Consider the following 144,179-nt stretch of genomic DNA (forward strand, 5'->3'; position numbering starts at 1 on the left):
TTTCATTCTTGAAGCCCCTCTGGATCTTTCAGAGGAAGCCCTCCCAGCCTGGCTGCTTTCTTTCCCTCTATTGATCCTGGGATTTATGGCACTATTGTTTCCTTTTATTAGGCTGTAATGGCCTCCGTCAAAACGTGTTACATGGAAATAGGCTAATTAAGTGTGTCAAATAAGTCACCATCCCCCAGAGTCTCCAGCCCACCCCCGGCAGTTGTGCCTCAAGGAAAAGGAAGGCAGGCAGGGTACAGTGATAGTGTACCTTTCTCATCCCCATTTCTCAAAGCTAGGGAGGCCCCTGCCCCATTCCTCTGGGCCCCTCTTGGAGTCAGTGCAAGACATCACTCAGCAGCTCTGTCCACTTGCACGAGTTGGGGTTGACAGTGCCTATGCTGGGGAACTTGCTTCCTACTCCTCTGCCTGGTCCTCAGCTAGGTCCTCATACAAAGAGGAAAGAGATCCTGTCTCCATTTCAGGGGAGCTTCTATTAATGAGCCTGAGATGATCAGACCTCATGTGAAACCTGTTTCCATTCACTTCTGTCTATTGATTTCTAGTCCAGCAGCACTTCTCAGTCCATGCATGTTTGCAGCAAGCCCAGCTAGCAAGAGATGCTCCAGTCCTCGGATGAGTGGTAAGTGCCTACCTTTTGAGGAATTTCCAGTGGGTCTCTGGGCTAATAACGACCGGATTCCAAGACAGTCGTGTTTGGTTTTTCAGACAACACAGATATTATTCTGAGTTCTTCCTGTCCATGGGGAATGGAGTATTTGATGGAATTCTCATAAACGAGACCCTTGCGGAAAGGGACTTTAACTCATGAAGACTTTTCAGTTTCATCTACCCTTGGTAAAAGCCTCATCATCTGCTTAGTTAAATCCATTCTTCAAGGCCCGATCAGATCCATTGCCTTCTCCTTCCTTGGGTTTCTGAAGATGAACTGCCTACATGAGTGTGTCTCAAAATATTAGTGCTAACAGAGTTAAACAGGCTTACTTACTACAGGACTTCCCAGAGCTCTCGACATATCAGTGTGCATTATGAGTCTTCAAGAAAAGTGTGACAGGTCTCAACTTTTACTACCCCTCCCCAATATTAGAACCATATCTTCTTGCCCTGTGCAATGTGACTTTGTAGTACCTCCCACTAGGCTAGGGGCATATACTTCTAGTTCCCACCGATATTCAGCTTGGCCATGTGACTTACCTTGTCCAATAGAAGGTGGGCAGAAGTGGCATGTTTCAGAGCAGCAATGATAACAGGCATAGCAAATATCTGCCACTGGCCATTAAAGAGCACACCCTTAGCAGCCACTGTCCCAGAATGCAGCAGGTGGAGAGACTTAAAACCAACTTATAATCTGAAGCAGAACTGCTGCAGCCAACCCTAGGCCCAGGAATGAGAAAGCAGCATTGAGATAGTTTATTACTTACCAATAACTGCCTATATTAGTTTCTGATTGCCGCTGTAACAAATTACCACAAACCGAGTGGCTTAAAGCAGCACATATTTATCCCCTCACACTTCTGGAAGTCAAGAGTCTTCCAGTCTCTCTGGGCTAAAGTCAAGGTGTTGGAGGGCAGGTTTCCTCTGGAAGATCCAAGGGAAAACCTGTAGCCTTGCTTTTTTCAAAAGCTTCTAGTGCCCACCTGGCTCATGGCCCCTCTCTCCATCTCAAAGCACATCACTCTAATTTCTGCTTCTGTTATAACATCTCCTATTTCCTCTTTGATCCTCCTTCCTCTCTCTTATAAGGACCCTTGTGATTACATTGGTTCTATCTGACTAATGCAGAATAAACTCCCCATCTCAGGATGCTTACCTTAATCACATCTACAAAGTTCTTTTTACCCAATAAGTTAACATTCTAAGGTGCCAGAGATTAGGATGTGGATATATTCGGGGTCCATGATTCAACTTACCACACTGATACAAAAATAAAGGATAAAGGTATGTAGGGTTTCCCTAAAGTATTTGGAATTCTTTCCCACAGAGCATCTCGGAATATCTCCTCCCTCCTTCAGGATATCATTTTTGGAAGTGGGCCCTACCTTTATTATTTGGCATTTCTATTGCTAATCTGCAGTTATTGGTAAACCGATTCCCCACTGACTACTGTAGGATTACAAATGCCTGCGGGTTCAGGTCAGCCAAATTTATTTCCTTGGCGGCCTTCTACTTTCCTAATCTATAACATAGGACTCACATCTATCTGCCTGGGCTGAACTGATGATCAAATCATATGAGAGTATCTATGCAGTGACTAAACACAATTCTCAATAAACAGTATTTGCCTTCCTTTCCTGCCTGCCTTTGCTGAACAGAGAGAAATCATGTCTCATGCAGTTGGCTGCCATGGCAGACAGTAAAGTGCTCTTTGGTTGATGGAGGTAAGGGCTCCTCGATACCCATAAGCCTGTTTTAAACCCTCTGCCCTTCCTTCTGCAGTATTGGGTGTGCAGCATGCACTGTCCTGTGTCTATTTACCCTGTTGTCCTCTAATATATGAAAGTCCCTGGAGGCAGGAACTGTGCCAGGTGAATAAATGAGCCTGACTCACCACTCAACAGCTCTATGGCTTTGGGAATGAATGTTCCCTGTCTTCTGGGGGCTTCAGTTTCCCCACATGCTAACATGAGGCTACAAGAGGGGCCCTGCGGCCTCTCTCTGCTGGATCTGAAACCCTGGAAAAGGGAGACTCTCCCTTTTCCCACCGTTTTGCTCAGCACAGGTGCTGGACCCCTTATAAACATTTGGTGAGTAGAACATTGGCACATCTTTTTGTGCAATCTTTTCCTATTTTGCATTTTAATGGGTTCTTTAAACCAAAATACCTTTCGGAACCAAAAGAATAAATGGCAAATTACCCAGACACCAGAACAGACCATCGGGACATATTCATATTACGACCTCAAATCCCCCACTGCAAAACTGATACTATGGAAATAAATGCCACTAGTGAGTCCTGTGTCACAGGGAGCATTGCAAGCTGCAAACCAACTGAAAATCTACAGAACCCTCAGCAGTCACTGGTCCTTTCATGGATGAAAGAAAGCTCTGTTTTGCAAGAGAAGGATCACTGAGAAAAGGGTTAAGCCCTAAAAGTTTCGTTTCCTCTACTCTGCCTGCTCTAGAATCTGGGATAATTCCTGCCATTAATATTTTAAGCAACTAATTTGACATTTTTCCATTTAATTAACTTGCATACATATGAGAACAGAGTTTTGAGAGTACCATGACATTTAAACAAAGTCATTTAAGTTTTCCCATTTCTGGTGGAGTGCTGCTTTTTTCTTTGCCTTTTTTCTTTTTGCTCCATTTCTGTTTTGCATTCCTAATTCTGAGCCTGGCTTATTAGCTCAGAGAAATGACCAAATTTCCCAAAGCAAATGTCCCACGGCCTCAACCTGTGTGATGTGGGTGGGCCCAGAGCTCTGGGCTGCGGCTCTTTTAAACTCGATCCTGCTCTTTTCCATGCCTTTTTACAAATGGCGTTTCAATCAGAGCAGGCCTGTGTCCCAGGCGTCACAGGCGTCTCAGGCGAATGTTTTCTTGTTGCCACACCAACCCGGATGAGAGTGGGGGAGGGGCAGCAGGAATGCAAAACATTTATCAAATGTAGCCATCACCACGGAAGAGCTGGGGTTTCAAGAGGGAAACAATAGCTCCATGACGATTTTCTCTTCCAAATGACAAATAATTGCTGTCATATCATCAAATGATTAAGAAATAAAGGAAAAGAGACAAATGGAGTGAATCCACTGAAGAGCGGTGTGGGGGGACTGGGGAGAGGCTCGCTCAATGTTCCATAATTGAAAAATTGCACCCTAATTAGGTCCCGCCCCAGAGAATTCATGAGTTCTATGCGCCCTCCAATCCGCAGCCCGCCAAGTCACAGAATTTGCAGCCATTAAAGTTTACTGCTGGTTTCAGAAGGATCTGTGCAATCTCCAGATGCATTCAGAGAGCAGGCTCTTCAGCTCGCCCAGACCTCAAACAGGATTCATTACTTCATACTTTCATCTGCTGTAATTAATCACAGATTTTCTCTGCCTATCAACAGCTCCTCCGGCTGCTCTCCCCAGATGAACCTGGGCACTCATGTCTCCAGCTTACAGTGGTGGCCAGCCCAGCCCAGCTCAGCTGCCACATGGGAGTCGCAGTCCCAGAGTGCAAAATGGAGGCCCTTAATCCCAGGCATCGTGGGGAAGGATGGGTCCTGCATTAAAATGAAATCTCATTTGCAAACTAAGCTCATAGGACTCTGGAGAAATTCTATGTCTTTATTTCTACCCACGCTCAGGATATCCTTTTGGGATTTCTAATGAGGCTGTCAGAGTTTAGGAAGAATAACCCTGTAAGAGAGGCGTGTCCCCATTCCCTTCCCCTGGGCCTGAGTTTAAATCCCAACTCCATGATCTCATTAGCTGCATGACCTTGGGAAATCGACTTGGTCTGTCTGACCATGAGTTTTTCCTTTTGCAAATTGGAGATAATAGTACCTACTTTTCAGGAATATGATGGTAATAGATCTGTGTTATAGTTGCTAGCAGTGCCTCAACCCTTATATGTAAAGTGAGGATAATAATCTTACCTCCCCACTAGAGTTTTAGTGAGAATTGAGTAGAGATTGTGCTTTATGCATATGAAGTGCCTTGCACAAAATTGGTGCCCATGAATATTTGAATTGAACTGAACTGAATCATACATAATTGGTTCATTTATTCATTTATCCATCAGCTACTAGTTGTTAAATGATGACTTTGGTCCGACGCTTTGTTTGGCATAGGATATACAAAGGAGAATAAGACAGACTTGATTCATGCCCATGGGAGCTTATGCTCTAGGGTAAACACAATGAAAAACAAATTATACACACACACACATGAGTTGTAAAAGATTCAAAATTAGACAAGAACACAGATATAAGCTAACAGTTAGGTGGTGACTTTTAAATGAAGACCCAGGGGCTAAAGAGATAAACATGTGAGGAATGATCAGGAAAAGCATTCCACACAGAGGGAACGGCATGCGAGAAGTAGGATGAATCTTAACCTTATCCATGCACGGAGAACAGGCCATTCATCAGGTTAAGTAATTCTAGCTGTGAGAGCACTCAACCCCAAATCTCAGTGATTTCAGACAATAAAACTTTATTCTTCCTTCTTGTCAAAGCCAATCAGGTGTTTTGTGGGTGGTCTTCCACTCACTTATTCAAAATCCAAGCTCCTTCTAATTATCTGCTTTACCATTCCCTAAGGTCTGCTTGTAGCTCTCCATTCTACCCTCTGTGTGCAGCCAAGAGCAAAGAGAAAAAGCTCCTGGGACATTTGGGGGCCAAGCTCAGAGGTGGCATACATCACTTCTACTCATATTACATTGATTGGAATTCAAATATACGGTCCTGCCCTACTGCAGAGGAGCTGGGAGATGGAGTTCAGCTATGCGCAAAGGAGGACAGTTCACAGGTTAGGAGAACACAGAGCAATTTTTCTGCCTCACAAAGAAAGTAAGGGTAGGTAGCGTGGCATGAGATGAGGTTGTACAGGGCCATGTAAACCAGGGGAAGAATGTGAGGTTCATGTGAAGAGACTGAGAAGGCATTCCAGGTATTCCTTATACACCAGTTTGAATTTTATTCATCGAGAATAGGAAGCCATTCAAAACTAATGACATGATCTGATTTATAGTTTAAGAGGATCCCTCTGGCTGCTACAAGGAGTATATACCTGCAGAGGTCAATACTGGTACCTTGAAGTACCTTGAATTACCTTGAATTAGGGTGATGAGAAAGAAAATGGAGAAAAAGTGACAGATGCCGGAGATTTTAGTCCCACTGGAATTGGTTCCAGTCTCACTGGCTAGCCAGCATGCAAGCCCCTGCTGAATGACTTGAGAATCAAGCAAGGCTCCAAAAGATAAGAGAAAACACAAAAGTTCTGGGCAAGGCAGCTGGCTGTGCAGAGTGGAGTAATCCCAGAAATTACCACCTAAACTGCTGAACTGAAAGTGGGGGTCTGTTTCCTTGCCAGCCCTCTGGCCCAGGGCACTGGCAGACCCTCTCGAAGCCCTACTTCCATTGTGGTGAGAGATGTTAACATTCAGCCACACTGGTGCCCGCTGGTCCCATGCAGGTGGCTGGAGGGCAGTGGGGAGGGGGTGGAAAGTTTGCACAGATCATGACCGGCACAGGTTCCAAGTTGTTCCGTTGAATCCTCCCAACTGGGCTGAGAGGATGGAGTTACTGCTGATCCCATTTTGTAGACAAAGAAACAGACTCATGCTGCTCCTGCGACTTCCCCAAGGTTACCCTGTTAGTAACAAGACCAGGTTTGAACTCAGGTCTTCTGTTCATTCTGGTGCGACATAGCAGAGTGCTCCACTGGCAGGATGTGTCTAGATTCACTTGGAGGCTGAAAGGAGCGTGAAGATCTGCCTAAGTCTCTTTGCAGTCCATGCTTCCTGCCAACATGGCGTAGCTTCCCAGAACTGCATGCTGCCCAGCCCCATGGTGCACAGTTGTCTTCTTCAGCAATGCCTGGAGATTTTCCAGCTTACAAACCTGGAAAATCTTAGGAAGTATCTGTCAGCCTTTAAACCATCCTGAGCTACTCTAGATGTATTGAAGCAGACCCTCTCGAGTGGATGGGAACCGGCTAGCTGTATTTTACAAGTCTCCCTAGGCATACAGTTACAAAGCCCTCCGATAAAAACTCTGTGACATTGTCAGCATATATATAGGTGGGTTAGGTGGCTCAGGGAAAAACTTATTAAAAACTGTTAGTACAAGATGGGTCTCCTGCCTCCCTTGTCTTCCCCGACCCCGCACCCAACTCCCACAGGACTGTACTGATGCTCTTTAAGAGCTCATGGGAAAATCCATCCTTATCAATAATCTGAAAATGTCAAAGCAGAGCAGGAGCTCTGGGGTTATCTTTCCAACCCAGTGGATCCCAACTGCCCATCGGACCAGTCGTGCCAGTTATACAAGGCGCTTATTACAACACGGGTTCCTGGCCTCAGTCTGTACCTACCGTATCAGAGTTGGAGATATGCCACCTTGAGATTTATATTTTTCAAAGTATCTCTGGTGATTCTAATATCAGCCATGTTTGGAAACCACTGATCTAGCCTCCCCTACTTTACAGTCAATAAAACTGAGACCCAGAGAGAAGTGGTTTGCCTAAGATCACTTGGCCTAGAAGCCAAGTTTTCTGACTCAGCCTAGAGCTCTTTCCACTACCCCTCACTCATCAGAAAGCCCAGCCACACATGGGGGCAGGGGAGGGCATGGTCAGCCAACAGCAGCAAGATGGACCACTATGTGGAAAAAGCTGCCATGAGAGACATCCAGTTAACAGGTTTTCTTCCCCTGGTTATTGATGCTTCTTCTTCTTTCTCTTCCTGGTACTTTCCCTTTCTCATCCTGACGTGATCAATTACTCACGGGAATAAATTACGCTCACAGCCTACACTCTATTAGGTAATCTGTGGTGCGCTGGGTCAAGGAGCCAGCAGGCAAGACAGTCTGTCTGGAGTGAAGGCCAGAGGAAGGGACAACCTGGGTCCAGCAGATGCAAGAATCTCTAAACAAAAGCTCCAGCCCTCCATGCTATGGCTGAACTGTCTGGGTCCCCAGAGACAGGCTTTCTGGCCAAACTTGAGAACAACTTGCAGACCAACTCGGGCTGTAGTTCCACAGGCCGACCACCTCACCCCACCCTCTGCATCTCCCACACCCTCAGTCCCTGCAGGAGGCCTCTCTCTAATCCAGCTGGAACTACAGCCTGCCTCTCAGACCTTGGCATGCGTGTGAATCACCAGGATCCCGTTAAAATTGAGGTTCTGATTCATACGGTCTGGGGGGGCCTGAAATTCTGCATTTCTGACAAACTCCCAGGTGATACCAGTGCTGCTGACCTGAAAAGCAAGGGCCTAGAGATCACAGTGGGCAGAGATGACTGGTCAGTTAGCTTGTTTATTGGTAGGTTCTTTTCTGGGCCAGCGCCTCTGCATGTACTGTTTCCTCTAACAAAATGCCCTTCCTCTCCATATCTGCTTAGAAAACTGTTCACCACTCACATTTTGACTTTGCAGTATCTGCGCTCTAAAATCTTCATTGACCTCCTCTGATCCCAAGTAGACTTAAGGGACATGATACTTTGTGCCCTGATCACACTCCATTATAGCAACACTTATTCTGTTGTGAGCATGGTTTCCCATCTGTCTCCAGTGGCCTGGGAAATCCATAAAAACTATACTGAGCCTTCCATCTCTCCATCTCCAAGTCTGACAGAGCTTTGTTAGCCACTAGGCACTATGGAGCCTGAGAACTTTTCAGAGATCCCTGAAAAAGTTTTGAGACCCGAAAACAAAATTATTGGATCCAAAACATAAAGGGAAAACTTTGCAATAGAAACTAATAAAATTTTAATGAAACTTCTACAAAACAAAATATTATATCAACCTCATTAATGGTTTCATTTAGTATTCATAAAAATTTCATTATATTTGAAAACGATGTGCAGGTTAGATTTTCTCACTTTGCAAGAATTCTTGAATACCCCCATAATTGCTGAGAAATCAAAGCCAACCATAAATCAAACGAATTACTTGCAGCCAAATAATTTCAAAAACAGTTATAAAAATAATCTTTTTTTAACAGAAAGAATATACTTAACATGGAATATGGGTGAATTTCGATATGTTTAAGGTGAGGTGGATCTTCCAAAGCAAATGTGCTAGTTCTTAGAAAGTCTGCAAACGATCTTTATGTCTGTCCGGCCCAGGAAAAGCAGGCAATAGATTGCTCCTGAATGAATGGATGAATAAATGGCAACCCAATGTGAATCTGAAAAGTATAAAGGTGGAAAGGAGGGAAGAAACACAGACAGAAGAAATACACAAATGTAAGCCAAAGTTTAAAGACAGCAACAGAGGAAGTCCTTGTTCCAAGAAATCCGTCAAGTTCCAACTGCCTGCCAGAGGCAGGCGATATCGCCCCCTACTGGCTGGAGGAGTTCTGTCTTGTCCATATACTCTGGCTTCGTTTATTGATCTGTCATTGCGGCTTCTCCAACACCAGGAACATCAAAGCCCCTTGGAATTCCCTCAAAGAGAGAAATCAGTGGTCCCTGAAGATCCATCTCTGCCTCTCCTCAGAGAAGGGGGCTTGAGGGGAGCTTTATAACTGACTCTGTGTCAGATATCCTGAAATGGATCCAAACCCATCTTGAACCGATTTCTACCTTCCTCCTGAAGCACCTCTTGGTTAACATATTCCATATGTTTTTTTCTCTGATGGAAAATAGGCTTTACTTTTATTTCAAAGGGCATCATTGAAAAGTTTGGGGAACAGGTCTTCATTCTAAGACAAACAAGATTGGGGACTTCTTCTAAGGAAGCAATAAGGGATAAACAGAAAGATTTACATACAAGATGTTCACCGCGGCATTATTTATAATAATGAAAGATTGGAAACAGCCTAAATGTCCAACAACAAGGGGCTGCTTAAATAAATTATGATCTACCCACACAATAGGAAACTACACGGCCATTAAAAGTCATGTTTTTGAAGATTATTTTATAGAACTATCCAACCTTTTGTGAGCCCTTCCTAGGTGCCAGAGGACATTGTCTTGAGCTATCCACGTATCAGTTCATTCCTTCTCACAATAGCTCTATGAAGAAAGTACTCTTTGTATTATCTCAATTTGATATACAAGGAATGGAGGCACAGACAAGCCAAGGTCATACAGCTAGAGGTATGCATTGAACTGGCACATCAGAGCTGCCTTGTTCTGCATTGCATGATGCTACCTCTCCCCAACAGAGCTGCACTGAAATTCTGAGCCTTGGAAGTAGGAGAGGGAGGGATGAATTCCTTCCCCCTGAGGAATGACAAGGTCTTGGCCTGGCAGCTCTAACAGGGAGTGTTATGTAGAGGAGGAAAGAGCCCAAGTGAAATCCCAGAGGTGGGGACAATGTTCAGAAAACACTGGGGAGGCAGAGATGGCTAGCATATCAGATGCACTACAATTGTCCACTGTAAGTCAACAAATAAACCACAAGGGACTAAGGTGAGGCCCTACAGTGTGTGCCAAGGCAGGGACGGTAATAACTGAAACTGTTAATATTATGGCAGACACTATGCTGAGTGCTTCCTCCAAGTGTCTTATTAAATCTCGAAGACCACGACCTCTCTGGGCTATCATTATTCCCATTTCACAGGTGAGAAAACTGAGACTTGGCAAGATTTAAGTAATTCGTCTGAGATCTCGATTGGTAAGTAACAGTGGCTAGAGTTGAACCGGGTGGTGCAGGGGCTGCATGCTTAACCACTCTGCAATATCCCCTCTCCTGGGGGGTGGCTGCCATGTGCAGGGATAGGAGCCCACATTCATCCCCCAGCAGCCGATGTTCTGTGTTCTGTTCCATCAGCTACAGCTGGTCTTTTTTGCTATTCAGGGAAACCGTTCTATATGAAAATGATTGCAGGGCCTCCTGGGTTTATAAGAACCCCCGAGAAGCTCAGCTTCTGGCAACACATGAGAAGGGAAAGAATAAAGATTCCTCCACGTTTGGGGAAAGCAACCAAATGGCTTCTGGTTCCTCAAGCTGTTGCTGTGTGAAATCTGAGGGGAATCTGAAACAAAGAAACACCTCAGACTCACCCCCAGAAGTATTGGGCCCTCCTCAGCCCAGGCTGCTGGCTCCTGCTGGTTGGCCTCCAGCCGGTGCAACTCAGCGGCTTTCTCCAAGAGCTGCTACCTACCAGCTGGTCCCTGGGCTCTGAAGCTGCTCCCCAGGCCTGGGGCAGAGTGGCCCAGCCCCCCCAGCGCCCCTACTCATCACTCCAAAGACAAGGGCCTCTCAGAATCCTTCTGAGTTCCCCATTCACAATAGCATACCTGTGGATTTTTCAGAATTTTCCTTTCATTGTCCCTGTCTCCTTTTTTGAAGAGGTATGTGGAAGTCCCTGTGAATTCTGGCTACTGTGTATCTTGAGAGCAAGTTCATCCAAAAGCTTTTTGACTGACCCTGCTCCCCCAGAGTCAGGGCCTACATAGAATAGACAGTCTTTGGGGGCCAATCCAGTGCTAGCACTCCTCTCATAAGAATTACCCGCAACATACCCCATAGGGTGGGCTCTGGAGCCATACTGTATAGGAGACACCCGCTTTCTTGGCCACAGCCCTAGGGTCACCAATCTGATGCATGGGCTCAGCTAATCAGACACTCCCCGCCAAGAAGTTAGCACCAGGATGGAAATTCACATTTGGTGGTAGAAAATAGGAGCTTGGGCAGCTGTGCATTCTCTCTAACAGAGAGAACTGACCAGAAGATGGAGAGAAGAAAGAGGAAGAGAAGCTCTGAGGGAGGGGAGAAGGGCCACAGGCATGACTTTGTAGTTCCTGATTCTAGTTCCTCAGAGGCACCGCTGAATTTTTCACCCTTGGGTTTCATGAAATACCACCATATCCTTCTCACAAGGTCAGCACTTTGCCTGAGCAAAAACTGACCCTTGCAGCGGAATGAGCCCCAGCTCTAACAGCCCCAATGAGACCCCTTGCCTTATGCCCATTGGACCCATCCATTTCTCTATGACCAAGGCTGAAGGAGGTCCCGCAGAAGGCTGCCCTGATGACCTTGACTCTGCAGGAGAGTTCTCATGGCTCTGGGCCCCATCCCCTCTGGAGAGAGGGAGGGCTATGTGGGGAAGGTTGCCCACCCTGCCTCTGGAAACTAAATGGCACTCCAGACTGGCTGTATGATGGGCTTGACCTCAGACAAGCGCCTTTCGTGTTGGCATCTAGGACTCTGACACTTGCCTCCCTTGGCCCACTCACAATTCCCATACCGGTGGCAGAGCCTGTTTAATACTATGGCTTATGCTTCTAAATCTTAAATGCCTCCCCGCTGCATATGGGATTAAGTCCAAGTTCCCTAACACAGTGTGCAAGTTCACTGCCTATCTTCTGCAGCCTCACCTCATCACTTCCCATTTCAGATTTTATGTCTTAGTTGGATAGAACTGTTTTTGGCTTTCACCTCCATGCATTGGCCCATTCCCTCTGCTTAGAATTCCCTTTGCTTCCTTCTTTGCCTTGCTAACTTCTACTTGTCTTTCAAGAAGGCTTCTAGTTCACATAGTGCTTCTGGGAATACTGACTTCCCAGGCTAGATAAAGGACTCCTTCCTCCTCTGGGCTGCCATACCTCCTGGCCTCACTTAGCCTATTATAACTCAGACCAGACTGCGCTGTGATTGGCTGCTTTCTTGACTTTCCACTACACTGTGGACTTTACAAGGTCTGAGATCACACCTTATTCTCTGGATCTCCCCAGTGCCATGTTCAATATAAATTGACCTCTATCCACCCACCTACCACACCTTCTGGCTACTCTAGCTTTTCAAGAGAATGCTCAGGTCACCTGTCCCTATTTTAAAGATGATAAAGTTGAAGCTCAGAGAGGTTCATAGTGACCCAAGGTCACAGAGCTAGGAAGGACTTTGGACTGAATTAGAAGCCACGACTGTGTACTTTAATCCCTGTACTTTTCCTACTATGCCCACTGCTAAACAGGCAAACCACCTTGGCCCTGCACTGTGTTGACACCATGATGAGTTTATTTAGATGTGTGTATCCCATTTAGGGCCATCAACTTTTCTGACCTCCAGGAAAACTTCCAATCTGCACCTTGGGATCAAAATTTGGAATTTAGGCTGCAGTGGTTCACTGATGCCCTCATGTGGGCAGGTTTCATACCTCCGTGCCTTGTGCCTACTGTTCCTTCTGCCCAGGTTCCCCAAGAGGATTCTGTCCCTTATTCTTGCTCCTTCTTCAAGGTTCACCTCAAGTGTCCCCTTCTATCTGAAGCTTTCCAGGAGCTTTCCTGGGCTTGTTTCTCATTGCCCCCTTGCCTTATGCCCATTGGACCCATCCATTTCTCTATGACAGTCCCTGGCTAACATGCTGGGCTTCATACCTACCCATTTGCTCAAGTTTCTTCCCTAGTAGACAGTGGTTGCTATATTATTCATCTCTTAGCCCAGAATCTGGCTTATAATAGGTGCTTAATTAAGTTGTGTTAGACGGAAGAGAGAGGGAAGGATGATGTTTTTTTGTAAAGCATTTCACATTGAGAAAGCACATAAGCCCCCCGAAGAGGGAACGTGACCAGCAGCTTCTAACAAAAGGCTGGGGGCATAGCGAGGAATCCGCTGGCATTTTCTAACCAAATTCTACATACTGTAACTTTCTTCTGCATTTGTGCTGATTTAATTTTTGCACTCATTGACTTACTTAATTTTCACAACAATCATAAGGGGCCATAAATTTTCAGAAAACATTTGTATAGAAGAACCACTAGAATCAGCCTCTAATCAGCCTTACATGGTGGCAGCCTACCTCCCAGGATGTACCCATATCTGAGATCAGAGACTTGCTGTCCAGACATGCCTACATATGTGCTTCAACCATGTGCTGCTATACCTGTTACAGGCTATCTTGTCAACTCATAGTTCATAGACGGCATGGTTACATGATACTTAAGGGTACAGGGAGTCTTTGGCCAAGAAATGATCACTTGCTCCCACGATCAATGGCCCAAGTCAAATAGCTCAGCCCCACTCTAGCTTGTAATTCCGTCCTGTAATTTCCTTCCGTCCTCAGCCTCTGGACACAGAGAAGTTTTCATGCCTTTAGAGTTTTGTACCCCAGGGCACAGTGCCAGCCCCTCTCAGGTGCTGGCACACAGATGTAGCTAGAACCACATCTCATTTTCCTTTCATCTTAATTAGGCCTCTGCAGTACTGCTCAGGCTGTCACCCCAGTCCCTCTAGTGTCCATGACCATATCTGTACTGCTGAGCCGCCCATCAGTAACACAAGGCTCCCAATCCTGATGTCTGCCCCAGAGAAGACTTGCCAGAGAAACAAAAATGGGGTCCCCGGGAGGAACTGACTTTGCCAGGGTCAGACCCAGAGCTGGGGAAGCAAGGCAGACTGACATGAAGGGTTGAGGCTGAGAGGGACACATACATTCCCCAGGATGTCCTGGAGGACCCCTCCCCCAAATAAATTCCAACCGATCCTCTTGCCCCCACTGAGCAAAGAAACAGCAATGCCCAAAGCAACCCACCAACCCCAACCTAGCCCTCTTTCTATAGCTTCTCTTGGATCTCACTGACCTCAGAGTCACCCTTCGCACATGGCAAAGGTGTAACATGACAAAGCTCAGAGGTTGCCACTCCACCAGAGCTTCCAGCCCTCCCTACATCAGAGAGGCTGACCTTCGGTCAACTGTCTATTCTTTCAAGAGAGAAACTAAAGTGGTTGCCAGCAAAGGAAGAAAGACTGGCCAGTTTAGACCTCAGTTTGAAGCCTGTCTTTGCCACGAAATTGCTGTGTCCTCAGACAAGTGGCTCCATCCATCTGGGCTTCAGGTGCCTTCCTGTGAGGGGAGTGTGATGGCTGCATTGAGCCATTCATTTCTCTGTTCTTCCAGGCCCCACAATAATCTGAAACGACAGTTCTGGGTTGGAGATAACGCTTAGGGCATGGACAGTAAATGTTCCTCCTTTTCTGCAAAAATAACAAAACAATAACCATAATAGCAATATTAATATTTAGGAAGTGCTTACTCTTTGACAGACGTCATTCTAGGCATGTTTATGTACATAATATCATATATCTTCACGGCAATGCTAAGAGGTAGATATTATTATTGTTCCCATTTTAAAGATAAAACGTAAAGCTCAGAAAAATTCTGTGTTTTTGTTCATAGAGAGACACACAGCTAGAAAAGTATAGAAGATTTGAAACAGGGCAAGTTGTCTCCAGAACAAGGACATTCTAGAATTGCATTCTTTTCTGCATCCAATTGACTAGCTTGGCTTCTTTTACCCAGAGAACATTTATAAAGTTTGATCACATACTTGGGCACAAAGAGAAAAGTTTTTAAAATTTAAAATTAGAGATTTTACAGGCCATAGTCTATTATTATAAGCTGAAATTTTAAATAAAAGAAAATAATGTGGCTGAAAATATTCTTAACTACTTGGAAATTAATAAACATACTTCTAGATAACCCATGGATCAAAGGAAATATTAAAAGTGAAATTAAAAATCATCTAGAAAGAGATAAAAAGGGGAACATTTTACTTCAAAACCTATGGGATCTGGAGAAAAGCCGAACTCAGGGGAAAATGTATGGCCTGAAAGCTTTCATTATTAAAGAAGAAAGCCTAAAAATAAAAGAGCCCAATATACATCATAAGAAATTAGAAAACCAAAAAACAAAAAAGGAAGTACAAAATGGGAATTAATCAATAGCTGAAATTAATAACAGAAAATAAGAGATAGAAAGGAAAAAACATATTCAGATTCTTTGAAATCGGAATTGGTTACACAGGCTGATGGTGTGTCAGGCGCTGGGCAAAGGTCTCAGCTTCCAAGAGTGGATCCATAGTGCCAGCCCCATCAGGTGGGTCAGTCACAGGGGTGTCTGTCCCCCTCTGTCTCCTGAGCCCTGGGCTAGTGGCTTCTTTCCCTCTGAACATCTCATTGGGGAATCTGGCGATTCAGCTACCCAAACTTGGACTGGAGTCTTTAGCATTTCCTCCCAGAAATAAAGCTCCGTCTGGGCTTATTAGGCAAACGAGTCAGTTTTGTGTTTTTCAGCAATGAAAGCTGCTGTGGTTTTGTTTTCTCTCTGTTGCCAGGAGTCAAGAGGAAGTCTGTGGTTAGACATCTTCGGGTGGAGACATACACAAACACAGCGGCTAGAAATGAGCTCCTCAGATTCAGCTCTCCTAGCCTGAGTGAACAGGCTAATGAAACTGAACAAATGGGAAAGGGGGAGGGAAAGAGGCAGGAGGAACAGGGCGAGGAAGTATGGAGAGACAGAGAGACAGAGAGAGAGAAAGAGAGAGAGAGAGACAGAGAGAGAGAATGAGAGAGAGAGACCTACATCTCTACCTGTTTGGCTTTCCAGACCTGCAGCAACACTCACCCGTCCTCTTGTCGTCAGCTTGTGTCTGTTTCCCATTCTGACATTAGAATACTGTGGATTTATATTTTCTTCAAAGGATGAGGCAACCCAGTTTGCTTTTGCTCAAATCCAGAAACTGAATTTAAAAGATCCCTGAGATTCAGTGCCAGTCTCAGTAACGGAACTGTGGCAGGCACTGCCCGTTGCCCCCGCTATAGATCCCAGCTTTTCCTTTTCCATCAAAATCCTGGCTTTGTTTAGAGTGGAAGAGAATGCCCAGCCATAAATGCTCACATCTCCAGCCCTCATCCCGCAACCCCCACCCTGTGTATCTAGAGGCTGGCCATTTGTCAGTTCTGACCAATGAGCTATTACATTTCTAAGAAAACTTTCATATTCCTCGTATAGAGTCAACTCTTTCACCTTTCCCTCTTTTCCTTGCCTAGAACTTGAACAGAAGGCCCGGCGGCACAGCAACCCTCTGTGTTCATAAGGTTGCTTCACAAGGATGAAATTAGAACAGAAAAACAGAAAGAGAGCAAGCCCTTGATGGCATTATTACGTCACCTTCGGCCCTGCCCTATACCACCTGCCCTGGACTCCCTATGTCGTGAGAAAAATAAAGCTTCAGTTATTAAAACCACTGTAGCTGCTGTTTTGTTACTTGCAGCTGAATGCATTCCTACTTGAAACAAGAACGTTGGCTTTTGTAGGGTTTTCACAATATTTTCACCCCATCCTCTTATTGGGTCCTCACCAAAATTCTTCAAAGTGGATCAATGTCTTTCCTCTCATTTTCAGATGAGGAAACTGAGATTCCACAGACATGAAGTGGGTCAGACACTCAGGGCCTGAACTCCAGGACTCTGTCTCCTAGTCCATTGCTTTTCCAAAAAAAAAACCCTTCTTGCTTGTAAGCAGTTCGAAGTTATCCTATCCTCTGCCTTCAATACTTCCTCCAACACAATATTATGTGCAGAATGTGGAAGTTCCTCAGGAACCAAGGAGCATGTGAACTGATTTCAGTTCCAACTTCTGGTGCCAGGAATACACATGTTCATTTATTTTAACACCTGTCACTTTGAATCAAAGGGTCTGAGTTCAAGTCTTGGATCTCCCCCTTACTTGCTATGTGATCTTGGGAGAAAAAAAATCTCTGAAAATCTCTCTGACTAATAATTTTCAACAAAAAAGCCAAAAGCATACAGTGGAGAAAGGAAAGCCTCTTCAATAAATGGTGCTGGGAACACTGGAAAGCCACCTGCAAAAGAATGAAACTAGACTGTTGTCTGTTACCACACACCAAAACTAACTCCAAATGGATTAAGGACCTGAATATAAGACCTGAAACAATAAAATGCATAGAAGAAAACATAGGAACAAAACTCAAGGACCTTGGACTTAAAGAGGATTTTATGAATTTGACCTCAAATGCAAGCGAAATAAAAGCAAAAATAAATGAATAAAAAGCTTCTGCTCAGCAAAAGAAATCATCAACAAGGTAAAGAGACAACCACCTCAATGGGAAAATATATTTGCAAGCAACGCCTCCGATAAGGGCCTAATATCCAAAATATACAAAGAACTCATATGACTCAATAACAACAAAAATACAAATGACCCAATCAAAAAATGAGCAGAGGACCTGAACAGACACTTCTCCCTAGAGGACATACAAATGGCCTACAAACATATGAAAAGATGCTTAACATTGCTAGCTATTAGAGAAATGCAAATCAAAACCACAATGCGATACCATCTCACACCTGTTAGAATAGCTATAATCAACAGGACAAGTGATAACAAATGTTAGAGAGGATGCAGAGAAAAAGGAACCCTCATACACTGCTGGTGGGACTGCAAATTGGTAAAGCCATTATGGAAAACAGTATGGAGATTCCTCAAAAAACTAAGAATTGATCTACCATATGATCCAGCAATCCCTCTACTGGATATTTGCCCCAAAGACTTGAAAACCCATATCCAAAAAGATATTTGCACACCGATGTTCATAGCAGCATTATTCACAGTGGCCAGGACATAGAGGCAACCAAAGTGTCCTATGATAGATGATTGGCTAAAGAAGCTGTGGTACATATATACAATGGAATATTACTCAGCCATAAGAAGAGATGAAATACTGCCATTTGCAACAACATGGATGGACCTTGAGATAATCATGCTAAGTGAAATAAGCCAGATTGAAAATGTAGAAAATCACATGATATCAGTTATATGTGGGATATAAACCTAAAAGCAAAAAATGAACAGAACAAACAGAGACTCAGGGACATGGACAATGGACTAGTGGTTACCAGACAGTAGGGGTGGAGGAGGAGGAGGGTGGATGGGGGGTGGGAGTCATATATAGAGGAGGGGAGGGGAGGGTGAAGTGGGTAAAGGGGATCAAATATATGGTAGCTGAAGGAAACTGGACTTTGGATGGTAATCACACAATAGAATATATAGATGTCAAATTATAATGTACACTTGAAAATTATATAATTGTATTAACCAATGTTACCCCAATAAACTTAAATAAATAGATAGATAGATAGATAGATAGATAAATAAATAAATAAATAAATAAATAAATAAATAAATAAATAGATAAATAAATCTCCCTGCCTATCTACACAATAAGAATGGCAGCTCTTCTCCTCCTGAAGTTATGATAATAGATTCAGAGATATATGATAATGTATGGTGTATGATAATAAGTTCAGAGATAGTAATCTTTGAGCACTCAGGATGTCAGAGAGTACCCTTTGTGCATGATAAAGCATTTGGGGTCCTTATTATAAGGCTGTTATCATGATGGCTTTGGTCTGTCTCAAAGCTGTGACTCTTCCCTCAGCTCAGCCCTCCTTGTGGCTGGCATGTAAATTACAGATAGACTTCACATGCCTTCCTGACCGCTTATCATTTGTCAACCTCAGGAGAGCTGAGAAAATTGATCTTATGAAACTATACCTTTAAGACAGGACAATGTCAGTGTTACAACACTTATTTGCTCATTAAATCAGGTTATTTTATTTCATAAGTTCTTTACCTTCTTAATGACTCAAACTTATCCATTCATCCACTTTTCAAAACAAATTTATTAGACTATATTCTAGGGACTCTCAGGGTTGGATGGGACTTAAAAATCATCTGGTCCATTCTGTCCCTCCCAGCCCAACCCTTCCCCCATTCAGGGCTGGCATCTCATTTTCATGTTTCCCCCACCCCAAGTCTCCAACAAACATCTAATCTCCATTTGCTCACCTGAGAAACAAGGAGTTTATTTTAGTGCCTCCCAAGGCAGTCTATTTCACCTCTGAACACTCTCTGTTAGAACATTCTTTCTCTAAGAGATACCCATTGGCAAACACAAGGATGTGTGCTTGGCAAACCTCTAATACTGTGCACACTTGACTGTGTAGGATGGTGATTAGCAGAGTTGGTGGGGGGGTGAAGGAACTCACGTGACATGTTACCAAACAGGAAGTGCCATCTGTGCTGGAGAAGACAGTGAGAGAAAATGTCAATTAGCTGCCCTGGATGGCTCCAGAGACAGCTTTTTCTTTCATCACATTAAAGAACTCAAGAATAGCAATTATTCAGTTAATTCTGACATTCTGGGTGTTCACTGGGATAGGCCAGGCTATGCTGCAGTAACAACGTTAAAACATCAGGGCATTAGTATAATGGAAGTGTATTTCTTGCTCATATAAGGTACAATGTGAGTTAGGAGACCTTTTCCCATTTTGCATGTCATCTAGACCACAGGCCCTCCAAAGACACTACAACAAAGAGGGAAGAAGAAGTCATACTAGCTTTTAACTGCCTCAGTCTCAGCCTATTGATCAGAACAAGTCACAGGGCTCTAACCTAGCTGCATAGGAGGCGGGAAGTATGGTGGAACCCATGGAAAATCTAGTCACTGCTATCTCTCCCACAATCTGCCTTCTCTCAGTACATCTCAGAGTATGCCATTAAAGAAATAAGAGTCAACTCTGCAAAGAAGAGGAGTCTGAGGTAATGGAAATGTACAGAGCAAGATGATGGGAATCTTATGGGTAAAGAAGGGCCGCTGTCTGCTGCTGTTCATTGCAAGTAGCTATCACATGATAATCTGTGGTAAGACTTGTATGTATACTTGGCCAGGCTCTTCCACCCACAGTAATTGTGTGCTTATGCAATGAGGACAACCTTCATACATAGAGTGTTCCCAGCCTCCCCACAATCCTCCCCGCAGCACCATGCATGCTACCCTCACTACCACCACCAAAAATGTGGTCCTTGCCTGCTCTGCTTCTCCTCATCCAGCTCCCTAAGAGGGGTTCTATCTTGGCCATCCTAGTTCCTGGGAAGGTAAGGAAGGACAGACAGCACTGCAGAGACTGAAGGAAGGGGGAGTTTCCTGGCTTGCTGAATCAGTTCCAGAGTCCTTCTTTATAGGGAAGAATTCGGGTCAGCAGTAAAGTGGGGAAAATATTAAAGAATAAAGAGATGGAGGAAAATGAGGGACAAAAAAAAAGAAGGCATGGATGTTGAGCCCATCTAAATAATGGAGAAACGGAAGAACAAAGAGCTGGCATGTCAGGTTGATTAGATGTCGAGAGGGGTTTTTTTGGAAGGTGGGGGTGGGAGTTGTAGGATAAAAGGTTCCAGAGAAGATTTAAAGTATAAGATAATGAGATAGAGAAGTGAAAGGAGACCTCATCCTTCTTCCTCTCTTTGAGACACGTGCAGTAAGACTGACAGTGTCTTATTTTCTTCTGCTTGCTGGATTGTACTCCTTTGGAATGTAGCTTAATGTAGAGACTAGGTTACAAGGAATCCCCACATTTCCTCAGGTTACATTAATTTAAAAAAATCAAAACTGAGTGAATGGTGTATTTCCCAAGCAAGTAAGTCAAATACGTAAGAATCAAGAAGGGGCTCTAATTGCTCAGAAATATGTTAACATACTTTGGTAATGACAGAGGATGAGGAGCGTGATGCAGCCCAACAGCCACAAGGAGCCCCCTCTCACTTCAACCACTGTGTCCAAGAGCCCGGCAGGCTGTCAGCACACCTTATCCTCTGAGGTTTCCAGGCCTGAATTCCATTTCCTGGGTTCAGGTTGACCTGGGAGTATCTCCTCCCTCCTTTGCTCATTATACCTCCACTGTGAAGGCTATGGTGACTAGCTTTCTGGCCTCCACCTCCCACTGTTGATTCATATGAGACTTCCTGTCAACTAAAACCCCAACATCTTTCACTTGTGCTGTTGACCCGCAATCCCACATCCTGTGTGTGTCTGGTGGGTATTCTGAACCCCAGGGCAAGCAAAGGTCTCTATTGCCTTTCATGCTGGTACGCATTGATTTAGACTCAATGTTAATTTCAGCCTTGTTGAGGCCTTTTTGGATCCTGCCTCTCACCTTCCTGTATTGTCCTCCCACTTTTCCACATGCCCCTTGATGATTAAGTAGTTCAGTGTCATGGGTAAATCAGTACTCTAATCTTTGAAGTCAGACCTATCTAGGTTCTAAATCTTATTCCAGCAATGGCTATGGGAACTTGGGCAAGTCACTCACCCTGACCTGGTCTATAAAAAGGTAATATAACCAATCTTACTTACAGGGATGCTTTGGGGAGCAAATGAAATAATCTATAAACAATTTATGTAAAATACTTGCGATGGTTGCTGACACTTAAGATATTCTCAGTAAATATTCGTCCTCTCTAGTCATCAATAAATGTGTTGAATAAGATGTGGCCAAACACAGAGTCTCTTGTCACACCCCTATCACCTAAGCTTATGTAGTTAGATTCATCCATCCCATTTGCACGTGTCGATATACTGTGGAAAAGAAGGCAAATTCTGTAGGAATTTTTTAAATAAAATAACATTTCCAAGACATTGCCTATCTTTCGCTAGCATAGGACCTTTAAACCAATAGGTCTCAGTCTTTGAAAGTCACCCTACAAGACAAAAGTAGCCCAAGAGGCTATTTGAATGCACAGAGACTAAATGACTCATTTTGGTACCCTCAGAACTTCAAGGAAAAATCCAGCCACCTACAGTTTCAAGAGTTGCCTCTTCCCCTGGGGAACACTGCTCCCCACACCGTCTCTTCCCGTATCTCCAGGAGCTCCCCTAATATTCTTAAGAAATAACATCAGCAGCCTTCCTGCCCCTTGTCATAATTGACAGTCACAATTGTGGCTACCCTAACCTTGAATTTGGGCCCCACTTCTAGGCTGACAATACAGAAAACAGCACTAGACTTGGAGTAAGACGAGCCTGAGTTCAATTCCTGTGTTTGTTCTATCTATCTATCTATCTATCTATCTATCTATCTATCTATCTATCTATCATCTATCTCTATCTATCTATCAAATCTCTTCCTCTCTCTCACCAGCCAACAGCCTCAGGTAAGTCACCTTCTCCCTCAGGTAAGTCACCTTCCCCTCTAAGATCAGATCTGCAAAATTACCAGTTGGGATAATAGGATTTGCCTCATTGGTGGTTGGGGAAGTTATAGGGAAATGTCTGGTTCCTTTTAACCTCAACTGCCCTCCCATCCCACCTTCCTCTCTGCCTTGATTCCTACAAAATGTTAGATTCTCTTTCCAATTTTTACCCCATCAGGCACAGCATAATGAAAATTGAAAATAGTTGGCCATCAAGAGAATTGACTTTGGGTCCAGCCAACTTTCAATGTGGCTATCAAATCACATAAACCATGCCTAAGTTTCTTTAAAATGAGAGGGTCGAATTAACTATCGATAATATCAGCCTCCAGTGATTGCCTGCCTGCTATTTGCCAGTCACGTTATATATATCATTTATTTACATTAATGCAATATCCTCAAAGAGGCATTGTTTTATGGGAGGAGGCAGGGCACAGCACTCCAGAACATGGGCTTTGAGCTAAGCTGCTCCCCTTCATCTCCCTGCTCTCTATTCAGCGGCTTTTTGATCTAAGACAAGTAAATTAACCTCTCCATGACTTAGTTTCCCCTCTACAAACTAAGATTTTATGAAAATTAAATCAGATCCTCCACACAGGGGCTTTGCCCAAGGCTTGGTACATGGGAAGCCCTGCATGAATAACTAGCTCGGAGAATGAGAGGTGTCAGAGACCTGCCCAAGGCTACCCAGTACAGGACTATGCAGTTGGTCCATTGTGGAATGTCATTTCTTTACAGGACTCTGGAGGGCCCTCTAGGAGCCTATCTGCTGTTGACTCTGGAGTTGGTGGCTGGTGGCCTGGTGGGCTGGTGCCCAGGAGGGGAGAATGTCAGGGGAAAGGCATGAAATCTTGGGGAACTGTAGCTTCTCTGTGCATGGCAGACCACCAAGACCCCAGCAGGCATACCCACAGAGAATACTCATGTGCTTTTACACACACACACACACACACCACAGGAGCCATTTGCTCAGCTTTGCCAGCCCCAGGGCTCCATCTCAGAGCCCAGGGCTGCTGCAAACAAAGCTTTGAATCAAGATCCAATCAACACACCTGTCTGGGCCCCAGTCTCTGCTGGTGCTGTGTTGCACATAGAAGAGAATTCTCTTTGACACCACATTTATTGAGCACCTACTATGTGCTGGGCCCCATGTAAGACACTGTGGCCTCACAGACAAATAACCCAGGGTCCCCAGACTCACACATGAGACTGGCTCAAGGCAAAGCAGAGAATACAGTCCAAAAGATGAGTCCGTTAAACTCTTACCCATGCAGAGACATGAGCTGAGTCTTACAGTACTTAAGTATCCGCACCAAGAGGACAAGGAAGATAACAGGCTTCCCAGGCAGGAGAAGCAACTTAAGTCCTGCATGGAGGACACATGTAGGAGACATCCTAGCTTACCTGGAGCTGGGTGGTAGTAAGAGCAATGATGAGAAACAAGGCTGGGGAACTAAGTCAAGCATTTTGGCCTTGTCTTACTTATATCAATGGGCAGACACCGAAGAACAGTGAATGGGTATAGAGGGAGCACAAGGAGAGAGAGCTTCAAATTAGATGCCTGGAAAGACTTCTTGGATGAGGTGACTTCTGATTAGTCCCTTAAGCCACAGCCAAGACTTTGGGAAGTAGAGATGGAAAGAAAAGGCTTTTCAGTGAGAGGGCATAAAGTAAGCCCTCTTACTGGGACAGCAGGTATGGGACCATCCGGGGAATAGACAAAAGCAGCAAGGGGTATCAGGAGAGAGGTCACAAGAGATGGCAGTGAGGCTGCAAGTAAAGGCCGCAGGAGGTCAAGGAAGGGAGAGAACTTTGGGTCAGAGAAAGCCTCATAAAGAAGGAATCAATCAAGGAATCAATCAATTCATGAGTAGACCTTGATTTGAACCACCAAGTGTAATAGGTTTGAATAAGCACAGGTGTCATACCCAGACAGGCTGCCTTTGCCTGCCCCCGCCCCATGTCCCTTGCTTGTGCACTTTCACCACAGCCTCCATAAAACCTACCCATCTGGAGTCCCACCACTTTGGAACCCCATTAGGAACCTCAAAGTTAATCTTTTGAGCTAATCAGATTCCACACAACTTAAGAACTTAGGAAGTAACTTATTCAAGGTCATATAGTGACACTTTCTAGTGTCAGAGCCAGAACTAGCACCAGGGATCCCAAGTGCCCCACCTCTTAAATGTCACCCATCATGAGCTCAAGGACTTCTCCAACCCAAAGACATGTCTTTTATCACGGAGACTTCTTGAAGGTGAAATTTCTCATTAGCTCCCAAAGGAATAAATCTACGATGGTGATGCTTCAAATGATGTGACCAGTTCTAGGTAAATATGTGGGCATTGCAGTACCACAGATGGACCAATGGATAACTAATCTCCTTTCCAGATCTGAAACTGCCTAAACCGTAGGTACAGACCAAGGAGTGATCAGGGGCTCCGAATTTCACCTACTTTGTTTCAATTTCCATAGGTAACCACATGGTAAAGGTGATATGAACCCAATTTTGCAGAAACTGGGGTTTCAGGACGCCAAGAGGTCTCCCAAGGCATGAGGTGACAGAATCAGAATCTGCCCTCCAGCCACTCACTCCTGGCAAGAGAACACCATCACTCGCAGCCTCCCCATCAGTTACTTCCTTCAGGGGCAGGGGCAACCCCGCAGGGAGATCTGCTCTTCACCAGGTCAATAACAGCCCATTAGAAAGCCTCTGTTTAATAAACTATCAATGTTGAATTATTGAAAGAATAGGAAAGTGCCATGAAAAGTCAGGTCAACAGGAATAGGGAGGGAATGGACGATAAAAGAATATTAATTGAATGTCCATGATCAAGACATTCTCTTGGGTGTACTGTATGGTTTTATAGCAACCTCACAATAACCCAAGTCCTCTCATTTTACAGAGGAGGAAATGGACTCAGAGGGGTTTATTGACTGCCAGGGATAAACAGCCATTAAGTGAAGTCTAACCTAGATCAGGCTGACTCTTTCCACGGCACCATGCTGCCCCCAGAGAAGTTGGGATGAAGGAGATGGACTGGGAGAAGCTGAGGAATTGGAGGGCAAGGCAGGAGAAGCTAAGGCATGTCAGGTTAAGGGAAGGAGGGTGGGAAGGGGAAAGGCCAGGGGGCTGAGGTGGGGTGAACTGGCAACTCTGATTCTTAAGAGTACTTCAGTTTCTCTCACAACCTTAGTGTTCTTCTCACAATTTTTACCAGCCTTTGTACCATGAAGCTGATCCTTGGGGACAGGAAAACTAGTAGTGAGAGAGAAACTGAGCAACGTCTATTTTCCTTGCATCCATTCCATGCTGCTCTTCCCAACTGGCTTAGCCAGTCCGTGCTTGCTGCTCTTGGCTAAAAATGTCCTTCCAGACACTGGGAGAACTTTCACAATGCTCATGTGGGAACAGAAAGACAAGGAAAAGTAGACCCGAGGTGTCAGGGTCCCTTAACCGGACATTGAAATCTATGTTTCTGAAGTCTTCAGAAGTATCAGATTCACTTTACCAAAAACTTTCACTGTTCACATGACCCCTTGAGGTACTCTGCTAGGGAGTGACAGGTGGCACAGCAACCTCTCTTGTAAGCCCCTGGCTGCTCTGGGATCCAGGTCGGCAGCTGTCAGGAAAATTAGCCAGGCAACTGTGCATCCTCCTCCTGGGCCCCTAGTCCTGTAATCCCAGAGGAAAAACCTCTATATTGAAGGCTTTGCTGGCTGCATACATGAAGGACAGGGAACCAATCCGGAAGGCATGGAAGGCTGTCTCCCTGTCCTCAGAAAGCTCCTTCAAGAGAACTCTCAGTTTCCCCACCCTGTGTAGCATGGAGAGTTTACCCACAGTATATGCTCCATAAACATTGGTTGAATGCCTGAGCAAATACATAATGACCATTTAATAACCTGATTCCTCAACTAGATTAGTCAGCTTGGGCCACCATAACCAAACATCGTAGATTGAGTGGCCCAAACCACAGAAGTTTATTTTCCCATAGTTCTGGAGGCTGGAAGCCCAAGATCGGGGTGCTGGCATGGTCAGGGTCTGGTGAAAACTCTCCTCCTGACTTGCAGACAGCCCTTTCTCAATGCAGAGTGATGCATATGCATAGAGAGAGAAAGGCCCCTCTCTTTCTCTTTTTATAAGGCCACAGACCTAGCAGATTAGGGCCCCACTCTATGATCTCATTTAATCTTAATTACCTCCTAAAGACATTATCTCCAGATGCAGTCAGTTGGGGGTTAGGGCTTCAACATACAAATTTGCAGGAACACAATTTAGTCTGTAACACTGACTAAGGAAGGATTTTAATAATGATGTCATCAAATCCTTCAGCATTTACCATTTCTCTCTAGCATACCTAGCAAAGGCATCACCTTCCTTGCTCCACTGAGAACCCCTTAAAGGGTAGTTTTGCTCCCTTAAGGCTGCCATGACCAAGATAGGCCTCTGCAGAGCCTATTGGGAAGGTACTGTTTTCATGGCCGGTGGTAGGAGCCTGCAGTGCTCAACAGACTTCCTGCAGAAGAAGGGCCTGTAAGAGATTGGAGAGGCGTGGGTCCCCCTGGGCTGCGGGGAGAATGCTGCCTGAGAGCCCAGGCTTCTCATGTTCTGCCACTCTGCTGTGAGGCCTTGAGCCCACTCCCTTCTCTGGACTTTGATTCTGCCATCCATAAAATGAGGGGGTGGAACAATGATTTTTAAGAATGTCCCACTAGTCCTGCTTTACCTATTCCTAGGGGAAAGCAGATTCAGGGAGTCCAAAGTAAATCAGGAGTTAAGCTAATGAAGAATCCCAGCTTCGCTCCTAATGGCTGAGACATTTTGGGCAAATGGCAATCTCTGAATTTCTCTTTCTCCATCTAGATATTGGGATTATAACAATTACCTCCTTCGTGGGCTTTCCAGCATCACTGTGATAGATTGATTGCGTTAAGGGGCCAAGATTCTTCACCCTTCCCTGTACCTCTGGCCTTTGCCTGTGACTTTGTAATTCCTCTCACTATAAAGTAATGAAGTCTATTCCCATCTTTGATTCAGAGTTAGGCCATGTCATTTGCTTTGGCTAATGGCACGTTAGCAAACGTGAGGCAAGCAGAAGCTTGGAAAACCATTCAAAGGGTTGGATTTGCTTGCTTTTGCACTCCGCCATCACCATGAGAATATTTCTGGGCTAACCTGGTGAAGGATAAGTATGTGGAGTGGAGCCGAGTTGCCCCACTTGTTCCAGTGAGGCCAACCGAGATCAACCAGCAGCCAGTCTACCTCCAGAACTTTAAAGAGCTCAGCCAAAGCCAGAAGGAGCTCCCAGCTGACTTGTTAAGTCAAGGAGCTAAACAAATGCTTATGGTTTAAAGCCACTGACTTTGGGATGGTTTGTTACACAGTATTATTTTGGCAATCAACAACTGACACAATCACAAAATAGCACACGATAGCTGCCCAACGTGTGTTTATTTACTCCATCCTTCTACCCACCCCCATACCTTCAGATGCAGACTTAGTTCTCCTAGAGATTGTTGGGAGACGATTGTGGTCTCAGTGGATTTTAAGCTTCACTCTCATTGTTACTCCCACTTCAGATTGATTACAGACGCTGACTGCTCAATTTTGATTAAATACTAAATCATAAGCTGCTTACAAAATGCCTGCAAAAAGCTGACATTTATGAAGTCCAATAAACTACTTGTAAGAACAGGAGTGCTAGATTGGAAGAAAAAAAATAAAATCTTCATCCAAACAAACATCAGTTGACAGCAGACAGATGGTCAGAATCCCTTACTTGTAAACTAGAAAAATTAAGATTTGGCAAGGGTTGTCTGAAAATAACGAGCAAACATCAAAGTTTCCCCTTTCTATGCTGGTGTTTTTCTGGGCCTGACTTCAATATTTTCACAGGCTACTGCACGGAAAAGGTGTTGCAGGCCTCCGCGTTGCTGGCAAGGAAATGCTAAGAAATACCAGCAACGATTTATAGGAAGCAAGGCTGCCAACATCCCAAAGAGTGAGCGTTTAGCAGCCAGCAACTGCACATTCCCATAAATCCCCATAACTCAGCATCAGCCCTTCTCTTAATCTGCTGAGGTGTGAGAGAAAGGGAAGACAGAATTTTCTAACTCGATTTTCCACTCGGATCAGCTTTCACGGGGGTAACTGTGAGTTAATCTTATGGGGCCAGCAGCGATCTTAATAGAAATGGAATCCAGCCTTGAAACCACAGGGCAGGCTCTCCTCACCTTTGTTAAATCAAAGAATGAGGGTGCTAAGAGGGGCTTTGGCTCAGGCACAAATAAGCCCCGTAGGTTCAGGAGAGACACAGGCTTTGGCTGCCTGGTTCTCATTTCTTCCTGACCTCTCCATGACCTCCGAAGGGCTCAGAAAGTGAGCATGTGCACTGATGAGGTGGGGGTGTGCTTGTTTGGCTCTGCACAGAGATTGTCAACTGACATCGCTCCACAGATGGCCTGTGTGCTGCCCCTTGGTCACATTGCCCCTGCTGCCTCAGTTACAGCTTGTGCACAAGCCCGTGACCTCACGAATCACAGAATTTGGGGCCCCTGCTAGGAGAGCAGCAGTGCCCTGTGGTAGGAAGATTGTGGACCTTGAACTTGGGAACCAGACCCAACCACCTCTGCTCCCTCCTAGTTTCATGGGCAACCTTTAGCCACACAAAGCTTCAGGTTCTCCATGCTCCAGCTGGGGGAAATCATGTCTACCTTATGAAGGATGGCGGGGACAGGATGAGAAAGGACAAAACTCAGAAGCAGATGATTGCAATGTGCAGTGAGGGCAGTGAGGGCAGTGATTAGTATATACCCAGGGCATTATGAGAACACAGAGGATACCTGGCCCAATCTGCAGTGGTTGGAGTGTGCAGGAAAGACTTCCTGGAGAAAGCGATGTCTGAGTCGAGTCTTAAAAGTCAAATAGGAGTTAACCAGCAGGAAAGAATAGGGAAGGACATTCCAAAAAGAAAAGACCAGGTGAGCGAATTATTGCCAATTGGCTTCTGTTTAAACCCTTTCAGTGACTCACAACCTGTTGAAGAGCTCATTCTAGTTAAGATATCTCCAGCTATTGGAAGATCCTTTTTTATAGTTTCTCTATGGCTTCTGCCTATTGGCCCTATTCCTCATACAGGGTATATGTTGAAGGCAGCTCTTATATCAGACATTGCTTGTGCATCAGGGAGCGGAGTCTGCACCATGCTGGCTCCTTTCCTCACCTATCATGGCCCTGAAGATGCTCAATGAGCCCATCTGGAAAATAAGTCACCTTGGGATTGGAGCTGAACTTTAGAGTGGAGGGCTCAGCTCAGGGTGGAGGGTCTGGCTCAGCTCTGCCTCCAAGGGCCCAACAAATCTGCAGTCTGAAGCCCCCGCTGGCAAACAGTCTGGGACCTCTTTAAGTTGATGGCCAGGTGGAAGAGAGGCAGTGAGAGAGAGTGCCTCACCCTAACCTTTACGGTCCAGCATCCAGCTGAGCTATTGGGAAGGCCTCAGGCAGTGTCCCCTTGGTGGGCTAACCATGTTGGAGTTAACACATGACAAGCATTTAGAGGCATACCTGGCCCACGGGAAGGGTTTACAAGTGTTTACTATTGCTATTATTACCTCTCAGAGATGTAGGAGGCAAAACTGTGTGACTTAAGGGCACTCTAAACAATGGTCAGCTCTAAATTGTCTCTCCCACCAGCCTACTACAGACCGAACTCCACTATGAGTTATCCCTTTGTACAACCCAAATAACCAATATCCCCATTAGAGCCTACTTAGTCCCTCAGATTCCTCCCTCACACAATGAAAATAATAATGCCTCACTCATAGTGCTTAACTCCTGTGCCAATGAGATGAGTTACTCAATATAAAAAACACTTAGAAGAGTGCCTGGCATGTAGCACCATATATAGAGTATTATTATTCATTCCAGGTACTCAATAAATGAATGTCGAAAAAAATTTCAGTGTGTGATAGCTCAGAGGGAGCCCTATGATTTGCTTTTTTATCATGTACATAAAAAACACAGTGAAATATAGTTCTATAGAAAAACAGTTTGTCTTCACCTCACACTATTCATACCTTAGTTCCAACTTAATGGTCACTAGAATCAATTGCTCTTCTTCGCTTTCCCTGAGAGTTGCCCATTGTTGCTAAAAGCGATGAAATGAGAGAGCACTGTTTGGAGCCAGGTGCCTTCCAGCGGAATCCCAGCTCCACCGGGACTCTAGGCTCTGCCCCTCCCACAGCCTTGTCAGCCTCCTGTGTGAAGCGACAACTCGTGGACATAGGCACAATAATATTTAAACACTTATATACTGCAATTCACCTTCTGAATCCCTCAGTAATGTTTCCTAATTAATCACCCTGTGTACTGCATTTTAAATTAATTAAATTAAAAGTAATTAAATCCAGGAAATTGAAATTAGTCTAATTAGATTAGAGGCACATCCAGTGACTGTGGTGAGGGGTGCCATGTAAATTGGCCAATTTCAGTGTAGAAAAGATAAACTCAGATTATAGATAGGCTGTTAGACGGGAGAGGCCAGCCTTATAGAGAATGATCGAGGTCAATGCTATAATGTTATCAATGAGAATAACAGTGACAACAGTGGCAAGTGTTGCCTTCAGGAGGGCTTCTCTAGGCCAAGCTCGCCTAGTTAGTGCCCACAAAATCCCTCTGAAATAGGTGCTGTTATCCCTGCTTGAAAGACGGGAAAACAGAAGCTGTGCTGTGTGAAGGATCAAGGTAGAGACTCTCGGGGTTTGACCCCAGAGACCCCTCCCTCCCAGCCCTCTCCAGCCAGTTTTCCTAATGTATGTGTAGAATTGACTCCATGGACTGGACAAAGAAGCGTGTGGAATGGTGACCATCACATACACCAGCCAGCACAGTCTGGTACAGTCTAGCACAGCAGTCCCCTCAGATTTTCATCCTCCTGTGAGTCACATCCCCACCAAACTCAAGGGTGGTCTAGACCAGACTTGGCTGTCAAGAACAGCGGGGTGTCCAAGCTAACAAGTTAGCTCACTATACTTTCACAATGCTTGCAGAAGACACAAAACTCCTGGGTCAGAGACAAAGGATTTCATTACTCACAGAAATAGCAGAGCCAGAAGAGCAAAATTTTTTTGCCTCAGTTCCGCAAGCCCCAAATCCCACAACGTAACACAGAAAGGACCAGATAACACCTGCACACATGCAGTGGGTTGCGTTACAAGAGAGAAACCCCAGGTTTAGGGAAGATGAATCTTTTATAAGGATTCTGGCTTCTGCTCCACATTCTTAAAAAGATAGGAATAAAAGCAGGCAGTGTCTCTGCTCACTAAACATGCAAAACTTACAAAAGCCCATGGGGAATTGTCCCCCAACAATGTCTACCCCTTGTTTTTAGTCTCAGATTCTGGCAAATTTTCCCTTGAGTGCACCATTATGCCAGCCACTCTGATTAATTTAACTGACATAGAGACCAAATCTGTTCGGTTATTCTCATGCACAATTTAACTTAGGCAGCTAACTACCAGCGGGTCTCTCCAAGCAGCAAGATGAGACCAACCTGCAGTACTGATATCAGCCATGCCCTCCCCAGAGTCCTGGACCCATTTGAACAGAGAGGCTTAAACTATCAGGGTCTACCTGAGAAAACCAGTGGGACTCGGCCTTATGTTTCTGTATTGACCTTTCCACATGGCTTAAGGAGGTAATCCAGGTAGAGAAGAATGTGTTAGGGACAGCACAGACCTCCAGTCTGCCAAGAAAAAGCGTGTGGCAATTCCATGATCTATAACAACCCTAGTCAGTGAGCTGAGGCTGACATGGTGCCTTTCAGTCCCCAGGGTGAGGTGAGGTCAGCTAAAGTAGGGGACAAATTTTCATGTGCCACCTTTTCTAACTGGATACCCCCATTATAGGTATAACTGCTCACAGGGTGCACAAATAATGAGTCAGTTATCTATCTAGGAAGCTCCCTCAAGTAGCTGCAGTCCTCTGGGAGCTCAGTGATCTACTAATGGTATTTGCTTAGACACCTGAAGGTCTCTTATCATGACTCCTAAGGTGCAGGTCACCGTGTTTTCAGGAGGGAGACAAGTTAATGTCTGGCTGCCCGCCCCCTCCTCAAGAAGTATATTTTTGGGGGTGCATATGGATCCTCTAGAAAGAAAGTAATCTTTGCAATTGTTGGAGTCCGAGCAGGACCTGCATCTGTCAGGGGGCCCCACAATGTGCGGTAAGCCTCCCAGCTCAGTTGGAATAACTGAGCCTAGTCTAGTCCCTGATTTTGAAGAGACTGCCTGATGGCAGCCTGATCACCTTGTTCTGAGTCCACACTCCTACTTGGGTGACGTTCCCCTGCCCCGCAGAATGATTGAACCACAACTATGAGAATGAGGGTAGGAAAGAGATCAAGAGGTGCTCACAGGTGTATTGTCGGGGGGGTGCAGGAGCTGGGGCCATCCCTGCTGCTCCTGTAGACTTCTCAGAAAGGTTGAGGGGAATGGGGACCAAATCATGGTCAGAGATGGCTGGCAGGGGATGGCAAACCCAGCAGTCCATTAAGTTTAAGGCACTCGGCAGTTCAGGAAAACAGGATATTTTCTTTTGTGAGGAAGTCTCCAGGGGTGGCTCTGAAAGATAAATCTCATTAATGTCCCTCTCTCTCTCATACCTCTGAGGACAAATCAGGGCTGGGGTTGTTGCCCTCTCTCCACTGACATTCTAGTAGATAAGGATCACCATTTGTCCAATAATCTACTCATACTCAGACCTTTAATTCAGAAGGTTCAGGTGCAAAAGTGACAAGAGCATTTTCATAAAACATGCAGAGACCCACTCTTTCCCCCACTTTGGCCCACCTCAGCCACCGTAGGTGAAGTTGGTGAGCTGTGTCCTCCTCCCGGTGGTCACCATCTTAACACTCTAATATCATGGTGACCCAAAAAGAGAATCCAAGCAGCCGAAGCAGAGTTAAGTTTAAATTCCTAGGCACCCCTTTGGCTGCCCTGGAATGGCTTCTGGGAAAGAAAGACACATCAGGCTCAGGAATGCTCAAGATCACATCCTGCGTTTCCAAAATAGATCTGAATAATCCCCCAAGCCACCCCTTCCACCCTGACCATTACTCAGGAAGCAGCCAAGGAGAAGGGATTGCTTTCTAGGTCAGCAGCATTCAGTGACCAAACTGCTTGACCAACACGCATGCTCCAGGGGGAGGTCAGCACAGTCAGCAAGAGAAGCAGGAAGAGAGGGAGGGAGACAAGAGGAGAGACCTAGATCTGGCACAGTCACATGCAACAAATTCATCTCTCATATTCCCATTTACATCTACATTCACGTTACTTCCCAGTTTTCCCCGAAACAGCAGGAGGAAACTCACTTTATGGACCTAAAGATCCATTTTGATCATTTCAGCAGCACAAAGGATAAGTCTGCACTAAAGATGAAAGTCCCCACCTATATCAAGAGAGGAATCATTTGCTGTTTTGAGATGACAGTTTTTTCATCTTCTACCCGTCATGGTCAAGCCTCTCCCCAGCCCTCCCCAGTCTTGTCAGCATGCCGCTCATTTGAAACAGCTCTACAGGGGCCCCAAACAGCACAAGTGAACTTCCCCAGTGGCTGCTTAAATGTGATGCAAAGGTACATTTTAGACTTCCCAGAGATAAAGATGCGTTGCATATCCTTCAAGGAAGCCTCCATGATATTAATTTTTATAGCTGAGTTGATGATAAGAATGAGGCAACTGAAAAAAAAGAAAATGAGATTGCATTCCCAGCCAATCCTTGCACTGCTGATGATGCAAATTAAAAGCAATATTTTACGACAACTTGGTGCAGGCGTCCAGGTGTGCTGGTCTTTTAGGCCCCACTTGGGCAAAGGGATGGTATCTTCCTACCTGCGTCCCCTCTGCCAAATGCTTAGCTTGGTGCAAGCACACTGGTGGTTAGAACCAGGGGCCTCAGTTAGTAATGAAGGCCCGCGGTACCTGTCTTTGAAGATGCCAATCAGACATTACTGGGAGCAGGATGGAGCAGCCAAGAGAAATGTGCCGCATCTCTGTGAGTTCCTAACCAACAATTAGCCTGACCTTTTTCTCAGAAACAATACCAACTGCAACTTGCACTGCTGCTTTGCCTAATTTGCTTCACTGCTGGGGGGAAAATAAGTCCTGAAGAGGAATAAAAGCAGCTGGTTTCTTTCGACCATCAAAGGCAGAACTAGATGCTGCATGGTGATCTTCAAGGCAAGTCAAAATTAACTTCAAATTACCAAGAGTTGACTCCCTCCTGCTTCGCTCTCATGCTCTCTTTCTCTCTCTCTGCCTTTAGCCCGACTCTGCTCACAAAGCAGAACTGTTCCCAGCCTCCCTGTGCTCTGCTTTGAAGCCAGCCCATGTTTTCCCACATCACCCCTTCACCCCTACGGGCAGCCATTTCCATGCGCCCCCACACACAAATGAATCAATGAACCAACCGTTTGCTTTTTCCAAGAAGAAGCTAGTGTTCCGAGGCGCCAGTGTGGGCTTCCCAGACAAGAGGTCACCTCTGGTGTGTGGCGGCTGGAGATTGTAATACATCATCATCCAGGTAGGGTGGTCCCTACAGGCCTGCTGGAGCACAGCAAGTTATTCCTGAGTGCTCCCCAGCTGGAGAACGAAATGATGAGGAAAAAAGAGGAGAAGCAGAATTGTGCTGGAGAGATGGATCTGATGGCCCATTATTTCGGTGATGCTCGTTTAGAGCCCACAGTTCTTCTGGAGCTGGTTCCAAGACAACCTCCTACAGGAAGTCTTCTCTCACTGCTTCTGCCCCCGGAGCTCACTTGCTCCTCTTCCTGGGGATTCAGCCTCACTGCCTGCCTACCCGCTTGGTTCCAGGCGCACTCAGTCTGCTGTCTATTAGCAGCTCTGTGTGTGTGAGAACCCCAAACAGCCTGATAGAACTTGGGGTCCCAATGAGTGTTGTCTTATCCGCCTTTTCCTCTGCCCCATCCCCACTCCTAATAGTGAGCTCCATGACAAAAGGGACCCTATCACACTTCAGTGTCCCCAATACCTAGCCTAAGTCCTTCGATGTCTTAATCACAGTCAGACACCAATAACTACCTGTAAATTGGATCATGGTTTCCTTCAAGCACTGCAAGAGCTTGTTTTTCTCCGTTAATGACTGAAGAAAACACATATTAAGAATGTTTCCAACCTCATTTCTGTCTCTACTTGCCCCAAGCATGTAGACCGAGGAACCAAATTTCCCTTTAGCATTAGACCAAAGGGCTGGGCCGTTTCCAGTGCAATTAAAATTCAGTAATAAGGGGGCTTCTCTTTTCCACTTGCTAGCTGACTCACTCGGAGGAACTAGGCCAAGTTGTACTCTCCCGAGTTCCCCTTACTCAATGCTCAGTTTGGCTGTGCTGTAGCCAGGTCAATGAGGTCCCCAGACAGCTCCGGGCTCCTGAAAATAGACCACGTGAGAACTTTCCTCCAAAGAAGACACCACACTGCCAGATCACCAGATAGTGTTGTGGAAGGGAGCTTTGATCAGTTGCAAACATCCCTCAGGCTGTGAGAGGTGGGGCTGGCCCTTTAAATTCCTACTGATATCTCCAGTAGGAATTTAACTAGGATGGTCAGGGGAGGCCTAACTAAGGAAGTGACATTTGAGCTGAGGCTTGAATGACAAGACCATGCCACGGCAGGTTCTATGGATGGTCATTCCAGGCAGAGGGAACAGCTACTGCGAAGGCTCTGGGGCAAGAACGAGCTTGACATGCTCAAGGAATCAAGAGAAAGCCAGTGTGGCTAGAATATGGTGGGCCAGGGAACCTCAGAGGTTAAGAAGGAGACTAATTGTGTGAGGCCTTGCATCCCATGGTAAGGAGTTCAGACTTTAAGTCTTAATGTTCAGCAAGAATCAATTAAAGGGTTTTACTTAGGAAAGTGATATTTTGAGGTCATTCTGGCCACAGTTAGAGAATGGATGGCAGGACAACCAGGGTGGGAACAGAAAGACCTGTTGACCAAGAAAGCCTTGATGGCTTGGTCAGAATGACGAGGCTGGAGGGAAGTGGACAGATTCAGGATACATGTTAGAAGTATAACCAGTAAACCTTGCCGATGGATTGCGGTGTGGGGAGGGGAGAAAAGGGAAGCATCAAGGATATCGCCTATGATTTTGTCTTGAGCAACAGGTTTGGATGTCAGTTGCTACTTCCTGGGATGAGGAAGAGTTGGGAGATTTATTAATTTTTTAAAAATTATTATTTATTATTATTATTATTATTATTATTTTATTTATTTATTTATTTTTGGTGAGGCAACCCTTGGTTGACCTCACAGATTGCAGGGACCTTGTCAGCTTACGATCCCTTAATTTTTATGCCTACAGCACCCAGTCTTCCTAGGTGGTCCCCTATCCAAGTACTAAGCAGGTCCGACCCTGCTTAGCTTCTGATATCAGACAGGATCGGGATTGTTCAGGGTGGCATGGCCGTAGACTGGGAGATTTATAGGCAAGGCTTTTAGCTTAGTGTAGGTGATCAACAGGCGGTAGCTATCATCACCTCATCACTACTGTAGTGTATGCTATGGTGCTCTGCTCTCTTCAGAGCCAACACGTCCATCCTCCAGCTGACAGAAAGCTCAAAGCTCGTCCCCCATCAGAACCTGCCTTAGACCACAGCAAACTGATCTCCCAAGGTTACACCTCCCTGCAAGGGAGTCCATGGCCAGTGACTAGCTGGTGTGTGGATACAAGGCTCAGCTCTCTTACCTCAATTGGAGACCATTCAGAAGGGCCATCCCAGCTCCAGAGCTCCTTGTAGGATGGCCGAGGCCTCAATCACAGCTGCATTGTAGGTCAGCTTCTCCCTCTGCCCAGTCAGCCTCCTCACATTCAGAGTCTCTCCTGAATACTCCCCAGCTTCTCACACGACCTGCCTCAGAGTCAGGTATCTAATCTAAGACAACTATTATTGGCTTCATTATCATTATTACTACATCATTTCTAGGATCCCATCCAATGTGAAAACTCTACTATGAAAAATTCTGAAATAGCCTCTCTAACTTCTCTGATACCTCCTATCTGAAGACTCCCAACACCCAGTCTCTTGAAAAAAGCTTCCTAGGTTTGCTGAGAAAATGTTTGTATTTTCTATGCCTTTGTTGGAAGCACACGTGTTAATTCAGATCCTGGGTGCCATGCTGAGAAGAGGCCGGTACCCAGCGAGCTATGAGATGCCAGGGATCTTGATAAACCATCCTGAACCCCTGGCCCCCATGGAGGGAGGGAAATAGGAGAACCACAGTACCTACTGATAGCCCTCTTTTGTATTCAGGGGAAATCATCTCTACACGTACTTCTGCAGTCACACGTATACTATATTTGTAAGAAACGTGTTTTCATCTGCACATTCATGCACGCAAACATGTATGTATTTGTTGTCCACATGTAACAGAACACACCATATGCCAATAGTGGAACAGATGCAGGGCTGCTAGACATGACTATACAGGTTATGTCCTGTACAAGTGTTTCTGGCCGAGAGGATACGTTAGGGGCTAAAATCTAACCCATATTTTCCTGCCCAGCTGGTATGGTGTGCATCCTCCTAAAGGCACCTTTTTCTAATTCTCCTCACCAGGCCATGCTTACCGGCACAGGACCAATTCTGCCCAGAGCGAGTGCTGCTTTCTAATTTGCACAAAGGCTGCAAATAAACAGAAACAAGGTGTCTTGGTGATAACACGCTTGTCTCTCAGCACCGAATCCGCCTCTACTTCTTACTTTGTGATGCTGGGAAGGAACTCTGCAAATCACATTTCCCCTTCACCACATTTCACTTCACCGGGTTCCCTCCTCCCCTTATCACTGGGAGGACAATGGCAGACAGGAGGAGAGAATCCATTTGCTTCCTATTCTTGGCAGCATCATCCCAGCCATACATTTCACCCAGCAGCCACAGCCACGGCCACAGTTCATTCACCCGCTTTCGTCATACTCTCAGAACCATCCGCAACACATTTCCCTCAGAGACATCAGCACCGGTCGGCCAGCGCCCCCTTCTCCGAGTTTGAGGGCCCAGCTCTGCAGTTTCTTCTCCAAGCTTCTGGGTTCTAACAACCCAGATCTCTTTCTTCGTTCTCTTTCACCCAAACTCCCATCCCAAGGGAGGTAGCTGCTTTTTGGAATTACTATCTCTGTGTGTCCTTGGCGACCACTTTCTGCCTTTCTAGTCCTCCAACCCTTTAAATCAATTCTCTATATTAAAATTTCTGTTAAAACAACTTGCGCGGGCTCTGTTTTCTGATGGACTGTAGTGGATGCCATAGGTAAAAGTAACCTTCATCTCTTTTGAGCCAATTGCTGTCAAAGAGCCCCATGTGGCTTGAGGTATTCATTTATTCATTCAACAAACATTTGTTTATACTATAATCCCTATATAATATATATGTAATGAAAAATTTCATTTTATATATATACACACTTACATATATAAATACTGTTTATACATTTTGGGATATGCATAGAACATAATTAGAAGATACACAAAAAGTAGATGACTGCGATTCACTCTGGGAATTAGGAATTGGAGGTATTAGATGGCCAAGAATATTTTCCATTCTTTCTGCCTTCTGAGCCTTCTGAGTTCTTTACAACAAGCCACTGCTTCTCTTATATTTTGAAAAACGGGTTAATATTCACACACTCAGTGCCATCTGACTGCCAGGCAGCAGGGAAGCCCCGTAGACACACAGAGGTTTTGCCCTCAGCAATCGCTCTCTGCTCAGCCCAGGCTGACACCAGAGACCAGCAGTGCCCCAAACTGGGTTTCCCCTTCTCCTCATCTAAAGAGTCTAGGTCCAACTTTTGGTTGCACCCCTGAATGCAACCCCAAAACCTCATCACTCCATGGTGTGTGAGAATTATTAACCTCAACCCCAGTGCAAGGGATGGGCCCGATTATTCCAAATTAATTGGAGTGATCCTAAACCCACTGCCATGAGGTTGGTTCAGTTAAGGTAAACCAGTCAGCTGGAAATCCTGGACTTTTGTTTGATGACTATTAGAAGTGGCACTCTCTTTCCAGGTGTGATGATCAAAAGATTCAATAATTTCTCCAGGTCAGGCTCTGACCTACTGGAACCAATGCAGGCTCGAATCAGAACAAACCTAGCTCTAAGCAATAAGTTTGGTAATTATTCTTAAGGCTGGAAATAGCCCTGCCTCTCTCTCCTTGGCTGTGAAGCATGTGCTCACAGTAGCTATTGGCAGCCCTTTTGTGAACATGAGGCAAGCCACCCTGAAGATTAAAAGGATATCCAGAGGAGGGCTGAATCAAGGGTCCTCATCAGACTATGTCAAGGCCTATACTCCTTTATTATTTAACTCTATTTGTGTGAGGTTTCTATACATTGTGGCTGATGGTTTGGTTGGTTGGTTGGTTGGTTTTTGCATCCCCTCATCTATTTCCTTACTTTGCACATGGTTAAACTGAGGTCCAGAGCAGGAAATGGGCCCATCCAATCCCTTGCAGGACCAGGATCCCAATCTTTTGTTTGTCAAATGAGTGAGCTTCTAATAAACCATAAAACTTCTTATACCACACTGCTGGCAGCAACAGGGACTTAATAAATGTTTGTTGAATGAATTAATTACTGAATGTGAATGATCAGAGGGAAATGCTGGCAGGGGCACAGGATAAGCAAGGGTTTGGAGGGAGGGAGAGATGATGCAGAGGGAAATAATGAGGAGAAACGCCCAAGAGTTTATTCTATTTCAGTCACATGGACACATTTGCAGTACAAAAGGCTTTATTAAACTCCAGGCTTTCTGTGGATAAATCTCCACTTGCCACTATGTCCAGAAACAATAAATTTCCAAAGCACAGAAAGCTTTTTGAAGTTTATTATAAAAATAACTAAAAGGGCTCTACAAAGATCTTAGAGTGTCAAATCCAGTCAGGGACTTGTGATTGGGGAGGGGGCTTCCAGAGCTCCCGTACTATGCCCCAGTTCTCCTCAGAACAAGGGGATTTGAAAGGCTTTCATGGGGCAATTAGAAAATGTAGCCCATCTCACCTAAGAATTCTCATGCACTGAAGAAGTGCAGAGCCCCTTCCGGTGGCTGAGAGTGCAGGGTGGCCTGTCACAGCACCCTAGGTTTACGTCTGCCCCTCAAAGGCTTGCAGTGTCTGGCGAGATAACTTATTCTTTCCAGAACCTCAGTTTTCTTTGTATGTAAAGTAGAAATAATGCAGGACTATAGTTTATCTTAAGGCTGGATGTTTCAACATTCAGAAACGTTGGATTTTACAAGAGTTATATGGTGCATAACAGTATGTTATATAACACCCAGTGGGCCTGAGGAACACCCTGTAATCAAACACATCAATATATTTGTAGGGAAACACACAAATATTTACAGTAAATGGGGTAATTAAGACCATAAGTAACTTCACATCACTTTAGTCCAGGACTTGCCGCGAAGTGAGTTATGAAAACCTTTGGTTGTCAAAGGATTTGGATCTTTGGAATTGGGTGTAAGGGATTGAGACGTGAGACACCACTTACTTTATCAAGCTGTCAGAGAACTGAATGAGGTAAGCTCCCCAACCAGCACCCAGGGGCTAAATTCCCATCAGGTAATAACAGGTAAGGCAAGCTCATTATCAATGACAACTTCAGGCTGGCTTCCTCTGTCTCACACCAGATGTGTTTCCAGGAGTTCCCCAGGCTTCCTGGAAGCCCAATTGGACCTCTTCAGAGCCCCAAGGGAACAATGTGCTCATATGTATAGGTTCTAGGTAGCTGTTTCTGAGAAAGACAGCCCAGCTCTCCCACCCTGAAAGGCCTGGCTCAGCCACTGCCCCCTCGAGCTCTCAGTGAACCTTAGGGGTAGGGTGGAGGTGATCGCAAACAGTATGGAAGAGTAAGCCACTGGCTCTGCTATCTGCCTCTTATCTGCTCCCTGGCCACCATGGACCGGAAAGAAAAGAAGCCTCCTAAAAAGCACTGGCAATGTTCCAGGCACTGCCCTCCCCACTTTCCCGTAGCCAATGGCATTGGCGGTGCTGAGAGGAGAGAGCGCGCTCAGCTCTAGTCCCAGCGGCTAGAATTATCTATGTTTTAATTTCTCACAATCTGATAGGTAGTAAAGCAACTTTCGCTCTGCTGCTTTAATTTACACATCCCTGTTTCCTATTCAAGTTGAGCATCTTTTCTACACATCTATGTTAATTAGCTGTTGTCAGCGGCTCTCCCTTCAGCGGCCCCAACCCCGTGCTTTCCCTGTGGACATGTAGCCTCTCCAGGAGTGTGGGGCCAGCTGGAGTACAGCAGATCTCTCCCTCCACTGTTTTGCATGCTATGCTTCTCTTCATCCAGCCTGATGACTGGGTACTGGACATGAAGTGCTTACGGAGTAACACCCCAAGCTGCTGTTCCCCCTGCATTATCTAATAATAGAACATGGAAATGTCATGGTGGCATGGCTAACAGGACCCATTTTAAGTGTGGGGACAAAGGTGTTCTATCACACAGCAGGTCAGGATAATGATGACACAGCAGAGAGACTGTTCTTTGAGCTAGCGCATGTGCAAAGGCTAATAATTCTCTGCACTCAGTGTTGAGGTCAAACAGGTGCCCAAGTCAGACCTGGAGCAAGGCTAGGATGAGGGTAAGGAAAATGAGGAACCTAGGGTGCAAAGTTTAAGGAGGTGCTCCCCCCAGGGACCACTTCACACCTGCATGACCTTGGAAGAGAATGCCTTCTTAAATTTTGCCCCTACATGACTTCGTTTGCCTTGCCCTTGTCCCAGCCCAGGCTGGGAGACAGGGACAGGCTGGGGCCCAGAGAAGAAGGCAGAGTCCCCTTGTCCATGAGAATCTGAGTGAGGAAGAAGTGCTGACTGAGATTGGAGCCCACTCTCCCTCCTTTGTGGCTTTCCAGCATACCGATTCAGTCATTCTCAACCAGCCCTTTGGTGTCTTTGTAAAGTCCTGCGGCAGTCAGCAGGAAACAGAAATCATTGCAGCTATTTTAAACAAAAAGAGATTAATACCGTGATTTAAAAAAAAGAAAAAGATAAAGAAAGGACCAGAGGAGTAGGAATGTCTCCCCACATCAAAAAAGTGAACCCCTTGTAGACCTGCTACCTCTGACCAGCCTGGAAGGTGGAGAATCGGGGACATGGTGTATTCAAGACACTTCCATATCCCCAAAGTTCAAGGATCAGGAGCCAGGAACACAAAGCCATCATCACTGCTTTTCTCAGCTCCAACAAGGTGGGAGCTCAGACACTGAAACACTGTGGCCTATGAGCCCCACATCTCCCGACCTCGTTTGCTCAGAAAAATCAGCTAAAGGCAATGGGAAGGTGTCCTTTGCCTCCCTTCTGCTTCCAAATCTCAGCTTGATGCCATCTAATTGCCAGAACTAAATTCACTATCAGAACTCTAGCTGCAAGGGAGTCTGAGAAATGTCAGTTTTATTTTTTCCAACCTTTAGAATTCAGGAAAGCACCCCAGAAGGAGGTGAGAACACACGCTGAGGGCCAGCAGACAATGCTCAACTCAAGTGCCAGCATAAAAGACCCCACAGCGGCGATTGAAGAGAAACTCGGATAACTCGACCTAATTATTAGAGTGAAGGATCTAGTACTCAGGACAGACCAGCACGGGCAGGAACTCACTCTACAAAGCTCTGCTTTCGCCTGGCTGCTCACTCTGCTAAGTCAGGTCCAAGCGACTCTTGACAATCCCTTGAGCACCCACAGGAGAATCAGGCAGCCCAGAGACGAGCGTGAACGTCACACCTCCCTTCCCCCATCCCAAACTCTGAAATCAGATACTGAAACTGTAAATATGGGATCAACCTCAGGAACTTGCCTCCTTTGAAATTATAGTCTCATTGCTGTAACTGCATTTGGAATCTCCACTTTGTGAATTTCTGTCTCCCTCAGATTTTTTACTTTGTTTCAGCTAAGTGCTTTTCCAGTATGTCCAGCACCAAGGTTTGGAAATAAGTTGGCATCTGATCCAATCATTTGGCAGAGTGTGTGTGGTGTCCTGGCTGTTAGCTGGAGCTCTTCAACTCCTTTAAAATCAAGATCAGTGTAGCTGCAACCACTAGTCTTTGTCTTATGGGTGTCCAAGGTTCCCACCAAGACTTCACTGAGTTCCCAGGTTGGAGCTTAGGTCCCAGCACTGCCTCTGTCTGCACCCCTCCCTCCCTGCTGTTCCTCTGCTCCAGGCCTCTGTAGATGCTGCTGTGAACCCCAGTCTCTTAGAGAACAAGAGAGATGTCCTAATATGGTTCTGAGCACACTGCATGACAAACATCCAGAGCCACACTCTTTTTTTTTTTTAACTTAGAAAAGTAGCAAAGTAGTACAGAGCCATATACTCTGATTTCTAAAAGCCCCTTCGATTCCACCCCTACCACACATTTCCGGTGGGCTCTGCCATGCCACACAGAAGTCAGCATCTTGTCATCTTATTGGTGACTTTGTCTTCCCCCTTCTTTTTCTCTATTTTTTGGTCTTCTTTCTATTTTTTTTTCATACTTTTTCTTCTCAGGAGCAAAAGTTAAAACTTCCTTTTCACCAGCAGGCCAGCTTGTTATTTAAGGGTCCAGCTGACAACTTGGCCTTCAGAGTCTCTCTCACCAGTCCAGTGGCTTATCAAGGAAATTTTTCAAAGACAGTGCCTATTCTGTGTGGGGTTTTGGCATCAGCTGTTAGAACAGTAAATGTTTCACCTCGTTACATGTGTGTGTACAAATTTATGTATGTACATAAATATTTTACATGTAGCTATAAAATCATATATCTTGATGTCTTCATATATAGACAAACCATACCTAAGCAGTTCCTTTGGGGGCAATGATTTAAAAGGTGTGCTAATACTCAGATCTTTATAAGACTGTAAAATGACCTGCCCTGCCTTCTCCAGTTCCCCTTCTCCCTCTCCCCTTTACCTTCCCATAAGTGCAGGTGTTCCATAAGTTCCAGCCCAGGTGTACCACACGACACCTTAGATGTAAATCAACAGTTGTCATCATGAGAAACCAGCAGGACAACTGCGCCTGATTTCATGTGTGTTCTCAGGAAGGCAGAGGCTGTGTCTCATAAAGGCCATGGGGGCCAGCCTCCCACTGGTTTGTGACTTGTGGTTTCTTCTTGTGATGACTCAGTCAAGATGAGATGTTAAATAAATCAAGCAGATGTGTGTCAACAATGTTCTGAAGAAAGGTACCAGTACTCCATGTCCTCACATGCACAGCCCCCAAATACCTAGCTTTAATTGGATACCTACGCCAAGATCTCTTGACCTCAGCGCCATTGACATTTGAGCCAGATAATTGGGCCGTCCTGTGTATTGTAGGATATTTAGCAGCATCCCTGGCCTCCACTCACTGAATGTCAGAAGCACCCATTTCCCTCAATGGGACAACCAAAAATATCTCTAGACAGCCAAATGTCCCCTGAGAGGTCAAATTAGCCTCTAGTTGAGAACCAGTGCTCTATATCTACAGAGACACATATTGTGTATACAGAAATGTACATATACATACAAACAATTAAATATTTATATGTCCTTATTTTAAGTTGGCATCTGGTATAAACTTTTCATTCAATCAGCATATGCACAAAACAGAAATGTGACATATTTTCTTCCTTTTCTTTTAAAAATTAATGTCATCTGTGATAATAGTGACTTTTGTGGTGATTAAATAAATATAATCATCTTGTGTCTTTCTGTAAAGTAGGCATTTACCTTAGCCAGCAATGAGAGGGGTCTTTTTGATCCTTAATTTATTTCTTATGGTCCTTCTCACCATGACTCCTGACTCCTTGAGCCAGAGAATCCAGACGGATACATCAGGTGTCCAGGACACTCTACATTTGTCTCTCTCCAGCCATGACATCCCAGAGATCCTTGTGCAGACCAATTCAAAAGGAGAGGGCACAGTAAATCTCTAATTTTAAAGGGTTACTTTTTAAATCAGCCCAAATATTAGTCAGGGTAGGACAGGCTATGGTTCAATAACAAACAATCTCCAAGATTGCAGTGCTTTAGGGCATCCAGGGTTTGCTTCTCTCTCATGCTTCATGGCAATTATAGGTTATATTCTCTGTTACTGTTATCTCATTCTGGGGCCCAGACTGACTAAGTAACCACAGTGGAGAACAAGAAAAAATACACACTAGTTCTAACAGTGTCTGCCCGTAAGTGGATGTTATCTGTGCTCGGATTTCATCAGCCGGATCAAATCACATGCCCTGACTGAGTTAAACAGGCAGGAAAGAAGCCTCCTTCAGGAAGGAGAACAGAGAATTGACAGACAATAATAATAGCTCAATACACATGCTTAACTTCTTCTCCAAGAGGCTTCAACCCTGGGCTTCCCATCTCTCCACCCCTACATGCTCTGCTTTATGCCAACCTCTTCCTCTTCTTTCGCCTGGCATTTTCCAAAATCTCTTTTCTCTCCCAGGACTGGGTAGAAATGATTTTCAGAATCTTCATGGTTTATTTAACTACCATTAAATATTCACCTCCTTCCTTTCGTCAAAGTTAATTAAGAGTTTTCAAACATTTTCAAACCCAAAGTCCAACTTTAACTGAGGCCGCACTGATTGCCTTCAAGATTCTGAAACCATTGAATATATGTTACAAAGCCACTCTGATGAGATGTTACACTCCTCCACAGGCTGGCTTCCAGCTGAGGACCAACTTGTCCCATGCAAATGTGGGCTTCAATGCCAACCTGCCTAACCCTCACGCAGGAAGGCTTTGATTGGGAGACCTGGACAGGACGCCTGGCTTGAGTCAGTGCTGGAGCTGCCACAGTCTGATCTTTGGGAAGACAGCTCTGTGACCCCAAGAAGAAAGAAAAAGGGCAAGGAGACAGGCCCCTCTCTGGAGATTGCTTGGGCTCATGCCCATTGGTCGCCCAGCCAATGTCCTAATTATTGAGGGTGAGGGAGATGAGTAGCCCAAGGACATACCACTGGTACCAGAACCAAGATTGGAACCCACGCTTATACAGTTCTCTTTCCACAACTGCTGTTGCATCATCCAGCCCCTGAAACTCAGCCCTATTCTATTTTATGGAACACTGTAGGGGACATCCCATCACCCCCACAGTAGGCACACACGGATGAGGAAAAGGGCGATGTGGCAGGCTACCTAATGTCACACAGTTGAAAAGTGGAGCCAAGTGGTCCCAGGAGAAACTAGTGCATCTCCTGACTCATGGTCCAGTGCTCTGTCCTCTACCCATGCTTGTCTAGCACTCCTGGCTCTGCATCCTGAGTGGGCCAACCATCTAGTTCACTGGTCTAGAAGCAGACATGAAGCCATGGGGTAGGGGTTGACATTACTATGGCCCCATCACAGTACCTGAGATCAGGGCTTTTACCCACAGAAGTGTGAATGTACATCTTCTTAGAAGAATGAATACCCTTGCTACCCAAAGTGTGATTTGTCAACCAGGTGCAGCAGCCTCACCTGGGCCTTTTGAGAAATGCCCTTCTCAGAATCACGATCTTTATTTTAACAAGATCCCCAGGAGATTCTTGCACGTAGATAAATTTGAAAAGTGCTGGTTTACATACTTTTTGAACACAGGGACTTTCTGGACTCAGGGTTTTCCAGTTCACAAGCTGTTCTTGCACTTTGCTGTTGCCATAAATACCATCATAACTGCCCCGATGGGTTCACGCTTGGGGGTTCCCAAAATACACCTGGCCCTGTGTACATGAAGATGCTAGTGGCTACCCAGTTTCCAAGGAGAAGAATCAGGGAAGCTATGATCCTTAGTTGTCATCAACAGCCAGACAAGGAGATTCATAGAGTCCTCTTGGATGTTCCTACCTCTATTCCTCGCTCACCTCCTGCCACATGATGCCTGCTTGCCTTTCTCCTTCAACACTTTGTTTGTAAACAAACCCATACGTGAACCCACAGAAGGATGTTAGGGCAGGAGCCATGCATCGCCAGGATGCAGCATCTGCATTCTTTATGAAACATCGCTCCCCTGGGTCAGAAGAGACCTGCTCCTCGACTGTCATTGTGGTTCTTTTCCTATAGTACAATTTAATTTTTTAAATAGATGTCAGTCCCATTTTTTAATAAATGGTAAAATGCTGCTTTCCCTTTTCTTCTTCTCCACTGAGTTTCTAACAACTGGTACACACATATTATACAGAAGAGCAGGTATTATTCATACAAAATCTTGGTGAAAAATAAGAAAAAAAAGGAAAGTTTTCATTGTCTTACTATTTAACACAAAACTATAGTGGTAGGAACACTACAATTTCTCAACAGGGAGATGTGTCATCCCCACTACGAGTCGATGAGGATGTGTGCAGACATGTGTCGACATTACTTGGTGGGCGTGGGCAGGTGAGGTGGGTGGGAGGAGGCAGGCCCTTTTGACCAAATGTGCTATCACCAAAAAATTAAAAACAAAACAAAGTATGATGCCCCTCATCGTTTCTTTATTTTTTGTTGATGGGATTTAACATAAAATACTGCTGACCCAGCTGAAATCTTCAGAATTTAAAGTCGACACCAATCCCATGCACCATATTTTTGACTTGCAAATGCCTTCCAAGAATAGCTGGAGTGTCCTTATTAAGCCTGGTTGTGATGCATCCGTACTTTGCGCCGTCTGCTCCGGCACTGTATAATTCATGGACTTGCCTTATAAAGTTAGGGAGAGATCGAAACCGTGACCAGCCCATGAACCTAACCTGACACTTTCATTACTTTAAAAGCAACACAGACAAAGCTGAAACCTGACCCACCTCTCAGCCCCATTCTGCGGAATGCCGAGCCAGCCTTCCTGTAGCCAGGTCCCGGGTCCATCCATCTGTATCGATTCTGTGGCCACTGGATTCAGCGAAGGGAGACTTAGTCCCATCCTACACTGGGCCATGACTCACATATATAAATTTGACAATGGGCAGAGCAGAAAATAAGCCCACAGACCCATGGTATTTAGAGCTGAGCTCCATTAATTTTAGCGAAAAAGGGCAAAGCCCAATCATGATAATCATCACCATAGTTACCACGTGTGAGCTCTTCCAGCCTGCTGGGCCCTGGACTGAACCCCACATTTAAGCCACACAGCAAAGTAGGAATTATTATCCAATTGTACAGAGAAGGAAACCATAGCCCAGAGGCTGGCCTAAAGCTACACAGATCATGACAAGAAAGGCCTATTTTCAAACACAGGTCTGTGGGGCTCCAAAGCCCATGTTCTTAGTGAGTGGTCCTGAAGGGGGAGCTTAACCCCTGGGGCTGAACATGATGGTTAGAACATGGAAAGAAAATAGCTGGAATGTTATTTACATTTTAAAATTTCATTTCAAAACATCTAAATTTGTACATGTTCGTTGTATACATAATATATGACTACATTCGAATGTGCACAATGAATAAACAAATACATATACATGGATTAGTGGTTGTACCATCTATTTTTTTTCTTGATAGAGAGGCAGAGTTGAAAAGTTTAGAGACCGCTGCTCTTAGCTCCTCCTTGTACCGACCCCTGCCCAAGGCTTTAGAAAGGGGCTCCAGGCAGCCATGCCCACCACGTCTCCCCAGGACCCTGTCCAAGATGCTCATCTGACACCCCATTAGCATCATGGACATCTGCAAGCTTCAATTCTCCAGCCTGCCCACCTGGCCTAGCCCATGAAGAAATTAATGGATATGAAATCCAAAGACTACTCCTAATCTGCAGTGTGATCTCTGGCCAGCGCAGTACCTCTCTGGGCCTCAGCGCCTCATTTATTAGCACTAGGGGCTTTATCATAGGGGTGTTGCACCCTGAGGAGTTGTGATTCTGAGTTGGAAACCTGAGGCTTCATCCCCAGCTGGAAACTTGTCCTCCTTGTAGCCCGTTTAATAAGCCTGTTCCAACTATAGGACACATTCCTGTTGCTGCCCCTCCAGCCAACTATGTCATCTTGACTATGATGCTTCCTCCCTCCTGGTCTCAGAAGTTTCTCCTGTGTGGGGGTGGCCTTGGTCCTGCAGTGGATGATCCAGGGGCGTTTAACAAGCTAGGTGTCATGGACACCTGGAAAGTCAGAAGAACTTTCTAAATGAACCTTGTATTCCTCTGCTCTCAACATCATTTATCTAGCTTGGCAGGAAGTGGGGGGATTTCCATTAATTTATTCAATGAAATACTTACTGAGCACCTTCAGCACTGAGCACTGGAGTCCCAGCACAGGTTCAACAGGCACGGTCTCAGCGCGGAGTTGCCACTGTAGGTAGTGGGGGAGACAAGAAAAGAAGCAAAAAAATATCTAATAAGGTTGATTCCCACTGGAGATAGATGCTCAGAAGATCGTAGAAGGGATACCTGCCCCAGGGAATGGGGCCCACAGGAGCTGGGCACTTGAGATAAGAAAGACTTCCCACTTAAAGATCAGGTTCTGAGCATTCCCGGCAGAGGGCCAGAGCCAAGAAGTCCTTGCTTTACTCAATGAGACAGAAAAAAGCCCAGAGTGGTTGGAGCAGAGGGAACAATGCAGCACAATGGCAGAAGGGCCAGAGGAGTGGGCTGGAACAGATGTCTCACTAGATTACACAGCAATGCATTTTAGGGAAGAATCTCTGACCGTCCTCCTCACCTCCCCACAGGTGACAATTCAGTGCAAAGAAGAAAACCCACAGCTACCAGCACTCCTGCTTCAGACAGGCCCAAATTTCCCTTTGGGAGGTCTACTTGGCTGGACCCACTGGGACCCTTGCCCCTTAACACCAAGGATTGGGAGACTAGCTGAAAGTTCAGATTGTGTGGACAGCCCCTCCCTATCTTACATCCTGATGGCTGACTTAGGTGGCTTCCTGTCTTCTTCCCCCAGCTTACTTCTCCACTATAACTAGGGTCTTAGTAGCTGACAATCTGTGACTGAGATGTGGCTGGCAACAAGTCTCCACAACTGTTCCCTTGGCTATTGCCCACCACCCCCTTGGCTGTGAAGCCAGGAGCCCATCTCACAGGGCATCTCCCCAGCTTGAAGCAGGCCAGGGGGAAGCCAGCGCCCGCGCTGAGATCCTCACCTGCCTCTGGGTATCTGAAGACACCAAGGAACCTGGCCTCCACTCTCAGGATGAACACTCTGGAGGCAGGGCAGGGACACACTCAAAGTGCAGTTTTCACAGCTGCCAACCACAGTTAGTGACACAGAGGCAAACAGGCCCCCATGTGCCAAACAGCTAGCTAGACCCAGGCCCCATATAGGGCCCAGGAGAGGCAAGCTTCCTTTAGGACAGGAGGGGGCACCCCAGAGATGCCCCATGAAATGAGTGAACTGATGAGATCAACCACTGCTTTGTATTGTGCACCCTACTATATGCCACGTTCCAAGCTGGGCACTTGACACTCATAACTCATTACCTCACCGAAACTTTACACAGTGAGCCTCAGACTTGGGGTTACTACCACCCCCATTTTGTAGATGTAGAAACTGAGATGCTGAGAGATGAATTAAGATTCTAAGGTCACCGCGCTAGGAAGTGATGGATGGGGATTTTGAAACCTATCTACCCGTTTAGGGGCCCAGGCTGCCTTTGCCCAGTCCCTGCATTCTCAAGGCCTTGAGTCTGCTGACTGTCCACCTGGGCCATGCCCCAGGTTATCTGCAGGGCACACACGGGACAGGGTCTCTACAGGCAATGGACTTAGACCTGAATCACTGAGAAAAGACAGCATGCAGGAAACGATTTTAAAATAATGAAGCAGGAGGCTGAATAAAGAAGAAAAGCACAGCGAACTGTCTGGGAGCCAGACAGAACTGGGTTTGGACCTGAGCCTTCTGAACCTCAATTTCCTTATTTATAAAACGAGTCTTTCACGGGGTGGTCCACAAGGATCTCCTGAGCCCCTGCACAGCACTCAGCAAGGAGTGGGTCTTTCAAGAATGTTTCCTTGCCTCCTTCTCTTTCTCTTTTTCTTTTTCTATATCTCACAACAAGTGCATTCAGGTTTTGGAGAAGGAGGCACTCTGTGTTGGCTTCCTGAAGGAACTGGAGCCTGAGTCCCCACTGGATCTGTGGCATCTGATTTCACCAGAGAGGAAGGTATATTTATTCGTCAAGTATGACACTGTTCTGAGCTTGTTTCCTCATCTGTAAAACAGGGATAACAATAACTACTCTAAAAATAATCACGCGCATAAAGGTGTCTAGAGAAGGTCATAGAGGAAAATTAGGACCAAAGAGCCCAGAGATTTGGATTCCAGGCAGAGCCTGGGTGGGTCACATTTCATCTCTAAGACCATTTCCTCATCTGCAAAATGAGAATATGAAGTCACTGGATGAATCATGTCGCCTCTGGGGTCCTTGCTTCCTCGGGTATTAAATGGCCTGGCTGTAGCTCCCCAAGGTTTCCTCTTGAGTTTAAAACCCTCTGAGGCTTGGGCTGTAAGCTAGGGCCAGCCCTGTCCCCATGTCGTGCCCACCCAACATGCCAGCCAAGACCCTATACCTGTGGGGAATGATGTTTGTGTCCAGGGTAGGAAAAGAAATGCTTCTGGGCCATATCCTCTTCCCAGATGATCTTCGAGAGAGGAACAAGAGAGGAATAGAGAGCAAGAAGGAAGAAACTGCCTTGAAAAAAATCATAAGATGTAAATCAAACTCTCTCAGCTAGCTGATGGCAGGGCAGCACTTACACCTTGGAGCACTTCCTGCCTGGGTTGGGGACAGGGCTGGCCAGGATGTTGTTGGGGACCAGCCCCAGCCAAAGTAGGGTGCTCTGACCACATGCCTGGTCACACGTAAGGGTGAGCAATGATCTATTTCTGTGCAATGGTTAAGAGCTGGTGGCAGGTGACAAAGCCAGGTGAGGAACCACAAATGGGCCCTGGGCCATGGGTGCCTGGGCATGGAAAGACACTCCACCCTTGGGTTTCCCACTTCCAGGGGTACATTAACTATAACAACTCACCCACATACCAGCCTCACTCAGTGGCCAGTGAAACCCAATCCTTCCTAGACAGACGGGGGTCTACAATCACACATCTTCAATGGGGCTATGGGATGGGGTGCCTTGCCGAGGTTCTGAGCTTGGGGTCCCAGTTTTTAGTGCCTCTTGCTACCTGGAGGGCTCCTCAAAGGAGGTGGTTTGGAGAATCGTGACATAATTTCTCTAGTCTTTATAATGGAGCTCTGTTTTGCAGGGAGCTTCCTCCAGCACTCCTCCTCACCCTCCTTTCCTGGGTGACCCTCTAACAGGAGGTGGGGAAAAGGCTCCGAAGGAAAGTAGAGGAGGGTTGAGCAGCAGCCAGGTGGGTCAGGAGGGGTAAGCCAGGAACCAGAGGCACCTGCTGCAGCTGCAATGCCCCAGCCTGACCCCTCCTATCTCCTCTCTCCCTTTCTTCTTTCCTTCCCTTCCTCCACCCCAACCATAGACATTAACTGAGCACCTACTATGTGCCAGCCCCATCATCGGAGTCACTGCGCACACAGCAGTAAATAAGACAGGCACAGCGCCAGCCTGCTCTCCTGCCGAAACAGAGGGGCCGATGGAGGGTGAGAGCAGCCCATGAATAGGTCACCCTGCCTCCCAAGGCTGAGAGGGCCCTGGCCAGCACATGAACTCCATCCAGTGGATGTCCTTGCGGCACCTGCTATATACCCAGCACTGTGTCAGAGTATGAGGATATGTGGTGAGTCAGGCCTGATTTGGGGGTGGGGGAGCCCAAACACAAACAGTGTGACTCACTCACTGGCTGGTGCAGGATGAGGAGAGAGAAGCCCAAGCACCCTTGCCTGAGGAGTTGCCCAGTCACAAGCCACCAGAGGCCCAGGGTACCATTTGCTCTCTTTCCCCCACTACCTGCATGTTGATATGGAGCCAGGAGTTGATGGGGCTGGAGACTGGCCTCTGCTTCTGAATCATTAGCTCCTGAGTTGAGAGAGTGTGAAAGATGAGACCAGGACCCCAGACACTTGTCTGAGCTGCTGGGCTTTCACTTGTCCACTCTCTGCCTCTGCCTGCCTCCTTACCACCTCTAGCCTCCTCCCCCACCCCTCTATTATCCCCTCGCCCTCACACTTGCACCATCCTGGGCTCCAGCTATTCGACAGTGGAATTCCACAACAGGAGGGCAGAAGGGGGGTTAAGGATAGAGTCTTTCAGGGTCATGCCTCACATGGCAGCCCAAGTGCATTAATAGGACTAATGGTGAGCATCCCAGTGCTGAGGCCCAGAGAGGTGCAACACTCTGCCCAAAGTCACACAGCAAGAAAGGGCAGTGCCAGACCTGGAGCCCACGTCTCTGCAATCATCTGACTCCATCCACTCTGCCGAGTGGATGGACCCCTGCTGGTTCCACTCCTAAACTGGATGCCCAAGCCCTGGTGTTCCTGCAGCTCAGAGACAGTGCCTGGTGGGGAAGCAGGGGGTGTATGGTACAGAAGGGAGGAGGAGAAAACAGAAAGTGCCAGCTGATTCATATTTCTAAATGTCATGTTATTCCAGGCGTGTTCTCACTTTGCCACCACCTTCATCCACCCCCTGCTTGCCATCTTGAGGACCGGCTGCAGGGCAGCTGGTGGGGGGATGGGGGACTTCAAGGCCACGGTTTGGGGGACTGTATTTCTGCCCTGCCCCTTGAATGAGCGGTGGGATGAGTACTGTGCTGGGAACCAAGGAACCTGAGTTCTAGCCCTGACTCTGGAATTGGTCGCTGTGGTACACTGAGCCTGTCTGTAGGTCCTTTCTTTACTTCACAGTATAAAGTAGGGGCGGGGGGCAGAGGGAGACTGCGGTTCCCAATACTGGCTGCATATCAGTAATGCCTCAAAACAAAACAAGAAGCAAATTCAGAGATTCTGATTCAGCAAGCTAAAGGAGAGCCTGGGTATCTGTATTTTTAAAGCATTCCTCTACCCACACCCAACCTGGTTACTCTGTTGCAAAGAGTCTGCTTAGGGTAGTTGGAAAGCTAAGGGCTACAAGTTGTCATTCAGATTCTAATGTCTTTAATATCATTTACCTCCTCCAAAAGGCCCTCCTTGATTTACCCACCCCATCTGCCATATCCAGTCCTCATTATCCCTGGCTCTAACTTCCTGCCCATGCTCCTCTACTGGTGTGTGTGTGTGTGTGTGCATGTGTGTGTGCTGCATGCATGTGTGTGTGTGTGTGTGTGTGTGTGTGTGTGTGTGTGTGTGTTCTAGGTAAGTCCATAAGGGGAACCTTCCACACCACACTGAAGAAGGTGCTCAGTGCTAGAGCCAGCTGGCCCAAGTTCAAAGCTGTACTCTGCTGCCCAAGGTGTGGAAACTTTGGAGAAGTGACTTAGCCTCTCCAAACTTCCGTTTCCACATCTCTTAGATAGGGCTAAACAGACGTTACCTCACTGGGTTGCCCTGAGCTCCCCAGAGGTGAAGGGTAGTGTCCGGTGGGGAGGGGGAAAAGAGGAAGAAGTGGGGGGAGGGGTCAGAAGCCTGTACAGACAACTGATTTAATGACAGAATGCTCCCATCAGGACCCCAACTTCCTGGGTTGCTGTGGGAGGTTTGGACACCTGTCTACCACACCATGAGTAGACAAAGGACTGGGCAAGCATGGGTCCTCAACAAAGAACAGGTTCCCCAGGTGCCACGCAAGAAACAATTGTCCCTGCAGGAAACAATTTACCCCAAACAGTTCAACCGAAGAGACACAAGTGGAGGGGCTGTTGGCAGAGGAGGGCAGAGTTAAGGGAACCCAAAAGGGTGGTGAAGCTTCTGGAGAGTAGTAATGAAAGACAACTATCAGCATCCCAAACCTAAAGATGTCAGGACAGGTGGTATTGCCAGGGCCCCAAAGGAGCTGCAGCCCTGGAAAAGGGACAGACCCTCAGAACGGCTGCCACAGAGGGCGGTAGCCATTCCCAGATCCGTAGCATCACGGCAAGGAGAAGCAGAGAGAAGCAGCCCAACCTCTCTCTCATACCACCCATCTATCTCATTCTGGTACCTTCCAATGACCAAGCCTGGGCAGCAGCCAGGAGCATCAGCAGCCCCTAGAGGTTCCCTCCTGGGGCGTGGATTAGAACAGAGAAAGCAGACAGAGTTTTGCATGGCAGGTGAAGAGGGGCACAGCGGGGCAAATAGTGAATAGCCAGCTACTCAGGCAGCCTGGCAATCACCCAGCTCCTCCAACTGCCCCCACCTTCTCCACTCTGCAGATTGGGAGAGGCGAGTAGATCTGACACATCCTTGAGAAGACCCAGGTTTCAGCCCCATCCCTGCTACAGACACACAAGGATAACATTAGAAAGTCACCTTTCCTCTCTGGCCGCAGTCTACTCCTCTGTAAACTGTAGGGACTAATCTAGTTGACCTGGGCTGCCTTGTCTAGTGCTGACCTGAGATTTCCCTCCCCTGCCTTTTCTAGAAGGGAAAAATCCCCACTCAACAGGAAAACAGGCTTGGAGAAGAAGGCAGCTTAGCAAAGGGAAAATTAATTCTGGGCAGTAAAGAGCAGAGGCTGTTGTTTGTGATGTATAACTTACTCTTTGTGTCAAACTGTGTACTGTGAATATCAGTGGGATGGCAAGAAAACCGAGATCTATTACTTAGAGTTTAATCTGTTCTCTGTGTCGGAGAAGGGAGAGGGAGGGGGAAAGACTACAACTTTAATCACAGGCCCAACTCGAGATGTCAAGCTGCTCTTGGGTGCGTTAGTAAAATGATGTTGTATTACAGGCTTCCCAGACAGCACCCACACTGCAGCTTTATCTGCGGGGCCATAAATTAGCACACCTACTTTACGCTCTTCAGGTAAAACCAGTAATTTAGCTGAAAAACACACACACGCACACAGAGCATGGGGTGGGGGTGCTTAGGAAAGGGAGCTGCTCTCCTTGAGCAAGAAATAGCTAAAAATGTGCAAACTGGGAGGAAAATGACACCTTGGCTACACCTCCCGTCATTAGCTCTCGGTGCAAGCCCCAAAGCTGGCCCACCTTCCTTTCTACCTGCCTTGCTGCCTCCCCGTCACCACCCCTTTTCGCCATGAACCGTAAATTACATGCTGACACCTTTAATTTGTGCAAAGTATGCCTGGCTGCGCCTGGCACCAGCAGCCGGCTGCTATAATAAGGTCAATCTATATTCATTGTCGCAGCACTTGATGTGCCAGATAACACAGGGAGGCAGTGCTGTGGTGGCTTCTCCCGGATGGGGGGCGGAGTGGGGGTGCCCACTGCTGCTCATCGTGGCCTGGCACCAGTTGGTTCATCACTTATGCATGGCTTGAGCGATGTTATGATTTAGCTAATCACCATCAGTTATTCATCTGATCGCTGCCTGGAGACAGCCGCTGAGCCAGAAAGGGAGACCCCCACCCACAAACACCACAAAGAGACCACCCAGTGGGTATGATTGTCCTTTCTGGGCAGTGACCCCTGATGGTGTAGGGCTCAAGATCGTAGACCCCTAACTTTGGGGGGGAGAAGCTGTTGGGAGCACCCCATGGGCAGGGGTGCTAATGTGATGTCTACACCCTGGGGTCCAGCCAGAGTTGGGCATCTCAGGGATACATCACACAGAATGAGCCCACGCACTGAAGTCACAGAGTTCTGAGTTGTGATCCCAGCTCTGCCTCTTGCAAGCTGTGAGAGCTGCGTCAAGTCACTCAACCTTTCTGGGCTGCACATTCTTCATCCATAGAATGGAGAAACAACTCCCCTCCTGGCAGGGAGAGTATAAGGATGCAAAATAATATACGAATATAGTTCCCAGCATGTCTTCATGTTGTAAGCACTCAGTCAATGGCAGCTCCCATTATCAGAGCCCTAGTGTGTCCATCACAGGTATCCTTGAGTGAATGTCTGTTTTCAATGGGGAATTCAGGCTAAAGGCTGCTAAGGCGTGGGCTGGGACTAATGAGTAAACCTACTTTGAGATAAACCCTCCTTGTAATTAATTACAAGGAAGGGCTGTTTTGAGGTCTCAGATCTTGAAATGTCTGAGCTGAGGAAGACTCAAGAAGCATATACTCCAGGGCTTGGGAGAGTCAAAGAAACAGAGATAAATCAACAGGTTGGAGGCAATAGATGAAGCATAAATGGCCCCAGCTTGTAGAGCTGAAGGGCCTTGGAGATTGTTCAGCCCAACCCTTCATAGCGGAGATGGGGAAATGGAAGGCAGAGTAGGAACTGACTCATCCAAGGTGGCTCAGCCTGTAAGGGACAGAGCCAGGATCCCAGACAGGTTTCAGCCTTCATAGCTCCTCTGACTGCCCCACAGGACAGCCCCAACGAGAGACAGATGACCATCAGTCTCCTGGGGGATGCCCTCGGGATCACCAGGGGTGCACAAGTGTTCCCAGCTTTGCCACAGCCACGTGATCAGCGAGAGACACAGGGCTGGGTTCTTAGTTTGCTTGTTTGCACACCAGAGCCATTAGCATCTGCCCCTCAAAGCTGATAGGAAGATTAAGTGAGCCCAACTATGCAAAGGGTGGTGGGGGGCAGCTGGGTGGGCTAGATGAGGAGTCCTTTTCTCACCAATCAACGAGCTTAGGGCCAAAAAAGGGGTGGCTAGGCTGACAACAGCTTAAAGAGTCACCTAAGTCTGGCTACACACAACAGCCAAGTTAAATACAGAAACATGTTGGCTCATCCTAATGCCACACTTTTGTCCTGGCTGTTCCCTCCCCCAGAAATGTCCTTCCCTTCTTACCCTGTCCAGCTCTAGCCTATCCTCCCAGATCCTAGTCAGTTCCCACTCCCTTCCAGAAGCCTTTTCTCCCTTCTCGATGTCTGGGATGATGTCCCCTGCCCACACCCCCTTCCTGACTGCAAGTGGACTCTCTGTCACTCCACCAGTGATTTGACCCCAGATTGGAAGCACTGGGTAGATGAGCCATTATTTAAGAGCTAAGCAGACTTAAAACTCTTTCGGTCTCCACCAGCTTATCTGCAAGGCGGACAGGCAAAGGTAGTGGGGTACTCTTGGTGGCCCTAAGCATCACATTCTTAGGCAAAGCTTCCAGCAAAATTTTGATTCTGAAGGCATTATAAGGGCCAGGCCAATGGGCATCGTCATGGAAACCAGTGCTGGCTAGGTTGAATTTCCCCATCTCCACAGGATAGAAACTCAGAGTCTGTGTTAATTTAATGTGAAGAAATGCGAATGTTCGCACCCACCTGGTCTTGTGCCCTGAGATTTCTTCTCACTGCTAAGTGAAATCACCAGTCCCACCCCTGAGGAACCTATACCTGTCCACATCTGGCCAGTCCTCTCCACTCCTGCTTCCCCCGCACCCTCATCTGGGCCAGCCCAGGGCTCGCATCACCGCACATCTCTCTGTATCACAATTACCACACACCTGTGCAGAGTGAATCTGCCAAGCCGCTGTGCTTCCAGTGCTCAATCGCCCTTGAAATGCATTCCATTTCTTATCGAAAAACTTGGACAGCGTGGAGGGCGGGGCCTCCCATGGCAAGTGGAACCATCAACCTCCCACCACCAACTGGTGGGTTCGCCTGGCTGGACATTCCATGCCCATTGGCCTAAAGCATGACCGGAGAGCTCTTGCCTGACCAGGCCTGGGGCCGGGCCTACTCCTTCATCTCATAGCATCCTCTCATCCACTCACAAGTGACTGCAATGCTGTTTTGCTGATGAGAAGAGACCAGAAACTTGAGGGATATGGGGCTGGTGTATTCTTTTATAGAGTAGTATCTAAGCCTCACACAGAAATAGAAGCATCCAGCCTCTATGGGCCCCCCTACTCTCAGTGCTGGGGACTCAGGGCTGTCATCACAAATACCATGTTTCCCCAATGTCCTTTCTGAACTTCTTGCACAAACTGACACTTCTCTGCTCCCTCCCAAGGAGAGGCTGCTTTCTCTTCCACATCCCACATCCCCTGGGGCCTGGAGGTAGGGAGGGTGAACTCTTAGCTTCCCATCACCCTCCCAAAACATTTACCCACCCTCCCACTTCAAAAGCTCTAGCTCCTCTCAATTCCATGTCACCACTGTCCTTGTTGCGTGGTACCTACTGCCTCCTTGGGTTGCGCCCCTCATTCATTGCAGACTTAACCAACACCCTCTCCCTCTATCTTGCTCTTCACCATATGCTGTCATCACTTTGGGTAACTTCAACAACGTTTTGAAGATCCACGCTGCATTGGGCCTCTCTGTTCTTCCACTTGGCTGGGTCTAACCACCTATTTCCCAAATGCTGCAATGGGCATCACACTTAATCTTACTGTCATGGAAACTGCACCCTGGTACGTATGTGTATAGTAGGCACTCAGTCATCTACACAATGTCCGCCTCAAGCCTTTTGCTGGGTGACCACCTGCCACCTGTTATCCTTCAGATCACACTCCTTCTGCCTCATGGAGCCCTCCAGCCACTGACCAGTATTGTCTCAGAATCAGTACCCTCTGCTGCCCTCATGTCCATCTTTCACTTTCTTTCCTCTCCTTTCTTCATATTTGCAAGCTATGCCCAACCTTGGTTAAATCCAACTACCCATCTCCTCAATACCTGAACCCACGTAACAGAACATGGCTGGAGAGGAAACAAACTGACTTTCCTCTAAATTCATAGCCTCAGATCTTGAACGGGCATGGTCACTGTTCAGTGCCTTAGTGTGTACTTTCCTGTTCTCCCAAACAAGTGTCTGATCCTTTCTCCTCTCCATATGCCCGTCACCAATCCCACCCTCACTGGCCTCATGCTTTGTTCAGAAAATAGTTCCAATCTGAAAGAACTCTCTCATCTTCCCATCAGGAAACCCAGCAACAATCCCATATCTACACTCACTCTCTGCCTCCCTCCTGCCCGAAAGATTGATGAAGGTTGCTGCTCTGCCCAAGGCCACCCTCTCCGCATGGGGCCTGGATCCCACCTCTGTCACCTGCTTAGGACCTGGATATCTCCTCTTTCTGCATCCCCACCTTCTCTCTCTTCGCTGGTCGCCCACCCATGGCAGGAGGCATGCATGCTCTAGGATTTCCTATAGTAAGCAGCTTTCACTTATCTCCACACCTCTCCCAGCTCCCATCCTGTTTTTCTGCACTCCTTCTCTGCAGCATGTGTTGAAAAAATGGTCTGCACCTCCTGTTTCTACTTTCTTGCTGGGCATTCTGTCCCTAGGGTCAGAGACATGCATGTACACCCCTGACTCTGGAACTGATGGGCAGTGGAGCATGGCTAGCATCTAAGGGGAGGAGGGATGGCAGCTCAGGAGGAGAAAAAAAGACCCTAACTGTTAGGGCCTCAGATGTCACACCAAGGTGGCCTTTCCTGTAGCTGCCTTCAGATATGTGTTTTAGGAAGATATTCCTGAAGCACTGGGTAAGGCAGGTGGGGTTGAGAGTTGAGACCCATTAGGAAGACATGGAAGTGATCCAAGTGAGAAATCAGGAAGAACTGAAATAGGCTAGACAGTGGAGACAGAGCACGGATGGATTCTGAGGACAGTGAGGAAGTTTAGAATCATCGACAGGACTAATGGCCTAATTAGCATTTCCGGAGTCAAGTAGGATCATGTACTGACCTCTCCCTCTGTCTGGAACACACCTTTATCCTTTATAAGTTCTTTTCTCACCAGGCGCTTTCCCATCATAAAACTGATCAGACTGGGTAATTCTAAACTTGTTTGGTAACTGTCTCTCTCCCCAACTAGCTGTGATCATTGCACTGCCAGAGACTTCTTAGCACTGTACCCCAGCTCACTACTCCACACTTTATTGCTGTGGTGGGCATGTGGTGGATGCTCAGCACACATTCAAGGAAAGTGGTGGGGATGGGCTAGAGAGGAGCAAAGGGCCAGGCTGCGGAGGTGTAATGCCAACCTCAGAGCTGGGGTTTTATCCTACAGTTATTAGGGAGACACTAGAGATTTTATATAGCTCTGTGTGTGAGATAAATCTCACAGCCATGGAAAATGAATTTGAATAAGGCAAGACTAGATGAAGAGAGACCAGTCCTGAGTCAGTTCTGATACACCAGGCATGTCAGGTCGGCGCCTGATCTCGGGAAGAGGAGAAGGAATAAAGAAGAAGGACCAGCCTTAGAAATACCAAGGTAGGATTATAAACTGGAATACAGTTAATTGGTTGGTGGCTTAAGCAACTGGGTAGATGGTATTACTTGCTAAGAGGGGGCAGGGGGTAGCGGGTACTGTAATGAACTCCACTTCAGACATATTAAATTAAAGGTAACTGTGGAGACGTGGGGAGCAATGCACAGGCTAGCAGTGAGTGTGATGCTCGGGTTGGGTCCTGGGACTAGAGATAAAGATTTGGGAGACACCAGCAGGGAGATGCAGTGACCACAGTGGCATGAAGTCAGGGAGTCAGTCACCTGGAGAGGTCGTGTCAAGTGAGAAGAGCAGCAGCTTCAGGATAGAGCCATGAAAAGTCACCAACTGGAGAGTCAGCAGAGAGAAAGGACCCTACAAAGGACAGAGGAGGAAAGGAAACAGGGAACACCAAGTCAGAGTGGCATCCCAGATGCCAGGGAAGAAGATTCCGAAAGGACTGATGGTCAGTGGGGTCAATATCGATGGCAAGTCAGAGAGGGATTAAAGGTCTCCACTGGGTCTGGCAACATGGAAGTCACGGGTGACTGCTGTCAAAGCAGTCTGCGTGGAGTCAGGGTGGAGGGGTCGCACCACCCCGGGATGAGCAAGTCGTCAGGAGTAAGGAAGCAGAGGCGGCTCAGTTAGTTAATGGCTTATTTTCATTGTTACTCCACTTTCTCCCCAAAAGGAGCAACTGTTCAACTGTAAAATGGAGATTACAATGGATCAAATGATATAACATATTTAAAGAACCTAGAACTTTAACAGGCATGCATTGCTACGCAATATGAGTTAAGCGTACTTATTTCTTATACTAATAGGCACATAGGCTATAACACTGTTAAAAGAGAAAATTGGAAAATCATGTGCAGATATATACACAAAAGATTTGAAAGCAGGAGCTTGAACAGATATTTGTACACCCATGTCCATAGCAGTATTATTCACAATAGCCAAAACGTGGAATCAACCCATGTGTCTATTGGATGAATGGATAAACAAAATGTGGTATACACAAACAGTGGAATAGTATTCAACCTTAAAAAGAAAGGAAATTCTGACACATGCTACAAAGTAGATAAAACGTGAAGACATTATTCTAAGTGAAATAAGCCAGTCACAAAGACAAACACTGTATGATTCCAGTCATATGAGGTTCCTAGAGTAATCAGATTCATACACAAAAGATAGAATGGTCATTGCCAGAGTCTGGGGGAGTGGGGAATGGGAGTTATTGTTCAATTGCTTCTGGAGTTTCAGTTTGGGAAGATGAAAAGAGTTCTGGAGATGATTGGTGGTGATGGTTGTGTTACAATATGGATGTACTTAATGCCCCTGAACTGTACACTTAAAATGGTAAAAATAATGTTTTATGTTGTATATATTTTACCATAATAAAAAAGTACAAAGAGAAAGAAAATATATGTATATTATAACGCGGGCTAATAAAATTACTAGGATTGAGCATTTCATTATGTTTGGCACTTCCCAGTAACAAAGACATAAAGGAAAACTTTTGAGTCTGATGTTTAATAAATGAAAAAATGCCTATTTCAAAAGATCTCAAGTCCACCCACCCCACCCCTGGCCAGGACTGGATTATGACAGGCTTTTGCCTTAAAGATTCTTATAAGGGCGTTAATAGCATAAAGGACGATGCCAAATACCAAAGATGTACAAAGACATATTCATTACATAACCATTTCTGCCAGTGACTCTTGAAGAAATGTGAGAGAAAAAAATCAATAAAACCCAACTCATAAAAGCCTTTTAGGTGGGAGTGATGTTAATAAGGTCTAGATGTGAGGATTTCCAGGACAGGACTTGGAATTCCCAGACAGGCATGTTCACTTAGTGGTGCCTGTACGGTTCCCACAGAGAGGCATCCAAGAGGTAGTTGGCAACTTGCTCCCAAGCTCAGTGGAGAGGTCTGGTTAGAGGTGGGGATCTAGGCGTCATCAACACAGAAACAGTGCCCAAAGCTGTGAGCAACAGTGCAAGGGCCAGAGGGAGTGTGGAGTCCAAGAGAATGCTGCCTTGTAAACATACCCATTTCCCCAAGGCCTACGCAAGTACTGGAGCAGCAGACAGCAGCTGGCAGTGAAGGAGCAAGAACTTGTGTCCTCCGACTCTCTATCAGGGCATCTTTGTCCCAGGGCATCTTCTCTGTTCAGGAGCAAGAACACATGCTGGACATCAGAAGACCTGGGGGAGAATCTCATGGTCTCACTTCTAGTCTTGTGACCTTGGACAGCTTACACAGGGTCTTGCAATCTCAGGAGCCTCATTTGTAAATGGTGACAAAACTTTAACCATCCCTTTCCTGTCTTCTTCACAAGGTTATTGGGAACAGGAAGGTGGCTCAAGAGGGCTTTAGCTTGTGTCCACTCCATTGCCATCTTAAATAGATACCTACCCAAATGGAAACAATGGGCACCTGTGCAAAGACTGCTCCAGAAGCTTCCTTTCTAGTTCACTGCTTTGGAGGCCCACCTACATAGATGGTCCAGATCTGCCCCTAGTTGAGATACTAACTATGATGAGCCAAGTCTCAGTAAAATGCCATCTACAAACCACTGACACATTGATGATTGTGACTTTGTACCTCAGAGCTGATTCCAGCTATTGAGGTGACAGCGATGCCTTTCTCCAAGCCGAGGAGTCCCGGAAGAGAGGCAGAGTGAAAGGAAGATGGTGCCTGCAATTCCAGCATGCTGCATCTGATGGGTCTATGGATACTTCAGGTGGAGAGGTCCAGGAGCCAGTTGCATGCAGAGGTCCTTGAAAACCCCCATAAAGTCTGGGAGAAAAAGAGAAATTTGATAATCGTCTGCGTGTAGGTAGAAGTGGAAGCCAACAATGGGACTCTTTCGAAGGGAAGCTTGGAACTAAAAGTGTTAAAGACTTTAATGGTGTGATGACTGCTGTGCATTAAGAAGGGGCTGGGGAAAATTCGAGACGATGTGGAGGTTTCTACACATGCCAGAATTTGCATCACACCCTGTTGCTCAAGCCTACCTAGGCTGGACCCTCACAGTGCATGGCTCAGGGCTCTCGACATAGGAGAGTCTGCAGAGAGCAGCCTTGCATTAGGATGGAGGGGCTTGTTGGCTGGACCCTTTCAGACACGTCACCTCTTAAAACCACGGCCAGAATGGCTATGCTCAGCAATCATGTATTTAAAAAGCAATAAGACTAAATGCTTTTCCGTTTCCCCTTTGAGAGACCACGTATGATAAATGATAGGCAATTTCATGGTTGGAGTTTCAATTTCCGAAAATATTAGTGCTATTCCCCAAGCTCTACTTCCGAGATAAATTCTTTTGGCAGCCTCTTTCATTGTCTCCTAATTCCCTGATTCTGAATATATTTGGAGGCTTGATATAAATTTCATCAGCTCAGCCCGAGCATCCACCTGTCTGGTCTGTGTTGGAAAGGGTGTTACCCATCTTCACTCCTTCCGGTTCTTTTTGCATTTGCTTCGAGTCGATGGGTACTTATTAAGTACCTTCTGTGTTCCCAACCCTGCACTGTTATGCCGTTGCTCTGTTATGCCCGTTGTAAGTGTTATTACGACGGGCATAACAGAGCAACAATCAATCATGTCATCAACAAACATCACTCATGTATCTAGTCTCTTCAAACTCAAAGCAACAACAATAACTCTACAGTGCCTAATACCTCATACTTGTTTCACACTGTCCCCATTTTATTGTTGGGGAAACTGAGACCCAAAGCTAACCTAGTAAAATCAGGATGGAACAAGGTAGAAGAGAGTGAGTATTTACTGAGCACCTACAATGGGCTGGGCGCAGGGCTGAATGCTTGTTCAACCCTCTGCACAAGAGCCTAAGTTATTTGTCCTCACAAAACTCAAGGTATATGCTATTATCCCCATTTCACAGATGTGGGAACTGAGGCTCAGAAAGACTAAAATCTTACCCAAAGATTCTCATTCCACTGAATCACACTGCCTCTCCTGATGTCAGCAAGCCGGATGGTTCCAGCGGTCTTCTCCAAACCATGGGCATTCCCTTGTTTGAAAACATCAAAGCACCAGGCCAACCAGTAGAAGGAGACTAACCGATTTGCCCCTTTATCTCCTATTACTCAGTACCCTTGACCAGCCTAATCCTAGGCTCCCTCTTAAGTTGCCCAGGCTCGTCTTCAGTGTATCTCCAGCACTCAGGCCCTGCTTTCTCTCATGTTCTCATCCTGTCTTCCCAATAAAATCCTCCCCATCATGGATTATCTTAGATCCCTATGGCAATCTCTTCTCTATCACTCGGTCATTCTTAAAGGGGCTACCTCATGCCCAGGATAACATTTCCTTCACTTATAATATCACAAATTCCTATCAAAAGACTGGGCACAAAGCTGGCATTCCAAAAATTTTGAGAAAAACACTGGGATAAGATGAAATGTGATGGAGCAAAATGAGATTAAATCTCTGAGAATAGAGCAAACGAAATGAATTGGCACAGAATTTAATGGAATGGAGCCAAGAAGAATAGTATGGTACAAATAGAAAGAAGTAGGAAGGAAGAAAACAGAATATAATAAAACTGTATGGAACTGAATAAAAGATGATGGAATAGACTAAACAGGTTGAACTAGACCGGGTGAGACAGGTCGAAACAGAATAGATTCGGATGGAACAAAGTAGAAAAGAATAGAAAAGATTAGAACAGGATAAGATAGGATGGATGGGATGAGATGGGATGGGATGGAATAGAACAGAATAGACTAGGATTCAATAGACTGAAACGAGGTGGAACAAATTCAAACACTTCTGAATAGAATAGAGTGCAACAGAATAACAGGGCTGTGGCCAAATGTTATATAACCAGGTGAAATAAAATTCACTCCATTCATTCAACAAATATTTATCAAGTGCCAGGTAAAAAGAAAATAAATATAGTCCCTGCCTTCACAGAACATACTGTCTAATGAAAGAAACAAAAAGAAATAATGAGCATTAATAAATACATAATTATAAATTCTGAGCTTCCATGAAATACCATGAAAGAATGGATAGGTGGCCATGATAAAAATAATAGGATGGAGACAATAATATTAATAATATGGAGGTCAGGAGAGCTGAGACTCAAAAAATGAGGAGGAGCCAGAGACACTCGAAGAGCCATGGAAGAGCATTCTAGGCAGAGGGAACAGCATGTACAGAAGCCTCAAAGCAAGAAAGTGTTTGGCCCATTCAGGAAACCAAAGAAAGTTCAATGTAAACAGAGTTCAGAGAGCAAGGCCTAGGTGACAGAAGAGCAGGGGGAGAGGCAGGTAGGGGCTAGATGTCACAGGGCCTAGGGGGAATTTGGATTGCATTCTAAGTGTAACTATAAGCCACTAAAGGGAGCAACAGTAACTATGGCATGTTTCATTCTTCTTCCTTAGCTGGTGCAAAGGAATGAATTAGGGCAGGGGGACCATTTAGACACCTACTGCAGTCATTGAGGTAATGATTGATGGTGACTTGGAGCAAAGTGGCGGTGAAGCTAGAAGGGAGAGACGCTGTAGACTAGAGAAATATTTGCAAACACAGCTGAAAGATTTGCCAGGGTTTTGGATTTAGGGCTAGCAGAAAGGGAGATCTGAGCCCCTGGGGCGGGGCGGGTTGGTGTTTCTATTTCCGGAGATGAGGCTAAGGAGAGATGATATGGGGATGGAAATCAAGTTCCCTTTTGGAAATCCTAAGATTCAGACGCTTGGGTCATGTCAAAATGGAGATGTCAAGTATCTCTGGAGATATAAGCCGAGAGCTTCTGAGGAAGATCTGAGCTGAAGATATAAACTGAGGAGTCATCAGCGTTTAAATGCCCCATGGGATCATACACACAGTAGCACAGTGCAGAATTTCATCAAAGCGTGTTCCATGGACTACGTGCATCAGAATCTCCAGGGTTGAACACACAGGTATCTGGGCTCCCAGACCACTGAAATGAATCTCTGGGGGTGGGGCTCAGGAGTCTACATGTTTAGCAATCACCCTAGAGAGCCTGGAGGCCACCTAACGTGTATGAAACACTGATCTAAGGAGAGGGTAGAAGTGGGCAGAGCCCCTACCACGCAGAAATGTGTGCGTTTGCATATCAGGGATGAGAGCCAGCAAAGGAGATAGGGGAAGAACAGCAGAGAAATCAGAGGAAATCAGGAGAAAATGGTGTCTCAGAGGCCAAGAGAGAAGGGGTGTCAGGACAAGGTGATCAAAACCTGACCTTGCTGAGTAGGATAAGCACAGGGGCATGCCTGTGACATGTGGCCATATGCACATCTCTGGGAGAGTTCTGGGACACACTAGAGTGGAGTGGGGCAGGACTGAGTGGGCGAGAGGAAGATACTTTGACAACAATGGAGAAGTAGAATGGTTTACAAGCAAGATCTGTTATCCAAGTCAATGAATGACTTGGGGACAGACCTTCAAACATATTTTGTGTGTGATTTTATCCTCTCTGATCCCAGGTCCCAGAGTCCTCTGGCCAAGGAAAGTGGACAAGCTGGTATTTCTCTGCACATAGCAGGACGGCTTCCTTTTCCCAACTTCCAACCGCTGGGCTGAGCATCTTCGGATGTTCCTCTGACACTGCTAAGGTCTTCCCCATCTCTCTCCCCAGGCATGCTCTCAGCCCATGTCTCTCCCTTCTTCTCTCAGAACCAACTGGCATAGGTGTTAAGGACTCACCGCTACCTGTGTCCTCCTGCCTCACTTCCAAGGAGTGAATCGCTAAAGCTACAAGTTCTTGGACACAGCAGTTCCAGATTCTTGGAGAGGCAGCTCCTTTTTAGTAAAAGGGCCTTCTTGGCATCACACAGATCATCCCGACTGCCAGGTCCGGAGCACTAATCATCAGTGGGAGTGAGATGATGAAATGGGCACATTTCAAATATGAGCCATGCTCATATTTGACTTTCATATTCATAAAATGGAAACTGAAAACCTATTGCTTTCATAACACTAACCTCAAAAAACAAACCAACAACATGTTCTTGTTGGTGAGGCTGCTGGAAACAAAGAGATATTCAGCTAGGGACAAACCCCAGGAGAATCTTGCAGAATGAAAGTTGGTGAGATGTTTGCATTTTTCAAAAGGTTAAATAATCTGGGAGGCAGTGACAGGAGCAAGGCCTACCTTTGGCTTCCCCCAGGGTTGGAATTTGATTCTGCTACAAATATGCTTCCTCACCCCATGCCCCAGAGGAGCCATGCACACCTCGGAAGACCTGAGGACCCCTGCCTGCCATCCATCTGGAGGCAAATTCCTGGTGAGTAACAGCCCAAGAGACTTCACAGCCTTCCCTGAACCTCTTAAGAATCTGCGCAGCAGAGGGATTTTCCCCAGGAGAGCAAATGACAACACAGCGCCTGTTTGTTTTCAATGCAGGAAGGAGCCAGAAACATCTGCTCCAAGAAGCCACTTGAAAGATAATCAGGCAGAGATGTTGGCAAAACAGCTGTGTGGCAGGCGGGAAAGGGGGTGGCTAGGAGCTGGGAGGGTGGGGGAGTGGAAGGAGGGAAGCTAAACTCAGCTAGGAAGCAGCCCTGGAATCTACTGCAGCCTGGGAAACCTCCCCGACCTGGCCCACACCCACCAGAATGCTCAGGTACTTCTGCCTGCTGAGAGCAGCTCCCATGAGCAGCCTTCTCTGCCCCCAAGCCCCAGTTATCCTCACGGAGAAACGCTGGGTCTACTCTGTGTTTCCTGCAGAGTTCAACTCAATTTCCAGGACAGGACTGACGATGTTGAATTTTACCCTCCGATCCTGGAAAACAGGGAGGGTCAAAGAAATCCCCCTACCCATTTATGTTCCAGAAGAGGCGTACTGCCACTGTAGTCCATTACCATTCTTCTCCATGTGACTTAGACAGGACTCACTATGCCCCTTGTTTACCTATGACAGAGCAGACATAGACCCTCCAAATCCCCATTCTTTGTCTTATACATGATTAGCTGAACTGGTTGGTCCTCACTAATGGAATGGGACAAAATGCTTGTTAAACCAAATGGTTAAGATGCTCTCCTTCCCCCAGGACCCTGAATTTGAACCCACCCTCAGCCTGAGCCAGTACACAACCCCTCATTAAAGGCCTTTGGATAAAACATTGTCCATCTCCTGTCCCTTTGACTAAAGTCCATCCTACTCAAGTCTGCATTTACTTTTTACTGACAGGACTTGAAGGTCCTCTGAATCATCTCCCACAGTACCAACTGCCCCACTGCCTGATATTACACCACAAGAGTCACTCTTTGGGATTAAGAACTGAGATGAAACCTCAGAAGACTCAGGATTCTGTCTGCCACCCACCTATGGAACAAAGAAGCTAATGACACATCACAACCTAACACTAGGAATTGAGCTCTGCAGGACTTGGTTCAACAAACCCTATGTTTAGAGCCAGGTACGGTGGGGGCCTCCTCAGCCCCAGTGCCTGCTCACTTTCCTGCTCTAGCCTCAGAGTAGAACTGTGATGATTCCTGGTACAGCCTGCAAGGCCTTCAGACAGCAAAGAAAAACCCCAGAAAAAGACAGGCCCAAGCTCAATGCAGGAAAGGAAGCCCAAGACAGGAGAACAGCCCATGGGACTAGAAAAAACTTTCTGTACTCACAGCTTCAAGAATAGGCACTTTCAGAGTAAACCAAAACAAACAACAACAACAGCAACAAAAACATGAAAGTCCACTGGCAAATACTCCTGGATCAAGCTCCTGGATCAAGCTCTGATCTCAGAGGCAGACTATGGGGTGGGGGGAGACTGCACTGCCCAGAGGCCCAGGGTTCCAGGGCACTGCAGGTAGGGCAGCAAATCAGTAGAGTCCACAGTGATGTCAGAAAATGCACTGAGGATGGTGTGATGGCGGCAGATTTCTTTTTTGTTGTTGTTGTCGTTTCCAGGTCAGCTCATGACCATCATTTGCACCAATAGCACTGATTACCTTGATTACTTTTGTGTGTGCCCTGTCTCAGTTTGACTCCTCCCAGTAGTTTGTTTTCGAGGTAATCAAAGGAAACACTAGGAAAAGAGTAAGAGAGTGAGACAGGGAAGGGAAGGTGGCCAGTGCAAACTGTGTTAATGGGCAGGTAAATGCTGTGAGTAACCACAGCTCATTTGGGAAGTAGCCAGACAGCTTCCACTTGTCCAAAATCTACCCATGCCCCAAGTCCTCCAGTCACCCCTTCTGCATGGAGTCTCTCCCCACAGATATGGCCCAGATTGTGGGGAAGGAAGGGACTGGTTTTCAAGCTGTGTTCTCCATGGAATCCCAGGGCTCTGGGAGATACTTCAGGGGACCTTGGGGGCATGGGACTAGTGGTCATGGTTACACTCTCTATCTTCACTTCAACTCCATTCTTTCTCCTTAAAATATTGAGCTTCCACTTACAATATTTTTGGAAGGGTTCAGCAGCTTAAAAATGAAGGTCAAATCTACTTCTGCTTTCAAAAAGATAGAATAGATGTACTTTTCCCTATTCTTCCTGCCAAGTACAACTACATCCCTGGACATTATATATAAAACAAACGTAAAAAGACTCTGAAAGGTGGAAAGAAGGCAGAAGGGCTAGGAACCTCAGGACTCAAGGAACTGCACACTGATGAGTTCCTTGGATTTTTTCTTTGTGCTTCATACATCCCAACTTGGAGCTGAAGAAGCCAGCCACCCAGAAACTCTGACTGGTGCAGACAGAAAAATGTCCCAACAAAAGCCTGTTCTCTCAAGCCAAAGGACAAGTGAAGGAGCAATCTAGAAAGACAGAAAACATTTAAACAATAACCACCCAACTCCAGCCAAACACCACAGAAAAAACTGTGGATCCCCTGCCAACCCATGCCAGCCAAGGTCAAGTGGGGAGACCAGACTTCCACCCTACTTGGCAGTAACAAGGCATTTCCTCCCTCTTCTCATTGGGGTGCACTATTAGAAGAAATCTAGTGGAGAGTCAAGACTTTTACCACAGCCCAGTGGTACCAAGGCCACCACACCTCAGTACCAGCTGAGACTGCTGGAACTCTCCACCCCACCCAGTAGTAACGAGGAGCTCCCCTCACATGCCAGTAGGGGCTGAGCAGAGAACCTGGACTTCTGCCTCCACTTTGCAGTAACAAGGCAGTGTCTCCTACCCCACCCAAGGTGGAAGTGTGTCCAAAAAAAAAAGCCAGCTAAACCAAAGAGTTTAAAATAAGATCCAGAGTCTCATAATATAATACAAACATATCCGGGTTTTAATAAAAAATCACTCATCATACCAAGAAGAAAGATCTTAAACTGAATGGAAAAAGAAAATAGATGACAACGCTGAGAAGACAAATATGTGAGAATTATCTGACAATGATTTTAAAGTAGCCATGATGAAATACTTCAATGAGAAATTATGAACGTACTTGAAACAAATGAAAAATAGCCACAGCAGAGAAATAAAAGATATAAAAAAGAAACAAATGGAAATTTTAGATCTGAAAAATACCATAACCAAAATATAAAACTCAGTGAATGGGTTCAACAGCAGAATGGAAAGGACATAGGAAAGAATTAGTGAACTGAAAGGTAGAATAATAGAATTAAATAAACAAATAAATAAGCATAGCCTTAGAGATCTGTGAGACTATAACAAAAGATTTAACTTCATGTCATTGGAGTCCCAGAAAGAGAAATAAAAAAGGGCAGGGCTGAAAAAGTAGTAGGAGGAATAATGGCTGAAAATTTCCCAAATCTTAGTGAACCCCAAACAGGATAAAGCCAAAGAATTCTATGCCAAGACTTCTAGAAACTAAAAACAGAGGAAAAAAACTTGAAAGCAGCCAGATAAAAATGACACCTTAGCTACATAGGAAAAACCATTTAAATAACAACAGTTTTTCATCAGAAACCATGGAGACCAGAAAAATGGTGCAATATTTTTCAAGTACTGAAGGAAAAAAAGTGCCAACCCAGAACTCAGCAGAAATATCCTTCAAAAATGAAGGAAAATGAAGATATTCACAGATTACAGAAAATTAAAGGAATTTATTTACAATACAAAACGAAGAAACTTTGGAACATCATGAAGGAATAAAGAATATGGTAAGCACAAATATGTGCAAAAAAATAGGCTTTTCTTCTGTTATTGAATGTTTCTAAATTACGTTTGATGGTTGAAGAAATGATTATGACATTGTCTGATGTGGTTTTAAATGGCTGTAAGGGAAACAATTGAGATGATTAAAAATGGGAGAGAGTAAAGGGACATAAAGGGAGGTAAGGTGTTACTATGCTTTACTTGGACTAGTAAAATGATGACACCAGTACATTGTAATAAGTTATATGTATTTAATGTAACACCTAGGACAACTACTCAAATGCTATGCAAAGAGATACAAAAAGGTACATTAAAAACACTAAAGATAAATCAAAATGGAACTCTAACCCACAGAAAAATAAGAAAAAGTAACCCACAGAAAAATAAGAAAAAGAAAACAAACAAAAAAAAAGAGAGAAGAAACATAAAACAAAAAAATTAAACTTTGACATATCCATAATTAATTTAAATATAAATGGTTTAAATATATCAATTAAAAGACAGAGATTGGCAGAGTGAGTTAAAAAGCATGACCCAACTAAATATTGCCTCAACACACTCACTTCAAATAGGACATAGGCAGGTTAAAAAGTATAAGAAAAGAAAAAGATGTATCATGAAAACATTAATCAAGAAAATCAGGAATGGCTATATTAATAATCAGATAAAGAAGACTTCAGAGTAAAAAAAATTACCAAAGACAGACAAAAAAATTATATAATGACAAAAGAATCAATCTACCAAGAAGACTAGAAATCCTAAATGTCAATTCACCAAACAACAGTGATGTAAAATATCTGAAATAAAAGCTGATGGAACTAAAAAGAAGAAATAGTCAAATCCACAATTATAATTGGAGACATAAATACCTCTCTCTCAACAATTTAAACATAACTAGGCAGAAAAGGAGAAAAGATATAGAACTCAACACCAGCAACCAACAGGTGCTCATCAACTTTTATAAAACACTGCACTCAACAACAGCAGACTACACGTTATTTTCAAGTGCCCACAGGACATATACCAAGGTAGACCATATACTTGGCTATAATATAAATCTAAAATGTAAAACGATTGAAAACATACAGAGTGTGTCCTCCAAACACAATGGAATCAAACTAGAAATCAGTAACAGATAACAGAAAAATCTTCAAACATTTGGAAACTAAAGAAGACATTTTTAGGTCATTCATAGGTCAAAGAAGAAGTCTCAAGGAAAAATTTTAATATGTGGAACTAAATGAAAGTGAAAATACAACATATCAAAAGTGTGGGGCACAACTAACATCATGCTGAAAGGAAAATTTGTAGCACTAAGTAAATACATTAGAAAAGAGGAAAAGTCTCAAATCAATAATCTAAGATTTCACCTTGGGAACCTCAAAAAAGTAAAATAAACCAAGAGCAAGCAGAAGGGGAAAAAAAAAACAATAAGAAAAAAAGTAAATTTGATGAAATTGAAAATAGGAAAACAATCAAGCAAGTCATGAAACAAAGAGCTAGTTCTTTGAAAAGATGAATAGATTAACTAGTTTCTAGAAAAACTCACAAAGAAAAAAAGAGAAAACATAAATTGCCAATATCAGAAATGAAACAAGAGATATCACTACAAACCCTGCAAATCTCAAAAGCATAATAGGAAATGCTACAACAACTCTACACAAATAAATTTGATAACTTTAACTCCTCCTTAAAAAACATGAACACAATTCACCTAATATGAAATAGACCATTTGAATAGTTCTATAATCTAAAATTACTCAAGGAAAATGAATCCATAATTTTTTGTTCATTTTCCAAGAAAGAAATCTCCAAACCCAACTGGGTTTACAGGAGAACTCTGCCAAATGGTTGAAAAATTAACACCAATTCTACACAATCTCTTCCAGAAATAGAAGAGGAGGGAACATTTTCCAATTCTTTTATGAAGTTAGCATTACCTTCATACCAAAGCCAGATAAAAATACAATTATCTCTCATGAATATAGATGCAAAAATTCTTAACAAAACATTAGTAAATAGAATTCAATGATATATACAAAGAATTATACATGACAAAATGGAGTTTATTCCAGAGATGCACACTGGTTCACTATCTGAAACTTAATCAATGTAATCAACTACATTAACAGATTAAATAAGAAAAGTCACCTGGTCATGTCAATGGATGCAGAAAAAGCATTTGACCAAATTCTACAATTCATGATAAAAATTTCTCAGAAAAATAAAAATAGAGGTGTAACTTTTTCGATTTGATAAAAAGCAACTATGAAATACCTTCAGCTAACATATTTAATGAGAAAAGATCAAATCCTTTCCCTCTAAGATGGAGTAGAGACAAGGTTACCTGTAGTCACCACATTTATTCAGCATAGTTCTGGAAGTTTTAGCTAGTGCAATAAGACAAGAAAAAAATAAAAAGCAGATGAATCAGAAAAGAAAAACTGCCTCTATGTGCGGACAACATGATTGTCTACACAGAAAATCTCAAGAACTCTACAAAACAAACAAACAACAACAACAACAAAAAAACCCCTAAAACTAATCAGTGACATTGTATCACAGGCTACAAGATAAACATACAAAAATCAATTGTATTTCTATATACAAGCAATGAACACATGAACAACAAAATTGAAAATACAATACCACTTACAACTGCTCAAAAGAAGGATACTTAGGGTGTAAATCTAATAAAACATAAACAGGAGTTATATGCTAAAAGCTGTACAATGCTGATGAAAGAAATCAAAGAAGATCTAAATAAATGGCAAAACATACTGTATCCATGGATAGGCAGACTCAACATAGTAAAATCGTCAATTCTTCCAAACTAATATACAGGTTTAACATGATTTCTATCAAAATCCCCGAAAGATTTTTTTGTAGATAAGACTATTCTAAATTTAAATGGCAAAGCAAAGAACCAAAGTAGCTAAAACAATCTTAAAAAAGAGAATAAAGCGTGAGGAATCAGTCCACCAGATTTTAGACTTACATAGTCACTGTAATCAAGACTGTATAGTAATGGCAGAGAGATAGACATATAGATCAATGGAACAGAGAAGCGAGAAATAGACACAAAAACAGAAACCCACACAAATACGCCCAACTGCTTTTGACAAAGGTGCAAAAGCAGTTCAATGGAATAAAGATAGCCTTTTCAACAAATGGCGCTGGAGCAACTGGACACCCATGGCCTTGCTGGATCAGCCTCCAGACTCTCAAGTGTTTTTAGAGAATCTAGATAACGAAAGAAGCAAACAGAACATGGTAGGAAGCCCAAGCTTTGAAATGGCTCTATAAAATAAAAGGGACTGGGGAAAGGAGAGAAGAAAGGAGAGAGACATGGAAAATATGGGTGTTGGAAAGAGTGCTGGTGGGACACTGAGAACCAGGAGTGTTGGATGGGGAGAGGCCGTGGAGCAGCTGTGGGCTGAGAGTGTGGGAGGACAGGCTACAGGACTCTAAGAAGGTAATAAAGCTGATCTTCTTTAACGCCCTGTAAGAGATGGAATATAGACTGGAATTACCTTTATTTTTGTCTTCTGGACTATTTTCTTTAAATGTAATGTTATGGTGAGACTGAGTACTGTGGAGCCCCACCTTATATTAGAGTTAGTCACTCTTCATGCTTCATCCTCCCTACAGCTCTGTGTTACAGCTAAGCCAGGGAGCTGTAAACAACATGGGCAATACCCCTCCAGGCTCGATGTGGACCCTCAGATTTACCTAGCTGCAAATCCTGCTCCCTTTTAGCTCTTTACAGTCCATAAGGGTGGCCCACAGCCATCCAGTCAGCAGTGAGGAGCCTTTCCTTGAAACTTTAGGGATTGCAAAGTATCATGACAAAAAAGGTGCTGTAGGAAGATCATTTGGATAGCGATGTGCAGACTACATTGATGAGGGGAGAGATCTAACACCTGGCACAAGTAGTCCCCCAAGCTCAGTGTCTGGCACGGAGTATATTCTCCGTAAATATTTGATTGATGTCTGGCCCAAGAGTCTGCTAATATGTGGTAGAATTAAGGCAACAGAAAGGAGGAGTATTGACAGAGCTAGATGTAGTGTCCTTGGAGACAAGAGCAAGACAAGATGACCATGAGATTTAAAGCACTGAAGACTGGCGAGATCTTTTGCTGCAACAAGGAAGCCGGAAGGGAGACCGGGGGTAAATGGATGACCACAGTTTGCGGTCCTCTGAGCTTCTGGTGCTGTTGGACTATCTGAGTAAAACTGTCCAGGGGGCAGGTGGACATGGAATGCTGGGGTCAAAAAGGCAGCTTTGGGGGATTCTTCTCACCAAGGCAACCTCTGGAGCAATGAAGGCAGAATGAGAAAGGTCCTGGCAGACCTGTGGAGGGAGAAAGAGAAGTTTCCAGTCCTGAACCCATGTTCTTCCAGTAACCACACATCCTCCCACATTCCCTCTAGCCCCTAGGGGAACAAGACCCCAACCGAAGTCAAATAAATGGTTTCTCACATGTCTGTGCTCAGCAAAGCTGTCATGCCTAAGTTGTTTCCCGAATCTCTTCTGCTTCTCTCTGGCCCTTATACCCCTAGACCAGCAGCTATTCTGCCTGATCCTTTCCACCTTCCCTGAATCCTCTCTCTTCTGTTTTATTCTCCTTCCTCTCTACTGCTTTTATCTTCCCCCCTCATCTCCATCTCTTATCCCTCCTTTTCTCGTCTTATTATTTTCTCTTCCCATCTCTTCCTTTTCATCTCTCTTTCTGCCTCTTTTCTCATCCTCTCTCGATATCTCTCTCTCTCTGTTTCTGCCTCTCTTGTGCTCTCTCTTTATGCTCACACAAAGTCACAAGCATGTACGAATTTTTAAGAGACCAAGAACTCAGGGAGACTCATGGGAAGGGCTCTTGTCGACTGGCCCCAGCGGGCCTCCTTGGCCACCTTTGGTGGGTGATATATTACAAAAATACATTAAGGGGTCGTCCCACTGACAGAAAGCTAAGGTACTATGTCAAGGTACCAGCCCTGGGATGATGAACGTACCATAGATCAGGACACCATCACTCTGAGTACACTCCAGCATCTCATGTCAGAGTGTCACGGGGACATGATGAACGGTGGGAATCCATCACCAGTCGATGGCCCATTCCCAGCACAACACTCATATCCAGGAGATGATTTAGGGCCAGAGCTGGGACACCTCCCGAGATGCACACACAGCAAAGGTGGCCTCTTTCCTTTCTACTAACAGGAGTTTAGAGAGAGAAACACTTGCAGAGGATAGTTTGAAGGTCAAGGGCTTGGGAATCAGACAGACCTAGGTTCAAATCCTGGCTCTACCACTTAAAAGCTATGTGACCTTGGAGCAAATTTTCCTCTCTCTCTGAGACCATTGTCTTGTTTATAAAATGGGGTAATAATACTAGACTCCCAGAATTAAAGTAAAGCTCAAATAATATATGCAGGTAAAAGAGGGCCAGGTTCTGTGTGCTGAGAACACCACCCCTACCTGTTCAATGTGCACACTGTGGGAGTTGCAAAACCCAGCCAGTCAGGCTGTCAGCCTCTTGTACCACCTTTACCTTCATCTCTCTCTTTCCTTTCCCTAATGGCTCCAAGGTCCATGGAGAGGTCTTGAGGACACCCATCTCAAGTCAGCTACTAGCCTATCTTTTAGAATTGCCCATTAGTCTATCTCCCTACCCATTCTTCATTCAATCAATAGATGTTGAGTACACCCAAGTGCCAGACCCTGTTCTAGGCACTGGGAACACATAAGTGAATGAAAAAGATGAAAACCCCTGCCATCATGTGCAAACATAATTACTGAGTCCTTCGATCAGTCAATCCATCTGTCTATAGGCAGTAGCCTTGCCTGAGGGCCCAGTCCTGACCCAGACAGACATGAGATGACTGTGAACTTTAACTGTGAGGTTCAAAGAGAATATATCGTAACAGCTCTCAAAGAGACCATAGCTGTTCCCTCATCTGATCCCAAGAAGCTAAAGCCCAGGGGTAGATGGTGAATTGCTTAAGGTCATATAAGGAGTGTGAGGTTGAATCAGGGCTGGAACTAAACATAGTCCCAGAACTATAAAAGTTTACCTTTAGATGTTAATGATCACCAGTCCAATTCCACCTCTGACAGGTAAAGGAGCCACTTGGTTCCTGCCTTTAGGAAAATCCAGACTCTCTGGAGAGAGAATTTACAGGTGTATGAAAAATTACAACTTACATCATGTTCACATAAGATATCTCATTCATCCTCACACAACTCTGAGAGTCAAGCAAGATTATTATATTTACAGGTGAGAGGACTGAGGTCACAAAGTTAACTAACAGACCATGTTAATTCTGCCCCACAATTCATACAGAAGAGTAGAAAATTGAGGTTCACTGCACACACCTGAGCGTGTGTCCTAACACACACAAACGCACGCACGCATGCATACAGCTTTGATTATTTTTAATTTTTAACATTCCACTGTGAGCATATTGCTATGTTATTAAATATTCTTTAATAAATGCTTTTTAAAATGTATTCTCCAACATAAATATACTCTATTTAATCAATCATGTGTTGTCATATATCTCAATTATTTCCAATATTTAGGTCTAATAAATGATGTTGTGATGATTATTTGGATTCCTAGAAACAGAACTTTGAGTCAAAAATATGAAAACTGTCAAAATTCTTCCAGACAGATTGTGCCAATTTATGTTCCAATTTCATCCCATAGTTGCTAACATTTATTTCATCATTATCATCATTGTTATCATAATCAACCTTAACAATGGGGCAGGTGAAAATGGGCTCTTGTTTTATTTTGCTTTCCTTTGGCTAACAGTAAAATTAACCATTCTTTCATATGTTAGCCATTTCTATGTTTTATTTTGCGAATTTCTTTGCCAATTTTTCAACTGAGCTATTAGTCTTTTTTTTAGACTTTGTAAGAACTATTTATATACTAAGATTAATAACCTTTTATCATATCTGTTGCAAATATACTTTCAATTTGTCATTTACTTTTTTACTCTTGTAGTTTCTTTTTTAAACATATATTTGGAAGTTTGGTGTAGACAATTTCTTTTGTGATTTCTTTAATTGCTTTCAAACTTATGTAAGCATTACTCACTCTAAGATAATTTAGATAATCACTTACGTTTTCTTCTATTATTATAAAGTTTCTTATATTTAATGCTATAATCTATCTGAAATTTACTTGAGAAAAAGTTAAAGATCTAAAATGATTGTCTCCCAAGTAGTCATTTTTCTCAACATCAAGTATAAATCTAACTCTTTTTCATTGATTTGCAATACATCTTTTTATATCATGTCACTTTTATACCGATAGTAAGGTTGGTTTTACAATGATCAGTTATGTGTTATTGATACTGGCTCGTTCTGAGCCAGTACCATACTGTAGCTTTAAAAGACATTTTAATACCATTAAAATGCCTTTTAATATTAAAGTTACTGTAGCTTTAAAAGACATTTTAATACTATTAAAGCAAATGATGTTTTCTTGTTCTTTCAAATATTTCTTAGCTTTTTGGCTTATTATTCTTTCAGTTTTATTTTAGAGTTGTCTTGTCAAATTACCAAAAGTTTCCACTGAGTTTAGATTATATTTTTGCTAGATCTACATATTAATTCAGGAAAACCTATTGTCTTTTCATTGTTTTTTCCTAACAAAAATATGTTATTTTTCTCCACTTATTCAAATCTTCTCTTACACAAAACTAATAAAAGTTTTGTAAGTTTCTTCATGAAAGTCCCACACAGCTCTCATTGAGAACCATTCAGATGCAAGTTATGTTTTGTTTGCTTTTATCTTCAAACTGCTTATTGTGGGTACAAAAGAAACTGATTGATTTTTATATATTTATCTTGTGTATCTGGGAGTATATATTCAATAGCAATGTCCTCCGTTATTCTCAGGAAAATCATTGACAGCGAAAGAAGAGCTATGCTCCCCAGGGGCTCAGCTCTTCCCTCACTGTGGGTGTGGAGACGACCAGAAGGCACAAGGATGCCTGGTCCTCCAGCCATTCTCAAGTATCAGACACAGGGCAGTGGGGTGCCCAGGTGAAGGCCCAAGGGTAGGTGGGAGAGTAGATGGCAGTGAAAGAAGAACCATCTGAATGAAGGTGTGCCAGTAGATTAGCTACTGCCTTGAGTATGTGGCTTTGGGAAGAGAAAAGAATGTCTAGAGAGAATTTCTGGAAAACTTTCTATGTAGTGGCATGTGTAACGCCTCTGGGTATGACAAGACTTCTTAAGAAATCCTACGGTAAAAAGCCACATGATTCTTCAAGATTCCTAGAGTCAAACTTTAGGTTTCCTTTTAGTACACCTCTGTGCTAAGACTGAGCCACATGGGACCCTGAGATTATTGGGGTTACCATCCCTTTAGCCACTTTAGCAAGCCCTATTATAAATTCTAAGAGCTTCTCCATTGATTCTCCTTGTTTTCTAGATAGATGACTACATATCCTAAATATTTTTTCTCTTATTTTCAGTAGCTAAAAGGCTTTTTTCCCCCTACTTTATGAAATTTTGCCTTGGCCAGAAGTTCCAGGAAACTATTTTAAAAGATATCATTGATAGAGAATATCTTTGTCTTATTCTTATTTTAAGGTGGGTATTTATTACCAGGTTATGGAAAAATCTTCTATCTCAAGTTTTCCAAGTTGTGTCAGGTTTTTTCCTCAAGAATGGATGTCTTCATGGTCATTTCAATGGAAAGGTAAGAAGAGGCATGTCTATGACAACTGCTGCCATCACCAGTTATGACTTTGCTTGTTACAGACTACACATGTGAGTGGCTCTGACCCCTTGTAAAACTACACTCAAGGCAACACACAGCATACTTGGAGGCTGAGAGAAGGAGAGGACCCCAGGCATCAGCTTTTTCGTCTCTCTGCAGAAGTAGAAACAGCCATCTGGAAAGGCAATTGATTTTGTGACTAACACCAGAAAGTTGGTCCTTCTGTGGCATTTCACTTCTGAGGAATCCGGATATTTATCCCAAATATTTTTGGCAAAAAAATTGCCAGAGCTCCAAGGAGGATTAAGCAGATGCTGCTGGCCTTTTTCATTCTCCTTGTTCTTCTCTGTTCTCTCTCCTCTTCTTTCTCCCTTTTTCTCTTCTCTCTTCCTTTTCCTACCCTCTCCCTCTCCTTCGTTTCTTCCCCTATCTCCTCTCTCCTCCTTACCCTTCTTTTCTTTCCTCTCCCCCTTCCAGACTCCCTTTAACTCTATCACTTCTTTACCTACCTCCCTGTCTTCAACTTCTCATCTTCCATCATCATTTTCTCATTTTTCCTCCCTGCTCCTCCCTTTCTCTTTCTCTTCTCTCTACTTCTTTCTCATTTTCCACTTACAGTTTATTCTTTATTTTCTCTGTCTTTCCTACAAGAAAAATCAGTTAAAAGGAGAGAGAGAGAGGGAGAGGAGAGAGAGAGAGAGAGAGAGAACATTATTTGATAACGTTTTGATTGCCAAAGACTGAAAGAGGCAAAGGCTATTTTATTACTCATTCAAAGGGCAGAGCCCACATTTCTCATCAAAGCTGGAGGAAAAGTTGCTGATTGCTGCTGCCCCTCGCACTTCAAGTAAGCTTGACACAAAGCCATAGAGTCAAGGGCAGAAGGACAGAAGGCAGGTTCTGACAGTCTCCTGCACAAAAACTCCCCCTCTCTACTCCACCCAGCACCGCCCCCATGTGCCGCCCACATGCTCACTCTTTCCCCCTCCCCCACTCACTGCAGGTTATCTGACCTGACCACCTCTCCAGAGCCCCATGTACATGCACAGGCCTTCACTTGTCCTTCTCATCTCTATCCTTGGCCTATGATCTCCTCATCTTCACCTTCACAAATCCTCCCCAACCCACCAAGCTGAGTTTAAATCTCATCTCTTCTGAGAAGCCTTCCATGACAACCCCAGCTTTCAGAAATTTTCTATCTCTAAAATCCTGCGAAGCCACAGGATTCCAGCACTGGAGGAAACTAAAACTCACCTAGCCCAGCATCTGCCCAACCAGAATACTTCTGGTACTTCAGGAAGCTAAATTACTTACATAAGCAAACAATATCTATTAGTCCTTAGTAGTGAGAAAAAATAAAAATATATCCTCTGTGACTGAGAAATCATATATTATATTCTTTCCCATCGTTTCTCAGTTAAAGTATAAGCTTCTCAAAGTCAAGAATTATAACTGAGCATTCTTTTTATTTCCTAAATTGGCCAACATTAGCCAAACACATAGTAAACACTCAACAAGAACTTGAATGAATAAATAAATGAATGAATGATGGCCAAATGAATGGAGTAAGTAACTGAATAAATGTGGCAAGTATGTAAACAAATGAATGATTCAGAGAGTGACAGAATAAATGAATGACTGTAGGAACAAATCATTAAGCTGTTGTTTTAATAACTCAGCTAGGGTAAGAAATGACAAGGAAATGTCTTTAGCAATGATTCTCTTCTTAACAATGGAGAAATCTGAAACGAGGCTGAGGACAGGCTGAGGCTGGAAGGTGTTGGAGTGAAGAGCAAAAAGCACTAATTTAAAATCCAAACACCTGGGTTAGGTCCCACACATGCCTCTCACATAACATTTCAGTAGTCCCTACCTGCCTCCCTCTCAGTGTTGTTTGAGATCAAATGAGATCATGGACAGGAAAGTGTCAAACTCTAAAGTATTGCATATATGCCTTATTGTGCCTTTTAATCACTATACGAGGTCAAAGGAAGTCAATGGTGGACCAGGTTTTGTCTGTTTGGGAGTGGAACCAGGGCCACATTGTAACCAGGAGAGCCCATATCCACACTGGTGCTGCCTATCTCAAGCCTAGGCTGCTCTCCGAACTGCAGACACTCAGGATAAGAAGAGACGCACAAGGGCAGTGGAACGCTAAGGTTGACCTGGGACTTGCTCTTGGGAAGGGCTGCAGACAGGAAAGGCTTCTCATCTCCTGTGTACCACCCACAATGGAAATGTTGGGTGCCCTCCTGGACCCAGCCCTCCACTCTCACCCACACCCCCCTTTGGACTGTGGAACTTTCAGCACCTGTGTTTTGCTGAAGCACACTTCTGAGTATACTGGGCAGAGGAAATGGAAACCTTGAGGCCTGATTCACACTTACCAATACTCAGAAAGTCCCTGAAACAGCCTCCACGATGAGGACTCTCCTACCCATCCAGCTGCCCCAGCCTTGTGAAGGATGTCCCAATTCGCTGATGGTAGCCATGTGGAAGGCACAGCCATGGGGAGCCCTGAGGAACAGCCCCCTCGCTGTAGCCATGACAGCTCATATATTTCACCAGAGTCTTGGACCCCAGATGTCAGCTACACCAGAGGTTTTCAAGTACTTTTTAAGCAATGGAAATCTCTCTTTGATTAGAAGCCCTCATGAAACCCCAGTCATTAGAACAGATATAAGTAGAGATGCCTCCAGTTGGATTGGGGATAAAAAGCCTTGAATCCCTCGTTCTTCTCCATCACCCACCCTCCACATACTTATAGTCAGGTACCACCCATTGAAGGCACCTGAGACATTTCTACAAATTTCTAGGACAGTGCCAAACACAGAACTCTTTTTAAAGATGGGTAAGACAAGTCTGAGCCAAGATCAAGCAGCACATTAATGGTAGAAGTAAGGCCTGAATCCTTGCTCCATCTGCCAGCCCAAGACCCATGCAGAAGTAGAAGGGCTATGCCCATGGTAATTACATTCTGAGTCAGAGTGGAATGGTGAAGAAGCACCAATAGGGGTTGCCATCTGCTTGGATGATATGGTCTTACTCCATAGACTGCTCTTAATTTCAACTGTTGTAAGAGTGTATTGGAATCTTGGGTTACAGATGGAATCAATTAATCAGCAGGAGCATGACAGCCAGGGGCCTAGGTTCTAGCTTCTACTCTAACTCTTACCTGCCAGAGACCTTAGGTCAATGGCTGACCTGGGTTTGACTCATGGTCTCTAAGATCCCTTCCAACTTCAGTACTTCATACACAGGTAATGAGGTGAAACTTTATTACCGACAGTCAGTAAGAGAATTTCTCTAAGGAACGAAAGGTCGTTACTTGGGGAGATACCCTAAGGTCTGAAGGCATTAATGTGTGCCACATCCAAGACCATGTGAGAAAAGGCCAACTTGCTCTGCAGAAAATTAGTAAATAATTGGGGATTCCTTAAAAGGGGGAAAGGGAGAAGGGAAAGGGAGAATCAAAGAAGGGGGGAATTAGGGAGCAGAAGATGATGCAAAGCTGTAAGTTAACTGGAGTAGAAAGCAAGAGAGAAGTATCTGGTGGTGAGGTGGTCAGAAGGGTATTTTAAGGATGGAAACACGTAATGTTCAACTTGAACTTGTTTGCATTGCCATGATGTAAGTCCTTCCTTCATTCTCACCCCCACTCCACCTTGTATCTTCAAATAAATCTGCCTCACCCACAAATTCTTTGTACCAGCAGGTTATTCTATGGAAAATGAGAAGAGGCTGAGCTTCCCGTCTGGGTCCATGCGCTGTGAGATGAAGATAGTAGGTGTGAAAGCAAGAGTCTGAGGCAGCAAGAGCAATCGAATGTGTATCTCCTAGGGAGTCTGAGAAATCTTGGGGCCACTGAATCACCAAGGGGAAGGAATTTTGAGGAGGTCTATGTCAATCATATCTGGATCTCAAGAGACAGAGAAGACACCATGTAACAGATAAGCTGTTCTGAACCATATGAAATATTTATGTTGTACCTACCATATGTCCAGTCATGAGCGCTGGTCTGTGAGAACTCAGAGAAGAGAGAAGCAGTGGTGATTACATTTTAGTGTGTCTAAGTAGGGACAACCTTGGTGCTTGCTAAAGATGAAAGTTCCTAGGCTCCACATCACAGATTCTGATGCAATAGGACTTGGCCAAACATTAGGATGAGGTGGTGATATGATCCCAGCCCTCAAGGAGTTTACAATGTAAACTTTAGTAACAGGATTCACCTGCAGGCTCCTGGCCATCTTCTGGCCTCTATTACTTCCTGTTGGTCAAGAGCCCCAAGACCGGGCTCTGAACAATTAATCTTGGCAAAGAGCCTTGGAATCTGAGCTCCAGACAGCCAACACTGCTGTCACTGGCAAAGAAATTCTTCTCTGCCAATGTGAGCCCTTGAAATGCCGTACCTTCTAGATGGAAAAACTCATTGATTTGAGCTCTAAAACCCATGGTACATGCCTAATCTCGTGTGCACAGTGTCTCAGCCTGTTTCCAGGACCTGATTCCTTTCCATCTGGGACCAATGATTTCACCTGACCTTCTCTGCCTCGGCTGGCTTCTTTGGAATAACCTTAGCCACCTTGCCTTACCCTCTCCTAGAACTTCTCTCTGACACAGTTGAGTTGAGAGAAATAAGACAATGTTAGAAGACAGAAAGGAATTGATACAACCACTATGGAAAACAGTATGGAGGTTCCTCAAAAAACTAAGAGGTGATCTACCATATGATCTACCAGCAATCTCTCTACTGGATATTTTACCCCTAAAGACTTGAAAATTCATATCCAAAAAGATATTTGCACAACAATGTTCATAGCAGCATTATTCACGGTGGCCAGGACATGGAAGCAACCGAAGTGTCCCATGATAGAGGATTGGATAAAGAAGCTGTGGTACATATATACAATGGAATATTACTCAGCCATAAGAAGAGATGAAATACTGCCATTTGCGATAACATGGATGGAACTCGAGATAATCACGCTAAGCGAAATAAGCCAGACAGAAAAAGTAGAAAACCACATGATATCACTTATATGTGGGATATAAACCTGAAAGCAACAAACAAACAGGACAAACAAAAAGAGATTATTGGACATGGACAGTAGACTAGTGGTTGCCAGACAGTAGGGGGGACAGAGGAGGGAGACAAGGTAAAAGGGGCCAAATATGTGGTGACAGAAAGAAATCTAACTGTGGGAGGTGAACACACAATGCAATATATATGTATGTAGGTATGTATGTATGTGTATGCATATGTGTGTGTGTGTATATATACATATATATATACACATATGTATATATGTATATGTATATATACACACATATATATGTATATATATACACATATATACATATGTGTATATATATACATACATATATATATATATATATATATGCCTCACTGTTAAATTATACACCTAAAACTTACTGGATTTCATTAACCATTGTCACCATAATAAAATAAATTTTAAAAGGAATAAAGAAAGAAAAATAATGAACTTCAGTGTAAAGAAGAAGAAGAGGAGGTGGAGGAGGAGGAAGGAGGAGGAGGAGGAGGGAGGAGGAGGAGAAAAGGAGGAGAAAGGGGGAAGAGGAGGGGAAGAGAAGGGAGAGGAAGAGGAGGAGGAGAAGGAGAAGAGGAAGAAGAAGAAGGAAGGAGAAGAAGAAAAAGGAGGAGGAAAAGAAAAGAAGGAAGGAAGGACAGAAGAAAGGAAGGACAGAAGGAAGGAAGGAAAAGACAGAAGGAAGGAAGGAAGGAAGGAAGAAGAAGGAAGGAAGGAAGGAAAGGAAGGAAGGAAGGAAGGAAGGAAGGAGAGAGAGAAAGATTTCTCCAACAGAGCTGAGTATAGCCTGGATGCTAGAGCCAGATAGAGATCAAACCATGAAGAGGTGCACCAGGAAGTCAGTCCAATGGGAGGGAAAGAGCTCTGTGTACTCCGTGGTTATTGAGGATGACTTAAAAGGAAATAGAAATGGAAAAAAGAAATCAGAGTTTGTTCACTCATTCATTCATTCATTCATGCAATAGACATGTGCCAAGGCCCTTCTGCGTAGGGATACAAGCCTAAGTGAGCTCAGCCTTTTTTTTCAGGAGCACACCATCTAGTAGAGGGTGAAATTTTTCCTTGAAAGTTGATGAGATTCTGAGCAGTCAAAAGCTGGTGGAAAGACAAAAATGTGGAAGCAAACGGTAGGCTCAAGAGCCAGTGGATTGACCAACCTGAGTAGAATAGAAGTATATGGAAACACATTTTGATCCGGCAGATATTTTCTGTGCTCTGAACTAGGCCTGGGCTAGGTGCTGGGGACATAAAAGCAAATAAGGCAAATCTCTGTCCTGAATTGCTTGAGCCTATATTATCATCTAGAAAGTGCAAGGGGGCCACATGGCAGACACCTCCTCTCACAAAGCATTGCAGGCAATCAGCATGGATTACGCAGCAAATCCAGAAGTCTCACCTTCCAGCAAAAGGACTGGTCTGCCGCTGCTGTAAAGATAGCCATGGGTAGGGAGGGCTCCAGCCACCTGACAAGAGATGAAATTTATTTTAAACAGATAATCTCCCTGCCCTGCAATTAGGTCTCTGGCTCTGCCTGGAGGACACAGAGCCTTAATGAAAACAGCCCAAGAAAAACAAATAGCTGGGCAGGTGCTCTTGAAGACTTTCTAACCTACACGTACAAGCATAAAGCACCTACAAAGGCAGGTGGATGTAATCCCAGACTATGTTGCTTTCTTTTGAAAAATGACCCTAGTCAGAGCAGTCAAGAGGGAAACTCCTTTCTCAGATGTGTACAGTGAAGGCTTCTCAGGTCAGAGCCAGGGGATCGAGGTGGTTTTAGGTGGTGATGTTTTAAGCCAGGAAGGTAGTGTGGGGTCATCAGCCAGAGCTGAAGAACAACTTGTTGATGGGGTGAGGAACTTTGAGGACAACATCCTGACCTGAGATTCAGAGAAAGCCTGGCCCCAGTTCTGCTCCAATAAGCTGTGTGACTTTGGACAAGTCCCTTTCCCTCTCTGGTCCCACTCCTCAGTTTGCCACCTTACTCTCCATGCTGGGCCAGTTTCTATAATTATAGATTAAGAAATTGTTACTTTTAAAGAAGTAGAGGTCAAGGACAAGGAACAAGAGTTGAGGCCATGGACAAAGCAGGAGCTTCCAGAAGCAGATCCTGATCTTTGGCTAACATAACTGGAGGTTGCTAGAAAATGGAGTCGTGGCAGGTGGAAGTTCTCGAGAGTGGTTTCCCTAGAAACAGATTGTATGGAGCAGGATGTCCTTTTCATTTGGTTTGGGATGGGGCTTGGCTTCTACCTCCCACCAAACAGCTTGAGGCTGAAATAAATCCTCTGTATGTGCTGACCATTCTCTGAGACCCTCCGACACGTCCTGGGAGATGCTGAAGAAATGAAAATCAGAGAAGGACCTATACGTCCAGCTTTGCTTCAATTCAGAGGAGGAAGAGAGGAATCCAAGGACTTTCTCTCCACCTCTTTGCCAGTAGATAGTTTTTTAAAAACTACCTCCTTTGGGGGTTCCCACGGTCATCTCAGAGCCAGTGGAACTGAGTCTGCCCCACAGCCTTGCCTGCCCTTGCATTCAGTGCTCACTGATACGTTTTGAGCCCTTTAACTTGCCTCCTCAGGCCTCAACCTTGAACCCACTCTGTGAATTAGATTTTGCTCAAAACACAGTGTTCCCAGAAGCTGGACAAAGGTCAGGAATGCTTGCTTTTGAAAAGTCTCCCCATTGTTTCTCTCCATTGCCTTGTTTCATGTCCTTGCCAGAACCCGAAGCCTTGATCTCCTGTCCAAGAGGGTCTGGGTGATGGCCAAGCCTGATGTCAACCAACTGTCAAACCAGTGTCCATGCCTCCACAAGTGACTTATCACCAGGTCTCTTCCCTGTGGTAAATGCAGAACTTTGGACAGGAGTCCAGGGTTAGGTGGGAGGGAACTCACTATCTGTGGGAACAGAATATCTGATTCTGTAGAGGAAGGAGGAAATTCCCCCTCCTTGGGAGAACACTGCTGACCTTCAGCCCAAGGGAGCATGTCCCAGGTATAGACTGGAAAGTAGCCCGAGAGGGCATCTTTGAACTCAGAAGTATTTTTAAAAGTAATAATGCAGGTAAAACTAGAAGGCATTCAAAACACGATTGGAAGAAAGAGTGAGAGTGATCAAGAAAGGGAGAAGAGACGAGAGGAGAGGGAGAGAGGAAGGAAGAAAGCGAATCATGTTACTTCCTAAGGGGTCAGTTTCATCATCTGTAAAATGTGAATACTATCAGCTCCATCAGGCTTGCTGTGAGAATTAGAAGGCATCCGATACAAAGCTGGCACTCCAAAATATCAAGAGAGGTGAAGGAACAGCCTGGCGACACACTCACAAGAGACGGAGCCAAGATTGCAGCCCAGGGAGATCTGACTCTAAAACTCACAATAAACTACTGCACCTTCTTAGAGATAATGTCACTGAGGTAATGTCATTTAGTCACATGGTCTTTTCAGACAACGTGATAACTCTCACCCAGGGGTGCTCAGAATTCCCCGCAGACCCCAAATAATAAGCCAGGGGAAAACCAGCTCATGCCGGGACTCACCAAAGGAAATAACCTGTTGAGAGATTGGGAAGGAGGTAGGGAGAAACCAGTAAACCCCAGGTTTCTCTTCAGGCCCCTGCCACCTAATAACTTCAAGCCACAAAGGTACTTTGTTTTGATTCACGACCCAGGAGCCTCCCAGTCTTCATAGCCTTCCCACACCTCAAGTACCATATAAGTTCCCACATGTTTTTCTTTTTCCTTTAACTGTCTCAGTGCCAGCACAGAAATCCCCCGGGCCTCCCTTGTATCATCAGGAGCTGATCAGCAGGCCCTATAGTCACTCAGGGTCACCTATGTTAGGCAGAAAGGTAGGGAGCCCAGGGTCCAGCTCTGGAGCATGTGAGACTATGGTCAGATTTTGGGCTCTGTCTTTCTGCAGTGCTAGTTTATCAATATATGCAGGAAGAAATGAAAGACTTCCCAATCAAGGTCAAAATTAACATAATTTGTATAATTCTCAGGACACGACAACTTTAATTTCTTTTAAAATGTGCGGTCGAGACAATAAGGATTCTCTTCCCTTCACTAAAAGAGACAGGAGTGACCTGGAAGCTTCCTGGGGTAGGGGATGAGAGCATTTTGGCTGAGGGCATCCATGTCACAGGCACTGGATCTTTAGATCTATTTGATCCTCCAGGCCACCCACAGGAGAGGTGGGACTTTGTCTCTTTCAGGTGCGAAAACTGAAACTCCAAGAATATAAATGATTTACCCAAGGACACACCAGATTCCCACTTAATGCTGCTGACATTCAAAGTCATATTATCATTACCTTTTTTCCTAGGTTTTTAAAGTCTTCCCAAACAAGACCCAATCTCTTCCTTCTCTGCCTAAGATCATGGTGCTCTTAAAATCTCCTGGATCTAAAGTCCTCTGCCAGCTATGCACTTAATTAAAGACGAAGATAGAGCACTCCTGGATTTGTTTTCAAGATCCCTGTAGAGGAGCAAATGTTAGTCAATGATCAGGACTGAAAACATTTTCAGTGTTCTATTAAAGTTTATCAAAATCGATGTGCCAATTAGCAGCCAAGCACTAGTCCGGGCCCATGCCAGGCATGTTGCAGGATTCAAATGAAGTCCAAGAAGATGTTCTTATCAATGTGGTTGGTTAGATAAGGCATAGGAAACAGCAGAGACCAATGTGTGATGGTTTTTACACACAAGTGTACAAAAACTTGGCTCTACCACTGCCTGACATCGGGCAAGTGTTTTCATCTCTGAGGCTCCATTTCCTCATCTGCAAAATGGGAAAAATGATGCTTTCTTCTTACAGAGTTATGAGGTTTACTCAAGGCAATCTGTGCAGCACAGTGCCAGCGGAACAAGTTCTTAATAAATGCTAGTTAACATTGTTGTGGTTGCAAGGGAGGCTGGGAACTAATATTTTTTAAGCAGCTCCTAAGCACCCAAGACATTCGAGAAATTTTCAATCCTCAATCTAGTTAGTCCTCTATTATTATCTTCATTTTCTAGATGAGAAAACTATAGTTCAGTGACTCATCACACAAGTATTCAGTAACAAAGTGAAGAGTTGGAGTCAGGTCTGTCTGATATTAGGATAGATACGAACAATAAGCTCAAACAAACAGGTTTTTACTTTTATTTCCAGTATTGCTGGGACCCTGAAATCTCTAGGATGTCCTGAACCAAGGTGTACGATAGAACATTCTGTGATGATGGAAATGTTCTAACTTACACTGGCCAAAACAGGAGGACACTTCACCTGAAATGTGGTTAGTGTGATTAAGGAAATGAATTTTTAATTTTATTTAATTTTAGCTCATTTAAATTTAAATAGCTGCACATGCTAGTGGCTGCCTCATTGGACAGCAGAGGTCTAGACTACAGCTCTGCCACCCTCTTTAAACTTGCATCCAAGCCCCTGCTGACCCATTCCAACATCTCTTTGATGATGAGTCACTTGCTCAGGCCTGCCTGGCCCTGCATTCCCAACTCACATCCCATTTCAATCCCTACCTCTGGCCCCTTGGATCTGGTGACACTTCCTCCTCCAGTGCTCTTGTTTCCTATTGCTTCCAGCGAAAACATCCCAAACCAGGTCCGGGACCCTTCGATCTTCATCTTTAATATCCACCCCTTCAAATCTACCAACACCTCAGATCCAGATCCAGATACCCTGGAGGAGTGAGGAATGAAGGGAAACAAAGAGACAGAATGTTCAAAACTGAGAAATCCCAGGATATTTGGTTGTTTCCATATGAGAAATACAAAGAAAATTAGTTAAATTGCCTGCTTCAGGGAGCTTACACAGTAAATGATACACTGAAAATACAAGAGAGAGAGCAATATCCTTGCAGTAAGCACAATGCAAAGAAGCAGTACAGCTCCTCAAGGCCAAATGTGCTCCCCAAGCTCAGAGAAGAGAAAGGCCTCTCTGGGCTGGTTTCCCAGGGGTGATCTAGGAGAAAATGGAGGGCTGCCCTCCTTACGCAGGCTCTGGCCTCCTGCATCCGGCTCTCACCTAGAAGGGCTGTCTGAGGGACATCTTGTCCTCCACCTTCAGGGAATGGATAGAAGGAGGAAAGAACAGGGCCCTGCATTCCTCTGGAGTCCTCTCTGCCAGGCAGAGGGTTAGCAGTGACCAAGTTCCTCTATTGAAGTCCATTGCTCCTATCAGGTAGTCCGCACTTGCAGGCATGGTACTCTTGTCCCTTCTGGCCAGGGACAATAGCAGCTCCATGCCGTTAGGCCCAGAATGCTGCAACATCTCTTGTTGCTTCCTCTGTGTCCAAGCCACTCCCTTAAACATTCCCTTCCTTAACACTCTTCAGTCCCCCTTTCTGATGCATCATCATCCATTTCTTGCCAGAACCGCAAATGATACAGGGTCTATGCTGGGCCTTAAAGGATGAGTAAGATTGAGGCAGGCAGAGAAAAAGAGAAACTCAGCAAAGCAGGAGGACACTAAGGCAGAAGAGTCAACGTCCTGCTCAGGAGGGCAAGGCCAGCGGGTTGGAGAGGGGTTCTGGGTGGGGCAGCTGGAGCTGAAGCTGGGGCCAAGCTCTGGAGCCCTTCATCACCAGGAGTTAGGGCTGTGAGAGTAGGAAACCAAAGGACCCACATCGAACCAGGATGATGCGCTGTTTCAGGGGCCCTCGTGTATTGAAAGTTTCTATGAAACCAGCTATGGTTATCACATAGGCGACTGGCTTTTAAGAGTCTCATGAGCTAGCCAGGTGACCGCTGGTGAATAAACAAAGCCACACTTGAATAGACTCCCGCTCTGGCTTCCTTAGTGATCAAGTGAGTAAAATTCCATTAATATTTGAGTATGTCTATCCTGTATCCAACGACATATGGAGTCATAAATACATACTTCTGTCTGTTAGACAGGAACGTTCAAATCCTGCCTCTTGGTATCTTATTAGCTAAGCAAATGCAAGGACATATTATATAGTACATAAGTATAAATATATCATCGTGATCACCATATTTGTCAATTTCCCCCTGCATAATTCAAATCTACTTTAGTTTGGGGGAAAATATTTTATACCATATGCCATTTGAACAGAGTATGGCATGTCTAAATCCTATTTGCAATGAGAATGGGCTATTCTTTGGCAATAACTTGCAAATCTCAGGAAAGCATATTGACCTCTGCTGCCTCTATAGCCAAGAGATTGTGGGCACCTTGGCTGATATTTGCAAAGATGGAGCTGTCAGAGCCACTGTTGCTCCCTTAGCTGAAGGAATACGGAATTCTTTAATGGAATCATGCATTCGTACAGAGAGAACTATGCTAATACTTTAAAAGATAGATGAAAGTTTTCTAAGTATATTTCTGAACTAAGAGAAAGAAAGACTGCTTTAGCTGAAATTTTTCCAAGATACCATGATAATGAAAAGATTTTTGCGTCATTTGCTCCCACTGGTTTATTTGCTGAGTGCCAGGATAACAATACTTTGATCTTTAGCAGCATTTTTTAAAGAAAGATTTTACAATGCTTGTTCTTTTTTTTTTCAGGTAGTTGAAAACATTAATTACCTAAATAGACCTAAGATTTCAAGATTAAGTGCAATTGCTGACTTGTTTGTATTTTCTTCCTCCATCTTAATTCATTCATGTGAATCAAAAGTCCACTGTGAAGAACACACAGAAGGTGAAACATAAATGTTCCAGTGACCCATTTAAAGCGTTACCAATTAAACTACTGCTTCTTGAAAATCATTAGCCAATTAAATTGACAAATTTTAAAGTATCTGTATATTTGCCAAGGGAGTATAGAATGATACAGCATGCCTACACATTTCTCTGTAGAATGTTATCTGTTCATTTTATTTTTGACAATTCCTGCCTCTGTATCTTAAGCAGAACATTCTTTATCCAAATTAAAACCAATTAAAAACTATTTAAGGAACATTCTGTGACAACAACGTTTAGCAAAATTAACACCACTCACTGCAGAAACAAGGCAGCAGAAGTTGAGAAACTTATCGATGATTTAATTTCACTAATGCCAAATCACGACGGACACATTTGAAATTTGCTTCTAGTTTTCAAGTTTATTTGTGTTGACTGAATATCTCTAGCTGTTAACGTGTTTTACTTTAGAGTACAAGTTTGGAAGTTTGCTTAGTTATTTTTCTATTATATCAGGAGAGAATGATACTATGAAATGAATAAAGAAAACACAGATCCTAAAGGGTAGAGAATACCTTGCTTTCCAAGCAAAGCAGTGTCTCTACCATCCCAGGTGGAGGAAGGAAGTTTTTCTCCTTGCTCAGCAACAAGTCTAGCCAATTAGAACCATTGCAAGTCAGCCAATGAGAAGCCATTATCAGCCTGAGCTCTCACTTTCCTCCCATGGAGTTCATGCAAAGCATCCCCTCCCAACATCCTCCTTTCACTCTATAAAGTAACATTCTTCTCCTTTGTTTGCTGGACTTGCCTATAGTTTTTCCTATAGCACGCCAGTCCTGAATTGCAATTTTCTACTATTCCCAAACAAACCTGTTTTGTTGTTGTTTTTTTGTTGTTGTTATAAAAATGACTGGCTATTTTTAAGGTCAATAATATTTAGTAATCAATACAGTTTCTTATTTTATTGTACATAGGGAAGGTGCCACATTAAACTTCTACTCTGAACCCATTTTTACGGATTATGACATTGTATTAAAGGAGAATCTAAAATGGCAATATTTATACAGCAAATAGCAAAAACTATACCATTACAGTTCTTCAGAAGGGAAAAAGAAGAAAACTGAGTGCTCCATCTGTGCTAGGAAATGTATCATGCATTTTACTACATTATTAATTTTCATTTTCCCAACAACTTTGAAAGGCAAGAATGTTTATCACCTTTTTACAAGTGAGAGGACCATCACTCAAGGAGGTTAAGTAACTTGCTCAAGGCCAGGTGATGTGGCCATATTTCACCCTGGGTCTGTCTGGCTTCAAAACCCTCTCATAAGGGCAGAGAGGATCATTCCCATGAACCCAAGATCATGGGATGTTTCCTGCCTGCCTAATGACCATCTCAAATAGTGAAGCTGGGGGTCACTGAGGCAAAACTTGGCCTTCTGATATGATCTGAGGGCACATTTGGCATCAGTCCAATTCCTTGGCACAGCTCCAAGAGCTTCCCCATTTGAGTTGAGGGCACTCGAAACATTAGCTCCATGATTAGACTTGTGAGTTAGGTGCTCAAAGGGACAGCCTGATGCAGGGGAAAGACTTAAGTATATGAATCCCAGCTCTGCCACATATAGACCTTGAGCTAGGCACTAAAACCCACTGCACCTGTAAAAAAAAAAAAAAAACTTTTCTGTAATGGGTGACAGGGGTGGGAAATAACCTATCCAACCAACATTAAAAGGCTGTCTGGTGGAGTAAATTACATGATCTGTGAAAAATCCTTGAAAAAGAGCATATACACAGAAGGTGCTTAATGAGTATCGGTTGCACGTGAAAGCTATTAAGTCTGCCGTGAAGGGGCACTGCCCCAGGTTCAGAGTGCTGCTTTAGATCCTCGCTGTTCAAAGTGTGATCCATAGACTGACATCATCAGCATCACCTGGGGGTTGTTAGAAATGCAGAATATTGGGCTCTACCCCAGACCTACTGATTTCAAGTCTGTGTTTTTAACAAGATTCAAGTGTACACATTCAAGTTTGAGAAGCACTGCCTTAAGCCTCCAGGTCTAGCTTTCTCCAGCAATTCACTTTTCCGTTATCCCTTATCACAAAAATAGAATCGAAAGGGTTTTTGAAGATCATCCAATGGAGTGGTGAATGCATGGCATAGATGCTGCCATTCCCTTCCCAGCAACCAAGGCAGACATTACTAATCAATCAGAGAATTCTTTTTCACTGAGCTCAGAAGCAGCTGCATTATTCTTCACAACTCACTCTGGGAATGCACTCTGTCTCTTGGAGTTAATATAGATATGAAACCTTACTACCCCTGCCATGCTTTATTTATAGTTGGGCCTTATCTCCAGTTTAAGCCTGTTTTCCCAACTTTACATCTAATTTAACATTGATCCCCTACAAAAGTGTTTGATAAATTATATGGTTACACTAAACAGAAAGGTAGTGCCACCAAGGTTAAATGATGTCCCCGAAGTAGAAAATTCTATTCCTCTGGTTCACTCTTCTGTTTTTGTCCCAGTCCCTCTCTGTTCCACCATCCATATCAATGTTTTAAACCAAGGGAGGGAAGACTTGAAACCTCACAAAGAACCTATGAGTTATGCACTCAAAAGCCAACGTTAGAAAGACACTAGAAACTTTTTTAAATGCTCTGAGACCTCGAACCACACTCCTGTGTGCCCTGGCAACTGAGTCCTGTCTCCTGCTGGGAGTCGGAGCCAGGATCTCCACCACCAGGAGAGAATGGCGTGCCAAGCCAGCCTCTCTCCTGTGGCCTTCACCCAGTTTTCCAGATGCCTGCCTCAAACGTTATGTGCAAAGAACTCCAAAGTGGAAGTGCTTTTCTGAACTTAATTTTTGTTTGCATGTAATAGGAGATTGATGCCCCCACTAAGCAGTTGTGCCAATCAGCCAGCGGGAAGTTGCCCATGTTTTTAGAAGGCAAATCATTAAGAACTGGAATACAGTGTAGGCATACATATCGGCTGGATCCAATTTTAAGTGAAAATTTATGGTAAATTCTTGTAACCACATTAAGGGCCATTGTCATTCACTTGAAATCGGTTTAACATGGAAACCATCGTGAGTTCATGGAATATAAATATTTGTCTATATTTTTTTGCCAGTACCCCAGAGAAACTAGAAAATGTTGGCAGATTGGTGTTCTATAAACACGCTTACAAAGGGGGAAAAATAAAGAACCTGACTCTTGTTGGGTTAAACTATTTGTCAACTTTTCCATTTCCTCAGTCAGAAGATAATTAAACAGTAAGCAGATGTCAGAATCTAATTGGTTCAAGGAAAGATTGCTCAATGACTTGTGGTGCTTGTAATTTTTATGTACTGTCTGTAAACAGTTTGGTTGATACGAGAAGCAGAAAGTCACCCAGTTAGTTTTTCTCTCCATGGTGGCAGAGGCTCTCCCAACAAGCAAGAAAGTTCCCGAAACAGTGCTTTGGACATATCAGAACGGAGAGTATCTTTGGATTTTCAGAAGAAGAGAAGAGGGAAAAAAAGAGAGGGAGAAATAGAGCAGAGATGGTGGGGAAGATGGAGGCGAAGAAGGGAAGATGGAGATGAGGAAAGGGACAAGTTGAAAGGAGAGAGAAAAAGAATAGGGGAAGATTCATAGAAAGGCAGCGTTTGTGCAAGGGGTGGGGACCAAGTATGATCCAATCAAAAGAACTTGGTCTTCAGAGTCAAGCTCACTGTTTGATTCCATCACCTCCCACCTGTGGGACGCTGGACCATTTCTTGACCTCCTTGAAGGCAGTCCCTCATTAGGCAATTGAATATAATAATCTCTGCTCTGGTTCCATTATAGGCTTGTTGTGAAATATAAAGAGTAAGAAATATGGAAGTCTCAAAATTATAAAACACTATGCAATTGCTTTAATTTGCCTAAAAGAATGGAGAGAAACTGGGTGAGAATTTAAACAAAGTGAGGTCTGTGGTAGGTGAGGGAGAGTTCTCCCTGTTTTGTGTTATGGTCTATTATTAAGGGTCCTACAGCAGTGCTGCTTGGAATCTAACGTGTTTCAGGGTTCAGTAAAACAGCTGTTTCAGATGCTACCACAGAGCCATGTTTCTCTCGAAAAATACACATGCACACACATGTGTACCCACGTGTACACTGATCTTTGTGAGATTCAAATATGAATACAGGGAGCCAGGTAAGAGACAGGTTTGAGAAACAATCACCATGCTGTGTTTCTAACTTCAGTTCACTCATAACTGGTTAAAATGCGTGTTTGTGGCCTCTCCCTTCAGGATGAATCTCTGCCCTGGAGGACTGTCCACTGTCTCTTGTAAACTGACCCCATTAGAGCATCTCAGTGGCCACCAGGCATGCCAGCATGGCCAGTAAGACTTAAACTCACATTCCTATTGTTTATTTAATTAGGTGGTCTGTTCAAAAGAACCAATCTACTAATGAACTATGGGGCTCACACTTTCTCTGAGACCACACAGCAAGGCATCGTCAGAGATGAGTCTTCTGTATGGGTCTCTCTCCCTGCAGGTTTTATTAACAATTTCTTCTCCTTGTTTCTTCAGGCCTGGAAGTGATAATAGTTCTACTGTGACTAGCCCAGGTGACTATATTATCCCTTGTGGTTATCCCACTCCCAGACAACACCTTAGTAAGTGATCCTTTGTACATAAACCTTCCTCAAAGCAGGAAATCTTGGGCAGCCAGTCACAGAAGAATGAATGGGTGGTCCTGTGGGACTGCGGGGTGAATGAACAGAGGGACACAGAAAGACTTCCAAAGGAGAAGGCAGGCCTTTGTAAGGTTGGAGTCAAGCCCGTGTGGGAGGACAAGAAGTTTAGATAGGCAACAAGCGGGTGGAGGAAGACATTTTAACCAAGAGAGTAGTGTGGAGGTAGCCATGCTGTCTGTCTGTCTGGAGGGAAGAGCTTCATAGAGAAGGAATGAAGGTGACTGTTGAAAACGTCATTGAAAGCCAGACTGTAAGTACCTTGAAGGTGAGACTGAAGTCTGGGACTTTATTCCAGGGAAAACAGGAGTGGTTCTTTAACAGGAAAATGATGGTCCAATCACACTGAGTTATTTTAAGAACATTAATCTAGCAATAGGGAGCAGACCGTAGTATAACCAATGGGGTAACACTATCGTAAGGGCACAAAGGACGATCCCAAAAGTGACTCACCCACCCTCCCAGTTCTCCTCTCAGTGGGGGCAGAGGCAGTACAAGTGTCACCCGCAAAGCAATCTCACACTTACACCAGCCTCAAAAGAGCAGAGAGGGAAGTGTGTCACACTCTGAAGATATAAGGGAAAACAGAGTCTTGGAAGAGATCTCCTCTCAAAGCCGTCCACCCACAGCCCCCAGAATAAGGGTAGGCAATCTGTTTCTCCTGGCATCTGATTCAAAATGCTCCTGAGGCCAAGAAGACCTAAAAGAATACCTCTGCTCATGTGCGTGAGAGCAGTCCAACAGGGGACCATCTGTCTGAGGATGGGCCCAATGTGGGGGCAGAAACAGTAGCCCCCAAATGGGATGCTATTTCAGAGTTCCCAGGAAAGCATCCCCTGACTATCCCAGCCACTGACTGGAGATCACTCTGCTTAGTTCTTTATTAAAGAGAAACCCCCCAAGTGGTGGGGGGGGCCACCCTCTAAGAGGATTCTCTGTCACTGACGTCTTGGTGTAGATGTGTTTAGGAATGAAAGGAGTCCAGAGGCTCTGGTGACCTAAGACACTGCAGATACAGTGAGCAACTGAAAGGTTAAAGGAATGTAGATGTAGGAGACAGAGACCCTGCAAACTTCTGTTCAGCCCTATATCTCCTCCTTGAAAAGATTGATTTTAGTCTCAGATATGCATAGCGAGGGGCTCTTCTTCTTCAAGGGGCTCCACGGCCCACTCTAAGGTCCATTTCCTTGACCATCCCCTGGCAATGCGAGGGTCATCATAGTTTTGGAGTGGGGGGGCAAAGGTCATGTGGACTAGGGAGGAAGCAGTTAGAGAGCTTGGATGAAGGTTAGAAGGGACGGCATCCAAGCTCTGGAACATTCAAATACTTAGAGGTCCAGTAGAAGAGACAGACACTACAAAAGAGGAGGGGGTCGGTGAGCTGGAAGGAAAACCAGAATGTGAGTATCCCAAAAGCCAGGAGGAGAAAAGGAAGAGGAAGTGGTCAGAAGCCTCAAACGCTCCTGGAGGGGCAAGTATCATGATGACGTTTATGGAGGTCATTGATGATTTTGATAAGAGCAGTTTGGGTGCAGTGGAGAAAACGGAAGACTGATTTCAGCCTCTCACCTACCTTCTGTGGTAGATATATTTATCCCCATTTTATAGATAAGGAGGCTGAAGCAGAGAGAGATGATCTGTCTCAACCAAAGCATAGGGTTGCCTATTATCCAGTTACATGTTAGACTGTTACCCTGCTTTTGCAATCATGGGGCCATTGGTGGGATGTTACCGATGAGGTTGATGGTGACGCTGGCGATGCTGACAGTGATGTTGGTGGTTGTTCAGTGAGCAATGATTATCATGTAAAAATGACTGGTCTGTGGAAACAGAAGATCCACATCTACATTCCAGCCCGTCAGCAACACATAAGCTTTTCAATCTTTGGCCCTCAGTGTCTTTAGCTATGAAATGGAGATAATATTGCCTGCCTCAAAGGACTGTTGGGAGAAGGACATGACTGGAAAAGCACCTTGAAGTGCCTTTAACACCTGGCTCCTAGCAGGCCCTGAATAAATGCTTAATTCACTTGTCTTCAGGACAAATTTGAAGAGTGCGGTGGACTTCACTGAATAAGCCTTAGCCTCCCTAGCCGGATCCATCCTCTCCCAGCCAGAGTAAATTCTAATTCCAAGATCAATCATGGCCATTTTGGTGACTGTCTGTTCTCACCAATTTATGCCCATACCTTGCTCTGGCAATGCTTCCTTGCCAGAAACCCCACCCTCATGTCTGTCCCCTTGGTGAATGAATGCCCTAAAGACTCTAAAAGGAAGAGGAATGGGAGAGGAATGAACCCTCACCGAGCACTATTTTGTGGTCAGCTCTCTGGTCTCATTCAGCTAAAAGAGAGGGGTATAGGCTTATGAGTTTGGGCTTTGGAATCAAATGTGTCTGGATTCTGTACCTCTCTCCTTCAAGTCTTGACTCAAGTAGCATCTACTTCATGAGGCCCACCCTGCTCACCCTGTTTATACCGCACCCCCTGCTCTTAAGACCTTCTCTATCACCCTTACCTTGTTCTGTTTTTCCATTCCCTTTCTAACGTCCTGCATGTTTTTCTTATGGATTATGTTTGTCTGTCTTCTTCTACTGGAATGCAGTTCCAAAAGGCAGAGGCCATTCCCTGTTTTGTTCACTGACTCATCCCAACACCTGAAATACTGCCGGCACCTAGGATTGCTCACTGAACGTTTGTAGAATAAATGGAGTACCAGCTGAACCCTCAGCCACACACACATGGCAAGTAGCTTACCCATAACTGGAGTTGAACAGATCTGTCTGGCTCCAAAACCAGAGCCCTTTGCACACCAACAAATTCAAGTTCCTTCTAGGTCACAGCCCCTCACCTAATCCCACCCATCAGCTCTAGGACCTTTCATTATGAAGTCTCCCTCTTAGATGAATCCATTTAAGTGTCACAGGGCTGGGCTGCTATTTAAGGAAGACTGAGTGTTTTCTGGACTCTAAAGACCCTCAGGCCCAGCTCGGGCACCTCACCTGATGAGAGGACACATGCTTTGAGATGAACCAGAGAGAAGAGCCGGGCCCACCCCTGCTGGGCTGGAGGGAAGCCCTCTTGGTTTAAATGCTCTGAAGGTCCAAGCGGACAGGAGGTAGGTCCACTCTGTTTGCTCTGAGGGGTCCACCTACTGGGAAAACACAGGTAAGTCAAACAAGCCTGTTTGTTCTCCCAGTACAGCAAACAAAACCCAGAACTAATTCTCCTCCCAGGCCTCCCGCCTCGACCCAAGAGGCATGATTAAAGTAATGGGAAGACAAATATTTTCCTGGGGAAATGATAAAACTTGAGGAAGGAAAAGCAAACAGCATCTCCTAAAGGGCAGTTGTGGAGTTGGTGTGGAGCTGCCCTGGGAGCAGTTAGGGAAGATTCTGAAAGGGGAGGAAGGAAGGCTGTGGCCTTTGGGCTCCTGGTTTGGAGGTATGCACTGAGGGAAGTGGGAGCTTTTCTCAAAGCCCCCAGTGCACCAGGCACAGGGGGTAGTTGTGTTATTCATCCCCCTCGCTATTAGGATTATCATTATTGTTACTGAGGTGGAGAGAATTCAGGCCACATGGTCCAAGACAGGCCAGAGCTTGAGCTGCTAGCCAGACATGCTTAGTCTTGAATTCTATCATTCATTCACCCATTCATTTATCCATTTATGTATGCATTAAGTCATTCATTTATGTGGTCAGTTATTCAGCCTTTTCACACATAGATACTGATCACCTATGGTGAATCAGGCTCTGGCCAGTACTAAGTGATCTTCAGCAAGTTCTCTATTCCCTAAGAGCCTCCATGTTCTCATCTGTAAAATGGGCTGGTGCGGGATTGTTGGGATAAAAAGTAATGTTCCAAAGGCACCTAGTACAGGACCTGGCTCATGACTGACTTTCCAGTACAGTCATCTCGGAAACCTCTTTTAGTTTTATCTCCAGTTCTTTCCTCCTCTCTTCCCAAGCCCCAGCCATGTGTCCTCACTGTCCCACCTGTCTGCGGCCCATTCATTCTGGCCACTTGTCCTTGATCCGTGCTGTCCTCCTCACCTTCCGACCAAGCAACTTCCACTCAGTGGTCCCACAGGGACTTCAAATCAGTCTTCTCACCAACCTTTCATTCCATTGTTCCCCCAAACCTAGTCCTCTTGTGCATTTCTGTGAAGGCACTTCCATCCCCCTAGTGTCCTTTCAAAACCTGAGGAACATCCATGGATCCCTTTCCTATTCACAAGCCCTCTTTCAATTTCCAGCTTGCCTCACTCACTCAGAACTCTAGCTGGGGACCCACTTTCTCCTTCCTTTTTGGCCTCATAGATCCTGCTGAGACCTTAAAACTCTAATTCAGCACTTCTTCCTCCAGGGAACCCTCCTTCATCCCCTCAGGCTGAGTCACCCTGTCTTCCCAGAGCGCTTGTGTTTGCCTTGGCCAACACATCATCTTGTCTGGCCTGGGCCTGCCTCCTGCTCTCATGGTGAGATCCTCTGGGCCCAGGAACAGGGCACATTTACCTCTGTATCCTCAGAGTCTAGCCAAGGACTTGGCACCTGGAGGACTCAAGAAAGGCTTGTGGTGCATGACTCAGGGATAAGCCCTAAAGCTAAACAAGAGGTGGAAGCTCTGACATGAGACAAGTGGACTCACCACATCAACTGGGGGAGGATTGACAAAAGGGGGTGTCATGGACAGCTGCCAAGAGGAGGAAATGTACCTACTGAGAGTGAAGGAAGACAAATGTTAGCTGGGGGTGGGGCGGTGGAGTGAAAGGAGGTCCCAGGAAGAGGGAAAAGCATGTGCAAAGGACTGGAGGAGGCTTCGATAGCCCCTAAAAGATTGTGGATCCTCTGAAAGTCTCTCTGTGCCTTTTTCTACAGAGATAAAAAGGCCTTGGGGAATCCTGAGCTGAGGTGGGGCATGGTCACACTGTGTTTTAGAAAGACCCTGTGGGGTGCTGTGTGGATGAACAAGAGGTCAAGAGCTGTCACAGTCTCAGAGAGCCAACACCAAGGTCTGTGGGAGAGGTGCAGGAGCAGGTGGTGGCAATGAGTAGAGAGAGAAGCAGATAAAAGCTAGTGTATTTGGGGGTGGAATCAACACAATTTGGTGTTCAATTGTGTGGGGGAGACAAGGGAGAGAAGAGGGGTCAAGAATGGCCCGTGAATGAGTATGTTCTTTGCTCAAAGTTCCCAAGGCTCCCAGCCAACCCTCTCATGATGATCTCTCACTTCCCCAAGTGGAGACAAGAGTTCGACCAGCACCAGCCATTCATCCAGACTCTGTCTTCCACTTCCAAAATCAGCCATCTCTGCCAAGGACTCAGATGTCAGAAGGTTCTTCCCATCACTGTGTTGAAAGTTAATCTGCTACTTCTATCCATTGGTCCTAGCTCTGCCCTAAAGCAAGGGGAAAATGAAGGCGTGAGAGTCAGCCGGGGGAGAGAACCAGCATTTAATGAGCACTTACTGTGTTCCGGGCATGGTAAGAGTCACTTTATCTATGCATTTTCATTTACTCTTGCAATGCCATATAAAGTAATAGATTTATTATGCTAATGGCTAAGGGCAGAGCATACTGCTTGGGGTCTAACACCAGTTCTGCCATTCTTGACCTTCGTAATCCTTAGCAAATTACTTAACTACTCTGAATCTCAGTTTTTTCACCTAAAAAATGATTACCCCTAATTCACTGGGTTGAAATTGTGGGCATAAAGCACTGATCACAGTTTTTAGTGTTGGTTCGATATGTATTATCTATTCTTATTGTCCCATTTACAGGTGAAGAGACAGCATATGATCACGTGTTGGGGTTGAAATTCAGACCCAGATCTCTTGGCTCAGAGCCAGCGCTCTTTCTTTCTCCCACCTTGCTGCCTGAGGCACTACTAAGAAACCAGTCCACGGGAGTGGTACAGATGGCGCCAGAGGCAGCTGCTGGTGCTCTGTGAAGGAGTGGCACTAAAGGGAGCAGAAGTAGGGGACTGACACTGGAGTCTCTGATCCTCTGTCAGGCAAGAGGAGTATTTGTGGAGCACCTACTGATTGCAAAGCTTTGCACCAGGTCCTGCGGGAAATAAAGCACGTCCTCTGCCTTCAAAGAACTTGCAGTCTACTTGAGAATATGAGACATACAAATATGAATCTGTTCATTGCCACTAAACGGCCATACAGAGAAATCAACACCTATTGCATTTCCCTTTGTTGTGATATCAGCACAAATCGTGAAAACCACAGTCCTAACAAACATCAAGGCCTTCATCGGGACTAGAAATGATAAACTGCACCAGGCGCACCCAGACTTGGCAGCAGTCCATGTGAAAAAGACCCAGGGGTTTTAGATTGCCCCAAAGCTTCATGCGAGCCCACACAGGACTGCAGTTGCTTCAGAAGCAAATGTGATCCCGGGATCAGAGACAGGGTGTAAAGTTCAGGCCAACAGAAGTAATGCACACAGGGCTTGGACTTCATCTGGAAAAGTACCAGCTCTGGGTGCCACATTTCACCAGGAGCGCAGATCAAGAATGTCACCCAAGAGGTGAAATTCAGAGAGCCATGTCCCTTGAAGAAAATTTGATTACAGGCCTCAGTAAAGAAAGGAAAGGCATGGTTGAGTGTGGGCACCATCTTCAAATACCTGTCAGCCTAGAGAGGCAACAGACTCCAACATCCATACCAGCAACTCCACTTACTGAGTTAGGGAACCTCGACAGTTTACCTAACTCCCCTGAGCCTCAGTTTCCTAATCTGAAAGATGGGAATAATGGAGTTGTTGTGAAAGTAAAATGAGATGGCAGAGCTGGACACATAGCAGTGCTCAATAAAGCTTAATTCCCTTACTTCTCTAAGATACTAAAGGCCTTTGTGGAAATGTGAGCGCATTACCTGTGGAGGAGGGGAAGAGGGTGGTCATAGGGTCTCATTAGCACATTTCCAGAGGACAGAGTCCCAATGAAATGGCCCACCAGGATTCAAGGTCCACAGAAGGGGGTTCCACAGACGGGGGGCTCGGGGAACCCAAAGTCATGATATAAGCACCAAGGACTGGATGCTGCAAATGAGAAGGGGGTGCACCAGGGGGTCTCTGGGGTTCACTGAAGACAAGCCTTCTTTGCTTCAGTGCTCCTTCAAGGCCACATCACTCCTCCCTCAGGTCCTCTTCCCCCATGACTCCAGAGTCTTGGTTCGGGTCCCCCAAAAAGCAGACTTGAACATGGACATGGGTATATACAGTATAAATGGGAGGCGATCCCAGAAGTGAGGATGGGCGTGGGAGTCTGGGAAGGGTGTGGAGTGAAATAGGGAAGGGGGAAAAGCTGACCAGGTGTAATCAAGGAGCAGGTCACCACTGTGGGCAACCAGGATAGATCTGTCTTGGCTCCCCCTAAAGAATAGAGTGGACTGAGCTCTCAGAGATTGAGAGGCTGGGGCATTGGCCCTCTAACTTATATCTTCCACTGATGAGGGTTGCCCTGGGGGCATTCACTCTCCCATATTTCCAGGTGGTGCCTCCCTGCTGCCAAGCTGTACTGGCAAAGCCCTGGATAGAAAAGCAGAGACACACAGGCACTCATTGTGTTCTGGGAATGGTCCATGGTTGCAGCACAGCTCTGGTGGACCCAAGGGGTACGTGGTAGGGCATCCACGAATATATTATAGTCACCACTGAGCGCCTCCCATTAGCAATCAATGGGCTCCTCTCAGTGTACCTCTTACAGCTTCTCACCACACTGCTGCATGCTCACTACCTGACTCCGCCTCCAGATGCACCCAGGCCAGTCCTAACCCTACCACTCAGGCTGTTCCTTCTTGTGGGATTCTGAGCTGGCTTCTTTCTTCTCTCCCTGAAGTGCTGAGTTCCCTGAGGCCCACTCTTGAGCCCTCTCCTGACCTCATTCTCTTTCAGGGTGTGTCATAGATCTAACTGCATGAGACCTTACTGGGGAGCAGGTTGTAATGCAGGTACCCAGGCCTCGCCTTCTGATCAATTGAACCAAAATCTCTGGGAAGGGAGCCCACAAGCTCCCAAAGGAGGGTTGCCAGATAAAATTCAGGATGCTCAGAGGGTCAGGCTGTATTTGCAATGTACTTATACTAAAAAGTTACTTGTTTTTCTAAAATTGAAATTTAACTGGACATCCTATATTTTCATTTGCTAAAACTGCTAACTCTATCTCAACGTGATGTCGACACACCATAAAGTTCAAGAACATTTTTTGTGTACTCTATCTGAGTTACCTTATTCACACCCCCAATTTGACTACCAACTATATATTAGTGACTCAGATTTCTTTCTCGCCCAGCCCTCTTCCTTCAGTTCCATAGATCTGGTGGACCACGGCACATCTCAAATTTAATATCTTCAAAATAGAGCTAATTTTTCTCTGCCTCCACTCATACCTACTCCCCAAATCTGTTCTTCTTTCTTTCTCTATCTCAGTTGATAGCCCCACCATCCACTTATTTCCCAAACCAGTAACCTCAGAGAGGTTATCTCAGCCACTTCTTTCTCATCACCATTACCCCCTACTCAATCACCAAATTGTATTGACTACATCTCTCAAAGTCCCTTGCATCCACATGGTAAGCTGAAAAATAGCCTTCTAAATATGTTCTCTCCTAAACCCTGGAGCTTGTGAATGTTAATTTACATGGTAAAGGGGAATTTGAAAGTATGATTAAGTTACAGAGCTTGAGATGGGGAGGTTATCCTGGATTACTCAGGTGGTCCCTGGATAACCATGACTGAGGCATGCAGGAGGCTCGGGGACAGACAGAAGGTGATGTAATGATGGAAGCAGAGACTAAAGTGGTGTATATTAAAGATGAAGGAAAGGACCATGAGCCAAGGAATGCAGATAGACTCTAAAGGCTGGAAAAGGCAACCTGGAAATAGGTTCTCCCTGGAGACTCCAAGAGAAACCAGCCTGGCTGATTTTGGACATCTGGTCTTGAGAACTATGAAAAAATTAAGTTGTATTATGTTAAGCCACTAAATTTGTGGCAATTTGTTACAGTGGCAAAAGGAAACTAACATAGTCCATCAACTTTTCTCCTTTCTCATTGTCCCTGCCTGGCTTTTATCCCCCATCACTGCAATCTCCTCAGGAGGGTCTCCTGCTTCTAGCCTTGCATCCTCCATTGCACCACCAAGGTGCTCTTTCCCTGGCTTCACACTCTTGGACACCCCCTACCCTCTATCACTGAGGAAAAGTCCAGACTGATCTTCAGCTCAGCTTTCAGGGTTGGGCCCTCCTACCTCTGTCTCATCTCCCACCACTGTATACCTTCAGACTGCTACATTTCTGAACTCACCTCATGGTTTATAAGCTCTTGTTATCATTCTTTCTAACAAGAATGTCTTTCCCCAACCTCTTTTTTGGTGTTAACTCCTATTCATACAGCAAATCCCAACTCAGATGTAACTTCCTCCAGGAAAACTTCCTGGCTCTCTTTTTCCGCATCAAAGAGTTAAAAAGCGCCCACCCTAACTTCATACAACTTTTATTCCTTGATCAAATTCCCATTGTTACAGTTTCCCCATTAGTCATTGCCCCTCTGAGTTCCATGGAACTGGAACAGTTTCTCATTTATTTTTGAATCCCTAGGACCTAGAAGATACTCTATACATGTTTGTTGAATTAGAGCAAATAAAGGTTTCTCTCAGTTCCAATACTGTGTGATTTTATGCTACTGTTTCTTGGGGCTTTCTCCAAATCAGCTGTTCTCTACAAAGGAGAAGAAAGACAATTAGGTTTTTTTTTTTCCCATTGCTAGTTCCTGCTAATTCACTCAAGATAAATAAAAATTAATAGGCACTCTTTTGTCATGTGGACTTGATAATCCAAAATTACATTTGTCTTGGCCCAGAGTGTTAATGCATTTCATAATATTTGCAGTTTACCAAGAAGAATTTAGGATCCAGTGTCTCTCTCACTTAAATGAACACACACACACGCACGCACACAGACACACGCACGCACACAGACGCACATACAACAACAACAACAACAACAACAATAACAACACTGGTCTGGGGTCCACAGGAACTAAAGAAAGAAGATAGAATAAAACTGTGGATTCCAAGGATTCCTAAAGTAGGTCTCACCCAGACCAGGACACTGCTTGTCACCAAAGAGTTCGTTCCCTGGCCTGGCCAAAACCATTTCAGAAAAAGATAATGAAACCCATGAAAAACTGCAGTCGAAGGAACGCAGTTTCTTTTTCGCTCCATTCCTAGATATTAAACCTCAAGGCCCCATTCCTTTCCAAAGAAGTCTTGTCATTGACCTATGAAAACCTCCTGCAAGAGTGGGAGGAAAGAGATAAAGGTCTTTTTCTTAGCACTCCATTCCTACAATCCTCTGCCACTTGCCAAGATTTTTCTGGGCTGGGAGAAAGCTCTTCTGCCTCTTTCTGTTTGATGTTCTCCAGAACCTGGTTGTTACCACCTCTGCCCTAGGGAAAGTAGAAGAGGTGCCGGTCAGCATGGCACCTAGCAATCTCACAGTGCCCATTGTGTAGAGTGGAGTTCTGTGTAATATCTGAATGAAGGATTCTGCTTCTAAAAGAACTTCAAAACCACCTACTGGAAACTGATTGCTCGAGTGTTTGGGTTTGATTCTAAAGCAAGGAGTACTATTTCAGAAGAAGGAAAGTGCATGACAGTTCAGTCCACAGTCAGTAGCCCACAGCCTTCCACGTCCACTGATGGTTGAAGGGATTTCAAACCATTTTAGAGAGTGGCAGGGGCAGGAGAGACAAAAGTTCTCTACGAAAGTTTGGCAGGGGTCAGCATGGTTTGAGAAATGGAGCAAAGGGGTGAAAGGCTTGTGGATCTGAGTTCAGACCCCAGCTTTGCCTGGCAGCAGCCATGCTGGACTATCTGTTGTCACCTCAGCATCCTCACAATCCTCTTCCATGGTCGAATCTGGGGGTTCATAGGTTCATCTTTTGCATAAGATCCCAGGCTAGATTCTGCCAACGAGACATTCACATGATATTTGAAAGGCTAAGGAAAGGAGAGACCATTTTTTTCAGAAGTAGTTGGAGGCAGACCCACGGGCAGATATGAGGTTTGCAGCTGTTCCAGGCCAGCACCTGTCCTCACCTGCTCAAAGCTGCAGGCTGTCAGCATGAGCTTCCTGGAGCTTCTACACAGCTTCTGAGTGCACTATCCATTTTGGAACCTGAAGGCTGACCCTCATCGATGGTTTCCTGACCTTCACTCCTCCACCCTTCCAGCAGCTGCCTCAGCTTCTAATTCCCTGAAGTAATACTCTTTGCACTTGAAACACCCAAAATTGGTTTTGTTTTCCTGCTAACTGACTAGCACAGCAGCTCCGTAACCTTAGGCAAGTCACCTTGCTTCTTAAAGATGAAATGGGGCAACACCTATCCCACAAAGTTGCTGTGAGGATAAAGAAGTGAACTCAGGGAAAGTGGCCAGCCCAGCCCCTTCTCCCCTACCAGGCCTCATGTTTCTCTGCCCTTTTGTATGTTCCTCCTATCCCAGATAGCCATTTCATTTTATGGCTGTTTCCTTGTGAGGAATCACATCAATGAGACTTACCTGCACGTAGTTCAGCAAACAGTTAATACTACTACCAATAACAAAACAAAAGAGATTGAGCTACAAGGAACAAAGTAAGAGAGAAGAGGTAATTGAACGTTTGTGAGGGGAGCCCATGATGCCCCTGGCCAAGGAGAGAGCCAGAGCACAGAGCAGAATGTACACCTCTTCCAGTGAGAATAGGGGGAAGGAAACCAGGTGGTGTGGGCACCATAGGTGTGCTGATGGAGCAGGGCCTACTTGTTGAAGGTAGTTCCCACCTAATGGCTTCATTTCCCTGTGAAGCACAAGGCCAGGCATTGCACTTGTCCCTTTTCTCGATCAAGAGCACTGATAATGATCCCCTGCCTGTTTCTTACTTTAGGCTATGGGCTCCAAGAGGGCAAGGGTCTTATCCAACTTACCCAACACGTAGTAGGTGCACAAAGTAATGGGTGTTGGGATGGAGGATTGAAAGAAAAAAGAAAAAAGAGTAGAAGTTTGAAACGGCTGTGGAGAGAACCGGGAGATGAGGCTGACAACTCATGAGAGGATGCCAGGTAGCCCAGTGAACTCAAGGGAGTATAGATTCCTTGCATGAGCATGTGGCAGTGATCCTGGGAATATTAAGGAGAAGCTGGTAGCAGGAGTGGAGAAGGCTCTCTGTTTTATCAGACAGGTGTAGTGGGAGGCAAGAAGGGACAAGGGATGAAGGCATGGGCACCAGTGTTAAAGTATGGCTCCTGCAGTGAGGGCTGCCATGAGGGACATAGACTAAGTGGGAAGGAAGCTGATTAACAGGAAGAAAAGAGAAAGGTCAGAAGCCTTGGTGACTTGATGAGAGACTACAGGTACAGTGAGAGAGGGGCTTGGAGGTGACTTGCGGCAGGGTGTAGGCTACTGTCAGGCTGTATTCCAGAGAGAACCGCAAGAGAGGATGACAAAATCTAGTGGGCCCCAACCTGGCTGATAATCAGCATGTCAAATCCAGTTTCTAGGTCCTATTTCTGGAGTTTCAGAGACCTGGGAATCCATATTGTAATGCTCCCCAAGCAGCACTGATGATCAGCCAGCTTTGAGAATCCCTAGCATGTAGGGTAGAACTGAGAGTATGGGCAGTAGCATGGAGAGGTGGTGATGGGTATCAGATCTGAAAAGGTTTAGGAAGCACGTGAGGTGTGGGTGACAGATGTGTCATTCACAAGGATTCTGAAGTCCCCTGAGATAATGATAGTACTTTGGGAGGAGGAAGACTGTGATCAGCTGCCAAAGCCCTCAATGAATGTAGGGGTGTATTCTCATAGGGATGGAGGCAATGAGAAGTGTACTAGAGGCCTAAGCCTTGGGCTGTAATAGGGCAGAATCATCCATGTGAAAGGATGGAGTTGAGAAAGAAGCAAAGACCATCCTACAAAGCCGTCCCATTCCCTCAGAGCAAACACCCAGTTCTAGAAGCACTTACCAGGCTTATACTCTGCATCCAGCCCTTTATGAGATGCCAAGGGACTCAAAGGAAGAAATAAACATGTCTGCCTCATTAGGAACTTAGCATCCGGTGGGGAAGGGATGGTGTCTGTCCCCCCGCCCTGCCCTTGGACTGTTTCCGGCTCCAATAAGGATAAGGGTGTTGGCCAGAGGCCTTGGGGAGCTTTTAGCATGATGCATTCTGTAGCATTCTGTACAGTTTTAGGTCCCAGTGGCAACTGTGTCTCTGAGTTGCACAGAGCTGCAGCCCCACATTCTGCTTTGGACCTTGCCCCCATCTGACATGGCATCATGGCACTTTTGGACACATCCAAAGTCAGTACCCTCATCACAGGCAATGACTACAACAGAGAGGACCATTCATTCAGCAGCCTCAGGAGCAAAGGGCTTGAACAGGTGGGGAACAGGGCAGGACAGAAAGAACTGGACAGGCACTGAGTGGTGACTGCAATGTGATGTAGCACTTTGTGGGGAATCTTTGCAGGTCACCCCATCTGAGCATCTGGAGAAAATAGTGTGTCTGCGCAAGGTGGTGGCCTCAGCTGCATACACTGTCTAGTGAGGCCCATGACATGGCTCACACACACACTAGACTGTTTCTCAGTGGGCTGTCTACATCACAATCACCTGCTGGCTCATCTAAAATGCAGATTCTTGGGCTCCACATGGACCAACTATATCAGAAGCTCTGGGTAGTAAGGCCAAGAAATCTGCATTTTAAACAAATTCTGAAGAGGGCTTCATAATTGTACCAACCTTTCCAATGCACTGCTTTGTCCTGACTTCCTGTTATCCCTGATCAAAGTATTATCAGGTTCATTACACAGATGAGGAAAGGAAAGCACAGAGAGGTTAAGAGCTACTAAGTTGCTGAGTCGGAATTCAAAGCCAGGTCTTTTAACCCTACTGCTGGTTTTCTATTACTCTCGATCTCTCAAAGAAGGAAGAGATGATGGGGGCTCGAGAAGTGAGGTCATCAGAGACAATCTGGTAGGGGCTGAACTTAGGCTGGGCCATGAACCTGGGAAGGATCAAGTAGGTGAAAGGTGAAGGGCATCAGGACAGACATTTCCTGAGTGTCTGTGACATCATGCACAGCCCTGTTACCACATACTCATGTTGTCTCATTAACTCATCTAACAGCCTACGGGCTAAATGTTACTGTTCCCATGTTACAGGTGGAACAACTCAAGCTCAGAACAGTTAAATCATCTTAAGGGAATGTGGCCAGTAAGTGGGGGAACATGGGTTAGAACTCGGTTACTCTGGCTTGAGAGTCAAATCATTTTCTGTAACTGCAACAACAGAAGCCACCATTCAAATGAAAGCTGACACTGAACCTCAGGATGCAAGAGAGAGAAGAGTGAGGTCCTCCAACAGGAGCCAAAGTGCAAGACCCAGCACTGCCCTCTGCGTCCCCATCACTGCTCCTGAGGCTTCATAGAAGGCTGCTGTCCTTCATCACACCACCTTCCCTATAGGAAGAGAAATACACCTTTGGGGAGTTGGGAGCAAGGAAACCAGAAGCAGGGGAGCCAGAATAAGGCAATAGTGGGGGCTCTGCTTGAGTGGGCTACCCAGATGCTCCAAATACAGAACCCATTTCCCCATGTGGCTCCACAAATAGGTGGCCTCGTAAGGAGTGTTTCCTACCTTTGGGCCTCTAAGCCATAGGTCTAATCATTCTAAGCAGCCCCCAGCCAAGTCTCTAAAGAAATCAGACGACTGGCTGAAAATTGCTGAGAGACTTCCATCGTCTGTGAGACATCAGTAGGCAAATAACAAGCACAAGTGGTAGGTTCCTCACATCACTTCTCCTAAGCCTGTCTAAGAGACAGGTGTGAGAAGGAGGGAAGTGGGTAGGGAGGAGACCAAATAGGGTGGTGCATGGAGAAGTGTGTGCTAACTTTGAGGGAAATAAAATCCAAACACTTTCTGCCTTTCTGCAGCTGCTTAAACACACTAAAACTACCCAGCTTTGCTCTGACTACCAATGTTCTTCCTTCCTAACAATAAACACATTTCCTTCCTTCTCAATGTCTGAGCACACAGGAGCCTTCCCTCCTCCTATGATGTTACCGCCTGTTGCCTGGAGCCTAAGCTGATGGGTATAGTAATCAGGACACCATATCGTTGTGGCTGCTCAGGGATGGGCCCCCCCTTCCACTCCAGTCAAAGGGGATCAACATGCAAGAAGGTAACTGCTGAAAGCTTATTTGCTGTCGTGTCATTATTTTAATTGCTAACCCACCCCAACCGAGGCATCTTGAGAGCCCAGCCTAGAGAGGAAGGCTCTGTCATCATGACGTGGCCAGAGCTGCTCAGCTCAGGCTCTCAGGCTATAAATACTTGTTCTCTCACCAACCCAAGGGAAGCCCAAAGAAGAGCCTGGATGTGACCTGCAAAGCTTGAGGCGGTGTAGCCTGTCCCCAGGGAGGCCCTTGTGGCCAGCATGCTCTGCTGTCCTCCCTGCCATGTGCCCTCCCACAGGGCCCTGTCTTGGCTACTTTTAGGATTCAAGAGCGCACAGGCCAACCCTGGGTGGCAAAGAGGAGGACGTAGAGCCAGGGACAGATTGTTATAAATAGGCATGTGAAACTGAGAAGGTCACTGGCCAGAGAGAAACATGCTGGAAATTCTACAAGAGAGAGACAGCTATAAATTATCGGAGTGTCTCGCAATCTCTCTCTCTCTCTCTCTCCCTCCCTCTTTTTCTCCCTCTCTCTCTCTCTCTTTCTGTCTCTCGACAGGCGACAGGGCAAGGGTAAGGAGGTGGCCAGAGACACCCAGCCAGCGGCTGAAAAGGCCCTCCGATTGGAGAGGCACTTTTACATTGTATTTATTGCTTAAAGAGGCCGGCTTTTCTCGGCATTCACAGGAGATTGGCTGGTCAAGCTGGAGGGCAGGAGGGTCAAGGAGGCATGAGGAGGCCCTTCTCACCCTCACACCCTCCTGCTCCTTGGCCTGGCCCAGGGTGGAGCTGGTGATTCCCAGCCAGGGAAGATGGCCCCAGGGGACATTTGGCAATGTCTAGAGACATTTCTGTTTGTCAAGCCTGGGAAGGGGGTGCTACTGGCATCTAGTGGTTGGAGGACAGGAATGATGCACAGGACAGCCCCCGCAACAAAGAATTATCCAGCCCCAACTGCCAATAGTGCTGAGGTGAGAAACCCCAGCCTAGCCCCTCTCCTGGGCCCCTCCACCTCCAGACACCACCTCCTTACCCGTTCATTTCCAGGGCCCTCTGGGCAGGCAGCCGGAGCACACAAGTACTCATAGCTACGCAAATAGCAACTCCTTATTTGCTGTGTTTACTCAGCCAATATTGACTTTGCAGCCTAACACTGGTGCTATTGAGCCAGGGTTATTCTCAATATTGTTTGAGCAGCATTAGAACAGCCTGTGATAACCGGCAGCAGAACAGGAAGCTGAGCCTCCCTCCTCAGCACCCTGCTTCCAACCCCCAGCTGCACCCCCTCTGTGGGATGCTCCCATAAAGACAGAGGAACCTGTGTGCTCCTGGAGTCAAGCAGACCTACTGCCTGCTGTTCCACTGAGCAAACACATAGAGGTTAGAGAGGGAGTGTGTTCTTTGACTAAGTCAACACTCCAGGGAAGCTGGAGCAACTGAAAAAGGTTACACAGAGAGGCCATCCTTTCAGGGGGAGGGCGATGTGGCCAATGAAAATGATGGTGAGGCAGCCCAGGCTGTAAGCCCAACACGGTAGTTGCGGTCTGTAGGAAGGGTCTGCAGGGCCTGGAGTTCATTGGCTTCAGGTGACTAAGCACTGAAACAGTGAACCCATCCATCAACCAAGCTAGGTGAGGGTCTACTAGGTGCAGATTAGGACTGAAGCTTAATGCAGCTGTTGTGTTATAATGATGAAGACCTAGAAGAACAGCTTCTATCTTGGGGCTTGTCTTTGCTGTAAAGGAGCAACCAGCCTTTGGGCACGAGTTCAGAACTGAGAACAACCTACTCCTCAGAAAAGTGTTCTCCCTGCCAGCTGGGCTTAAGGCCCTTTCACAGGAGCCAACATTGACTATGCCACAGTGAAAGGCCTTAAAATGTAGTCCAGGACAGGGACTACAGTGACCTCTATTCATATCTGCATCTAAGGATGGATGTTGGGTTCTTCCTGAGAACCATCTTGGGGGTTAGAGGGAGCAAGTGAGAGACATCAGTAGCCAGGCCTGCACAAGTTTCATGCATGATATAAAAGGAAGGCATATGTCCTGCCTTTCAGAGGGGGAGCCCAGAGGCACAGAAACAGAACTGTAAAACCAGCGTGGAATTAAAGCTCCTGAGTGATTCTAACTAGTTGTAAGCACGGCCACCTCAGAAGGTTGTGCGCCACCTGCCCAGCCACCCCCAGCAGCTGCACTGTGAGACTAGACAAGCCATAGAGTGTTCAGAGACATCAGATCCACATGGAGTAATTGGGGCAGCTTTTCCTTGCCCACAGTAAAGCAAATATAGGCTTAGCTGTGCATTTGGATCTGGTCCCATGGCATGTCTCTAGGTCAACATTAAACAAGTTGCCAGAATCATCGAGGGGCCATTCTAAAAATTAGCTCTGGCCAGCCCTAGTGGCCTGGGAGTACCAAAATGGTCATTTGCTAAAATTGGTCATTAACATTTTCTACTAACTGCTCTCTCCAAAGACTTAGAAAATGGGGAGGGAACTCCTCAGAAATCAGCTATTATGTAGGCCCTTATGATGACCTGGACTCTAAGCTTCAGAAGCTATTCATTTTTAAAAGTATATGGTGGGCATTTTCTACACATTGTTGAATATTTTTATTCAACAGCTAATTCATTCAAGTTTTCCCCAACAGCAGACATGTTGGCCAATGTGCCTGCCCATTCTGTGCCCCCTTCTCTGAAGAACACCTTCCCGTCCACATGAGTGGTCCCTGAAGCCATGTTTATGCACCTGAATAAACCCTGTTGGAACAGAGATGGACACCACACTGAGGGGAAGCACCCCATTGGCTAGCCACTGGCCAATCAGATTCCTTCTTCTGGGAATTTGGATTTAGGCTCTTCATGTTGGGTCCATGATCTGAGAGATCATGTCTGGATTGAAATGAACATTTTTGGACCTAGAGAAGGTCAGTCTGCAGAGAAAAGAATGAAACAGACCTACTGAGAGTGGCTGAGATAAATAGCAGTTCTCAAACTTTTTGGTATCAGGGACTGGTGCTCCTGTGAGAATCTAATGCCTGATGATCTGAGGTGGAGCTGAAGTGGTGGTGCTAGTTCTGGGGAGCAGCTGCGAATACAGATGAAGCTTCGCTCGCTGGCCAGGCACTCACCTCCTACTGTGTGGCCAGTTCCTAACAGGCCGTGGACCCTTACCAGTCTGCAACCCTGGGATTGGGGACCCCTGCAATAAAAGACCACAATGTTCCAGAGAGGGAGGTACACAGAGTACAGGCAAGCAGCTATCTGGGTCTCTGACAACTTTCTAGTAGTTTTATTTTGAGCTTCTCATGGGGACTGACTGTCATCTCTGCTCTGGGGTTCAATGAGATTCCTCGTAGCCTTCCAACAAATTCATCATCATCATCATCATCATCATCATCATCATCATCATCTAAGTTTATAATAATTCTGTTTCTTGCACCAAACAGTATTGACTAAGACACCTACTAAGAAACCATCTGTTTTCTGGACTGCATTTGTTCAACACTGAATATCTCACCCCTTCTTCCCCACTGTTAGGCTAACTTGGCTCCTTCCTCTCCTGGTATTTCCATGTCTTCCATTTTTAGTGCTTCCTTTTAATGTTTCAGATAATAACAACCAGCAGTGTGCCCCAATGATTAACAGATGAATAAGCTGTGTAACCTAGACACCACCTTCCATTCAGTGGTTTATTTGCTCAGCCTACTTCAGTGGAGGCCGTCAGCCAACCAGTCAATAATTAGTCATTCAACAAATATCCATCAAGCTATGCCCCAATCCCAGTAAAGATATGTTGAAAAAAAATTTTTTTAACTTTCGAACACCAAAGAGAGCACATTTTTCCATTTTCCTGTCACAACAGAGGAGCAATACTGATGTGCAACCAGCCCTAATGCAGCTAGAAACCAACAGTTACACCAATAACGCAGTCGGAAAGAGAAGTGTCAACCCAGGCACAGCTTTTACTTTGCGGACTGTGGAGGGGTATTTGCTAATCGTTGTTCATAAAGCGGGGAGGGCGGAGGTGGGGGGGGGCGGTGAATAAACAGTCAGCCCCAGTTAATCCCCAAGAGAAGTAGAAATGTAGCTGGACCACCTGCGGTGTCAGGGCTCCCTCAGGGGCCCACAGCTGCCCTGCCCTGCCCTGCCACAGGAGAAGACCTAGAAGGCATCATCCGATCCTATCCTTACTGGGTACCGTTTTATGATGTGACAAGGAATATCAAGGAAACATTGCCCATCCCCATAAACTTTAGTATTGTTCTACCTCTCGATTTTATTATTACTATTGTAATAATGAGATTATAACTAACGTAGTAAGTAAACCTTTAAAAACCATCTAACAAATCACTCAGTCTTATCCATAATAAAATCAGCAGTCCTTATATTACCTTCCACAGCTAGTATGTCCATTTGCATATTACCTTCCACAGGTAGTATTTTTACATAGACATGACCCCAGCATACATATCAGTTTCTAATTTGCTATTTGATCTTATTTGCCACTTTTCTATGTGTAAGCAATATTCCCCAGGTTCACGTTTCCCCATGCATGACTTCTAACCCTATTCAAAGCTCTACTCAGTCATTACCACATGAAGTGCCCATTTTTCCTTCCTCTACTTCTTCAGCACCCTGCCCCCTGACCCCCGCCTTTGGTTCCTCTGTAGCAGAAGCCTCCGTACTTGCAGAGCTGCAGGATGGTGCCTCACTGCTGCTCACAGGGCCCAACAACCAGCCCGAGAGAAACCTTCCACCTGGCACGGTCACCCCAGCTGTACACCTGCATGCCCCACCCATGCCTGTCTCCCACTCTGCTGGGCACCACCCACCGCCTTCCTAGGTACCAATATTTCCTCCAGGAGCAGAAGGCTGGGGAGCACTCTAGGCCTTTCCAAGGGCCATATCTCTGTTTTCCATTCTTGAACACCCAGCACCAAACATAGACTATAACACATACCAGATGTTCAAAAAGAATGAGCGAATAAATGAACTAATGCTTTATGATGAATAAACAAGCCACCAGAGCCCCTGGCTTCCTCTTTCTGCACCTGCTTCCCCTCCACCCATAGCTCTCTCCACTACCTTTGCCAATTTATGTGTTTTGAGGCCTCATTCCCTAGACACCTATGCTAGGGCACTGTAACATGCATGCTCAAGAAGGGCCAGGCTACAGAGACGTGGGGCTGGTTCAGTTAATGTTGCTCAGTAGAGAAAGGAGCAGCCCAGGACTTTTCCTGCAGTTGCCTATTCCCTCTCCCTTGTTCCTATCCCAGCTCTAGTTTCCCTTCCCATCTTGCCAAGAACTTTCTCATCACATCTGGGTATTTCCCGTCCCTCATACATTTAAAATAGGTATTGAGCACCTGCTGTGTCCCTGATGCAGAGATAAATCAGAGAGAATCCTTGCCCTCAAAGAGCTCACAGTCTGGTTGGGCATGGAAGAAAATAAATACAATGACACCACCTCCAGGAACAGAAAGCTGGGGAACCTCATTACAGAGCCTAAGTGGCGTTTCCACCTGCGTCGTGCGCAGGTCCCTCAGGGGCCTGCAGTGGTGTCTGAAGTTCTGGTCCAGAGGAGTCCCAACAGGTTAAGCATTGCCCTCTTCCTGCATTTGCCTTCTATGGTGACTCCCCACCCCCACAGGAGTCCCACGCTGGCTCTCAGACCCAGTGGGTACCTGAAGCTCTTCTGTTGCTAGAAAGCTTAGGGTTGCAATAAAGTATGAGCTTGCTGGGAGTTGAAGAAGTGCTAAGGTAAGGAAGACATCACAGCGGGCCTGGAAGCTCCAATGACGCACTTCCACAGGCATGGTCAGCTCCAGGGGGTGAACCGAGGCACTGGCTGACATATCCAGGTTGGTCACTGCCTCCTTCCCTCACCTTTTGACCTGGTGCCTGAAGGATGCCAGAGGCCTCCTTCCCTAACCATTAGCAGAATTCCAGTCTGTAAGGGAACCTGGAGCCCTTTAATCTGACCTACTTGTTTTACAGCTGGAGAAACTGAGCCCAGAGAAAAGTAAAAGGACTGAATTTCTCTTTCCCTTTAATTTTGCATTGATTCCTGTTTTGCAAAATGACATTGGAACATGTTTATCTCTCTTGATCAAATAACTCCATTTCTGAGAATCTCCTCTAAGGAAATAATCTTTAGCACAGGAAAAGCTTTGGGTACAAAGATATTCATCACAGCATCATTCCAACTAAAAGTGCCAGAAGAGCGGGCAGGCTAAGTAATTCCCCTTGACGGAAAACATATATCTACTAAAAATTATAGTGCATTTCAGATTGTAATAAATGGGAAAATTCTGTTATCATATTGGAGGGGAAGAAAAGATACAAATTTTTATATGAGCCTAACTATGTGAGAAAAGCAACTGCATTAAACCAAGACTAAAAAGAAAAAAAAAACGGTTTCTTGTGTGTTTTGTTCCTTGTGTATATTTAAATAGTTATCACAGGTAGTGAGATTATGGGAGAGTCCCCTCAAAGAGATGTTTAGATTGGAAAAAAATTAAAATTATATTTTTAAATGATGATATTTGGAAGCCAATTTACTAGGAAAGAAAAGATAGTTCCTAACAACCTGGGTAGCAGAAGCTGCTTCTCATAACTATTAAATGGACTACTGTCAGAGCTACGCTTTTCCTAAATGAGCCTGTAAGACCCCTCCTAGACACCGGGTACTCACTGGGATGTATTCATTCATTCATTCATTCATTCAAGAACTTTACTGCTAAGCACCTATTGGCACTAACAGTGCCAGGCACTATCTCGGTTGCTGAGGATATGTAAGTAAACAAAGCAGAAGCACACTATCCAGTGATGGAGCCATTAAAAGGGTCTGCACATAACTAGCATAAACTATCAATTGGGATTGAGTTTGGCTGCCAGGAGTAGAAATCCAACTACAGTGATGAAAACAAAGGAGGGTTTGTCTCTTACATAAAAGAAGTCTAGGAAGGGCAGCCCAAGGCTGGAGTGATGGCTCCCACAAAGCTCTCAAGGGCCCAGACTCTTGCTATGCTTTTGCTCTAACATAAGAGCATCCTTAATATTCTTAAAATAAAGGTCCAAGACAGCTGCTAGAGCTCCAGCTGCCAAAACTGTGTTTAAAGCAAAATGAAGAAAGGTGCAAAGAACAAAATGCAAAGCGAAAAAGTAGTCAGCTCTTTCTCAATGTCAGAAATATTACCCAGCAACCTCCTACCTCTCAGGAAGGCTGTTAACGGTAATCTTTTAACAATGCATGTTGCTTCTTTATTAAATTGGCATTTGATAAAAGAAGAAGGTAATCATATATATCAGGAAGGAACCAGCAGTCTTTGCCCCAGATGATGTGAGAACAAAACGTAGAGGGATTCAATCAGGTCAAGGTTGGGGCTCAAAGCCATGACATCTAAGCTGAGACCCAAAGGATACATGGGAGCCAGATAAGCAAATAGGGTAGGGGAAGAACTCCAGGCAGAGGAAACCAGAAGCTCAACCCAAGAGGACAATTCTGCTGTGAATTCAGCAAGGCTGCAGGGAGAGGACTGAAGTGGGGTCAGGAGACTTGGTCTAAGTCCTGACTCCACAGGAATATCACAGTCTCTTCTGAGCCTCTCCAGCTGTAAAGTGAGCTCTCTGTACTCAGATCCAATGAAATATTTATTAGGGCTTCTGCAAGGTTATGCTGGGGCAGGAAGAGGGCACACCACTTTATGCCATAGCCCCATTCCCTCTGGGCTTTTGGAGAAGCTGGACAGAAGAAACTCATCCAGTTTGAAAGCTGTAAGGGGAGACCTAGATCAGGCAAAGAAATCAGGCCCCACTGGAGGGTTCAGAGGAGTTCACATCAGTGCACTCTCGGCCTCACATCAACCCTGGGATGTTCCACTGCAGAGCCAGCAGTTCTCCCCACAGGGATGGATGGAGTGGTTTTGAGCATCCCTAAAGTGTCTACCTGGATATAACTCTTGATGAAGCCACAGAGTAGAGCTGGTCGATGGAGGTGAAATGCGGAAAACATCACTTACGAATCTTGCTCTGCATGCCAGGCACTGCGCGGCCTTGCATTTATCGTCTCATGTAATCCTCATAACTACTCCATCAGACAGGTCTTAATTATTCTCCTTTCACAAACGACAAAGCCGAGGCTCTGAGAGGTAAAGTAATTTGTCCACGTGATGATTCAGAGTGATCGTAAACACTGGCGGGATGATGCTGATGAGAGTCCTTTAAAAATCCCAAATTTCTATGACCATGTGATTTCAGTCAAGCTTCCCCTTGAAGCTCAGTTTCCCCATCTATAAAATGAGGTCACTTGGCTTTGCTGCTCATAGCAATCACAGCTCTTATGTATCCAGTGTCTGCCTTTCCCATGGCATCTTGTCACATCTTCATGACAGCCCTGCCAGACACTGTTGCTGAGAAAGATTTAACTTGGTCCCTCTAGGCTCTCTGAACCCCCGTGGCCTGCTTCTCAAAGACCTAGAGAAGGCCATACCCTGGGCCCAGGTAGACGCTGCCCCTGGCTTCACTTCTGTCCTCACCAGGCACCTGGAGCAGGATTATGCAAATGGGCCAGGGCTTGTGGGCCGGCTGCAGGAAGACACCAAAGGAGGCCTATCACATTATTACCATTCAGGTCAAAACACCTCCCTGTATTTAAACAATTACAATCCATAATTAGTTGCCATCACAGTGGAACAAGCCCGCTGTGGTTTCAAAATCACAGTGACTGCTTTATTTAGCTAAAGCGACCGCAGCCAGGGACCGCTGGATTCTCTGTCAAAGAAAATGTCTCAGCTTTGGTTTCCCAACCTTCTCTTAGCCTGTTTCCCTCCCAGTCCCACACACACACACCCACCACACCCACTGCCCGCATGCCACACTGCTGTCTCAAACTGGGCTTCCCACACCCATCCCTGAATTCTTCTACAGCTTATCTTTCTTTCTCTTGCTTCTCCAATCCCTATCCATGCTATAAAGCCCAGCCTGGGGCCACCTCTTCCAGGAAGGCTGCCCTGACTACTGCAGTGCCAACAGCCTCTCCCACCTCTCCACTCCCATTGCTTCTTTATGTGATTGGTGCCCTAATCTCTCAGTGTGGGGGCTGAAAAGAGAGAAGGAAGAAACAGGAGGGAGAAAGATTGGCCACAACACAGGCTTGGCACAACATCCTTCCTTGTGTCCTAGGGAAAGAGAGACAGGACAAGTGGGAGAAAGAGGCTGACAGAGCCAGGTCAGAGGGTCCTTCCTGCTCAGAAGTGGCAGGGCCTCAGCAGGAGTAATGTTCTTTATTCCTGACAACTGGAAAGGAAAGGCTAGATAGAGATGTGTCCTTTTTCTTTTAATGATGCTGACCTAAGATAGTACTTTCCTATTAAAGGCCCCTGATTGGCCCTGCAAAGCCAGGCCTTCTAGGAGATCAGAGGCAAGGACAAGAAGGACCTGAGGTGCTGAGAAACATTCAGGAGTTCCCTCACCAAATGCTAGAGGAAATGTTGACTTTTTCTTAAGAAAGCACAACTTACAGTATTTCTGCCCAATAGGCTTTTTTAACAGGAGTCTCATGATAAAGCTGGGCATACAGGATCTGGAGTCCTTGTTACATTGAGTGAGAGATGAATCCACAGTCAGTCTGGTCCAGGGAAACTGGAGGTGGATGGCCCATCAGAGAGGGCTCCAGAGAAGCCCAGGTCTTTCCCTTTTGCTGGGGAAGTGACCTCTCCCTCATTGCTCAGTTTCCAACTTTAACCCTCTAAGAAAGTCCTACTTTCGGCCCAGGATCCAAGACAGACACCCCCAAAATTACAGGGTGACTTCAGAAGTCAAGAAGTTCAATCTCTACCTCATCGTGGCCCCCTTTACATCCTCCCTGGTGAGTAGCAGTCTGGGGACAAGATTATTATCCCATTCAACAGATGAGGAAACTGAGACTGAGGAGGTAGGCAGCTCCTCAATGGCTCCAAGCCAGGGTGTAGTAGGAGAGGAAGAGCACATGCTCTCTTGATTCTTGGGTCAGTGCTTTCCCACCTCAGGTGCTGCATCTCATTTCCCAGTCCCATGGGGTCTGGCTCTCAGTTGTTTGTCCACTGACACGACCCAACACCCCCGCCAGCCCTGCCCCGCCAACAATATGTCTTAAGGCATATGTCCTAATAACGTCTTAAGGCATTAGTATCCAACATTCTGAACCAAAGGCATGCATCGCTAATGCTTGGTTGGGGGTCGGAGAATCTCAGTTTACCTCCTGGGATCTCGGTCTCCTTCTCCTGCAAAGGTTAGGTTCAACCAGCTTCCCTTCAGCTCCCACGTTCTCTGGTTCCATAAAATATTTTTTAAAGGGGATGGGGGAACGGAACGCAACTAATTCCATACATTGCCCATTTATTTTTATATGTATTTTTTTATATATATTTTTACATCCAGTGACATGGAGGTGGGAAGGAGGAACCAGTGCAGAACCAGTTCACTGCCCCTCAGGAAATGAGTGAAAGAGGCAGGGTACCTGTATAAAAACAGAGAATTTGGACTTCTCCCTCCTAGCCTGCCTAAGGCCTTCAAGCTGTGGACTTGTGCAGGCCCCAGTGCCCTCACTCATTCAGTCTGAGCAAGCAGATAAAAAAAGGTACTGGCAGGAGCTCATCCAGGTTCCAGCAGCCCTTCTCCCTGAGGGGCCAGGCTAACTCCTGGCTCTACCAGGACAATAAGGAGTGCTCAACCAGGCTGTCCATTTCTGAGCTAACCACAGCCTGACAGCTGATGGTGCTGGCTGACATCCTCCTGGGGTTGCCAACAGCTGGCCAGGCCTCCCTCCAGCCTTTATTTGCTTGGGCTGCAAGTCCCACCCATTCCATGCAGCATCCCCAATCACTCCACAGCCTAGAGCTGTTTCCTTCCTCTAATTCTTGACAGACCTTACATTCTGCATCACCCACCGTTCTACCTCAAGGAATGTTTGCTTATTGACAGACTCTAGCTGCCAGAGCAGAGGTGAAGACCTGAACCTAGGGCAGACAAAGGAGAGAAAGCAAATCAAGCTTTATTGAGGAGTGCCAAAATGAGTCACAAAAAGAGGCATCTAGCAGCCATTTATCTTTCCCTGCCCTGCTGCCCTAACTTCATTCATTTATTCATTCATTCATTCATAAAGTGTTTACCCAGCACCTGCTATATGCCAGGTAGTGCTAAATGCTGAGACGTGGCAGTGAATAAGACATGGCCTCTGACTTCACAGTGTTTGTAGACCAGTAAAAAGGGCAAACATAAACAAATAATTACATGATTAATTAGTTAACTGCTGTTATAACTGATGCTATGAATAAAAAGTAAGTGCATGTGCTAGGAGAGAACACCAGCCAGGAGGAACTCACCTGTGGGCAGGTCACAGGAGGTTCACAAAAGAAATAATATTTTAGGTAAGACTATAAGATGATCATTAGTGGGGAGATGGGAAAGTGGAAACAACCTGTGCAAAGGTCCTGAGGCAGGAAGAAGCATAGAACATTCCAGAAATCTACAGAGAGTCAGTGTGGAGGGAGCTCAGAACCATTTGGGGAAGAAAGCACTATAAGGCTGGAGCAGCTAAAGAACTCCCAGGCCAGCAAAGAATCTAGTATTAGCAGATGGGGAACCCATGAAGAATTTCAACAAAGAAAGAGTTCTCTGCTTTTCAACTATTTTCAACAATTTTTCTTCCCATCTTAGACCATCTCTCATCTCAAAGGGCAAAAAACATCAGGACTTGCTCTTCCCATCCAGAACCCATGCCATATTAACATCTTACATCTACACAACTCTGTAAATGATTACGGCATTTCCCATCCCAACTGTCTCTTTCCACACTCAGAAACTTCATCAAGTAGGTGTTGTCATCCCACTTTGCAAAGACATTGAGACTCTGTGAAATTAGCTAACTTGACCAGAAGTCACCAGCACAGTGTTCTGTTCAAGATACCATCGCAGCCTGATGAAAACACAAAGCAGAAGAAGCAGCATTCATTAGGTACAAGTATGCAAAGAGGTGCTAATGTAAGTGAAGCCTGCTAAGAAGGAAAATCTAGCAATTAAAAGTATCTCACATTCCAAAGCATATGAAAATATTTGAGGTTAGCCTGCCCTTGTTAACTGCCTGCTGCTAGATATAGGTACAGATATGGATACAGATACAAATATAGACATAGATACAGATACACATATAGATAGATATAGATATAGATAATAAATACAGAAAATCAAAACTTGAAATAGCTTACTTTTTGTATAATTCAAGACTATAAACTACTGGTTTGGGGTGATTAGCAAATTTTATGGTACTATGTGCTGGCAATGAGATGGTTCTAAACTCAATTTCAGAAAAAAATAAAAATAAACAAAAATAAACAAAAATAAACTCAATTTCGGTTTCCAAAATTTAATAAATAAATAAATAAATAAATAAATAAATAAATAAATAAATAAATAAATAAATAAATAAATGTTATCTCTCTTAGAAATGATTACTATCTCAAGACCTATTACAACTTTGATTAAAATGGTAACTAATAATAACAAGAGCATGAATCCTGGATCACAGATGTGCAAATCCATTGCTCTAGGCATTCTAGTTCAAGGTCTCGAGTCTCCTCAGAGGAAGAGTCTAGGCCTCTTCTCCATCGGGGACTCTCATCGCCTATGTTCAAGGGCAGAGATTGGGTAAACTTGCAAAGAGGGAGAAGACAGAAACTTCATTTGAATAAAAAACAGAGCAGAAGCAAGTTCAGGGGCTGGGGGTGGGTAGGCAAGCCTAGCCCTTTCACAAAAGATATTGAATGCTAGAGTCAGGTTCAGCATCCCAAATGTGACACTCACGCAAAATGCTGCTGCCAGAGCTGCTTGCTATGCAAAGCCCCAGGGAAACCGAAATTTAAAAAACGAATCCTCAGTCCTATGGCAAATTAGTCATTCAGCAAATTGATTATCTGACAAATTGGCTTTTAGCAAATTGATTTGGGGTGTCTAGGCCTGCTCTCGGAAGTCTGCCTACCAGCCATTAGAGTGTGCAAAGCCTGGTGGATGGTAATACAGCTTCCAGGGAGCTCCCCTTTGTCCCCCAGGAGAGAAATCTCCAGGCTCAGTGGTGGCTCAGCAAGAGACTTTCATCAGGGATGCAGGGAAGCCGGCTGCCCTTTGGTGTGACTTTAGCTCTAAGTCCATGGGAAGCCCCTGGACCATCCGCAGGAAGACCTTCAGGGTGGGACTGCAGCCACTCTGGAGAAGGGGAGTAAATGCAAACTCTGTTCCAGGGGCTATGGTAGGGTCTTTATATCAAAGAATTGGTGAGGAAAACAGGCTCAGAAGTGAGAAATACCTCACCTCCAATCTCACAAGTAGAGAGTAGCAACCAAGACTCGCCTGACTCCAGAGGTCTCCTTACCTCCCCCACATCAAGCTGCCTTGAACAAGCAGCAATACTCCTGTTCCTACGAGGCTCTCCACCTGGAAAAAGGGCTAGCTTCTCAGGGGGTACGCACTGGGGCATCACTCACATCCTAGGACACAGGATTCTAAGGCTCCCTTTCCAGAGGGTAGCTGAGAGGCTCAGAGAGTAGCTGTGAGGATTCCATTAGGTAATCCTTAGTAACAGATGTCTGCGTATCCTTCCAGAAATCTTTCTTTTTTTAAAAAAAAAACAATGTCTTTCCTGGGATATATGTGCATAAGCTTTAAAACTGACATAAATGCATTCATACTTACACATTCTTCTCTACACCTTGCTGTTTTCATTTGTTAAAGTATCACTTACATTTTCTTAACAACCGTACTACATTCTACAGTATAAAAGTTCTGGTCTCCTACTGAGGGGCTCTGTAGTTGTTTCTAGTTTTTGCTATTGCATTCAGCTCTCTATGATGTTTCCAAAGAAAATATCCCAAGGGTTTTGTTAATCCTTCGATGTACTAATATTAGCACAACACATAACTTTTCACATATGATAAAATAAAATAGAACTTCGAATTTTAAGTTACCTTATGTTTCTATTTTCTGGCTTAAAATCTTCACTTTCTTGTACCCCATGACCTCCTCCTCACTGACACCTGCAGCGTCAGCGGTTGGCCTTCTTCATTATCATTTTATGAGCTTGAGAGTTCAATGACAGGTAGAGAACAGCCAATCCACACTGAGATGAGAAGCTAGACACTGGACAATAGACAATCTTTCTCTCTTTCTTTCTCTCTCTCTCTCTCTCTCTCTCTCTCTCTCTTTCTCTCTCAGAAGCCTTAAGTGCCAACACTTCACATTCAGCCTCAGTTAACTTACAAATTACAGCATGAAATGGATCCTGAAGTCATGTATGGTTAGACTTCAAAGCTTAATCTGTGAAACCCAAAGATCGCCTGCATCTCCTTAGCAAAACTACCCAAATCTGAACATCTGTGTGGATACCTGATGATGGATGGGGAACACCTGTGGAGGGCCCTGCATTTGAACCATACCCACCTTGGCCCTCCAGATGTACTGCAGGGGAGAGAGGTGGCAGAATTGCAAAAAGTTACTTGTACTAAAGGGGCACCATTCAACCAGATTTTTATCTATCTATTCTTTCAGCCAGAGCACACACTCTCCAAAGCTTACTCTTACTCTGATGTTTTGTGGTTCTGAGGCTGAGAATCCTTTGGGTTATAACCTCCATAAATTGCAATAGAATAGTCATCACAAGAAATCAGCAAATCCTGACCAGCAAGCCAGATGTTCAGTGGTCATTTAGATCTACAGAAGGATAAGTTGGGAACACACTTTGAGACTAGTCAACTGAGCAAACACATCACAGAGGGATCCATCAGAAGAAAAGGAAAGAAGGATGGAGCCCAGAAGGGTGGGCTGTTGATGTCGATGATGGTGAGTTGATGTCAAAGGAAGAGAAAAAGGAAGAGAAGGAGGCATCTTTACAATACTTCAAGTTTCTCTCACTTTATCTTCACAAGGCGTAGAGGACAGGTATAAAGAGTCCCAAATTGTAGATGAGTCTCATTAAGGTTAAGAACCTCATTCAAATTCACGCACCCAATTTGAACCCAGGTCTTTCCATTCAGGAGCCAGTTGTGGCCACTGAGCGGTCTCTAATGACCATCTGCTGCACTGGAATTCTCTCACAGGCACGTTTCAGGACAGTGACTTTGCCCTCATGAATGGCCAACGTGCCATTGCCGCTAGATAACAGGCGAGGCAGCCTCTGGGGTCAAGATGGCAAAGCAGAAAAACAACTCTTGATTTTACTCAGTATAAACTCTTCCTCACCAGGACAGACAGAGGGCAACTCTCAGCATCACTGAACCCCAAGGAGTAGAGCCCACTGACTCTAGTGACTCAGGTCTGATGGCCACCCTCCCAGCCTGGGGACTGATTCCCACTGACCCATCAGCTCCATCCTCCCTTACCCCTGCAGACAGTAGGGGACAGGGACAAATATTGTCAAAGCCAGGCTCTTCTCACAAGATCTGCCCACTTGTTCTGCCCCCAACACTTTGTATTTTGTAATCAGAGCACCTCATGAGCACTTTGTTATTTTTTGTTGAATTGATGAATGCATGAGCGAATGAGGAAAACTCGGGCACATGTACAGCACTTTCTACTTTTCACATCAACTTTGTGTCCATTACCCCATCTTATTCTTGGGATACCCTTGTGAATGCAGGACTGGAATACCTGCCCTACAGTTAGGGAAACTGAGGCCCAGAGAGATGAGCATCCCACACAGACAACAGCAGAGCCTGAACTAGAATCCAAGCCAGAGCTCCTACTTTGGACGACTGCTGACCAGGGCCAGATCTCCAGCTGCCCAGCCCTCCAAAGAGAGGAGATTTTTTTCCAGAGATTCCTGATTGCCCAGCTCGCCACCCGAGGTGACCAATGAGGCTGGAACTACGAGAAAGTCCCAAGAGAAAAGGACTTCTCACTCCTCGGCCAAGGGTGAGCACTCATAACTTTCCAAACAGGCCTCACCATTTTTCCCAGTTTAGCTCATAATTTCCAGATCTGGATCAAGACTGGAAACCCCCTTCCTGACTGTGACTCATTCTGGGGGCAGGGAGGTGAGAGAGATGAGATGCCCAAGTCTCAAGTCTCACCAGTCTTAAAAAGAAAAAAGTCTCTTCTTTGACCTCACAGTTATTCATTCAACAAATGTTTCTTGACCACACGCTGTGATGAGCACTGAGTACTCAGGGCTGTGCTCAGAGCTATGAGGCAGGAGTGGGCAGGGCAGCCTGCCACTCATAGGTCAGCACCACAGCCAATGTCCTCTCCTCATATTTCACCATCATTGCTCAGGCCAGGCATGCCAATGACCTTTCTGCCAATGGTGGACCCCAGGCTTGTCTGCCTTCATCCGTGCGGCCAATAGAAATATTAACAGCTCCTTCACAGTCTTCCCTGATCTCCGCCACACCATTCTACTCTGTTGCCCACTCCTGTCTCTGCATCCTTACCTACTTATTAAATGTCAACGCTTCCCAGAGCTCTTACCTAGACTCTTTTTTTTTTTTTTTTTTGGTCTCCCTCTATTCAATCCTCTTTAATCATCTCATCTATGCCACAGGAACTCAAATACTACCCAAATGCTGATGAAGCCCAAGTCAGTTCTCCAAACTCTACTCCAAATGCTTGTCGGACATCCTCTCCTGAGGTGGCCATTGGCACCCAAAATTCAGCATAGCCACATCTAAATCCATCCTCATGCCCACACCCAGCCTTCTTCTCTCCCACACCCTGATGAGTGGTGAGTGGCTTCAAGCTGTCAGCCACCTGAGTGAGAAACCTGGATGTTAACTTCACCTCCTCCCTCTGCCTCATCACCACATCCAAATGGTCATCTAGTTGGATGGCTTCTACCGACCTGGAATCTTTCAGAGTTGTTTCCTCTACTCCTTCCACACTGTCTGCCTTAACTGACCTCTTCTTTCTGAACTAGGACAATAACATCCTCACTGGTCTTCACACAGCCTAAAGCTGCAGCCAGACTGCTCTAGCCTGCATCCCAAGGCCCTCTGTGATCCGAGTCACACCTTCTCAGCCTCATCTCCACTCACGTGCATCTGCTCCAGTAGCATAGAGCACAAGGGACCCTGCTGTCCTCCCATCAGCTTATGTGTGTGTTTTTCCTCTTTACTGGAAAATTCTTTCCCACCTCACCACCCCCACCTAGGAAACTCTTACAGCTTTTCCTTCACCTCCTAACTCAAACCTCACCTTCTCTGAGAGCTCCACCCCCATTCCCCTTATCTCCCTGAGCGGGGCCAGGCTCTCCAGCCCCCATGTACCCATGAGACCCAGCAAAGGACATTATCACAGCACTCACCACCCTGAACTGCAAGAGTTTCTTTATATTTAAAGACCACGTTCTGCACCTTTATCTTATACATCTAGCCTCTGGGACGTTACACCATGGAGGGCCTCAGTGAATGACTGAATGAATCATGATAGTGGGTGGTCTTGATAGAATAAAGAGATATTCCGGGGACTGAACATGGCAGTCCCAACCAGTTGAGAGGAGGAAAAACACCAGAACCCCATCTGCCAGTCCCTAGGGAGCAGGAGACTCAGGTGCCATTGGCAACTTCTTCTGTTTGACATTGGGCCAAGTAGGGTTAGGCGTAATGGTCTTGACCTAACCTTGGTCTTTATATGATCTGGAATAGTGTAAACACTGAGATGGATGCCAACAATAAAGAAAGGCAAGCAGATGCAGGTAATCCAGCCATGCCTGGAAAAATTTCACATCCAGCAAGTGACTCTCTCAGGCCCAAGTTTCCCGTGTCTTGCACCCTTTTCTCTCCTGGTAGCCATCTCCTCTTCTTCTTCCCACCCGTTCCCCAAGGCCAAGCTATCTTCTTATTCCTGAGTAACAAATCCTTACCCCAGAAGCATAGGTCACTAAAGCTGGAAGTGGCTCAGAGCTTGGTAGGCCCCAAAACCCTTTTTACAGTGGAAGAAACTGAGAACCAGGGAAGGAAAGGGACTTAGAGGCAATCGCACCGCTGTCCAACTGCCAGGACAGAGCTCTTCGTGCTGACTGTGCTCTCAGATTTTTCATGCACACTGTAGTGTCAATCTAGAAAACAGCTGCTGGTAGTCTTGCCCTTCCACCCCTCCCCCACCAAAAACAAAAGGAAGAGGGCTGCACTTCAACACACATGAAAGCTGTGAGCTAAATGGACGGAGTATAATGGAATTTGGGGTAATAGGAGCAGAAGCTTGGGGCAGGCCTGAGAGCCCACAGCTCTGGGCCAGGGTGGGCGACTGTACAGAAGCAGTGCCCATAATGCTTCATCCTGGCTTCCCCACCTTGCCTGACTCTGGGTCTGATGATGACAACTAAGGCAGTGCCAGGCCATCGGAGAAAGTGAGAGTAAAGGCCTGCTCTGTAGAGGCCAGGCTGGGGCCCTCCGCTCCTGGTCCCAGAGTCTTCCGAAGCTCACTGCGGGGTGAGCCTGCAGATTACATACACTTGTCCACAACTACAGTGACATGAAAGAGGAGCAAGCCCTGAGCTCTCTCCTGCTTACAGAGTGCCTTCTTCCCACAGTGCCAGCTCCACCAACACCACGTGATGGTGATGGCACCATGAAGGGGAAAGTGGAGACAGGCATCTGGTGCCCTCTGCTGTTCAGCACTACTGTCCTACGGTCTGAGTGATGGCACTGAGGCTGGCAGAGGGGACCCAAGGAAAGTCACCAGTTGCCTGCGGTTGCCCCAGCTCACAGCAGACCCTCCATCACTTTCCAAAAGGATCCAGGAAAGATATACGGGTAAGCCCTGGGAAAGACAGAACGCACCAGGTATATCATGGTAATGAATAACCCAAAGTGAAATAGCTTGTAACAACAAAGGTTTTTTACTTAGACGTGAGTTACCTGGGAGTGATGCTCCATGTTTCCTCTCTCCAGGATCCAGGAGGAGGGAGCAACCACCATCTTGAACATCATTGGCTACTGTGAGTTTGAGACTAAAAGGTTTCAAACAGACCATTAAAACTTCTACTCACAACTCATTGTCCAGGTTAGGCTTCATGGCCCCAGCCTAACACAAGGAGCCTGGATGTGCGATCCCACCAGATGCCCAGGAGTCAAGGAGCTAGAACATATTTATGATGACTCGTGGTTCATTCACTCTTCGAGTCACCAAACATTTGGCTCATTTTCCCTCCTGCAAGCACAAATACACCCACCCCTCCTCAAGGAACAGCCCCAGAGTCCCCTAGGCACAGTGTCGTGCTCAGGAGCAGGATCTCACGGAGGTATGATGGGGTCTCCATATCAGCATGAAGTACAGTAATCCCTTTATCACCTCTTGATTGTGACACCTCTTGATCCAGAGACCAATGACCGAAGGATTAAAGTTATCTGCCCCCCAAAAACTTGATATTCAATGATATAACAAGCACAAGCTAACATTAATAAATACAGCCAGTTAGAAAGAGGAAAAGTGGAGGACAACCTTCGCAGACACTGCTCCACGGCAATCCCGACATCGCGCTGGGCACACATTTTAGGGTCTCTGCCCTGGAGTGGGGTATTTTCCATGATCAGGCAGACCGGGACTCTCCCTTGGGTGCCTTTCCTCGTTGTTCTTTGTCCCTCTGCTTCCTTCCCTCTGTCCGTTTGGCTCCCCAAGTTTCTCCTTACTCCAAACCTTGGGGTGTCTGTAGCCTGCAATGGCCGCTCCACCCTTGAGTCTACTGGACCTCCAAGTTCCAGTGTGACACCAACTATGATGACCCTTAAGTCTCAGTTCAAATGAGAGAGAGAGAGACTCTTGTCTGATTGGCACAGTTCTTTTACTTAGGACCAGGCACGCAAGTCATAGTTACCATCAAGCTTATGAATGGGCCTGCTCAAGAAGGGACCATATGCAGCCTCCATGTCCTGGGTTGCCTTGGAGGTAAGAGTAGGGAAGGCCATGAACACCTGTTTCCTCTGAAACAAATTGTTTGGAGTTGCCTTCAAACGATTCTGAAGACACACAATTTTAAGTGAGACGGTGAGGTTTGGCTTTCCCCTACCTCACACTGGTACTTGCTTTCTTTATTCGTCTAAGTGTCAGTTTCCTCCTCTGTAAAGTGAGGACGATCATCTCTGTCCTTTTCCCTCTCCTTCACTTACCTCTTTTAGCCTCTCAGGCCCATAATGAAACCAATCCCTTGTCTCAGTTGTCTGAGCTGGATCACTCTCCAAGCTTACCTGTTGTTCCTCCCAGAAACTTTTGCACTTGTGTAGAGAACTCTTGGAAACTGAATAACAAAAGGAATAAATCTCTAACGGTGAAATGTAAGGCAGTGAGAAAAATTAAAGCGAGAAATATTTTGGTAGACGGGGGCCGGAGAGACAGAGTCCTCAAGATCCACCCAGATATGAATTCTGCTCTCTATTTCTGACTTTCCATTTATGGGAGAAGTGGGTCAAGGCTATCTTGAATGATTTTTGTTGCCAGAACCCTTGGGTCATTTTCAGTGGTTAACTCGCTTTTGAGATATGTGTGGGTACGGTACCCACATAAGTACACACCCTGCCTCCCCTCTCCATGTTTTCTAAATTCAACCCCAAAGTGACTTGAGCATAGTTTTTTTGATGCAAAACCATGACAGCCCACATTTCTCCATCTCAGAGAATGAGAATGCTAGGCTTTTTTCCTTGGAAACTCTGCCTTTCCTTCCTACCCCACCCCACTTCTTTAGCTTCTGATCTATGGTAGTCTGAAGACCTGGTTTGTATGTTTACTTCACCCTGTTTCTGGAGCAGAAGTCACATCTCAGGTAAGACTTACACCACCTGTGTGTCTTTGCACTCAGAGGCCCCTACACCGGTGTTGGTAAACAGGACTGGCATTTCCCCCAAGTGACAGCACTGATTCCTCACCCCGGCATCAGGGTCTTACCTCCCTCCAACCTTGCTGCCACTGGTCCTGCTACCCTCCTCCTCAGGTCCTTGTGGGTCTCATCATGGTCCAGTCCCTAGGCCCTAAGAAGACCATCCCCATTATTCCCCACACATCCTAGATACCCAACCCTAATCCTATTTCCACCTCCTCTGCAATTTGGGGCGAATTCTTATACTCTCTGGACTGTAACCTCACTGTAACATGAGAAGATTAGAGAAGGCAAAATTCCCCAATTCGAGATCCCTCCTTTCCCCAGTCCCCTTAGGGGTGGGTCAGTCCTGATCAGATAAACAATAGGTAGCCCTAACTATTCAATTATATGTCTTAATATCTCTCTTCATTTATATCTCTTCCCTTCTCATTTTTATTAACCCAGGCCTTCTGGGCCCAAAGACTCAGCTTCATTCAGCATCATTGATTCCAGCACCTTGGCCACATTCGATGGGTGTTGAAGAAGGTGACAAACCTGGGCTTGACTCCTGGCTCCATCATTCATTCACCCAGGGACCCTGAGCAAGTTTAATCTCTTAAAGTAGGGGTCCCCAACCCCCAGGCCATGGACAAGTACCCGATCTGTGGCTTGTTAGGAACCAGGCCTCACAAAAGGAGGTGAGCAGCGGGTGAGCAAGAGAGGCTTCATCTGTATTTGCAGCTGCTCCCCAGCACTAGCATCATCTCCTCAGCTCCTCCTCAGATCATCAGGATTCTCATAGCAGCAAGAGTCCCTGGTGCCAAAAAGTTGGGGACCACTACCTTAGAGCATGAGTTCCGAGTCTGTGAAGTGGGAGCATGTGGTGCCCACATCGAGGGATTTTTGTGATGCTGAGTAGGATGATGCATGTGACATGCCTAGCTCAGCGTCTGCCATGAATGAAGCTCCTCATCATCTTAGTAATGATTATTTTATTGCTTCTTTACACACAATTAAAACTCACTAATTCAGACCTATGAGAGAGGGCAGTCAATGGCTAGAAAGTCCACATTAAAAAATAATGTCATTTTATTACTTTAAAATACATTACTCAATCCAATCTAATAAAGTGTTGCACAGCGAGCCCTTGGGGGATTTATGTTAATGAACAAATAAGGACAATTTTAGGTTAGCCTATATCAATTATTGGTGTGAAAAAGGGTATATTTGAAAGTACTTGAAAATGCCTGCAAACAGGATATTGTCCTCTGTAAACTGTTTCTCCTGCAATCATCTTAATGCATTTTATTAATTCAACAGTTTCTCACCACCTTGAGAGGGCTCCAAGATGACCAGACTTGGACTCAGAACTGATCATACTTCTACAAATTCTGACTTGATGGTGACTGAAAATAAGACATTTGATTGAATTAGGTCAAGACCTTTAGTTTTATTTTTTTAAATAATTTTTTTTTATGGTGACATCGGTTAACAAAATCCAGTAAGTTTCGGCTAAGTTTCGGCTGTACATTTTAACAGTAAGGCATATATATATATGCCTTATACATATATATATATATGTGTGTGTGTGTGTGTGTGTGTGTATGTGTGTGTATATATATATATATATATACACATATATATACACACTGTGTGTTCACTTACCATAGTTAGATTTCTTTCTGTCACCACATATTTGACTCCCCTTACCCCATTTATCTTATCTCCCCTCTCCCCTTAAGACCTTTATTTTATGTTCTTTCTTTTTCTCAGAAGCCTATTTCAAGTGGCCATCTTGGTCTGTAACTCCTGGAAGTAGAACTGCTTCTGTCAAAGAACAAAGAGGCTGGACCTAGGAGCCTGGGCTCTGGACTCTGAGAGCCCTGGGTTCAAATCCCAGCTCTGGCTCTTGCACAGTAAAGTGGAGATAAGGTGACCTGCCTCACATGGCTGCCATAAGATTAAATCAGGTAATTTAGCAAAAGTAGCTGAAATACATGACTTGACACACTAATAGACCTTCGTACAGGTGCCAAATCTAGAGATGAGTCAAGAGATCATGGACACACTTCTAAAAAGGCTCTGAGGGTAGGGAATGCTGGCATTATTATTTTGGGTACTAGGCCAGTCCTTGGGTGAGTGATGAGATTTGCCTACAGTAAGACTATGATCTCAGGGCAGAAGCCCAGCAATTATTCTCATTATTATTATTAGCAACAAAATGACAATTTATATCTTAGAAGAGCTACCCACTTCTCTCAAAAGCTCTGCTGAGACAATTTATATTTGAGGAAGGTTGTACCAGAGCCACGTTATTTGTCTGTTCCTCTAGACATTCCATGTTTGGACTGGGTTTACTCACCAGAGAACCACACACCCACATTGGCTCAGCCCCTACAGAAAGGCCTTCCCTGAGTGAAGGTGCAAGTTAAGCTCTTGATTTTACTGTTCATCAGCTATGAGAACTGCCCATGAAGGGGAGTCTCATGGGAGACCCTGGAGGTGTGACATAAATCAGCATTAATAAGCACTTCCTCTGGGGAGGGCTGGAGCTTTACAAGAGCCTTACTTTGTCTCACTGCATTCAGCCGTGAGGTTGGACTACTGCCTCCCACTCCAATTTCTCAGAGGAGGGAGCTGAGTCCCAGAAGGCAGGAGGGACTTGCTTAAGGTCACAGAGCTGGTAAGTGATGGTTCTCAGATACAAACACGGCATATGAGAAGAATATGTCGGCCTTCAAGAGATGTCTTCTCTCAGCTATCTCAGAGTCTACAAAGACTCCCAGAGCTTCGTGGGCCCCCTAGGGCAAAGTTCTCTCACCCTTTCTTTGAATTCTCCTAATAACGCTGTACCCGCCTCTCTTAGAGCTGCTTCCTACTTTCTTGAGTCGCAGCCATGCGCATGAATGTTCCAGCTCCCTGGTGAAGGCGGGCACTGCCCTCTTGTCTGTGTTTGTTACCCATAGTCACCCACACAAGGCCTGGCCCAAAAGAAGCTACTTAATACGTGTTTGTTGACTGCGTTGATGGAATTAATAAGAATTTCCCAAAGGGCATCAGGAAAAAACTTTGTACCCATTTGCCTCTTTTAGATGACTCTACTCTAACACCAAGTTGTCAAAAGGTATATGGTGGGGCTGCTATGAGCTGAGGCAACCCCAGGGACTGGTGACATTCCCCGGGTCTCCTTGCCAGCCTCGGTACCACGTCTCAGTAAAGATGAGACAGGGCTATGGAACAAGACGCTGAACAGCTGAACCCCATTGACTTGAGTCAGCCTAAACGGGTGTCCGTTCCTTGCAACATAAGAGCCTGAATAGAAGCCCCTTCTCAAGGAAGTAGGGGCCCGTTAGGAAAGGGGCCTGACTTTGCCACACCTTGGCCCCTGAACAAGACCCCACACCAGGGCACTCAGCCCATGTAGCCCAACCAGAGGTGGCAAATCAGTGGTATACCTAGTGTGCTTGACACCTGGGCAGATAATTTTTTAACTCACTCCTCTTTCAAACAACAAAAATTATTTACAGTAAAAATCATGAAATGTAATGAGTAACAATAATATAGGTGCACTAGATATGCCAGTTGACATTTCTTCAGAATTTTCATTAAGTACACGTGATTTCCAAAGTGTTACATATTTTGAATACATCCAGACTGTGTTTGGATGGCATCCTCTTTTTCTCTTTTCATTTTTCTTCATTGAGCTTCACTGAATTTGTGTCATTTCAGGTAGGTACAGATGCTCCACTTGAAATTTTTTTAGAACTTCAGAATAATTATGAACCACTTGCCGAATTCACAATATTGCAAGGCGTTGCAAGTTCCTACAGGACAAAAAGACATCGTGATTTATACATTCCTATCAGTTTGAACTATGACCCTTTGGTTACAGCCTGATATAATAATAATTTATGTAAATAATTATCCAGTAGCTAAGAATTTTAATAAGCCCAAAATGTCAACGAAAGTTTTAATGTTTTGATAAATCCATTTTCTGGATTTTGTTCTGTCATTTTAAAAGAGTTTTTTTTAAGTTTCGATTTTTAAAATGTTATTAAAATTTAGTAAAATAGGTGAAGCATGAACTAAATTATGTATTTAACTAAACAAAAATATTATACCTGACAGTTTACATTCTCTCACTGTTTTAAATTTTAAACAAAATAAACTCCAGTGGTCACCTAGAATGACTGAAAGAACTCAAGTTACAGTATTTTTCATCCTTACAATCACTGCGTTGTTCATTTCAAATCTACTTTTTAAACACGAAAATACATGATACCACAGGGACTTGGAGGCACAAACTGTACCTGAAGAGAATGCGAACAATTCTGTCACCTGACAAAATAACTTTTAAAATGAATGCATATGGTGGGTCCACATTTTGGAAGCGAACTCTTTAACTAGGAGTTCTCCAAATTAACTTCCATGTACAATAAAATGTTTATTAAAAGATACGTAATAAAACTGTCCTAACATGAAGATTATTTACTTATTGCTATTATTATACTCCACAATACTATGACAATTGTTTATACCTTAAGCCAAGTACAATTTTTTCATGGAGGAGTGTTTTATCGCTAACATCGTTTGTAATTGACAGTGTGCAGTGGTAATAAAAGCAGACCTAACTTCAGTCAAATTTATCGTTTTTCTTTTTTTTTAATTCCTCTACACCTGCTTATTGCTTACGCTGGAGAACTGCGCCCATCACCCCACACTTAGGACACTGGTCAAGATACTCTAAATGATGCCCCAAAGGAGTCTTCCAGAGATGGCTGACAGGAAATGCTATGTATTTTTCCCTCATAGACATGTAACTGATTATGTTGCCTTTATTGCTTTGGCACCAAGAAGTTCTAAGCCAAATTTATAGCTCACCTTCTAGAATCTTGTGGCATTTCAATTTCTCCCCTTGGCGTCAACCTCGTGTATACCTTCCCTCTCCCAATTTTCAACATGTTGTTTCAGAGGTTTCAAAATGAGCTTCCTCAGCCTTATAACTTGCAGAACTACTGCAAGTTTAAATTTTTTCTTTTGAATGTAGGTGGCTTCAGGTAAGGCACAAAATTTCCAGTTTACCACAGTCCACATCACTCCCTAAGCACTTCCCTGTGGCCTGTCTCATATCTACTCTGTGCTTAGCCTCTGAAAACATTTCAGTTTTCAATCAATGTATGTTTTTTCTTGAGTATAGGTCTTTGTAAGCCAACTCATATCCTTCGTAGTGTGGAGAGGGAACTCAGTTCAGCATAGTCTGGTTAGGAGAGGGACTGTGGCCTGGGAAGAGGGGCACCATGTATCTTTTGCATCCTCTCATTCAATCTCTCAATGACCTAATGAGAAAAGTATTGGCACCATTTTATAACTGAGAAATTGAGGCTCCAAGAAGTTAAATGCCCCCATCGCAAGTCAAACAGCTTCTTGGTGGCAACCCAAGCAGATCTGAAGCCAGCTCTGTCTACCCCCATGGGGTGAAGGAGGAAGCTAACTGGAATTCTCCAAAAGGGAGTGGGGGGCGCCCTGGGAAGGAGATAGCCTTCTCCTCCTCCTAGCCTCATGGCTTCCTGGCTCCATACGCAGATCCCACATTGCTGCTCACTGGGAAACGAGGCAATGCTGGCCCCTCAGAGGGATACGTGCTGAGTTAATGTTCTACTGTCCCCTTCTTAACATTCTTAATAATTTTTGAACCAGGGGCCACACCATCACCACCTAGACTGACAAGTGACAGTGGTGAAATGGCCCAGCCACCACCAGGCTCCCCCTCATGGTACCTTTGGTGTTTAGAGGACACCTTGCCCCCAGCAAAGGCTTCTGGAAGTCTATCACAGACCCAGCTCCTCTTCCTAGACACTTAGTGCCAGAGTCCTTGGCTTCACTAATACCCTCACCTGCCTGAGCTTTGTTCTGGACAGTCGCCACAGCAACCACAGTTTGGTCTCTGCAGCTGAATGAATTAGCAAATATTTATCAAGCACTGTGCTAGGAACTGTGGGGGAGAATGGGTATCTTTGCCGGTTTTAACATTTTCAGGAATAAATACCCTAAAAGAAGTAGGGGGAGAGGTTATTTGTAAGACCACAATTCTTTCCTGTCCTAGAAGCCATGAGGTAGACAAAATACTAATGTAGTTTTATGTGCACAGATTTTGGAGCTAGAGACTTTTGGGTTCAAATCTGGGCACTGCCACTACTAGCTATGTGACAGTATGAAAGCTATACTCTCTAAGCCTCAGTTTCTGCTTTTCAATGGGAGAATACTTACCCCTGCCCACCTCACAGGGCTCTTTAAGGATGAAATGAGCTAATGTGTAACAAAGAGCTTTGTTGACTGTGCAAATGTTAGGTTGTTCTCTCAATAAACATTTATTAAGCATTTACTCTGAGCCAAAGCCTGAGTTAGGCATTAGAGCCTCTCAAATGTAAACGTCCTGGGCTCATTGAGATTCACTCTTTTTTTTTCCCTCAACTGAGGTGAGATTCACCTAAAATTAACCACTTTAAAGTGAACAATTCAGTGGCATTTAGTGCATTCACACTGTTGCAAACCAACACCTCTATCAAGTTCCAAAACAAGAAAAGCCTGTACCCAATTAAACATTTCTCTCTTTTTAGGATATATTTCCTCTTGCCATCGTTTTGTCCTTCCCGGGAGTTGATTTTGTGGGTTTGATAATATCCAAATGTCCCTCCAATCTCCTATGACTCCAAGCCAACTCCTAGATCCAACCTCCAGCTTCAAAAGATAAAACCCAGGTTCCTTTGCCAGCTCTGGGAAAAACCACAGCCCCGAGCCTGCCATTTTTAATTACACCAGGGCTGGATGAGCAGGTAATCGCTGTGTATTTCAGTAAATTACCTCTCATAAAGGAGCGATCATGTTTGCTCGCATGCCCTTCTTTCTTGGAATCAGCTCCCTGTTTGCGGCACTGCCTCTTCCCGGCAGCCTGTGCGCTTGGCGAATGCCCGCCTTGTCAGGCTCCGGCAGAGTCAGGTGTGGGGGAAGGGGGCGATGTTCGGGCAAATATTGGACTTGGCCACACTTGCTGTCCCTATCAGGAACCCGATTGGTGTTATTGATTGACAGATGTGGGGACCAACTGTTTGGAAAGCTGAGCCCCCTCGGATTGGGGTAGGTGTTTCGGCAAACAGCCCTAATACTGGACAAACAGGCCTGTTGGAAGAAGTGCCTGGCGTGTTAGCAGAGCAAACCAAGCGCTAAGCAAACAGCTTAAAAGAATGTGGCCACCTCCAAGGTAACCTCAACCGAGGTATTGATCCCACTGGAGGCGGGAGAGGGGCTGAGCTGGGAACAGAGAGATACAAACCCAAGCAGAATGTAAATGTTATCTTTAAGCTGCGGCTGTCAGGGCCCTAATGGGCATCTGTTTGGAATTTGTCTTCTTGCAAATCTTTAAATCCAGGTCAGGACCATGCACAGAATTTAATAACAACTTTTCAGAAAGATCGGGCTTGGGACTTATTTCATCCTTCATAAGCCCAGCTGGGACTTTCTGTTCTTGTTAGAGGTAGCAGCCTGCATAGACACTTTCTTGGTGGGAGTCCCAAGCTAGAAAGAGGCAAATTTTCTGAACATTAGTCAAAGGCTACCAGAGAGAAGAAAATCCAGATAGAAAGGTGCTTTCTCTGACCCCTGAGCTATCCATGCATGACAGCTGGTCAGTATACAGAATCCCAGAATCAGCGCCAACACACCTGGTCTTACTGCAGCTGCTGGCTCTACCTGGCTGGGCCTTCTGTCATCACCTCCCTGGACCTCAGCCTGCATCTTCCAAGGGAAGGAAGCACACCCCACTGGGCATGCCCAAAGGCTCAGGCCAGACAAGCACATCAGAGGTGGGCAGGAGTATGCTCTGTAGCCAGAAAACACTGCCCCAGTGAAAGCAGGTGGGCTGTTGGCTGCAAAACCCTGGGGGTTGGCCCTCCTGGGCCCAAGATCCTCAAACATCACCATGTGGCAATGGAATGGACTGGAGCTGTTGTTCCAGGCAAGTGACTGAGTGAATCTAGGCGTCCTTCCCCAGAAGCTAGGCAGGGAGAAGGGAATGTTTACAAACTGTGATGTTTGCAGTTCCCTTGAAAAGTCTAAAAACCATGTTTTCTTGCCTTTTAATATTTTTAACAAAAGAATAGAGTGAAAAATAGTAGCTCCTCAGTGTCCCCAATGAAGTTAGAGAGCTGTGAGCAGATGTCACTACTGGTCTACCATTGCTTCCTGAGAAAAGTCACAGAAAGGATAAGATCTGCTCCCTTGCCCTCCACCCTCTTCTTCAGCCTGCCCTGGTACCCTGGTTGTGCTGGCAGAGGCTAAGCACACCTCACTATGCACCCCAACTAAGGAGTGGGTGAAGCCATGCTGGGTCCTGGCCCATTTGGAAGACTGATTCCCATCTTCAAAGGAGGCTGTGAGCAATGTGGGTAACCCCAGGGCGTTACTTGGCACTGCATTTTATAAGAGTAAAGAAAGCTTGTAAACCATTTTGTCTACCTCTGACTTTGACTTTCTGTTTCTGTGCCCTCAGCTCCAGGCAGTGAAAAGTCTGTGAAGACAAAGTGCCCTCTGCTTATAGATGGGACAGCACAAGCCCTGAAAAACAGAGGGACTTGCCCAAGGTCGTAGAGAAGGTCAATTGTGACAATAAGGAAAGTCTTCTAAGGCTGAGTCTTCTAAGGTGAAAACCACTGATAGGTTACCAGGAAGAAGTTAAAGCTAGCCTTAAAAGAGGAGTGGATGGTGACCCAATTCATCTCCCCTCACCAGAAAGTTATTAATTAATTAGGGTTTCTCTACTGCAATTAGAAACAAATAAGTAAACTGTACCTGTGTTGACACCCTCGCTCTCAAGCTAATGATTAACCTGCCCTCGATGAAATGTGTATCTCAGCAAAGATTGTCTCAAAACCATTTGCTTTGGGAACAGGAGAGTAAACAAAAGGACACGCAAACACAGGTAATCTACAGCATGGGTTAAATAGAGATGACTCTTCCCACAATCCGCATGGCCTACTATCTGGGTAAATACAGAAGATGCCCCATCCTCCCTTAAGGAGTAGGCTCTTAGCCAAAGTCATGCATTTGGCCAAAGTCCACCACTGCTGTCCCACCTTCTGGGCCTCAGGATCCCCAACTCCACGGCCCCACAGAGCACAGGCAGAGGCCACTGTTGGACCTCACTTTCTCTCCCTCCTGCTGTCCCCTCAGCTCTGCAGGCAGTGATATGGATGCTTGCTGCCAGGAATCAAAAAGAGTTTGAAAGTAAAAGGGTAGAAACTAGTTAAATAAAACCACTACTGTTTTCAAGGGTGAAGGACACATGCCCTCACTGGCCTGGAAGTAAAAAAATAAGACACATGCGTGCCGTCCTC

General features: G+C 45.2%; 1 pseudogene; it reads right to left on the reverse strand.

Annotated features, from left to right (window-relative positions):
- Positions 1-36,808: 36,808 nt before the first annotated feature.
- LOC120597966 (uncharacterized) lies at positions 36,809-36,927 on the reverse strand (annotated as a pseudogene).
- Between the last annotated feature and the right edge of the window lie 107,252 nt (positions 36,928-144,179).

The sequence above is a fragment of the Pteropus medius genome, unplaced genomic scaffold (assembly GCF_902729225.1).
Source record: "Pteropus medius unplaced genomic scaffold, Ma_sr-lr_union100, whole genome shotgun sequence".
Taxonomy (NCBI): domain Eukaryota; kingdom Metazoa; phylum Chordata; class Mammalia; order Chiroptera; family Pteropodidae; genus Pteropus; species Pteropus medius.